The sequence below is a fragment of the Solanum pennellii genome, chromosome 12, assembly GCF_001406875.1.
Source record: "Solanum pennellii chromosome 12, SPENNV200".
In the NCBI taxonomy this organism is placed as follows: domain Eukaryota; kingdom Viridiplantae; phylum Streptophyta; class Magnoliopsida; order Solanales; family Solanaceae; genus Solanum; species Solanum pennellii.
In genome coordinates this window covers 5,150,842-5,262,967 of record NC_028648.1, presented here as the reverse complement: position 1 = coordinate 5,262,967, position 112,126 = coordinate 5,150,842, and the positions used below count along the sequence as shown (strand labels likewise).

General features: G+C 31.7%; 14 protein-coding genes across 18 annotated transcripts; 5 read left to right on the top strand and 9 right to left on the bottom strand.

Annotated features, from left to right (window-relative positions):
- The first annotated feature begins 11,248 nt into the window (after positions 1–11,248).
- LOC107005641 (pentatricopeptide repeat-containing protein At1g53600, mitochondrial) lies at positions 11,249–13,670 on the top strand. The gene has a single exon (XM_015204282.2). It carries the CDS (start codon positions 11,363–11,365, stop codon positions 13,526–13,528), a length of 2,166 nt encoding a protein of 721 aa, XP_015059768.1. The 5' UTR covers positions 11,249–11,362; the 3' UTR covers positions 13,529–13,670.
- Positions 13,671–14,258: 588 nt separating this feature from the next.
- Positions 14,259–14,792, bottom strand: LOC107005964 (glycine-rich protein 23-like). Its single transcript, XM_015204606.1, has 3 exons — positions 14,787–14,792; positions 14,592–14,703; positions 14,259–14,536 (listed from the first exon to the last, which is right to left on the bottom strand). Exons 1-3 carry the CDS (start codon positions 14,790–14,792, stop codon positions 14,259–14,261), a joined length of 396 nt encoding a protein of 131 aa, XP_015060092.1.
- Positions 14,793–22,127: 7,335 nt separating this feature from the next.
- LOC107005963 (loricrin-like) lies at positions 22,128–23,573 on the bottom strand. The gene is made up of 2 exons (XM_015204605.1): positions 23,351–23,573; positions 22,128–22,417 (listed from the first exon to the last, which is right to left on the bottom strand). The coding sequence occupies exons 1-2, from the start codon at positions 23,571–23,573 to the stop codon at positions 22,128–22,130; spliced, it is 513 nt and encodes a 170-aa protein (XP_015060091.1).
- Positions 23,574–26,341: 2,768 nt separating this feature from the next.
- Positions 26,342–27,111, bottom strand: LOC107006948 (keratin-associated protein 5-1-like). Its single transcript, XM_015205450.2, has one exon. It carries the CDS (start codon positions 27,081–27,083, stop codon positions 26,652–26,654), a length of 432 nt encoding a protein of 143 aa, XP_015060936.1. The 5' UTR covers positions 27,084–27,111; the 3' UTR covers positions 26,342–26,651.
- Positions 27,112–34,290: 7,179 nt separating this feature from the next.
- Positions 34,291–36,483, top strand: LOC107005389 (cationic amino acid transporter 8, vacuolar). The gene has a single exon (XM_015203974.2). It carries the CDS (start codon positions 34,409–34,411, stop codon positions 36,266–36,268), a length of 1,860 nt encoding a protein of 619 aa, XP_015059460.1. The 5' UTR covers positions 34,291–34,408; the 3' UTR covers positions 36,269–36,483.
- An 845-nt stretch (positions 36,484–37,328) lies between these two features.
- LOC107005895 (interactor of constitutive active ROPs 4-like) lies at positions 37,329–38,934 on the bottom strand. Its single transcript, XM_015204544.2, has 2 exons — positions 38,712–38,934; positions 37,329–38,624 (listed from the first exon to the last, which is right to left on the bottom strand). Exons 1-2 carry the CDS (start codon positions 38,723–38,725, stop codon positions 37,619–37,621), a joined length of 1,020 nt encoding a protein of 339 aa, XP_015060030.1. The 5' UTR covers positions 38,726–38,934; the 3' UTR covers positions 37,329–37,618.
- Positions 38,935–49,240: 10,306 nt separating this feature from the next.
- On the bottom strand, positions 49,241–56,974 carry LOC107007649 (polyadenylate-binding protein-interacting protein 8-like). The gene is made up of 10 exons (XM_015206342.2): positions 56,240–56,974; positions 54,394–54,504; positions 54,263–54,307; positions 52,174–52,246; positions 51,983–52,095; positions 51,742–51,801; positions 51,514–51,561; positions 51,375–51,443; positions 50,521–50,582; positions 49,241–49,630 (listed from the first exon to the last, which is right to left on the bottom strand). The coding sequence occupies exons 1-10, from the start codon at positions 56,576–56,578 to the stop codon at positions 49,573–49,575; spliced, it is 978 nt and encodes a 325-aa protein (XP_015061828.1). The 5' UTR covers positions 56,579–56,974; the 3' UTR covers positions 49,241–49,572.
- Positions 56,975–65,999: 9,025 nt separating this feature from the next.
- Positions 66,000–76,606, bottom strand: LOC107007595 (ethylene receptor 1). Of its 3 annotated transcripts, none has more exons than XM_015206278.2 (7): positions 76,406–76,606; positions 71,533–72,450; positions 69,762–70,130; positions 69,353–69,619; positions 69,095–69,222; positions 68,755–68,952; positions 66,000–66,666 (listed from the first exon to the last, which is right to left on the bottom strand). In XM_015206278.2, the coding sequence occupies exons 1-7, from the start codon at positions 76,433–76,435 to the stop codon at positions 66,321–66,323; spliced, it is 2,256 nt and encodes a 751-aa protein (XP_015061764.1). In that variant the 5' UTR covers positions 76,436–76,606; the 3' UTR covers positions 66,000–66,320. The 3 variants fall into 3 exon arrangements, with proteins under 3 accessions (XP_015061764.1, XP_015061763.1, XP_027769444.1); XM_015206277.2 differs by having other exon boundaries at positions 66,000–66,675; positions 76,406–76,605; XM_027913643.1 differs by lacking the exon at positions 76,406–76,606 and adding an exon at positions 73,378–73,396 and having other exon boundaries at positions 66,000–66,675.
- A 1,114-nt stretch (positions 76,607–77,720) lies between these two features.
- On the top strand, positions 77,721–79,504 carry LOC107006652 (glutathione S-transferase U25-like). Its single transcript, XM_015205169.2, has 2 exons — positions 77,721–78,189; positions 78,730–79,504. Exons 1-2 carry the CDS (start codon positions 77,869–77,871, stop codon positions 79,075–79,077), a joined length of 669 nt encoding a protein of 222 aa, XP_015060655.1. The 5' UTR covers positions 77,721–77,868; the 3' UTR covers positions 79,078–79,504.
- A 1,151-nt stretch (positions 79,505–80,655) lies between these two features.
- Positions 80,656–82,182, top strand: LOC107006720 (glutathione S-transferase U19-like). Its single transcript, XM_015205235.1, has 2 exons — positions 80,656–81,020; positions 81,569–82,182. The coding sequence occupies exons 1-2, from the start codon at positions 80,706–80,708 to the stop codon at positions 81,911–81,913; spliced, it is 660 nt and encodes a 219-aa protein (XP_015060721.1). The 5' UTR covers positions 80,656–80,705; the 3' UTR covers positions 81,914–82,182.
- Positions 82,183–83,048: 866 nt separating this feature from the next.
- On the bottom strand, positions 83,049–84,366 carry LOC107006732 (probable glutathione S-transferase). The gene is made up of 2 exons (XM_015205246.2): positions 84,021–84,366; positions 83,049–83,569 (listed from the first exon to the last, which is right to left on the bottom strand). The coding sequence occupies exons 1-2, from the start codon at positions 84,336–84,338 to the stop codon at positions 83,225–83,227; spliced, it is 663 nt and encodes a 220-aa protein (XP_015060732.1). The 5' UTR covers positions 84,339–84,366; the 3' UTR covers positions 83,049–83,224.
- Positions 84,367–86,245: 1,879 nt separating this feature from the next.
- On the bottom strand, positions 86,246–92,413 carry LOC107005291 (kinesin-like protein KIN-14Q). Of its 3 annotated transcripts, none has more exons than XM_027913265.1 (19): positions 92,110–92,413; positions 91,952–92,029; positions 91,796–91,846; positions 91,139–91,707; positions 90,876–91,044; positions 90,696–90,757; positions 90,410–90,611; positions 90,257–90,333; positions 90,073–90,175; positions 89,880–89,978; positions 89,616–89,792; positions 88,794–89,073; positions 88,400–88,561; positions 88,101–88,316; positions 87,979–88,016; positions 87,732–87,895; positions 87,508–87,633; positions 87,069–87,418; positions 86,246–87,006 (listed from the first exon to the last, which is right to left on the bottom strand). In XM_027913265.1, exons 1-19 carry the CDS (start codon positions 92,198–92,200, stop codon positions 86,532–86,534), a joined length of 3,489 nt encoding a protein of 1,162 aa, XP_027769066.1. In that variant the 5' UTR covers positions 92,201–92,413; the 3' UTR covers positions 86,246–86,531. The 3 variants fall into 3 exon arrangements, with proteins under 3 accessions (XP_027769066.1, XP_027769065.1, XP_027769067.1); XM_027913264.1 differs by having other exon boundaries at positions 91,796–91,849; positions 92,110–92,200; XM_027913266.1 differs by lacking the exon at positions 91,796–91,846.
- Positions 92,414–97,200: 4,787 nt separating this feature from the next.
- Positions 97,201–98,814, top strand: LOC107007169 (chlorophyll a-b binding protein 8, chloroplastic-like). The gene is made up of 3 exons (XM_015205667.2): positions 97,201–97,483; positions 97,888–97,949; positions 98,065–98,814. Exons 1-3 carry the CDS (start codon positions 97,340–97,342, stop codon positions 98,678–98,680), a joined length of 822 nt encoding a protein of 273 aa, XP_015061153.1. The 5' UTR covers positions 97,201–97,339; the 3' UTR covers positions 98,681–98,814.
- Positions 98,815–99,118: 304 nt separating this feature from the next.
- On the bottom strand, positions 99,119–107,656 carry LOC107007168 (elongation factor Ts, mitochondrial). The gene is made up of 9 exons (XM_015205665.2): positions 107,507–107,656; positions 105,541–105,860; positions 105,271–105,443; positions 104,396–104,476; positions 103,902–104,076; positions 103,323–103,507; positions 102,711–102,836; positions 100,551–100,639; positions 99,119–99,648 (listed from the first exon to the last, which is right to left on the bottom strand). Exons 2-9 carry the CDS (start codon positions 105,839–105,841, stop codon positions 99,603–99,605), a joined length of 1,176 nt encoding a protein of 391 aa, XP_015061151.1. The 5' UTR covers positions 105,842–105,860; positions 107,507–107,656; the 3' UTR covers positions 99,119–99,602.
- Positions 107,657–112,126: the final 4,470 nt, after the last annotated feature.

Sequence of the window (112,126 nt, the reverse complement as noted above, 5' to 3'; positions counted from 1 at the left end):
CCGATCTTATTTAAATTGATCTTTTTAAATCAAAATTTTTAATGCCTAATATTAAGATACTATTAAACTGCTCGGGGACAGAGCTAGCCGATTATTTATTTATTTATTAAAAATGTTATTTTATATATACATAAATTTATTTTTATGTATATAAAATAGGTTTCAAATCTCTTTAATTTTGGATATATTTATTTATTTTAAAAAAAATTAAAATAAAATTCTTGATTCCTAAAATTGACTGACTTTAACAAAATTAAGAGTGGTCTAGGTCAGCAGATGAAAGTGGAGAGAAATATTGTTTGCCACCTCTAAGTTTTTTAATGATCCAACTAATGATTATTATGTGATCTATTATTAATTAATGCCACAATATATGTGTTTAATTAATTTTTTATTTAGTGTTCGATATTTATATTAAAATTTAATTCAAATTCACGTTGTGTAGGGCCGAAAACTTTTTATAATTAAAATTTAAATTTGAAATCTCTAATTATGAAAAAAACAATCATGTACGTATCCACTGCAATATATCCATTGATGGTACCATATATATATGTGAATATCTAAGTACTATTTAACTCGCCCTATAATTCCATGCAAATATATTATCATTTGAATAAGTGCTCAGTCCCAATTCTATTAAGTGTAGTACTATTATTATTTGAGTGATGAAATATATTTTTAATCTAAGTATTAATTTGATCAATATAGTCTAAACCTCATGGGATATAAATGGAAGCAAGGGACTATTTCCTGATTTTATATTATTTGACCTCTATATCAAATCAACACGAGTCGTATAAAATTTTAATTAAATTACAATATCAGATCGACATGAGTCAAATAATATAAAAATGATGAAGTATAAAGAAAGTGGAAGAAGTGGTCATTGGTGCTCCTCTATTCATATTAATGGAAACCTAAGCAACCAATAATAGTCAACTTTTGGTGATTTTATTAAAGTAAATGCCACTCAACTTCATCAACTATGGTCACACGTGCATTTCAATATATTGAAGATTCTTTATTTTCGTAATATTTTTTGTGTTTGACTAATTAATTTTAAAAATATAGTTTTTTTTTTATCAATTTTAAAACAATAATTTGTGATCAAGTTTTCAAAAACACTTTTGAGGGTTTTTTTTCCTTTTTAAAATGATAATACTCCATCATATGTATTTTAGGATGACTCAATTGGTTTGGCTCAATGATGATTATTTATACGAATAATTCATAATCTATCACCTCCGATCTCAATGCTTATGAATCGTGTCGGTCATAAAGAATTTGTTTAGTGTTGTTTATATTTTTTCTGTAATTTATATGCTATTATAATCGAAGGATAAAGAATATCACATAAGTTATAGCTATTGAAGGTTATCTCGAGATTTTAAAAAGTAATATATTAGGATAGTATCTAGCTTCATTGAAATGAGAAATTGAGAGTTCACCCTTATATAGAAAAAAAGAATAAATATAAGAATTAGAATAAGAATAATGGCAATAAGATCTAACCATGGATGGTCCAAGAATGACTTAGAAAAGAAGAAAAAGAAAAAGATTCCTCCACTTCAACTTTCTTGTGTTTATTCGAAATCGTCAAATGACACAATATTATTAATCAATTTAACTGTATTTCAATAGTTCTATAGATCATTCAATCAATCAAAGCTAAAAAAAAAGGAGCTTCAATATATAAATTTGTACGGTTTTATCAAACGATATGATGCGGTTAATAAGATTATTTTTTTATCTATCAGATATAATGCAGTGAATGAAATTATTTCTTTATTAATAAAAAAATCTGAGGTGCGAGTCTTGAATATGAGAAATTTTTTAGTAGAAAGCACATTTTTCTTCGAATGAGACCCTACGTGATACAAATTCAGATATAATTGCAGGCTCCAATATAAAATCCAAATACTCGATGGAAAAACATAAGAAAATAAATATGTACGCCTAAGCCTATAATAATTGTACAAGACTTCAAAACTAAATCGGTATGTATTACCAACAATAAGCTAATCAAATGACAAGATCGATGTACAAAGCATCTCGTATTAGTAAGATTTGGAGAACTGCACCCCAAGAGATGTGATGCAGAGACAATCTACCCGGCCTTGATACAAAAGTAAATGATTGTTTTCACGACTCTAACAACAAGATGAAGAATAATAATAAGGTGGACATGAAAAATGATGGGTAAATAAGCTAATTGCAGTGGAATCCTAAAGCTAGCGTTTGATTATAGATTCTAAAAATTATTTAAAGTATCATTAAGTTTGATATAAATCATCATTTTATAAAAATGAATTAGATAGTATATTATTTAAAAATTATAAAATGATATTTTAATAAAAAATAACTAATAACATAATTATCAATTAATTCCTCAAAATACAATTAATTATGAATATCATGTTAGAGTATATACTACTCTCTCTGTCCCTATTTAGTTGTTCACTTTAGAACTGACACACATATTAAGACACCAATTATTATCATAGGTTAGTTACAATTTTACTCTAAACTTAAAAGATTATGTAACTCCCCACGTATAATGAATGTATTTTCTTATTCCAAAAATCATGCATTACAACTTAGTAGTACTAGAAATTTTCTAGAATTAAATAAGGGCATATTTAGGAAAAAAATTATTTTCCTTTCTTGATTTGTTAAAATGGTCAAGTAAATAGGAACAAATATAAAAGATAGTATGGACAAGTAAATACGGACAGAGGGAGTATTAATAATGTGTTTAGACATAATATTCTAACAACGAGGAAAGTTCAAAAATGTCATCAATATTATTAGAAATAGTTCAAAAATACCCTTCTTCCACTAATTAGTTCAAATTTGCCCCTCCTTCCACCTATCGTATAAAACAAAATATCCTTGCCTATTAGAAGTTGTTTAGATTTGCCCCTCCTCATTCTACCTATTCAATCGAATTTGAATAATTTCTAACATGTCAAGGATATTTTTTACTCAATAAGTGAAAGAAGGGGCCGATAAATTTGATTCAATAGATGGAAGAATGACATTTTAAAATTATTTCTAATTTAAAACGGTCAATGTTAAATGCTCAAGTGAGAGAATACCTTTAACTATGCATTAAGATATACTATTAATTATGTGTTCAGGTACAATATTTATTCTAGATAATGATTTATTTATTCATTTTAATAAAAAATTAATAGATGATTTATTTGTTTATGTGCCCATTTATTTTTATAATAATAGATAATTTAGTGTAAACAATTTTAAAATACACAAAAATTAAATCATCAATTCTATAAAGGTATTGATTTACTCCAAAAACACGTAGGGGAAGAAAGGTGTTTGACAAATTGCAAGTTCCGAAATCCAAAAAAATTAAAATAAGATTAAAAAAAGCATTGATTCTGTTTTTTAAAAATATGTCTATCAATAATAAAGATCAATTTATGATTCACAATTCAAAAAAATTTGATCTTTTATTAATGGAATATGGTTAAAAACATTTTTGAACTATGCAAAATAGATTAGATCTTCCATTATATTTTGAGATCAGAACTACCTCGTTGTTATCACAAGAGATCATAAATATCGTCAAGATTTAACTATCCAATTTTTAGTGACGTGGCAAGCCACATGAGACTAATCCCTCCACTTAAGCGTTACCAACTTAAATTCAATATAAAAGAACTAGACCTTTGGAGGTGATAAAAGTCGCCACAAAATCCCAAAATATTGTCACTAAAGGTTATACGTGATTTTTAGAGACTACTAAGGCTGCAACAACCATTTGCTAGTATAACATATTTTTTTTCAACAAAAAAGTATGATAATGAATTTTCGATTGCAACCTAATTTTCTAAAATAAATAACATGCATTATTATTATAAAAAAACATATGATATTATTACGGAAATCATCAAAATTACAATTGGATTCAAATCTCCTACTGTTAGAACAAATGAACAAGAATGATAAAATTACAAGGAATACAAAATAAAACTTGCTTGGCTTAGAGGCACGTTAATACGTTTCTTGAAGATAGTTGGAGTCTCTCCCACGAGCAATCGGAAGAATAAATAACAACTCTATCTTCGGGATTCAACTAAGCCACAAAACAAGTAGCATTCAAGAATGTTGCTCTTCTATTCTTGAATTGGTGATTTCACCTTTTGATCAATGTCTCACAAGTGTTTTCAAGGGAAAGTATTTTTGTTTGAATGCTTCTCTTTTTCAACCAAAAGAAACTCAATTTATAGGATAAAAAGTTTTGCAAGAAAAAGTTTTTTTTTTTGTTTTTTTTTTAATTAATAGAATTTATTAGGTTCATGAATTGGAAACAAAAAATTTGTCTTTCAAAAACCCATAACGTAGAATTAAAAAAAAACTTATTGCAAAAGTTTATAACAAAGAATTAAACTAAATGAATGTTACAACTCACATTCATGAATTTGTTATTTCAAAACGGATGAATTTGTTTCAAAATTAATTGAAACACTAACTCTTACAATCCCCCACTTGTTTCAAGAAATTTTATATTTAAAAAAATCCAAAAAATATTTTGAGACATTAATCTAGCAACATGCATCAATAATGGTGTCTTTTGGACTTGAACCATTAGCTAGTGAAGGTTTTTCTAAATCATTGACATCTTAGTGAACAAATCTTGAACTAAGTGCATCATTGAATGAAGTTAGAAAAATACTCCACGCATATCACTATGTTCCGGTGAAAATCGAAATCCTTTGACACCTTACGGCCATGTGTCCTGAATCCTTTTTTTAGCCAAGTGCTTTAAGATTTTCCTGTTAAAATCTTATTGAAGCGGCCTCCACTTCGCACTTAGTGCGGTGAATTCATCAAGAGTAACTTTGCATACTCCGACCAAATAGTCTATGAACTTCATTAAGAGAAATTAATCTCATCCTCCTTTACACAAAGTATCGGTAAATCTATCAAGAGTATTCCTACACACTCCAATCGAAATCGATTTATAGACTTATTAAGAGAATATAATCTCATCCTTCTCTTCAGCAGGAATATCGGGAAAAAAAAATTTATCAAGAGTTTTCTTACTAACTCCAACCGAGATCGGTCTTATAAATTTATGAAGAGAAAAGAATCTCAATCATGCACATCTACTTATTTCATTTTATTTTGAAAATGAGAATTTTATTGATGTGCTGCAGAATTGTAACTTTACTTTTTTCCCTTTGAACCCAAGATTACATCATTAGGTAGGGTTACCATAAAGTACAATTAATTTACAACGGGCTTTATTCCCATTCCATTACAAGTTTCCACCACTAACTCTTTGCCTAACCCTTTAGACAAAGGATCCGCTAAATTAAATCTGGACTTCACATATTGAAGCGATATCACGCCTTCCTCTAATAATCTCCTGACATGATTATGTTTGAGACGAACTTGTCTCGACTTGCCATTATAGCAGTCACTTGAAGCCCGAAATATAGCAGCTTGATTATCACAATAGATAGTTAAAGGTGGTATTGGCTTACTCCATAAAGGAATATCTATCAGCATTGATCGCAACCAATCAGCTTCTTCTCCAGCAGAAGACATAGCTATAAATTCTGACTCCATGGTTGAATGAGTAATACATGTTTGCTTCTTTGATTTCCAAGAGATCGCTGCTCCAGCCAAAGTGAAAATCCAAGCAGTAATAGATTTAGAGTCATTCGGATCAGAATTCCAAGTAGCATCACTATAGCCTTCAAGAACAATGGGAAATGTAGAATAATGCAGGCCAACATTAATTGTACCCTTCAGGTATCTTAAAACACGAATTAAGGCATTCCAATGTTCAACTCCGGGATTACTAGTAAACTTGCTCAAAGTTCCTACTGCGTAACCAATATCCGGCCTGGTACAATGCATGGCATACATAAGACTCCCAACAATCTGAGAATATGTCAGCTGGTCGAGAACATCACTAGAGTTCCGCATTAGTTTGATGCTAGGATCAAATGGTGTAGGAGCAGGTTTGTCATCAAAGTGACCAAACCTCTTTAGAACTTTCTCAATATAACTTGATTGAGTAAGAGTCAAGCCATTCGCTGATCTTATAATTTTAATACCCAGAATTACATCAGCTTCTCCAAGATCTTTCATTTCAAATTGAGAAGCTAGAAAAATTTTTGTTTCTTTGACTCTTTCAATATCAGTTCCAAAGATCAACATATCATCTACATAAAGACATATTATAACACCAGATTTTTCTTGAAATTTGCTAAATATACAAATATCACCACCATTGATTGAGTAGCCATTAGAAATTATTACTCTTCTAAATTTCTCATTCCATTGTTTTGGAGCTTGTTTTAATCCATAAAGAGATTTAAGAAGCTTACAAACTTTGTGTTCTTGACCAGGAACGACAAATCCTTCTGGTTGTTTCATGTAAACCTCTTCATCTAGATCTCCATTCAGAAATGCAGTCTTCACATCCATTTGATGTATTACCAGGCTATGAATTGCGGCTAAAGCAATCAAGAGTCGAATAGAAGTCATTCGAGCTACAGGTGCAAATGTATCAAAATAATCAATATCTTTCAATTGAGTAAAACCTTTTGCCACCAAACGAGCTTTGTACTTATCTAAGGTTCCATCAGATTTTAATTTCTTTCTAAAGATCCATCTACAACCAATAGACTTACATCCAGGAGGGAGGTCTGATAAAATCCATGTATTGTTTGACATAATGGAGTGCATTTCATCATCAATAGCTTCACGCCAGAAAGGAGCATCATGTGAAGCCATTGCTTCAGCATAACTTTCAGGATCCCTTTCAACTAAATAGACTTGAAAATTTGGTCCAAAGTCTCTTGGTTTGGCTGATCTTGCACTACGTCTTGGTTGACTTTCTTCCAAAGGTTCAACTATTTTTCTTTTAAGAGTAGATATAGAAGAACTTGTATTTTGTTCCAAAGACTCTTTTTTCTTAGGAAATATATGCTCAAAAAAGTTAGCATGCAACGATTCAATAATTGTGTGAGGGCTTGGAGTCTCAAGATTCAAAAATCTATAAGCCTTACTGGTTTGTGAATAACCAATAAATACACAATCTACTCCTCTATATCCAATCTTAGTCAATTGTTGATCTGGTAATCTAACATGAGCCAAACAACCCCATACTTTAAAATAATTTATATTTGGCTTTCGATTCTTCCAAAGTTCATATGGAGATGAATCATGTTTCTTGGAATGAATTCGATTCAAAATATGACATGCAGAAAATAAGGCTTCAGTCCACAAATTTTCAGTGATACCAGATCCATAAAGCATAGAGTTAACCATTTCAATGAGAGTTCTATTTTTTCTTTCTGCTACACCATTTTGTTGTGGTGTATAAGACATAGTCAATTGTTTCTCAATGCCTTCTTTTTCACAAAAATCAATAAAATTTGATTTTAAATATTCTCCACCTCTATCAGATCTAATTGATTTAATCTTCAAACTCAATTTATTTTCAACTTCTGCTTTATATGTTTTAAAAGTCTCAAATGCCTCATCTTTTGTTTTTAATGGAAAGACATATGTATACCTTGAGTAATCGTCAATGAAAGTGATAAAATATCTCTTTCCATGACGTGATAAACAATCCATCTCACAAATATCAGTGTGGATTAATTCCAAAAGTGTGGATATCCTTTCAACAGACTTAAAAGGTTTCTTTGTTATTTTACATTTACTACAAGTAATACACTTAGCAACATGATCCTTTCCACAGTCTTTAATTAATCCATTTTTCATCATAAGTTGAATGGATCTAAAATTCACATGACCAAGACGTTCATGCCATAAATCTAAAGACTCCACAATATAAGCAGAAATATTTTCATTTTCAATATTGAGTTTGAACATGCCATTTGTAGCATAACCTTTTCCAACAAACATGCCTTGTTTAGACAAAATAAATTTATCTGCCTCAAAAATCATTTTAAAACCATGCTTCGAAAGAAGCGTACCTGACACCAAGTTCTTTCGAATATCAGGAACATGCAATACGTCTATCAATGTGACCATCTTTCCAGAAGTGAATTTTAGTTCAACAGTTCCCTTTCCCACAACCTTAGCAGAGGATGAGTTTCCCATATGCAAAACTTTATCGCCCCCCACTAATTCATATGTCGTGAAAGAATTTCGATTACCTGATATATGACGAGTTGCACCAGTGTCTATCCACCATTCCACTTGATCTCCCGCTACAAATGTTTCTGTGACCATTGCCACCAGTTCATTTTTTGTATTGTTATTTGCCTTTTCTTTCTTCTTTTCAGCTTTAAGAATTTTACAATCACGTGCATAATGACCAATTTTATGACAATGATAACATTCAATCGACTTAGAATTAGAATTAGTACGCTTGAAATTTTTACTCTTCTTTGCCTTCAAAAATTTATTATTGGCAGGTTCCTTCTTGATCTTTTCTTCAACAACATGAGCTTTCATGATGGGCTCCCTCAAGATGTTATTGTCGCGGTATCGTGTCTCTTGTTCAATTTGCAAGTGTTGCAATAATTGTTCAATCTGTACTCTTTCCAAAATGGAGGAAGTTTTGAGACAATCGCACCAACATGAAAGTTTTCATCAAGAGCAATTCCAGTTATAACAATTTTATTAGCTATAAGTTGAAATTCTTGTACTTGTTCAGTGATTGACTTGTCATCAATTATTTTGAACTCCATATAATTTGAAATAAGAAATTTCTTTGAACTCGCCTCTTCTGCTAAATGAATAGTTTTAAGAGTATCCAAATCTCCTTAGCAAATTTACACTTAATATAATATTGATCATAATATTTATTGGACATTCCTCCAAGAATATAATTCTTGCATAAGTAATCATCATCTTGCCATTTGGCAATTTGTTCTTTAATTAAAGTAGCCTCGTCCGTTGCTACCTCAGAACTAGGAGCCTCGGGACAAGGTTTCTCAAGAACATACGCTAACTTTAATCGTTTTAAAAAGAATTCCATCTTTCCATGCCATCTAGAAAAGTTTTTACCATCAAATATTTCAAAATTAGGATTAGGCAAAGATGGAACACTGTTCGTTATTGATGTGGATGCCATAGAGACAACTATCTTCAAATTGTTAGAACAAATGAACAAGAATGATAAAATTACAAGGAATACAAAATAAAACTTGCTTGGCTTAGAGGCACGTTAATACGTTTCTTGAAGATAGTTGGAGTCTCTCCCACGAGCAATCGGAAGAATAAATAACAACTCTATCTTCGGGATTCAACTAAGCCACAAAACAAGTAGCATTCAAGAATGTTGCTCTTCTATTCTTGAATTGGTGATTTCACCTTTTGATCAATGTCTCACAAGTGTTTTCAAGGGAAAGTATTTTTGTTTGAATGCTTTTCTTTTTCAACCAAAAGAAACTCAATTTATAGGATAAAAAGTTTTGCAAGAAAAAGTTTTTTTTTTGTTTTTTTTTTAATTAATAGAATTTATTAGGTTCATGAATTGGAAACAAAAAATTTGTCTTTCAAAAACCCATAACGTAGAATTAAAAAAAAACTTATTGCAAAAGTTTATAACAAAGAATTAAACTAAATGAATGTTACAACTCACATTCATGAATTTGTTATTTCAAAACGGATGAATTTGTTTCAAAATTAATTGAAACACTAACTCTTACACCTACTACAATATCATTATACATTTATGCATTTACATAGTACATAAAAGTAAATTAAGTAGTCTCTTCAAACTCCTTCTTAATCAATATCATTTGTGATTTCTAAAATTAATGAAGAAAAAAGCATAAAAATTAAAATTTAATGTTAAAAATACGTTAAAACCGTTAGTAACTTCTGGTCTTTTGTGGCAACTTGTGTCGCTAAAGGTCTAATTCTTTTGTAGCGATTCCTAGTTGACAATACTTAGGTGGAGAAATTAATATCATATGGTTTGTCATATTACTAAAAATTGAGATATTAACTTTTGAGCATATTTGTGGTCTCTTAGAATAACAATAAAGACATTTTTTATCCTAAAATGTAAATTATAATAAAGAATATAAATAATCTATTTCGCATAATGCAGAGGCAATATTATATTTTGTCAACCTCAATATATATCTATGAATTTTGATATGATGGTAAAATTTTCACACAACTCGTTAGTCAAACTACACATTTAATAGTTGGTTAAACGTCTTTTTAATTAATTGAAGATTGTAGGCTCTTTAATTTCGCGAAGGCTGGTTACAAATCAATTTAAATGTATCTAAAAGAATATTACGTAGGTCAAATCAATTTAAATGTATCTAAAAAAATATTACGTAAAATATGTATATTTATTTATTTAATTTTTGATAAATTTAGGTACATAATTATACACATATAAATTTGAGAAGGCATAAAAATCAATTGATACTAAATTAAACAATAAGTCTTAGTCAAACTACTATTACTAGTAATAATTGAGTTAAAGGTAAAAAAAACACACCTAAATTATTTCACTTTATCGAGTTTCATATCTGGACTATTGAGAGTGTAGTTTCTTATATGAACTATCATTCAATGATTATCGAAACACATCTTAACATTGACTAAATCAAATATTTGTCTAAAAATATTTTTAGGCGCGTTTGTCCTTTAAATCTCCATCCACCTACATATATAACGACCTTATTAGCTGATACAATAACTTTTTAAAATATGAAGATAAAGCACAAATACCCCTATAATATGAATATATGATTGAGATCTTAGAGAGACACAAAACTAAGGTCCTATTACCCCTGAACTCATTCTTTCCTTTTTTTTTGTAAATTTTGTACACTTTTTTGACTTATGTGATATTCGTGATTCCCGCAGCTGAGGCATGTGAAAAATATTTGAATGTCTATAAAAAGAAATTTCAGAAGTGTAATATGCCCTTAGTTTAATTAAAATGTGTCTCTGATTTCGATCATAATCAATAAAAGTACTTGACCTTATCCCTAAAATATATTTTAAATTAACTTCTTTAAAACTCTAAACTCTCTCCTTCAAGTCAAATATATCGATACCACAATAAAAACAAGAGCACGAAGAATATGATGGATGTCAGAACAAATTAACTTATATAATGATAATTTTAGTTTATAACTTTTAATTTTATTTAAATTTACAACGAAGAGAGTCATGTGGTATAATTTCTTAAAATAAAAGAGAATGTACACATAGTCCGAAATTAGAGTCTATATATTTCCGCTAACTATTAAGTGATAGTTTAGATAGAAAAAATATTCAAATACTAAACTTATAAAGATTTGAAAAAACCGCGGTTTCCTTTCTCCTTCAAAGTTCAAAGTTCTCTAATGGAAGCTTTATTGGATTCTCAGTAATGATATCAAAGCTGAACCCTTTACATGGCTCCTTTCTTCTCTCTTTCTCAGAATTTTCACTTCCAAACCTTAAATACTCAACTTCTTCGAAGACCCTTTTCAACGCTGGCACTAAAACAAACAAATTCTTGATTTACTGCAACACCCAAATCGCAAGAAATGGCCGAAACGGAGACATTAAAGAAGCTGAATCCATTTTCTACAGTATGCCCAGCAAAAATATCGTTTCTTGGACGGCAATGCTCACTGCATACTCACAAAACAGACAACTCAAGAATGCACGTGAAGTGTTTGATAAAATGCCTGAGAGGAGTGTTGCTTCGTGGAATGCAATGCTGACTGCTTATATGAGGAATAGAGTTGATATTAATGAGATTTTTAGTTTCTTTCAGCTGATGCCAGAGAGAAATCCGGTGTCTTTTGCTGCGATGATTACTAGTTTTGTTAATGCAGGGAGGGTTGATATGGCAGAGGATTTGTATAATCGTACTCCTATGGTTTTCCGGGAACCTGTTTGTTCAAATGTATTGATAAATGGGTATTTGAAAGTTGGGAAGTTAAATGATGCAGTTCGTGTTTTTGATGGTATGGTGCAGAAAGATATTGTTTCTTGTAGTGCAATGATTGATGGTTACTCTAAGAATGGGAGAGTTATTGAGGCTCGGGAGTTGTTTGATACGATGAAGGAGAGAAATGAGGTAACTTGGGGTGCTATGATTGATGGGTATATGAAAGTTTGTTGTTTCGAGGATGGGTTTGATTTGTTTCTAAGAATGAGAAGAGAAGGTGATGTGAGACTGGAGCCTACTATACTAACAATCGTTTTAGAAGCTTGTGGAAGATTTAGTAAGCATCAACAAGGTTATCAAGTCCATGGATTGGTTTCTCGTTTGGGATTTGAATTTGATGTTTTCTTGGGTAATTCATTGATCACTATGTACTCTAGATTTGGTTGTGTAAATGCAGCTAAAAGTGTGTTTGATTCGATGTTAAGGAAAGACGTCATTTCATGGAATTCACTTATTAGTGGTTTTGTTCAAGCTGGAAAACTTGAAGAGGGATATGAGCTTTTCAAAAGAGCTCCGGAAAAGGATGTTGTTTCATGGACAGCCATGATTACAGGGTTTTCTGAAAAGGGGTTGACTGAAATTTGTGTCGAGCTATTTAAAATGATTCCCGAGAAAGATGATGTTGCATGGACAGCTCTTATCTCTGGTTTTGTGAATAAATGGGAATATGAGGAGGCTTTCCGTTGGTTTGTTAAAATGCTTCAAAGTGCAGTTAGACCAAATCCTCTAACTTTAAGTAGCATGCTTAGTGCTTCAGCTGGTATGGTCATGTTGAATCAAGGACTGCAAATTCATGCTCTTGTTTTGAAAATGGATATGGAGTTAGATTTGTCTATCCAAACTTCTCTTATCTCAATGTATTCGAAGTGTGGAAGTTTAGATGATGCCTATAGGATCTTTAAATTCATAAATTACCCGAATATTGTTTCTTTCAATGCAATGATTACTGGATTTGCCCAAAATGGCTATGGCGAAGAAGCTCTAAGGTTGTTTCACCAGTTGCAGAATGAAGGTGAGCAACCTAATGGCATCACTTTTCTAGGGGTTCTCTCGGCCTGTATGCATGCGGGGCTCGTAGAAGAAGGATGGAACTACTTCAAATCCATGAAATCATTATACAACATTGAACCAGAGCCTGATCATTATACTAGCATGGTTGATATCCTAGGACGAGCTGGTTTACTCGATGAAGCAGTTAGTCTAATCTATTCAATGCCATTCAAGACACATTCAGGGGTTTGGGGTGCTCTTCTTGGTGCCAGCAAGACTCATTTGCGCCTTGATCTTGCAAAGCTTGCAGCTGAAAAGATTTTGGACTTGGAACCAAGTAGTGCAGCTCCGTATGTGGTCTTGTCAGACCTTTATTGTATTGTTGGAAAGAAGAAAGACGAGGAACGGGTTAGGCTGGCAAAGAAATTGAAAAGAATAAAGAAAATTCCAGGTTGCAGTTGGGTTTTGTTGAAGAACAATATTGGTTTATTTCTCTCTGGAGATCAGTCCCATTTGAACTTTGATGAGATCGGCTGCACATTGTGGACGATTATGGATGACACGAAACAAGTAAGTTGCATAGATCATGACTTGTTATCACTGTAAAAAAATGTTACTCTCTCCGTTTCAATTTGATTGGCACGGAGTTTAAGAAAGTAAAGAAGACTTTTGCCAACCGGACATATTGAATCAGTTAGATGATGTGCCGAAAGCCTGCTTAATTGAAAAGTATTTCTAGTTATCATTTCTTGCAAGGTATTCCTGATACTTGCTACCTCCTACCAACATAGATACCAGGTAACTCTGTCTACTAAAATTTGTTAAATTGGAGCACCTTTGGTCCAACAAACAAAACGGACTTAAAAACTAACGGTGACTATCAATTTGCAATAATAAGGTCATGTATCGATTTGTTCTTGAGCTACCTTTAAAACTTGGCCTATCTTTCCAACTACACCGTTCCCTAGACTAGTTCGAATGGTATTAATAACACCTTTGTGTGCTCACGTAGATAGTGTTTGCACATACAAGAAGTGCGTGAGATGAAAAACAAGTTGAATCTGTGTGACCTATTGGTCATGGGTTGGATCTGTGGAACGAAGCACTAATGCTTGTGTTAGGATAGGTTGTCTACCTTTGCTAACGCGGGATGCTTGGTTTACCAGACACCCTTTTCTTTCAATAATGGTCCAAATGGAGAGTTAACATATTATCTCAATATTGACATGTCTATCCAAACCAACAAGCTTTAGAAAAAAAAAACATGAAGTAAATTACAAACTTGAAATCCAATGATTGAAGTACTAAAGAATAGTGTTTACACAATTTAACCAATTCAACATCCACCACCACCTCCTCCACCACCACCACCACCTCCTCCTCCTCCTCCACCACCATCACCACCTCCTCCTCCATCACCACCTCCTCCTCCTTCGCCACCTCCTCCTCTGCCATCACCACCTCCACCTCCACCACCACCACCACCATCACCACCCCCTCCTCCACCAAAACCACCACCACCTCCACAACCATCACCACCACCACCCCATCCTCCACCATAACCACCACCACCCCCTCTTCCACCAAAACCACCACCACCTTCTCCGCCATCGCCTCCTCCAAAACGAAACCACCACTACCACCCCTTCCTCCACTTAAATGACCTCACCACCTCCACTACATGTTATGCTAGTGAGAGTAGCCATGCCAATAGCACCATCATCTATACTATGAATGTTTCCTCCACCACTCACGAGACTCTTTTCTTTTTCTTCATCTTGCTGGAAATAATTACAGAGCACATAATGAAGACAACAAACATCACAAACAAAGTTAGGAACGTAAGGAGTATGATAGTACCTACCTTCATGTTAATAATTTCTATGACTATCCTATGGAGTTTATGCTCCTATATATATTGTATTTTGACAACAACATGATGAGGGATATTCAAACCAAAGAAATAAAGGAAAATATGTCAGCAATAACAAGGAAAATATGTATTTTGATAACAACATGATTAGCTAAGAATACTTGAGTGGGGATTTATCTGAGGATTCAAGTTATTTATCGAAGGTTTACTTGAGAATTTTCTCACCTAGAACTTGAGTGGATTTTTCTTGAAAAATTATCTACGAACTCTTATATTTGGAATATACCAAGGAATATTTTCTTAAAAATAGGTTAAGATAATTAAAATTATAATGACATGAAAAATGAATTTTATTATTAAATATTGACTTTTATTCTCAAGTCAAATATATTATTAGAGTAATATAGTAATCCCACTTTAACACGCTATTGGAACATTACCGGGAAAAAAGTATTTGAAAGAAAAGGTCTAAAAGAAACAATTGGAAATTATCATTTATCATAATTAGATAAATTTTTTATTGTATAAATGCCATGCACATTTTTCAATTCATTTAAACTTACATGTTAAATTTTAATCCATGTAAAAATTAATGTGTCAATTTGTAACTGAGATAACAAATAACTACCTCTCGAACTTAGCATTCTCCAATCTTTCCAACTACACCACTCAACATTGCAGGTTCCTATTACTTCCCAGACTAGTTCGATATTAATACCACCTTTTACATTTGTGTAGATAACAGTTGCAGGTATAAGAGTTCTGTAAGTTGAAAACACGTTATCTTTTGTATGATCTATAATCACGAATTTGAATTGTGAAAACAAGCATAAGTATTTGTGTTAGGGTAGAGTGTCTACACCAACTATAACTCGGAATGCTTAGTGCACCAAACTGCCCATTTCTTTCATTAATTTTCTTCCATGGTCCAAACAAACACTTCACATAGTATCTCAACATTGACATTTCTATCAAAACCAACAAGATTTAAAGATAATAATATATGAAGGAAATTACAACTTGATATAAAAACATTTAAGTACTATAGAATAGTAGTTACATTTCTGACCAATTCAACATCCACCACCCCTTCCTCCTCCTCCATCACCACCACCACCCCTTCCTCCACCAAAACCACCACCTCCACAACCACCACCACCACCGCCAAAACCACCACCCCCACCTCCACAACCACCACCACTATATGTTATACTTGTTAGAGTAGCTATACCAATAGCACCATCACCTATGCTATGAATGTTCCCTATTCCACCCGAATCTATACTTCTTTGGGTTGCATTATTACTATAAGAGTTGATATGATTATGAAAGCTTTGAGTAATATTGATACAATGTGTGATATTTATACATGTACAAATGTAGATGAGAAAGGAGTTTGCTGGACATAAGAAACCTAAAGAGAAGAGGAGATAACTATGTATAACTCAAATAAACTAACATAGTAGGACTCTACATCATTATCCTTATCATGCCCCCTCAATATTGGCTCAATTTGCTTGAGACTAATGTTGCTAACGAAGTTGACAAAGGACCTTTTGGGAAGTGCTTTAGTTAATGCATCTGCTAGTTGAACCCCAGTTGGAATGTGATGAACTGAAATTTGTCTACTTTCCACTTGGTCACGGACAAAATGAAAGTCGATTACGACATGTTTCATTCGACTGTGAAAAACTGGATTGCGACACAGGTAAGTGACACCAATGTTATCGCAAAGAACCTTAGGAGGATAAGGCAGCTTGACCTGGAGTTTTTGCAGCAGGTTGGTTAACCAGTTCAACTCAACCACAATACTTGCTATAACCTTGTGTTCTGCCTCTGTGGAAGATCTGGCAACAGTGCGTTGCTTGTTGGAGCACCAACTAATGGGATTCTTTCCAAGAAAAATAACGTAAGCAAAAGTGGAGTGTCTAGTGTCGGGAATACCACCCCAATCTGCATCTGAGTAGGCGAGTAACTAAGAAGAGTTGTCATGTTTGAAGTGAAGTCCATAGGTTAGCGTCCCTTTCAAATAACGAAGAAACCTCTTTGTTGCATGCCAATGTTTAGCTGATGGAGAGTGTTGGAATTGCACGAGCTTGTTTACTGCAAAACATATGTCAGGCCTTGTAAAGCTGAGGTATTGCAATGAGCCAATGATCTGCCTATAAATTGTAGCGTCTGCTAGAGGGAACCATCATCCAAGGATAAAACATCACTTGTGGATAGAGGAGTGCTCACACTGTTGCATCCAACATATTGAACTTGTTGAGTACGTCCGCAATGAAGCTACTCTGTGTGAGAGTCAATCCATTGGCATGTAATATAACTTCAACACCTAGAAAAAAATGTAAAGGACCAAGAACCTTAATCGAAAATCTGTCTTCCAACAGCTTAATTGTTTCCTGGACATGGGAGTTGTTAGAACCTGTAACAACAATGTCATCAACATAGATCATAATAATAATGAGAGAATCATGAGACCACTTGATAAATAAAGAATCATCAGATTTGGAACGAGCAAAGCCACAGGATAAAAGAAATTCCTTGATTTCAGTATACCATACTCGTGGTTCTTGGCGAAGTCCATAGATAGATTTGTGTAGTTTACAGACATGATTTGGAAATCGGGAATCCACAAAGCCAGGTGGTTGTTGCATTGAAAATAATATCATGAAGAGTACCTTGTAAAAAGGCATTGTTTACATCAAGTTGACGCAATGTCCATTTAAGAGACACGGCTAGGGACAAGATGAGGTGAATGGTTGTGGTTTTAATAACTGGACTGAAGGTGGAATGAAAGTCAATTCCAGGACGTTGATGAAATCCTTTTGCCACTAATCTGGCTTCATAACGGTCTATGGATCCGTCGGGTTTGTGTTTGACACGAATCACCCATTTACACCCAACTACATTTTGAGAGGGAGTAGATGGAACCAATGACCAAGTTTTATTTTTAAGTAAGGCCATGTGTTCTTCTGCCATTCAGGATATTTGGATGCTTGACTGAAGGTATTTGGGGTAAGCGAAAGGTGTTTTAATGTTGAGGTTGCAAGGTAATCAAAAACCACTTTGGGTTTGAAAATATTATTTTGAGACCTGGTTACCATTTGATTTGTGGTGTTGCTGGACTTGGTTGTGGAGATGTATATGGACTACCTGAGAAGGAGAAGACGACATAAAATAAGCAGGAGTACTTACAATTGAGTCAATTGGCACGTCATCCAGATAGCCTTATGTATGTGATCTGTGAGGAGTCGTAGAGTTGACCAAATTATTAATAAAAGGAGTTGGGATAGGGTCTGCAACAATTGGTGAAACAGGTTGTGAGGAAGAGGAAAGACTAGAGGCGTCAGCTGGACGCAACCATTTCTCCATGTGCGAGACTTGTGGACGAGACAGTTGAGGATAGTTGGTTGTGAATGGAAAGATATGTTTAACGAATAAAACATGCCTAGAGATATAGGCTTTTAAAGTGGCAAGGTCTAGGCAAGCACAACTATTTGTGGCAGCGGAATATCCCATAAATACAGAAGGATTGGACTTGGGATCAATTTTGGTTGATGTGTAGGGCTTTAACCATGGATAACAAAGATAACCAAAGACCCTTAGCTTAAGAGGGTTTGGGATGGTATTAAAGGGACACTGAAATGGCGATTTAAGACCAAGAAGTGGTGTTGGCAACCTGTTAAAGAGGAAGACTGCAGATTGAAATGCGAGAGACCAAAATTTGAGAGGGACAGAAGCATGGTGGAGAAGAGTTAAAGCAGTGTCCACAACGTGACGATGTTTTCTTTCGGCAATGCCAACTAGTTGGGGAGTGTATGGAGGGCTTATGAGATGTTAAATCCCAAAGCTCAAGAGAGTGGATTTAAGTCCAATGTATTCACCTCCCCCATCAGTATACAACGTTTTAATTTTCAGTTGAAATTAATTTTGAACCATTAGAACAAAATTATTAAAAATTTCCTTCACAAAATAGTAGACGATAACTCTTAGTGCATAAACACGAATTACAGAATGTAAATGACTCGACATGGTTCACTGGTAGGTTGAAAGAAGAAACACAAGTTTTGGTAATACGAGGTTGAGGATGGCGAAGACGAGCATGCCATAGATGCAATGATGGAGATGTTGATGCAACAAAATGTGCTTGAGGACGAGGTATGACTGATTTGGTCATGTCCGCGGGCCACTCATAGAGATCACCATTACTCTTGCCTTGAAGAAGACATGCCCCCGTGCTCAAATCCTTCACAACAAAAGAATAAGAAAAAAATTCAATTGAAGTCAAATTTTGTCTACAAAATTGAGCAACAAAAATCAACTTTTTTTTTATAAATTGAGAGCAAAGAACATATCTTAAAAGAAATTTGGCCGCAAAATTAGGAGAAGATAAAGTAGTGTGACCAATATGAGTAATAGGAATTCATTTACCATCACCAATAATTATTGAATCCATTCCAGAGAACTTTGTTGGAGTCTGGAGAGATTGAGAGTTGTTTGTAATGTGATGAGAGGATCCAGAATTAACAACCCAAGGGCTTGGGGAATTAGAAGCGTAAGAGTGACGGTTGACAAAATTAGCATATGCTTCAGTAGCATTGTGTGATTTGGACCTACAAACATTTGCAATATGACCAAACTCATCACAAAGTTGACATTGAACACGCTGGTTGTTGCTTCTGGTGGTATTCTTCTGGGTGAAGGATTTGTTATTCGGGACAGAAGATTGGTTACGAAAGTTGAAGGAACCAGATGGAGTAGTGTTCTTACAATTGGAAGAGTTAGGTTGTCTATTTTTGGGACCATTGTTGGTGGAATGTTGATGAAATTGAGCAGTGATCATTGGTGTTTCGACTTTAGGTTCTGAGTGTTTAATGAACATCTCTTGTGCAAGGAGTTTATCAAAGAGTTCTTCGAAAGTGATAGGATTATCATGAGCTCTTATAGCTGCAGATAACTCCTTATATCGGCACCTAAACCACTGAACATCTTAATAACAAGTTCCTCTCTATTAAAGGGTGAACCACTGCAAGCCAAATCATCTGCAATGGACTTGCTTTCTCTCATATAGTCACTGATTGAACGTGAATCTCGTTTAACATTTGCAGAGTATCGCGCAAACTGAAAATTCTTGAGTGCGATTTGCTGGCATAAGTTGTTTGGAGAATATCCCATGCTTCTTTGGTAGTGGAAACATGGGCAATGAGGGGAGCGATTGTAGCGTCAACTGATGCCATAATGGCATTGCGAACAAGACTGTCTTGTCGCTGCCACAATCTTAAGTTGGGGTTGGGAATTTGGTTATTGTCTTTGTCTAGAGACTGCGCATTTGGGATGGGAAGTGAGCCATCAACGAAGGTAAGAAGATCGTAACCAAACTAGGTCTCTTATGTTCAGCAAACTCCTTTCTCATCTATACTTGTACATGTATAAATATACTAACGTACTAGGACTCTACATCCTTATCCTTATCAATTATCACTTACCAGCAGGGCTCTCATTGTTCTTCTCTATCTTGCTAGAATACGCGATAATAAGAACGATAAGAACCATAACCATAGACACAGGTAAGGCCATAAGGAGTACGATAACAACTTCCTCCATGTCAAAAAAAAATAGAAGACTAAGACGCGTAATTATACTGTCCTTAAGGAATTTAAACTCCTACTATATTAACACGATGAGAATATTAATCAGAGCGAAGAAATAAAGGAAAATGTGATTGTAATGTAGGATGCTCACAAACAACAACTTAAAATTTCAAACATGATTTAAATATTTAGGTATATTAGGGTTTCTTAACTTAACGTAATTTCTGCATGAAGACATGTGTTTGCACATGAAAATTTGAGAATATTAATTCAACTTGTGTTGAGTCTTCATTTACTTTGAATATCACAACATGGGAAAGAACAACCTTTTAATATTATTTATTAACAGATCATGTCAAAATTAAAGTGACGTGAAAAGAAAGATTCAAATGGGCATTTTCATTCCCAGTAGATTCGAGAATATAATTAAATAATAAAAATATGTTATTTCAACTCGTGTAAATATTAGATTAGAATGATCACACATTTCAATATAGTATTGGAGCAACATCCCACACGATTTCTACGTCCTTTCTTTAACCCAAGTTTTGAAGACTTTAGATGCACTAATATTACCTTAGTAAGTCAAATATGAATTCGAAGATAAACATAAAAATAAAACCAATAAAATAGGATTGTAGTTAGATTCAAACCTAGGTTTCATGGATGATTTCTCTAGCTTGTACCAACAAGACAATAGCAAATCTACACTCTTCATGGATGCACAATTATCTATATCCTAATTTATGTCAATTTCTCAAGATAATTATATATTTATACTTACATGATTTTTTTTCTCAAAGTTATTATAGGGTGGGTCCGCCTTTGCAACTTATAGCTTTTAGTCAATCACATAAATTTGTTTCACCATCATTAATCGCTATTTACAAATTACAATCATCATCACCAACCATCATTCCAATAATAAATTACTAACGATAATCACTATAATCTTCTCGAAAGCTTGTATATATATAGGAATTAATATCCATAAACATGAGAGACGGAGTACATACATATAATTAACTTGTGAATGATTGTCATCCAGAATTACTGAGTGCAATTATGAAAATCTTTATGCTATTCTAAGGTGGAAAATTAAAAAATTATACAAACATATTCAACTTTGAAGAACCTCTTTTAAGTTTCTTGAAACCTATTTTTTCTCCTACATGGTCCAATCGGACACGTAACATAAAATAATAGAGTAACTAATAGTTATTATTTCATTAAGTTATTTTTTTATCGAAGAAAAGTAGAATCGAGAAACTAAAAGGATGACTTAGATAATAACTTATTAGTTGAATATCTATACGAGAAATGAACTCTAAACTATATAGGCATAATACATAAATATGCCCTTTAACTTAGCTTTAAATTACATTTATGCCCTTCAACTTTGGATGTGCACAAGTAGACACTTAAACTTGTATAAAATTGAACAAACAGACACACATGTCCTACTTGTCATTTTTTGTCCGACGTGGTGTCCTACGTGTATTGTGTCATGTAGGACTCATGTGTTTATTTATTTAAAAGTTGGATAGTTAAAGTGTCTGTTTGTGCATTATGAAAGCTGGAGGTCAAAGTTAAAATTTGAATCCAAGTTTAAAGTCTAATATATGTATTATGCCAACTATATAATATAACATGAGCGTTGAGAGACATATTATACGTGCATTATAGCAATTAGAAATATTTATCACTAAAGAATAGTAATAACATGACTTTGACCTATTCAAAATCCACCACCACCACCTCCTCCTCCTCCTCCTCCGCCACCCCAACCACCACCACCACCGTGACATTGAAAACCTCCGAACGTATTACTTGTATCACACGTTATGCTTGTTAAACTAGCCATAGCAAGAACACCATCAATATTATTATTGTTCCTTCTTCCACCAGAAACTCTACTTGTTTGGCTTGCATGCAATATTCCACCACCAGGAATAGTCTCAACACTCTTCAACATCTTGCTACAACAAATACAACAAATAAATGACATAACAAATGCCACAATTATACCTAGAACCAAATATAGTACCATAATAGATTCATTATCCATCTTAGTAAATTAACTATTTGCAAATATTGTACGCCCTTAAGAAATTTAGAGAAAATTTTTACTTACTTGGATAAGAACACGATGAGTATATATATTTCAGAGCGAAGAAATAAAGGAAAATATATATGATTGTATTTAGGAACTTCAAGACGACTTTCGTGTGTTATATGAAGCTAAGGTATGTGTTTTGCGCATTTATTTGATTTGGGAATATTAATCCAACTTGAGTTTGAGTCTTCGTTGACTTTCTTGAAGTCAACTGTGACAAGTTCAATTGAGAAAGTACGCGGGAAGTTTCAAACTTGTGACCTTCATTTGAAAAATTACCAGTTCAATAAACTCGATCAGCTTCGTAGATAAAGACAACCTTCAATACTATGATTTATTTTTTTTAATTCATTAACAGATCATATATCTAAACATTTTTTAGACATGTCAAAGTTAACGTAAGAAGAAAGATGTGCAAAGGGGTCTCTTGATCGATCAAGGCCTCATTTGTTGTATTTATTTAGAAAAAGATCTTACAATTAATTATTCATATATCAATCGTTAAATTTATTTGTTTTTTAAATGTGAATCTTAATTATTAATTATATTCATTGATCTTATAATTATACAGTCATTTATAATTAATAAATTATTGAAAGAGATGATATTCAAAAGTTACTCCAAGAATTATAACATGTATTTATCGCTGCTCCATCTATTTTCACCGATACACATGCTTTGAGTAAAAGAACATACACAACAAAAATGAATAAATCAAAAACAACAAAAGGAAAGCAAACTACAAGAAAAGGAAAAATCCAACGTGCATTACATCTTATAATTATCAACTATAATAAAAATTTAACATGGCTAGCGTCCAAATCGAAAACTAGTAACTAACTAACCTCCAAATTCACCACAATCACCACCACAATCATTATCGCCACAAAAATTCGTGCCCGAATTATCTGTACCACCATCACTACCTCCAACTACAACTCCACAACCACCACTAATATTACTATTACCACCCTTATTATCACAATCGCGTTTATCGTTACTTGTCATGACACCACTAGCTATAGTTGTGCCAACTATCGCACCACCTGCTCCAGCCAAAATAACCATATTCCCATCCCGTGTGGCACGATTATCGATGCTAGTGGTGGTATTTTTTTTTATCTTTTTCTATGTCTTACATGGCACACTCCGTGATATTGCGTGGGAGATATTTGGATGTCATGTAAATTTATTACAAAAACAATAAGTTCGGGAGGGGGGGAGGGTTATAAGAAGGTGTGTCTGTGAGATTTTGGTCTTAGTCTAGGGGATAATTTTACCTTTTCCTATATTCTATATATTATTGTTGAGCATAACAACTACTTAGTTAACCTAATGGTCTGAATTGATTAATACATGAGTATTACAAGTTAAACTTAGATTCGGCTCCACCTCATTTCTCCTCTCGTATTGCTTGAATTAGAGATACATTACATAGATGAAAATTAATCACTACATTTAGTTTATTAAAATATGATTCTAATTATAATTGAATAATTAATATTTCATACTAAATGACAATGCCACAAGCGATATATTATCTTGTCCATACATATATTGTAAAACAAAAATAATCTCTTTTTCAAAAAATTTTTCTCCTACTATAGTATTATCTTCTGTTCCTTTTTCCATAAATATAATAAAAGTTTCTCTTTTTTCTTAACTTTTTGTCCCTGCGAGAACTTTTGCTACTAATTAATTATATCCGATATACTAATAACTAATTTAAAGAGAAATTTGAGTTCCAAATTACAGTTTAAAATTATCTCATTTTTTTAGACAAGTGTCAACAACACACCTAAACTATTCATTTTTTTTAGTTTCATACCTAAACTATTGAAAGTGTGAGTTTCATACCTAAACTATCACTTTTTAGTTTGAGAAACACACCTCTCACTTTTATATCACTCTCATCCTGGTATGTGTAATACACTCTCTCTATTCTACAAAAAATAAAAAGGAGATAATTAAAGGAGATAATTAAAGATTTATAATATACTTATGAAACAAGATATTATATTGCTTCATTTCTAATTTTTATGTAGTATTAATTATCAAAATTATAATTAAAATCTTATTTTAGTCAATTAAATCTTAGTTATGTGTCTCTAATCCAAGCAAAAAATTTGGGGAAAATGGAGAGAAGAAAAATGAAAAGGAGCCAGATCCGCTTAACTCTATTATCTATTGTGGGTAGAATTGTCAAAATGGACTAACCCAACCCAACCCTAATGGGCTAGAGAGTTAAATGGGTTGGGACGGGCTCACCCTTTTAATAAAAGAGCCTATAAAATAGCAGTTCAACCCAGCCTAAGCGGGCCACAGGTTGGGACGGATTGACTATTTAACCAAAAAATAAACAATATTATTCTCTTCAAAAAAATATCTAAGAGTATCGAACATTGACGTCTATGATCACGACATCAATACATACAAATTTTCATTTATGAATCACACACTTCGATGAATACTTACAAAAATACATTGATGAATCACATAATTTGGTGAATATTTACAAAATACATGATAATTAACGTAAGATTTAGCAAAAAATGTAAATCATTCCACCATTCCTTCCCAAAAAACTAGCTAATTTAGAAGACTTGATTTTTTATTTTTAAAAATATTTATTGATAGAAATTTTACAAATAAATCACTATTAAAATATATAGAAACAATACTTTTAAATAGTCATAGCCCACGGGCTAGCCGCTAAGGCTTGCGGGTTAGTCCTACGAGACTAGCGGGCCAAATGAGGTTGAACTAAATGCTCGTTCCTAAATGAGCTAAAAAAAATTAAACTCAATTAATTCAAGGGTTGGGTTGAGTCAATCTAACATGTCAAACCCATTTTGACAGCTCTAATTGTGGAAATTGTAACTTTAATTTGAAAATCTTAAATCAATTCTTAATTTGGTTACATATCATGAAGTCAAAGTCAACCATGACAGATCCCTATGACATGGCTAATATTTTTAAAGTACAAGTAGGGAATATATCATTGTTGTTAAATGGAAAAAGATCATAAAAAAGTCAACACTAATTAAAGAGATTTGGGTAATAGAGTTTTCTGAGCAATTTCTTTCAATTTATAAATGTTGATTGACCTGCTAGACTAATTTTATTAAGAACATAGTATATACTATATAGTACAAAATCAAATCCAGCTCAATGATCTCTATATCAAAAATATTTTTTTAGTAATAATTAATTAACGATAATAATTTAATTATTATTAAATATATATTTTTAAAGATAATTAAGTTCTTTATAAATGTTCGTAAAACCTATAACAACGTTGGATTCAATAATAATTAGTTAATACTGGTAACGACTTTAGTAATCTTTATTAAGTACATATTTATAACCGCTTAAAACTATTTTATCTTAGTAATTGCTGATATGATTTTATATTTTTTAAGAATATTTACCAAGAGAGTTTGATGATAATTGAACTAAAAGTGATGTAATATTAAAATAATTACTATAAATCAAACTTTTAAAAGAATATTATTAACTAATAAATTATGCCGCAGAGGTCCTAATAAAACTTAGTTAAGAATATCATTAAAATTTTAGATGAGATGGTCCCACACTTTAATATAATATCAGAGCAGAGAGGTTTTAGGATTGAATCTCACCGTGCTACTCAAATTAAAAAAGAATTTTTCAATGTGTTTGACCCATGAAAAAGAATCCGATACGCACGTGGGCGTATAGAGTCTCACCGCCACCCAAATTTTTAAAAAAAATCACATACTTAATCCATGAAAAATAATCAAATACGCACATGAAAGGGCCTATTAAAAATACAATTAACTCATAAAAGTCTTCTTAAACTTTTAGTACACTTCAACAAAACTAAAATGTAAATACAAAGAACCGAATTACTATACATGAAAAAGAAATAATAGTACAAGAGATCAAATTATAATTTTTTATACATCGATTGTACAACAATCATTTATAATATCATATGCAAACAAATTTTTTCTTTTTGGTTTCTCCACGCTCCTAGCTCCGACGTCTTGAATCTGAAACCTCTAAGTAATGATGATTGAATACTTACCATTTCATCATCCTTGTTAGTATAGGTAAACATACTTTGGTGTGTATAACGTGGCTAGCGTCCAAATGGAAAATTAACTAACCTCCACATCCACCACAACCACCACCGCAACCACCACCACCACAACCATCACCGCCACAACAACACCCGTGATTCGTACTTGAATCTGTACCACCACCACCACCTCCTCCAACTACAACTCCACAACCACCACTAATATTACTATTACTACCTTTATTATCACAATCACGTTTATCTTTACTAGTCATGACATCAGTAGCTATAGCCGTGCCAACTACCGCACCACCCGCTCCAGCCAAAATAACCATATTTCCATCTTGTGTGGCACGGCTACCGATGCTAGTAGTGGTCTTTTTCCTACCTTTTTCGATATCAGGTGACTTCTTCAATCTACCTCCACCTCGGCCCGCGCACAGGCAGCATAATAAATTACAACTTATGAAAAGCACAGAAGCCAACACAATGAACACAATACCAATTACATCCATTTTCTCCTTTGTTTGAGTTGGAAGACATTAATTGCCTTTCTATTTGAAAAAAACTTTTATAACAACAAACGTTAAAGTCAATAATAATTGAGTTCTTTTTTATTTATTTCGTTTCAATTAGCTTGTTTGATTTTGATTTTTATAGCCTAAAATTAAAGATATATAGAAATTAAAAAAAGCTATTTGACAATATAAAACATGTCAAATAAAAAGTCACAATAAATTTTTAAATCGAAAATTTATACAAAGAATTGAATATCAAGATTCTTTTTTAAACCGATCAAAAAACAAAAAAGGCAAATAAATTTGAATGGAGGGAGTAAAGCTAATTTATTCATTCCATTTCTAGCCTTTTATGGTAAGTTTGATTGGTTACTAAATTAAAAATGTTAAGTTATTTTGTGGGCTTAATGTTATCACGTAAATTAGAACGAAAAGAGTATTTATAATTTGGATTTAACTTATATATATACACTAAATAAAAATGAGTTTTAGTGACAATTAATTAGCAATTGCTGCTAAATATATATTTTAACAGCAATTAACACTCTTTGTATATGTCCCTAAAAGCTTTAGCGATATTGAATTTAATGACACTTTAACTAATGCTGGTAAAAACTTTAGCATTCTTTATTAATATATCTATTTAATATCACTAAAAATTATTTTTGTCGTAATAATAAAAGGAAAACAATTTGTTCACCTGAAAGTAAGTAACTTGGGAATTACTCTTAATTAATTCTTAGATCAATTCATTTGCTACTATTCAAAAAATTATGCTCTTTTGCTTCTTTTTTCTTCTTCTTAATTTTCCATTTGGCTACATTCATGAAGTCAAAAGTCAATCATGACAGGTCCTTTTTCATATATTATATTGAAGTTTGACTGATTAATATATTGTAAGGTTTATTTTTGAAGGTAACATTTCTAATTTTTGAAATTTAAATTCTAAACGTTTAATTAAGAACAGAAAAATCTCAATTATCCGATTTGTATGATATGGTTGTTGGTTGATAAAGATCATTTTAGTTGAAAGGAAAAAAAAAGTCAACAATATTAATGGGTGTAGAGGTTTCCAAGCAATTACTTTCAATTTAAGATAAGATAAGCAATATTGATAGGGCTTCTTAGTCTTATTTCATTAGGCTCTTAAATTTTATTAGCTATATTATTGGGATCATATGGGGTCGTTTGATTGGTGGGATGGATAATGAAGATATTTTATCGGTTGAAATTTGAGATATTTGTCAGATATGTTTATTTTTTGTTAACTTATTTTTTCATTATATATAAATAGAGATAAAATAAGTAATTTCTTCTTTCTTAATTTATGTGATTTACTTTTCTTTTTAGTTAGTTCTATAAATTTTTGTGATTTATTTTGGACCACAAATTTTAAAAGTCTTTCTTTCTTTCTTAAATTTCGTGTCAAGTCAAACTAACTCATATAGAATGAGACAGAGGGGTATAAGATCAATAGTTTGTTTGTCCGAATTCACCAATTATGAGTTGGGCGCTTTAACCATTCAGCCATGGATGCTTAGCGGGGATCCTCGTACATGGTGGATAACCAAATTCCAATTGAAATGAAATCTTTAGGATAAATCAATGCAATTTAGGAGGAATCAATGAGAGGACATCAATTCAAATCCTCGATTTTCGAATTGAGAGAAATCAAGAATTTTCACCATTTCTTAGATTCATGGACCCAATTCAATTCAGTGGGATCCTTCATTCACATTTCTTTCCATCAAGAACGTTTTCTAAAATTCTTTGACCCCCGTTAGAAATTTTTCTTATTGTGGGTTAATGTAAATATTTTTTTATAAAACAAAGAATTTTTTTTTGAATTAGGTCATTGACAAAATATTTGGTGAATATTTTTTTACTCAAATACTAAGAAACTTTCTGATTTTTTTTTTTATGAAAACACTACATTTTTTCTTTGTGGCTTCAATCAAAATTAGTGTGTGGGAAAAGCCATTGAATATTTTTCAGTAGAAAATTTTTGGTACATTCTATATATTTTTAATCTAAAATTGTAATTTATTTATTTTTAAAAAAAATACTTTCTTAAGTTTCGTATCAAATAAAATTAGATGAATAAATTGAAACAAAAAAAATATTTATTATCAAATACAAGATAAAATAATCACATAAATTTCATATATTCCCAAAATTTATCTTTATCTCATTAATCAACGATGAAATCGATCTCATTGCAGTTATAGTATAGATATTTGATTAGTCTTTTGCAGTCATATTATTACTCTCTAGTTGATTTAAAAAAAAAAAGGTTTAAGAATCCAACAACCCTCGTTGTGGAATGATTCTCAAATGGTTCATCATATTTAAAAAGTGAATAATATTAAACAATGCATAATAGTATACTTTGATATATTGTTTTGTCATTCTAAAATGAGATTTTACTCTATTAATCCCTCTATATTTTCTATTTAATAGAAGAATCGTTATTTCTTACCACCTCTGTCTCTATTTAGTTGTCCACTTTAGAAATGACACACATATTAAGATAGTAGTAATGAACATACTGATGCTATAATTTTACCCTTATTAATTATGATTTCAAAAATAATGAATTAAAACTTGGAAATATTCAATAAGTTTAAATGAGGGTATAATAGGAAAAAAAATTGTCCTTTATTGATTTGTCAAAATGGACAAGTAAATAGAGACAACTTAAAAAGGAAATATGGACAAATAAATAGAAATTACAGGGGAAGTATATTCTATTTTACCTTAATTATTACTACCGTCATTATTCATAACTTTTACTATTATCGCGCTCAATCACATAAGTTTGTTCTCACCGTTCATTAATCATCATTTATAATCATCACCAATGAAAGCGAATTTAAATTAAAAAACAGATCATCGAAACTCGTGATTATCCAATAAAAATTTGATATATATATATATATATATATCATTCGCAAAATACAAATAGCAACCGAAGGATTTGCGTTTATTTGATTTGGGAATATTAATCCTAACTTGAATTTGAGTCTTCGTTGACTTTTCTTGAAATTTATTTTGGATGTCAACTAGGCAAATTTTGTAAGACAAGTTCGATCGAAAAAATATGTAAAAAGTTTTTAAATTTGTGATCTCCATTTTAGAAATCACATGTTTAATTAACTCGGTCATCCTCGTCGTTGAAGAAAACCTTTCAATACTATGATGCAAAAGGATCATTTGTTATACTTAATTAAGAAGATCTTAAAATTAATTATTCATATATCAATTATTAAATTTTTTTGTATGTGAATCTTAATTATTAAGTGTATTTATTTTAATAATTAATTCTACAATCATTTATAATTAAATATCGATAATTAAAATTTACAATAAAATCTGAATTTTTATTATTAAGAAAATATTCAAAAGTACATAATTGGTTCATCACTGCTCCATCTATTTTCACCGTTGACCATGTACACATACTTAAGTAAAAGAAGTTTTGACCAAAGTGAGCCATTATTAAAATTAATTTATTAAAATAATATATTTTTTTAAAATTTTTTTATAAAACTAGTATAAACGTAGTTCTCAGTAACGTTTTAGGTTATATTTTGTTCAAAAAAAATTAATAACTAAAAGACAAAAATCTAACAGAGTAAATAGACATAAAACGTTATTGTCAGTAATATTTTATATTTCGTTACTCTGAGGTACGTTTTACAGTTAAAACGTGACTCACAATAACGTTTCTCTAGAATGATTAAAAATTAAAATGCAATCTCGTACATGCCTCATTCAACTTTATATATAAATTTCTCTTATTTTCTCTTTTCATACATAGATAATACTTTTGCAAGAAAAAAGAGAGTGATGAGGGATTTTCTACGATATCAATTAATTCCTTTTTTTTTAATAGTTGTCTTGCTTACTTATTGCATTAATATTAATTCAATAACTTCTTTATTGATAGTCTAATATTTAATAATCATAAGAAACCGATTGGTCTAATATTTGGAAGAGATGGTTACCTAGGCTAGAAGAAGATCTCTCACATGATTTATTCGCAAATTTTAAAATTGAAATGATATAAGACAAGCTCCAATTTGTTCAAAGTCTTCCTCATTTTTTTTTCTTTTGTTTAAAAAGGTATTGTCTATGTATAAAAGAGAAAGAAAAGAGAGAATCATATATATTAGAAGGTATGTACAAAATATATCTATCCATTTTAATAGTGGAAATTTGAGTAACGAATGAGGCATGTACAAGATTAAATTTCAATTTTCAACCATTTCAAAGAAACGTTACTGTGAGTCACGTTTTAATTGTAAAACGTGCTTCAGAGTAACGAATTATAAAAGTTACTGACAATAACGTTTTATGTCTGTTTACTCTGTCAGATTTTTGTCTTTTTGTTATTGAATTTTTTTGAATAAAGATTACCTAAAATGTTACTGAGAACTACGTTTATACTAATTTTGTAAAATTTCAAAAAAACATAGTATCTTGGTAAATTGATTTTAATAATGGCCTAGTTTGATAAAAAAAATTCTAAGTAAAAGAACATACACAAAATAAATAAAATTAAGAAAACATACATTATCAACCATAATAAATTAAAAAAATATATAACATGGCTATCGATCAAATCGATAACTAACTAACCTCCACATCCACCACAATCATCACCATCACCACAACAATGCTCGTGATTTATACCAAAATTATTTGTGTTAACTATCGCACCACCCGCTTCAGCCAAAATAATCATATTCCTGTCCTATTTGATACGTCTATCGACGTTAATGATGATCTTTTAGTACCTTTTTCTATGTTGAATGACTTCTTCATCCTACCTCTTCCTCGGCCCGCAGCATAATAACTTACATGTTGTGAAAAACACAGAACCAACACAATGATGGGACAATAATACTGATTGCTACTTCCATTTTTTTAAAAAAATGAATTGGAAGAGAATAATTGCCTTTCTATTTCAGAAAACTTAATTTATTACACAAAAGTTAAAGTCAACAATAATCTATTTTCTCCAATTCGTTTTAATTAGTTTGTTTGACTTTAACTAAAGATATATAGAAATCAACAAGAGTTGTGATGGAGTGATAAGTACTTTTTCATTCTTAACGGCCAAGAAGTCTCGGGTTCGAGCCCCCCTTTGTTAGAGAGCGCTTTACCCCCAATTTGGGACTTCCTGGCGCAAATCCAAATTTAGTCGGGCTCCAATATAAATATCGAACATCAGATGGAAACAAAAGAAATTGAAGTGCACAAAAGTATTTTGTAATGTTGTTGTAATCTTAGTTATCAAATTTTTAGTATTTCTGATCATTAGCTATCTCATATGATATTGAAATTTGACTAATGAATTTATTTCGAGAGGCAACAATTTTCAATAGAATTTTACAATTAAAGATTAAGAATAAATTACATTGCATTCTAAACCAATATAAAAAAAAATTAACTGAAAAATGAAAGAAAGCATGTTAGTAGAACAAAAATCAAAATGGAAAAATAAGAAATTGAAAAATAAAAGAAAACATATTGGTAGAATGGGAAATAAAATTAAGAGAAAAAGCATTTTCAGGATAAAAAGAATTGAAATATAATGATAACAATTAGAAGAGAATTTTGATCAATTTTATTGCTACCTTCTTAGTAAATAAAAATATAGATATCGAAATTACTAAACAGATAATGAAATTTTCTTTCAAGTTTGTCATTTCTACCTTAAATAATAGATAAGAACTTACTTTTTTTATTCTGATTTAAATCTATTGATAGTTTTACTTGTAAATTGTAATCAAATAAAAATTTACGATAGGATATTATATTAACGTATCAAAATTTATAAGGGTTATGAACTTGAAAGACATGTGCAATGAAGATTATTAATTAGAATATGAGTTAATTGATGTTATTAGAATAAAAGTTATAAAATAAAATGATGTAAATTACGTAGATGACTTTTTCCATATAAAATATGTAAGAAGGAAAAAATTATATTATAATATTATTAAATCACGTTCAAAAACAATATAAGTATAAAAAGAAGAAAATAAAAATATATAAATAAAGAAGATAATATTTTGTTAATTATTTCGTTGGCAAGGAAGAACCTAAAGATAGTCGAGAGGTTCACCCCTCCATAGAAAAAATAAATTATATATATATATATATATATATATATATAAAATATTTAAGATCTTATTATATCTTTTCTATTCAACATGTTTAAGTCAAGATTCACAACAAATTATGTATATATAAAATATTTAAAAGATCTTATTATATCTTTTCTATTCAACATGTTTAAGTCAAGATTCACAATAAATTATGTATATATAAAATATTTAAAAGATCTTATTATATCTTTTCTATTCAACATGTTTAAGTCAAGATTCATGTGTGATGTGACTTACAATTTTCTATTCGAAAATGTGGTACAACCATAAAAGTAGCAATTTTAAATTAAATAAAGAACCGTCGTATAACTCGTTTGTTTTTTAATAATCTTTTTTTTTAATAAATAATGTAATTCTTTTTTTCGTTTAATTTTAATTAATAAACTCTTAAAAAATAATTAATTTTGATAATCATCTATTAATTATAAATCATCTAAATATAAAAAAAGGATCAATCTTCAATAGTAAAGGCAAAATAATAAAAAAATCCTAGTTCATCTTAATTAAATTATTGGGATATGACATGTTTCAAAAATATTCGAGGACATAATGTTCCACTATTATTCTTTTAATTATTATGTATTAATCCCCTAAAAAATATAAAATCATTAAAGAGTCTTATTAAGTGAAGAACAAATATAAAAAAATTCTCCAAAATCCAAACATATGGAAAATAGTCAATCATCTATTGATCTTTTATACTCATTTTGTCCACTTTTAATAGCTACTTTCTGTTTTTCAAAATTCAAATAGATTAATTTTTATAATTAAATTAAATTACTTTAATTTAAATAAAAAAATTAGACATTTAAAAATTATACGAAAAATATAATAAATTTGAATAATTTTTATATAAGACAAAAAAATAAATCATAAAAAGTATTAGTCAATTTTTTTTTAATTTAATAAAAAAATGATAATTAAAAATTGACCGAGAAAATATTGAATAAGATAGTTTGACCAATTGTTTTTACTATACTGAACAAATAAAAACGGACGGATTAAATTATTTTATTGTGTTATTATGTCAACATGTCTGTCCAAATACATTTTGATCATTAAATTTTACCTCAAATTAAGGAAAATTCATAGCTCCACAAATCTTGGAATTCCAACGGAAATTGGTCGGATTCGATTAATACTCAGATGACAATCTCAGAACTTTCTCAACAACTCAAAATTCCCTTAAATTCTTCCGAAAAATACAGTCTCACTTCTCCTCCTCCTCCTTCAACCTCAACAAAAATGGAGTCTTTACCAAAAATCCAACAACCCCATAAGCGTTATTGGCGTTTTAGCAAACAAGATTTCTTCCCCGAACCCTCTTTTCACAATTTTGGATCCTACAAAAATGCCCTTTCTCAAACCCCAAATCGTCTCAAGAATCGTCTTTTTTCACGTTCATCAGATAACAGTGAATTGATTGAGCTTAAGAAAGAATCGGAAAATGAAATGAAATTATGTTTGACTTGGTGGGATTTAATTTGGCTTGGATTTGGATCTGTTGTTGGTTCAGGGATTTTTAGCATTACGGGTCAAGAAACCCGAAATGATGCTGGACCTGCTATTGTTCTTTCGTATGCAATTTCTGGTTTATCTGCTTTGCTTTCTGTGTTTTGTTATACAGAATTTTCTGTTGATATTCCTGTTGCTGGTGGGTCTTTTTCGTTTTTGAGAATCGAATTGGGTGATTTTGTTGCATTTATAGCTGCTGCTAATATTCTATTAGAGGCTATGGTGGGTGCTGCTGGGTTAGGACGTTCATGGTCGTCTTATTTTGCTAGTATTATTAAGAATAACCCGGATTTTTTGAGGATCAAGATTGATTCTTTTATAGAAGGGTTTAATTTGTTGGATCCAATAGCTGTTGTGGTTCTTGCACTTGCAAATGTGGTTGCTATAACTGGGACAAAGATGACATCTACTTTGAATTGGATAAGTTCTATAGTTAGTGCTGGGGTGATTATTTTTATTATAATTGTTGGGTTTGTTAATGGAAAGACTTCAAATTTGGTGCCTTTTTTTCCTTTTGGGGCTGGAGGGGTGTTTAGAGCTGCAGCAGTTGTGTATTGGTCGTATACTGGTTTTGATATGGTTGCGAATATGGCTGAGGAGACAAAGAGGCCATCGAGGGATATACCGTTAGGGTTGCTTGGTTCGATGTCTATAATTACTGTTGTTTATTGTTTGATGGCCTTGGCGTTGGCAATGATGGTTAATTATACTCAAGTGGATGTTAATGCAGCTTATTCAGTTGCATTTGAAGGTATAGGTATGAATTGGGCAAAGTATTTGGTGGGGATTTGTGCACTTAAGGGAATGACTACGAGTATGCTTGTTGGGTCATTGGGACAATCTCGATACACAACTCAGATTGCAAGAGCACATATGATTCCCCCGTGGTTTGCTTTGGTTCACCCGAAAACTGGAACGCCGATTTATGCTACACTCTTGACAACTATAACTAGTTGCATTCTTGCTCTGTTCACGAGCTTGGATGTCTTGTCAAGTGTGTTCTCATTTAGTACACTTTCCATTTTCATGCTTATGGCTGTTGCATTGCTTGTTAGGCGATACTATGTTACCGATGTTACTTTGAAGCAGGATTTGGGTAAATTTCTTGTGTGTTTGTTCATTGTAATTGGTTCATCAGTTGGGGCAACAGTTCTTTGGAGTACTGATGTAAAAGGTTGGGTTGGGTATGCTGTGACTGGCGTTTTGTGGTTGTTGGGCACTTCAGGGATGGCGCTACTTCCAAAACAAAGAATTCCTAAAGTTTGGGGTGTACCTCTTGTGCCATGGGTACCATCATTGTCCATTGGGATGAATATATTTTTGATAGGTTCTTTGGGTAAGGAGGCATTTTATCGATTCTTCATATGCAGTGCTGTGATGCTAATTTACTATGTGCTTGTTGGTGTCCATGCAACATATGATATCGCTCATCCTGATAAGCAGAAGTCTCTTATTGATGAGGGAAAAGAAAGTTCTGATCAAGTGTCATAGTTGGTATGATCTTTACATTGATCCATGAACTTTTGCAGTTATTTGGTTTTAGATTCTCTAGGAATCAAATGTACAGCTAATGATGTTGGCAATGTAACTGAATGTTCCTTTTCTTTTCCCCCTGAATGTTTAAAGTTGTTATTCCAGCTATTGCTGAAATCCTATGACAGAAAATATGCTTTATAAGTTGGAATAGCAATGTTTGTCTTTACATCCGGTATCTTCCATATTTTACTTGATTTGATTCATCATTTGTGCAGCACCATATGCATTATAACATTCTTCATTTGCATTTTCGTTGTCATAGAATTCTATTTTCTGCTAACCTTTGATACAAAATTTGACCATGGCTCATGAAGCTTTTTGGCTGATTCGAAGTTACAGTAATGCAAATGATAATGTTATAGGAAAAAGAAGGTAATAGAATAGCTTGTCTCTTTGTCTATTAAAGTTTCATCTGTTTTAGTATATTCCATTACAACAGTTGCAGCACAGTTCCTCTCCTAGTTGGAAGACTGGTGATATACTCATTTACGAGTAATAAGAAACAAGATAACCACATGTAATGGTGTGGCAATAAAGATGTTGGAGACCATAGTTCAAATTCTAGGTTGATGGGGCAGGATTATTTGGAGAATGGTACTTATATTAGTGCAGGTAACAGATACTCAATTGAGTAGTTAAGGCGATCACTAGCTGGTCCAACATTATTCGAAAAGAAAAAAGGAAACAAGATAAGCAATACATGAAGCTCTAATGTGGCTCAAAACAGATACTTTTGCTCATCCATTTTGGTGGAGCAAATTCAGGATTGGAACTCCAAAATTCCTTTGTTGGAAACTTCCAGGAATATGGCTATCTTCCTTTGTAGTATGTGTTATGCTTCCTCTTCAGTTGAAAGGTTTGAAACTCCCATATGACGTTCCGTACTGTTACTTGGATTGTTTTGTGAGGATATTTTCTACTAGACAATAACTGTTCATCCATGATTTTGTCGTTGACTCGTAGGATATCATTTCATCTACTACATTTGTAACAATGATGAATGACTAAGCAAGATTTAACACAAATTTGCCAATATGCATGACTGCTGAACCTCAAGAATAGTTTCCAACAGAAGCTACTAAGCTTCAACGTATCAGATTTTGGATCCAATTACTCCTAAATGACATGCCTTTGCTCTCTTGCATCAAGCTAGACTAGGATACAAGAAAAACTAACCTAGAAATCTAAATGCAGCATATTATATTTGGTTAGATGTCATGAAGAAGATTCAAAAAGTTAGCCAAGAAAACTGAAATGGTGAGCCACCCATTACTGACATGAGTCTTTGTAAGTTTCAGAAATAGCTTATTTGTTTCCCTTCTTTCTCCACAGGTCTCCAAGCTTCTTAATACCAGAACCCTTTCTCTTCACACGTCCAAAACCATCATTAGAGTCATCGATAAGTCCTGGTGAACCCATGTAACAACCATATCCTCCAACTGTTGGTTCAAATACATTGCCATAGCGCTTATAATCCATTGATCTACTCCTCTCAGAGAGCCTTCTCTCATTCATCTCCACTTCCCCTGCCAGTACAGCTGCTGCAGCATCTGCAGCTTTCTTCCATTGTTCTGTTTGGACTCTGAGTTTCTTCATCTCACTTTCTAGTTCCTCCTTTGCCTTTTGGGTGGCTTCAAGCTTCTCATTTAGCGTAGAAGCATCGTTCTTAGTTGTTTCCAGTTCTTGAGTAACTTGGTTAAGCTTGAGATTCATTTCCTTTGTTTTGGCCTTAGCGGATAAAATTTCCTGAGTCGTTTTATTCAGTTCCTTTTTCAGGTTTTCATTTTCTTGAAAAAATGCTTGGAATTCTTGATCTTTCTCTGCCAACTTGGCTTTCAACAAGCTCATTTCTTCATTCTTCAAAGCCAGCTCCTCAGGTGATGGTTTATCTGGTTCAGCAACTGATAAAGTTGTGATTTTTTCATTAGTGGGGTGGCTAATTTCAACATTTGGCACTTCGAGAACGTCGATTTCTTGAACTTTTGATTTGCTCTTAGATTCTTGGATTTCCTCAGTCTCTGTGACAGTTGATTTCTTGGTTTTCTCTAGCTGTTCTTGAACTGCTTTCTTTGCTGCTTCAACTGAAGCTAAATGATCCTTAAGATCTTTCAGCTCTTCTTGTGCTTGCCCAAGTTGAGTATCCAAATCTGCAATTCTTGTACCAAGTTTCTTCTGTTTTACTGGATCAGATTGAACGCCTCGTGGGGATTTACGATCTCCTATCTTAGGACTTCTCTGATCAGAATCAGAACTTGATGTTCTGAGCTGCGAAGGGACTCGAGGTGATTGCCTTTGAAGCATATCTGATCCCCTATTAGACATGAAATGGAAAACTTTGCTGTCAAAAACAATGAGTTGAATCTCAGTGAGGGAACTTCAAATGATGCCAAGAACTCACCTTAATCTTGGCATGTCAACTTCTTAATACAAGTGTTTGAACAAAGGTTCCAAAAGCTTTAATCTTGATCTCTGTAAACAAAGTCGTATGGTAGCTGGTTAGAATTATGTAGGTAGTAATTATTCCATCCTCTATCCCCACGTATGCGAGTTTCTAAATTGCAAATCAAACATCATATTAATTTTATACATAAATACCACATTTCCTAACTAGCTACCAAACATTGTATTACTACTTATACAAATTAATACATCAATGAGTTGTTTCTTTACTAGCTACCTAAAAAGTTGGAAATGTTTTGTTTGTTAATGATAAAGGAAAGAGTTTTCTGCTTAAAGAAGACACATAAACAATCCATAGATAGTGGTGAAGCATGCTTATAGAGCAGAGCAAAAGTAGATTTTCTTGTCCACTTTTTCTTCATGCATATGTCAATATCATTAAAAAATATACATCCAACATTATAATACATGATTCTTTTTTTCATCTGCTCAAGTCTTGGTGAACAAATACCTAGTGAAATAGTCGATGTGCAAGATAGCTTGACACTATAATTAGCTGTTGATTTGTTAAGAAGAAAATGCAGACATTAGGAGATAATCTTGAATCAAGAAAATGAAAACATATATAGTGAACTTACTTGTTTGTTTACTTAGATGTTCCTCTTCAAAGCCCTTGAATACTATACTATATAATTAAAAGAAAAATCTACTTTAAAAGAAAAAAAGAACCAACAATAGAGGATTTTTGAGAATTGAATGTTATAGGACACATTTTTAAGATTTGAAAATGAATATTTGAAGTTTTGATGGTGGCCTTGCAATATTTTGAAGTTGCAAGTGTATGTGTGTAGGACAAGGACTTTTTGAACATAGAAGGCAGGGAACACTATAAAATATGTTCTTGGAAAAACAAAAGGTAAAAATGTCTTTCTTACTCCCTTCGTCTCAGATTATTTGTCGTGATTTCTATCGTTCAAAAGGTTTTAAACTAGTATTCGAACAATCATGTCAACATATTCATAATTGAGGTGTTTTGTAGTTTTTAAAATCAATACTGCGCTCCGTCTTATAATATGTGTTCACTATTCTCCTCTTTACGCGATTTTAAAAAAAAATTATAAATAAGAAGGATAATTTTACTCAGATTATTTTCTATTTCTCTGTTCTTGTGTCTCAGAGCTTATAGATAGTAGTGAAGGCATTTAACCTTTGAACTTCTTCCAAGTAAAATAAAGGAAGAAACACCTTGAACTTTGAATCAGTGACCAAATGTGTCATATTCTATGTGTTTTTATTTGATTAGACATTAAATTTTTATTTATTTTAAATTTTTTTATGATTATAAATTTAAAATATGTACCCTAATCTATCAAAATGTTTCTTAGAATTTTGTGATATTAAATTGTCAAGTGGAGTGTTGAATTTTTAAAGTTACTAAATCTAGAAAATGACTTTTTTTTTATAAGATTAAGAAGGACATTCAACATAAGTCGAAAATAGGAAACAAAAATTATCACACCTACATTTCTACCAAATTAAATAAATGCATGGAATGTATTTGCATAAACTTATTTCACTCTACAACAGTTATAAAGTTTCGGCCAAAAAAATTCATCAAAAATTTTGGCCAAAAAAATCTGGAATGCTGAATCACAAAAAATTAATGGATTATAGCACAATTTGGTTATATCTGCTTTGAAGATCATTTGAACTTGAAAATGTGCTGATTAGCCCTTGGGACCAACTGACTTCATTGCTAAGGTCTTAATGGACGTCCATGAAAAATTATAGCAAAAACAATCAAGAACCCCGAATCACCAAAAATTCATTGACTATAACACACAAAAATCGGTAAAATTTGATTATAACCGTTTTGGAGCTCGTTTGAATTTGAAAATGGGTCGGTTAGCCTCTGGGGACCAACTGGCTCCATTTCTAAAGTCTTAACGGACGTCCTTGAAAAATTTCGGCCAAAAAAATCCGGTATATCAAATAACCAAAAAAAAACATGGACTAGAGCATAGGAAAATCGATAAAACCTGGTTATTCCTGCTTTGGGGCTCGTTTGAACTTGAATTTGGGCCGGTTAGCCCCTCAAAATAAAGCGACCCCATTGCTATGGTCTTAACGGACGTCCATGAAAAACTTCAGCAAAAAAAAAATCTAAAAATCTCGAATCACCTAATATCCATAGACTACAACACAAACAAATCGGTAAAATCTAGTTATACCTGCTTTGGGGCTCGTTTGAATTTGAAAATGATCGGTTAGCCCCTGGGGACCAACTAACTCCATTTCTAAGGTCTTAACGGACGTCCATGAAAATTTCGTCAAAAAGATCCAGAATATGGAATCACAAAAAATTCATGGATAATAGCACATGAAAATCAGAAAAATCTGGTCATACCAACTTTGTTGCTCGTTTGAACTTGAAAATAGGTTGGTTAGCCCCTGGAATGTTCCATTGCTAAGGTCTTAAAGGACGTCCATGAAAAAATTTCAGCCAAAAAAATATGGAATCTAGTATCACCAAAAATCATGGACTATAGCACAAGAAATCGATAAAATATGGTTATACATGCTTTGGGACTTGTTTGAACTTGAAAATGGGCCGATTAGCCCCTAAAGACCAACTAGACCCATTTCTAAGGTCTTAACAAACGTCCATGAAAAATTTCAGACAAAAGAATATGGAATCCCGAACCACCAAAAATTCATGGACTATAGCACAGAAGAATCGGAAAAATGGGGTGATCTGAAATTCCGAGGTCATTTTTGCCAAAAAATTATATGGACGTCCATTAAGACCTTAGTTATGGATCCAATAGGTCACCACAGCCAAAACGATCCATTTTCAAGGTCAAACGAGCCTAGAGCGGGTAAAGTCTCTACTTTGCCTATTTTTATGTGTTATAGTCCATTAATTTTTGGTGATCCAAAATTCCAACGTCATGTTTTCCAAAACATTACATGGACGTCCATTATGACCTTAGATATGGAGTTACTTGGTCACCACAACCAAAACGATCATTTTCAAGGTCAAATGAGCTCGTGAGCAAGTAAACCCCTAGTTTACAAATTTTTGTAAGCTATACTTCACTATTTTTTTTGGTGATCTAGAATTCTAATGTTATTTTGACCGAAAATTTACATGGACACCGGTTAAGACCTTAGCTATGGAGCCAGTTGGTCACCACAGCCAAAACGATCCATTTTACAGGTCAAACGAGCCCTAGAGCAAGTAAACCCCCAATTTTATTGATTTTCGTGTGCTATAGTCCATGGTATTTTCGGTGATCCAGAATTTTTACGTGGGTTTTACCAAAAATTTACATGGATGTCCATTAAGACCTTATCTATAGATCCAGTTGGTCACCCACGAGCAAAACGGTCAATTTTATAGGTCAAACGAGTCCTAGAGCAGGTAAACCATTCATTTTATCGATTTTTGTGTGCTATAATCTATCATTTTTTTTGGTAATCCAAAATTGTGATGTCATTTTTGCTAAAAATATACCTAGACGTCCGTTAAGACCTTAACTTTGGAGTAGGTTGGTCACCACGGCCAAAATGAGTCATTTTCAAGGTCATACTAGCCCTAGAAAAGGTAAACCCCCATTTTGCGGATTTCGTATGCTATACTCTATGGGATTTTTGGTGATCCAAATTTCGACGTAATTTTTGCCAAAAATTTACGTGGATATCTGTTAAGACTTTATCTCTGGAGTCAGTTAATCACCACTCACCACAGTAAAAATGACCCATTTTCAAGGTCAAACGAGCCTAAGAGCAGGTAAACCCCCTATTTTATCGATTTTCGTGTGCTATAGTCCACCATCTTTTTTGTGATCCGGAATTCCAACATATTCTTTTTGATAATTTACATGGACGTTTGTTAAGACCTTAACAATGGAGCCGATTGGTCAAAACGGCCAAAACGATCCATTTTCAAGGTCAAACAAACCCAGAGCAGGTGAACCCCCAATTTGGTACATGGGAATTTTGGTGATCCAGAATTTAAACATCCTTTTTTCCAAAAATTTACATGGACATTAGTTATGGAGTCAATTGGTCACTACGGTCAAAATGGACCATTTTCAAGGTCACACGAGCCAAGAGTAGGTAAATGCTCCATTTTACATATTTTCTTGTGTTATAGTCCATGTATTTTTGGTGATCCAGAATTCGACATTATTTTTTTCCAAAAATTTACATGAACGTCCATTAAAACCCTAGTTATGGAGCTTGTTGATCACCACGGACAAAACAATCATTTTTTAAGCTCAAACGAGCCTAGAGCAGGTAAGCCTCCCATTTTGCCGATTTTTGTGTTCTATAGTCCATGAATTTTTTGTGATCTGGAATTCCAACATCATTTTTAACAAATATTTACATAGACGTACATTAAGACCTTAGTTATGGAGTCAGTTTGTCACCACGAACACAATAACCCATTTTCAAGGTAAACGAGCCTTAAAGCATGTAAACCTCTCATTTCCTGATTTTCTCTAGTTATAGTCCATGCATTTTTGATGATCTAGAATTTTGACGTCATTTTTCCCAAAAAATTACATAGAAGTACGTCAAGACCAGAGCTATGGATCCAGTTGGTCATCTCGACCAAAACGCCCATTTCAAGGTCAAACGAAACCAGAGCAGGTAAACTCTCATTTTGTCAATTGTTGTGTGTTGTAGTCCATGGATTTTTGGTGATCGAAATTCTGACGTTATTTTTGCCAAAATCTTACATAGACGTCCGTTGAGACTTTAGCTATGGAGTCATTTAGTCACCACGGCCAAAACAACCCATTTTCAAGGTCAAACAAGCCCAGGGACGGTAAACCCCTATTTTGCCAATCTTCATGTGCTACTGTCCATGCATTTTTGGTGATAAAAAATCTTGACATCGTTTTTGTCAAAAATTTACATGGACGTCCATTATGACCTTAGTTATGGATCCAGTTGGTCACCACGACCAAAATGAATCATTTTCAAGGTCAAATGAGCCCCAAAGCGGGTGAATCCCTTATTTTGCTGATTTTCGTGTGTTATAGTCCATTGATTTTTCCTAGTACAGAATTTCGATGTCATTTTTTCCAAAACTTTACATAAATATCCATTAAGACCATAGATATGGAGCTAGTTTGTCACCACAACCAAAACAACCATTTTTCAACGTCAAATAGCCCATGAACAGGTCAACCCCTATTTTACCCATTTTCGTGTTCTAATGTTCACTATTTTTTTGGGTGATCCGAATTTATGACGTCGTTTTCGCCAAAAATTTTCATGGACGTCTCTTACGACCTTAGCCATAGAGACAATTGGCCCTGACGGCTAAAACGACTCAATTTCAAGGTCAAATGAGCCCCAAAGCAGATAAACTCCCCATTTTGCTAATTTTTTTGTGCTATAGTTCACAATCTTTTTTTATTATTCGAAATTTCGACGTCTTTTTGCTAAAAATTTTCATGGACATTCCTTAAGACCTTATTCATGGAGCCGGTGTGCCTTGACGAACAAAACGTCTCATTTTCAAGGTCAAACGAGCCCAAGAGCAGGTAAACACCCTATTTAGCCGATTTTAGTGTGCTTAACGGACATCCATGAAAAAGTTTGACAAAAATCACGTTGATATTTCGAATCACTGAAAATTCAGGGACTATAGCATATGAAATGCGACAAAATGGTGGATTTACCTGCTATGGGGCTTGTTTAACGTTGAAAATGGGTCAGTTTTTTAGTCGAGACCAACTGGCTTCATAGCTAAGATATTAACTGATGTCCATAGAAAATTTTGGCAAAAGTTATGTCAGAATTCTGGATATATTATTTAAACATAGTAGTGGTGATTCGGGATTCTAAATTTTACTGGCCCAAATTTTGATGAACATCTGTTAAGACCTTAGCAATGAAACCAATTGGTCCCGAGGGGACTCAGACTCATTTTAAATTACAAACGAGCTCTAAAGCAAGTAGTTGGAGGAACAATGTTCTTGACAAAGACAAATATAGTATTTTAAACATATTAAGTGTTCCATGGTGAGACACATCATTACTTAATATAATTTTAAATTTTAAAATATCTTATACTTGATATTATCCTTATTTTATTTTTTATTTTTGCCGAAAAACCGTTTTAAAAATACCTAACCGATCGAACCAAACTAGTTCGGCTCGATATTCAATTTGTACTTTTTTAAAACCAAAAAACTAAATCAAGGGAGCCCTTAGTACTACACTAGGAGTCTATGACTAATAATATATTTGATAGTACCATTTGTTGTAGTACAATGAGTGTGTGTAACCAAACAAGAAATAAAAAATTGCCTTATCTTAGTAGTACGTCAACATCACCAAGATGAAATTACAATGCCTTAAATTATAAGTTTAATTTTTTTTTTTGGAAAATAACCTTTTGAATTTATTTTTTCTTCATGTGCTTAATTAGGTTAGTTATTTAATCTTAGGATTATTATACTTTATCGACCAATCAAACGCCTGTTAATAACATAAAAAAAAAAAATATTTTTTAAAATGGTTTATTAATTTTCTATAAACTTGTCTACTCCAAGGGGTAAATGTCCTTTTGGTTTGAGTTCATAGTACACATAGTAGTACAATTATAAGTTTTTTTTAATGTACGTTCTATCTTAAAAGTGTCTCTAACATTTTTGTGTTCAATAAAAGGTATCAAAATTGCATTTACACAAATTAAAATTGAAGCACAAGAAGAAGAAGAAGAAGATGGTAGTTTGTTGGTGATTGTGGTTTCAAAATTGATGTTGATTATCCCTTTATATTAGTCTGATATTCCCACTGTTTCAATTTGTTTATTCTATTTATTTTTATAATCTTTTTTAAATTTTTATATATTTAAATTCTGAACTCGCATATACGTGACGTACAAAATATATAGACACAACATTACAATCTTGGAACCACAGTTACCACCATACTATCAAATTTCTCAGCCAAGATTCATTAATCAATTGGGAGGTTTGAACACATTTCTCTCTCTATCATAATTTATAACAATTCTTCTCTTTTGTCTAGTCAAGGCTAGTATGGTCAGTTTGTATAATATTTATCTTTTATAATAATATTTTAATTTAATAGTCTAGATTTTTATATTAATGTTAAATTATATATTCTTTACAATTAACAACATCTCAAACTGTGCCATTATAGTGAAGTTTGATTATATTATATTATGGGAAATGCTAACAATTATTTTTTATTCGGTATTCGATATTTGTATTAGAATTATTCAAATAGTGTGTTTAACAAGTTTGGCAAAGGAGCGGGGGGAGGGGTCATTTTTTCCCTTTAAATAAAATAAAGCTATCCTATCATTCGTCTTTCTTAGGTGACACCCTTATTATTAAGGATGAATAAAATTCACATATCGCACGTTTTTGGACCTTCTTTACCACCGATTGGCACGGCCCATTCTGAAAGCACATGTCCAATATAATTTTTATTTAGATTACGTATTAAAGGGCTCATTCTGAAAACAACGCTTCCAACATAATTTTTTCTATTGGACATTTGGATGTCTTACCAAGTTCCTTCAAAGGTTGATCTAATCTAAACTTAAAACTTTTTTTTCTTTAATTTAAACGATTGAATCAGCAATTATAAGTTATTTCTTCGTGGATAAATTAAATCAAGTAACAAAACTAGGAGATAGATTTCACTAACAATACTCAACGATGTATAAATTTCTTACATTAACGATATATATAACTCAAACTCGCTTAAAAATGTACTTCATCTCCATAATTAGGACAAAATAGGTTGTCCAAAGAAGGTAACTCTAATTTCAATAAGTTATCAAGATTAGCACTAGGATTATTGGACTTAAACTTTGACATTTTCACATGATTAGGCTCCACTGATCCTGCATCCTTGCCTGTTAATTTCTGAACTATTGATTTAAAATTCCTTGCATCTGTTTCGATATACTCCGTGTTGATTATTACCACCTTCACCTTATCCTTGTCGTTTCTGTCTGTTGACATGTTTTCTATACTTCTCTGGCTTAGTCAAGACAGTAAATTTTGAATATCAATCTAGATACAAACTCAAGCTAAGATTCTGCTTATAAGCGTAATGATATAATTATATTTTATAAATACGAAAAATATAGAAATGTCGAAAACGAAGAATATGGTTATGAGGAAAGAAAAGGAGTGGTTTGGTGTTAGTTGTAATTGAGGATAAGTGATTTATATGTACATATATTTATAGTAGGAGCACTAATACTTTGAAATTAAAAAGATTTGAGAAATATGTTAAAAGGAAGAGTTGACCATCTAAATCAATTGAAGCAGTCAACTAGGACCAAAGATAGAGTCAAAGAATGTAATTGAGAAATAAAGTTTCGATTCTAACGAATTCAAAATTTAAAATTTATAAATTAGTATCAAATTAATATAATAATAAAAGTTAAATTCATAATCATACTTAGTGTTATTTAATACATTTTATAAAACATACATGAATAAATAGAAATGATCTTAACAAAAATTATTGGATTGACGTGAACTCGTAAAACTTATATGAAATTGCGTTTTGTTTGATTGGACAAGTTGACAACATGCATGAAATTAAGCAAATAGGAGTACTTTAATCTTTTCTTTTTGTTTTTTTTCGAACTTTTGAATTTAATATGATATAATTTAATTTAATTTAATTCAAAATTTAAAAGAATTGTTTTTTTGAAATTTTGTGATTAAAGCAAGTTATAGATTGTCTATGTAATTATAAATTATTCTATTAAAGATAACATAATTTTTTTAAAATAAAATTATTACTAAATAAAAAATACATCATGTTTTAAAATTTAGACAAGAAAATTAGGATAATTCTTTTTCTCAAACCTAAACTAAAACGGAAATATGAATCATATAAAGTCAAAACAAATTACATTTGAATAATCGTAATAGAAATAGTATAAAATTAATCATCCTTTTGTTATTATACTATATAGTAAACAAATGTTCAAACCTTTTCTTGGAGTTTGAAGGTAATTTTATTTAATTAACCTAACAATTTTGACTATTAGATCCTTGACCATAACCCAATATAAAAGAACTTTGGTTCACATTTGATATTTAATGTTCTGGATTGATTAATCTAAATTTATGTTGAAAAACTTAATTTTGATAAATAAAGTATTTCCTATCAAAAGTGAATTTATATTCAAATTTTAAACTTAAAATCTCTAACATAAAATGAAAAATTACGTATCACTCGTCAACAATCAATATTATTAAAATACAATATAAAACAAAAACATGACACGTAATAATCAATACATCTTTGTAGTTTGAGTTAAGACCAGAAAATATATGTGGTGTGAATAGGTACACATCACATAATAAAATGCTCCCTTATTTAAATGTCCTCATGAGTAGTTAAAAGAATATCTCATTTTATATATATCTATATAAAAATTATTATAATTTATAAAGTTTTTATGTATCTTATTTCAAAGATATTAAGTATCTTTGAATTTCACAATTAAGATTAATATTTTGACTCTTAAAATTCAAACGTGTCATATCAATTAAAACGGAAGAAATAATTGAAAGTTTAAAAGCGTAATAAAAAAGGAATTACTTCGATGATCAGCACTCTCCACGTTCAATTTCGATAATTTAATTTTTTTCTTATAGTAAAGTGTAATTAATTGACAAAAGGGGTCAACAACAAGGACAATATTCAATATTTCCACCTTTTAGATAATTCAATAATGTTGACTATGTTAGCTTCCTGGTGCCAAGTTAATCAACGTTTCCATATTTTAATTAAAAGAATATTAACCTTTATTAAAAAAAGGTAATACTTTTGAACAAATAACTATCAAGAAATATATATATATTTCTATATTCAATAAAGGAGGTGTTTGATACGAATAAAAAAATAATTCAAAAATTGAAATTAAAAAAAAATAATATTTATAAATAATCTAAATAATTATCTGAGAGCTAGCAAAGTTTAGTATAGCTAACTACATATGGTTCGAATATTTTTTTGGTTTTATACTAAAATGAAATTAATTATTAAGGGTACCTTATACATATTCACTAAAATACTGTCTTCTCTCCTATTTTTCCTTTTTGGAGTCCAAACATTTTATTTACATTCATCACCAAAAAAGTAAAATGACTTTGGGCCAAAAATTTTCGTCTCAAAATATTTATCGTCCTTACTAAAAATATTTATTGTGATGGCGAATCTTAAAACTTAGGTTTGTGGTAGGAGCTTGGACCCAAACTGCATGCCCATTTAATAACCCTGAAATGATCCAACACTTCTTTGTGGGGTTATTGAAGATTGCAATCACATTTCATCACTCGAGTTCTTTATATCAAATCAATAAATGCATAATACACGTCTTCTACATACACTTACCTCACGTCAATATCGCACTCAACCATGGTTGAGTTCTTATAGTTAAAGACCGGGTGCATAAATGATGTACTCTGAGAGCAACAAGAAACATGTAAAGCACATCCAGAGAGAAATGATGAAATTAATTGTGAACTGGCGTCCCAACCATCAAGAGATTTCATAGAGGAACATCAAGAGATTCATAGAGGAACGATCGATCAAGGTAAAAGTACTACAAGTGCGGAAATTCCAATTTAAAAATCGTTGGCTCGATGGCTACGTTGTTTTTTGGTAGCATAAGTTACTGTAGGCAGTAAAGAAAGGAACATGAAAAGAAAGAACATGGAGATTACTGAAACAGAATTTTTGTTTCGATTTCTCCCATGGTGACCTCAAGTCTTCCGAGGGGGGTTTTGTCTTTGAACTCTTTCTCCAGGTCCATGAGCACACACATTGGCTTACTGCATCATGGCACGCGGAAGTCGGGGCCTCACTGGTGTTTTTGAGGGACTCACCCTACAACATATATATAAAGTTGCAAAGTTAGAAAAAAGACTAATGAATAGAATGAACTTTCTGAGGATCCAAGGTCCTGTAGATCTCAAAATTGTGTCATCAACTGCATAAGGCTCAGTATTGAGATGGCTCTTATTAAAATGTGTGTCTGTTTATAGAAATGTAATAACTAGAAGTGCCATTGAATATTGATAACAATTATCTGCATATCGCGACTTCATCATAAACCACTCAGGTTGAACGTAAATGCTATTGAACACAGACAAACTAAAGAATGTTTTGAGAAAAAGAAAATGAAGTTTTTCCAATTTCAAGTATGTTTGACATTTTAATCATAAGAATTTTACAAAAGTTACCGATCTTCCATAACTGTAAAAGACAAATACTGCATTTTCAAATACTTAGGTGATGAAAGAGGAACTGGATTCATATACTAGTGGTACCAAGTTAAACATAAGTTATATTTATGTATTTAACGATAACTCAGGTTGATGTCTATTAGCAATTTCTTTTTTTTTCCTGGATAAGCAACAGAAACAATTAAGAGACTTAATAAGTACCAACTTCCAATCTCAACTATCGAGAATGCAACACTCTGATCTTTAAGGTCGTAATCATTATTTCACTATTTGACTATCACATATCAGAAAGGTATAAAGAATGGAATGGTGCAATAATATTTGGACACTGCAAAAAAAGGAGGAAAAGTTTTGGCAGGTCTGGAATGAGTTAAGAGTGCATGATCTGATGTGGTGCCTCCTAGAAAACAACCAAGAGAATATACCAATCTCAGAAAGATGCAATACTACATGAACAATGAAACACACTTTGCAGAAAAGAATTAGGGGGGATCAGCTGAGACCATAGCCATTTGTTGTGAATAAGCTTACCTGATGCGCTGGGATCCCAATACCTCACCGCAACAGTCTAAAGCCAAAATTGCACTCTCAGCCTGCGCAGTTTGCAAACATAAGATTTTTTTGCAAATGTCAATCCATATTAAGAGACTGTTCTAAAACGCCAGTAGGCATTCAAAACACAGTTTCTTAAGGGGCATCTAAATAAAAAATGGGACTAGTAAAGTGGTCCAGAGGGAATATGTGTTTTGCCAAACATACCCTTATTTATTATCCTTAATATTTAGAATGTTAATCGCTCTTCAAAAAATGTTCTCTCATTTAATCTCTCATCAATAAATAAAAAGATTGTTGGTGTAAATGATAAGTACCTGAACAGCCTCATTATTGTTAAAAAAATAAATGAAGAGATTGAAATCACAATATTGCAGTATGTGTACATGCTCTTTACTTACATTTTTTATGCTAATTTAGTCAATGTTTAGTACACTTCCAATAATAATTATTACTAAGGGCAAAATGAGAAGATTGTACTAGTGGACCCGAAGGAGTAATATATTAAACTTTCCTTTCTTCACTAGCACTCACATGGACAAAAGGGTGGCCAAAGAATAATGCAGGCAAGAAGAGAGGTATATTCAGAGGCAACTAAATGGAAGTTGAGTTACACATCATCCAATAATCACATTACACAACTAACCAGCAAAAAAAAAAAGGAAAAAGGAGAGAGTTGTTGTATCATGACATTTGAATCCGTAGGTACATGCAATATATCCTGACACAAATACAGCATGGGAACAAACACAAGATGCATGTGTGAAGGATTAAAAGGGCAATTAATGCAAAAGGTTAACACCTACATTTCCATCAAAGATAAGAAAACATACCATTACAAACTCAACAAAAGCAATGCGGGTCGAGTGCACGTGATCTCCCAAAAGCCTCAGGCGAGAAACCTGCAAAGTAAGAGCATCGTTCAATAACACTTCTTAAGCCAACATTCAAATTTTTAAACTTCATACTGACCTCGCCACATCTTGTTTCAAAAAAATTCTTGACATCAGCCTGAGTAACCTGCTCAGAATAGAGTAATTGGCTGTTAATAATTATAAAACTACAAGAAAAATATTTATTAACAAACAACTGCGTATGAGCCAGAGCATAATAACTACTACAATGTGCATCAGAACAAGGGCCCGACAGAATGATGCATACAAAGAAAAAAAATAATAGATCTCTGATGAAAATGTCTACCTTCTTATCAATATTTGTACAATAGACAGTCCTGGCACACATTTCACGCTCATCCTCTGACTGCACAAAACATCAACATTGAATAGAGAATAAGCATTTTGATCCATGAGCTCAATTCTACCAGGACGATATAGAACAACATAAAACTATTTCTCAAGATCATCCACATACTAGCAAAAACAAAATGTTAAAGTTCTTTTCTTTTTGGACAAAGAACATGGTGCAAAATATTTATCCGTACCCTTGGAAGGAATGTAGGATTCACGGGTAGAATAGCAGTTTTTGAAGGTAGGACCTTCAATTGAGAGAAACCTAAAATTGTCCCACAAAGGCAAAGTGCTGCTCTTGCAGAGTCTGCTAGGATCAATTCCATGTTAGCTTTTGAATATTCAGCTGTCTTAAGAACATTTCAAGCCAAAATATCCAACTTACACTCATCAGCGAACTCCACGAAAGCAAAACGAAGACGAGAATGTGGATCACCACAAATTCGGCAGTCAACAACCTAGAAAGGCAGCAGCAAAAATGAGAAGAGGAAACGTTCACATTGAGCATAACAAGTAAACGAAGTAAGCAAATAAATGCTGGCGGCGCTTGAGGTTTAGCCGGTTGATTGACTGATTAGATTAACAAATCTGTTGTAGCTATGAGGCGGACTTTGTAATTTTGAAAGTAAACGAATTATGACACAAAATTTAGATATTAGCTGACAAAATAGATATAAACATCATGAACTTTCATTACAACACATTCACAGTCCCAAGACAAGCAGCTCTATCAATGCCCTCCTACACATTCAAAACTTCATGGCCGATTTTGGTCCCACAATGAATAGTTGAACAGGTGTATGCAAACATAACCACTCACCAGAAGCACCTTTTGAAAGACACCGTGAAGCCAGTGGAAATGCATCTTATATGATAATAGTACTAAGTACATAATAAAACATTATATTGGTGCCTAAATCACAGACCAAACTGTACACTAGCTCTTAAAGTCGGTTGACACAAGTTAGCATACCACATGAACCAATGACATAAATGTTTTTGATAGGAGGCTATTGGGGATTTTTCTGATCAAATGTTACACGTCTTATATTAAATATTAATTCAAGCCTTAGCCTCTCACTAAACATCATGGCAAGATTCCTCCTTTAGAAAAAGCAACAAAGCTTCCTATTTGGCAAGATTTTACTTCCAATGATATTCTATCTTTAACAAAGCTATGTACAGTATTGTACACACTACGACCCATGTGATAACTCACCAGAAACCATAGTCATGCAGTAATCCACAACAAATCCCAGCCCCCTCCTTAATATGGTCAGCAACATTCACTATAGGTGTCTTGATGCAGATGTGTACACTGGACACAATGAGGAAAAATGAAAGCTTATGCACCATTATATAGTGTTTTACGAATGTTGTATTCTTATTAGGTAAGAATATTACAAATGTCATTTATTCTTATGTCACATTGTTATCATGAATGCCATCATCTTATTGGCTCACATTTAAATGTTTTTCCATTCAGTAAACTGCTAATTAGGTTTAGGTTATCTGATGTATTTCTAGGTCAAGGGTATATGGGGAAAGTCTGCTTGATAGGTCCTTAGTAAGTCAATTTCATGATTTTTCTTCAATTTTTTTAAAAATATTTTTTAAGTCTCAACTATCATAGAACTCAAGCTATAAAAGTTCCACTGTTGTTCAGAGTAAGCATGCAGGAATAAGAAAGTTGGCAGCTTTTAAGTACTTCCTATTTTTCAGCTTATTAGAGATATCTATCACACTGAGTTCAATGTGTTCATCTTGAAGCTTTTTTTTTGTTTCATTATGCTCTAAGCACTTTTACTTTGGAGTCTTTGTTTTCATTGTTTTAATCATCTGGCTCTCTTTATGTTCAAGGCAGGAATTTATGAGTTCATATCTACCATTTGTTATAATTTTCGTGGACTTTTCCGTATAAACTTATTCTCTGTGTCAAAAGTACTAGGTTCATATGAACACCGTATCGGTATGCCACATCCACCTCTGCTAGCTTTAATATGTTGTTGATATAACTTTAGAAAGATATAATATTTTGTCAAGGATATTACCTTAAAAGACCAGATAACTAATGCACATATGATGTCATCAATTTCATTAGCAGGTTATTAATTATCTGATGGTCAAGTATTATGAGACTCTATAATGCACAATTACGATAAATAAAAATCAAATTAAAGCCAAAAAAGGAAGTAACTTATATGGTAATCAGATTCCCAAGCAAAGTATTTTGTTCTGCTAAAGTATGATAGTAAGTAGCACACAAATGTATACTTATGTATCACGATACCACTCCACAAGCAGATGAGAAAAGTAATTCATTGTTTCTAGTTTAGTTACGCCAAATGACTGAAATTACATGCACTTAAGAGCATCAAATATATAATATAGTGAATCACATCAATGTTCAGAAGAAGAAAGTAACTTTTCCAATGAAATAGTAGTAGTAGAAGAAGAAGAAGAAAGTGACTTACTTGTCCATAAGCACTAAACAAAGCAGCAAGTTGCTCCTCGGTGACCTAGATATTGTGAAGGCAAAACCAAAGATGCCAAATGAGTATTAATACAAAAATATCACAAAACATAAGTGAGAATCTATCCTTACATTGCTATCTATCTCAGAAACATATACTGTTCGCCTGATGCTATCTTCTCTTTGAGCCTTATAAGCTCTATTGTTCATCCTCCTTTTCCCCTGGTTAAAGTTGCTGCCTCTCTGTGGAAACACAGAAAAGAAAGTTTAGGAGATACTAAAAGGAAAACAAGAAAATGGATATGGTTGTCCATGATTCAACTATTCTGGTTACCATATAAAATAAGACTAAATTGATCCAATCAAAGATAGAACTGAAATGTTAAAGGAGATGGTTGTCCGTGATTCAACTATTCTAGTTAGCATATAAAATATGATCAAATTGATCCAGGCAAAGACATAACTGAAATGTCAAGTATGTCATCAACTTGATGTTCTCAAGAAACGTGAACAACAACCAACTCTAACATGAATACATATAAGCATTCCCAATTAGGAAATTGCCATTAACCAAAGAGAAGTAAATATCAAACAGTAACAATATCACTAGTTTAACAAGTAAAGTATAGAGATGACAACTCTATGACTCAAACAAACAAAACTGACATTTAAACTAATCAACTAAAACCCGTTAACCCCATACTGATATGAGAAACATAAAATATGGCACTGAATGTGATGGAATGCTACAAGTACAGAAGTCAAGTTCCAACAGAATGATGTAAGCTTCATTTTCAGTGGGATGAGTTCACTGTTGTATATTATTTTCTGGTAACTGATTGTGCCAGTGTATTCTAGAACTTTATTCCCAGATTGACGGATGCAAATTCAATGTGCCATTAGCTTCCCGCAAGCAATCTCTTTACATGACAACTGATGCCAATCACAATGCAAAACTTTCTTCCACCCAAATTGGCAGAGAACAAACAAACTTAGTGAAGAACTATGTAACTTCTTCATAATTTAAACAATGAAAGAAATGTAGCAGCTACTACTAGTGCCTGACTTCAGAACATTGATTTTACTGTCTTCATAAATTATTATTTACTATGAATGAGAAGGGAAAAGCTGCATTACTATAACATAAGCTCAGTTAAACATTTCTCCATACTTGATTACTTCCATTACTACAACATAAGCTCAGTTGAACATTTCTCCAAACTTGATTACTTCCTTTTTTACAGCTTATTCAACGAACTAACAAAAACTTGGTTACAAGTATCAGAAAACAACAAAATATCCCCTATTTCATCGACATACAGCAAAAGTTCTACTTATTTATGTATCATCGAAAAACCAAAGCAATTGAAAGTTCCAAATCACACACTAGTACGGCAAATTTTCACGTCATACATTACACAAATTATACTCATCTGCACTTTACCATCTATGTATCAGTAAAGACCAAAATTCAATGATCCCATTCAACTAACTGAATACCAAATTTCCACTCTTAGTGAATGGAATGCCAGGAATCCCCAATTAATAAACCAGGTCTAAAAATCCATTTTTGACCATAAAACCTTCATTTCCTTGATAACTGCTTACTCCAGTTTATACATTCAGCAATTTTTATATTCCTTTATATGATCATTACCTAAACAAATAACTGAAAAGCTCCAGAGATCAGTTCTTAACAAGGAAATGTTAAAGTTTCCTTGCTATAATATCAAGAAATACAGCAAATTCAACCAAAAGACAAAATGCTTAAAAAGGAAAACTTGCACACAAAAAAGAAAAAAAAAACTCACAGATTAACACAGAAAAAAAACAAATATGAATTTCACCACAATTAGTCACGGTATAGCAAAATCATCAACCGACCCAAAATAACAAAACAGGCAAAAAGATCGAAATTTTCAACGATCAAACAAAAAAAAGAATAATATCAATGAGAATTGAAAAAATGAATCAATACCCTTCTGTTGTTTTGAAAACCATCACCCCCCGTAGTCTTGTTAGCTGGTACAAAGTTACTGAGAATCATCTGATCACCAGCACCAACAGTACCACGATTATAAGAAGAAGGAAAAAACTCCTTAGCCTGTGGATTCAGCTTAAGTTTCTTCAACATATCAGCAATATCATGCATATGAAACTCCGATTTCGCATTTGCGATTGAATCGGATGAATCCTTAACACCATTAGATTCAGAATTATTGCTGGTGTTATCAGTGTTTGGTGATGATAAGGACTGAACAGCAGGAGCTTCAACCACTGTTGTCTCACCAGACACTTCTTTAGCACCAGCAGCCATTGATGAAAATACTCAAAACCCACAAAAAATAGAACACACCCAGAACAGAAAAAGCTTCAGAAATACCAAGAAAACACTAAAATTCTACAATTTCAATAAATTAAAGCAACCCCTTTTCACCAATTTGGTTATTCTTTATGAAAAATTAATCAAATGAGGAATTTCACAGAGCATAATGGGTTTATTGATAAATACTCATTTAGGAAGATGGTGATGAGAGAGAAAGCAAAAAAGCAATAGGGTTTTTGTTATATATATAGCAACAAATTTCAATAACAGAAGGCAGAGGAATTTGGTGGTATTCTTGTTTTTGTTTGTAGAGAGAGAAGTGAAGTTTAGGTGAAAAAACAGAGGAAATGCAGTAGAGAGAGAAAATTGATGTGGAAGATGGAATTATGAATAAAATTAATAAAAAATATCCTTCGTTAATAGTTTGATTTCGAATTATCATTATTATTTATTTTGGCAATAGATACATTGACTCGGTAAATACTAGAAGAGGTATTTTGGTATATTATATTTACGGATGATGTAGTTCAGATTATTAAGATCCGTAGTGAAATTCTATTGAAATTGATGTTTAGAGAGAAATTTCAGAGTCTATAGCTCATGAGATTGGAATGAAAGTGAGGCTCGATACATAGGTCATTGAAAAGAAAAATAGTTTCATGTAGTTAGATTTATTATTCAAGTAAAACGAGTATTGACAACAATGTCACGAACCGTATTAGCGTTGTGAAATGAAGGCTTGCATTTGGAATTTTGTGTAATAAGAAGCTATCAAAACTTAAAGTCGAGTTCTACATGATAGTTATTAGACCAATTTTGTTGTAAGCGGAGTACTAGTCAATCAAGAACTATCACGTTCAGAAGATGAAAGTTGCAGAAATGAAGATTTTGAGATGGATATGTAAAAATATCAAAATAAGTACGATTAAAAATAAAGATATTTAATATTAAACAAAAATTGCTTCAATGGATAACAAGATAAAAAAAAAAAAAAAGGAGATTAAAATAATTCAAATGAAACTGAAATTGAATGTTATCTCTACAAGTTCGTAAAAATACAGCCTATTTTCATTATTTTAGGCAACTTTATAATTAATTATAGGTTAACTAACAAATATAATATACTATTAGATAGAAAGATTCATTTATTCTTTTAATTTATAACATACTATATATAGATTAGATTACATATAATTTCTGTCCATTAATTTAATTGATAAATATTATGTATTGTGTATTTAATATCGAACGTCTTCAAATAACTATTGATTTAATGTTTTTTTTTTATCTTACCATCTATAGATTAGATTACATGTAATTTTTATCCATTAAAATTAATTGATAAATATTATGTATTGTATATTTATTTATCGAACGTCTTCAAATGACTACTGATTTAATATTCTTTTATCATATAGATTTTATTGTTGAGGTTCTTTTTTACAATATATTACAACTATTTTATTTTAATAATATAATAGAGTCATAAAAAATACTAACAATAACTACATAAATTAAATTTTTACAAAGTTATATTCTAATTAAATTGTAAGCAAGCGAGTTAAAGACAATAAATATGAAAAATTTTAATTTAATTGATTAGCTATTTCAATTTTTAAATTATTGAAAAAGATTTGATGATATTATCTCGTAATTTTCTTTGATTCTTTTTCATTTTTAAAATATAACGTATTAATTCATGAGAACACAATAATTTTTTATAGATTATTATGCATTAAAATACTTCAATAATATTTAACTATACATTCAATTTATTTATTTTTATTATAATAATAATAATAATATATGAATTAAAAGTATTATATAAAAATTCTTAATTTTAAAATTTGAATTCACCTATTTTAATCTTGTTTTTGTCACCTTGCGTAAAAACTAAAAAGTGGATATTGCAATTCATATCATTATATGTCTATCACATGAAGTTTGTTGGCATTTTATAAGATGATTATGAAATTTTTATTATTTTTTTATTATTATAAAATTAATGTTTGAAATAAATTTTTAAATACAATTTTAAGTTATTTGAAACTTGAAAATATTAAAACCTTTTTCTTTTCTTTTTCATTTTTACAACTCCTATATTATTATTTTTTTCAAATTTTATCCTAAATATTTATTTTGATAAAATGACTATTATTTAAATTATTTTTCATGTTTCAATCATATTTTATGTTTTTAAGAAGAGTATATTCAAACAATCAAGTATCATTTACAAAAAATTAGAATCAAATATTATACCTTCATATTTCAAAATATAAAATAAAGTGAAAATTTTGCAATAGTACATAGTACCACATACATGGAATCTAATCTATAACATTTTATAATTATCTATTTTTAAAAAATTTGATTGTATAATTCAGTAAATTAAGATTTTATTAGATTTTAAAAATTTAACGTAAAATTCATATTTAAAAAGGTATATCTAAAATCTAAATATCCATTAAAAAAAATATGATCAAACAAAATTTCAACTCCTATCTCAAAAATTTAAACAACTTTGTTTATTTTCATAATCAAATGTCCCAATATATTTTCCCTATTTTTTTCTATTCTATTATATTATATTTAAATTAAAAAGTTTTTTTTGTTTTTTTCTCTCTGCTATTTCAGTTTATTATTAGTGGCACTGCGCATAATGGAGTGCGTGATGATTGGTGAATATTTTATTATTTTATATAGAGTCATTTAAAATCGAATTAAAATTGATATTTAATTATTTTATATAGAATTGCTTAAAATCAAATTGAAACTAGTAATAACTCAAAAAGAAACATTGATTTATTGATAATGGATTATTTATTTAGCTGTTTTTTTTTAATTATTTTAATTATTTTTTATTATCGAGTTATGAATTTTTAATAATTTGATTTTTTTAATAGATCAACGGATAATCAATAGTAAATTAAATAATAATATTTCTATCAATTGATACATAAAATCATCGATTTATAATTTAATTTCATATTTTTATTTTTATTTATCTTAAACTTTCAGTTATCCTACGATACGATAGTATTTAAGCAATATGTGTTGGTGGGGAATATGAAAGTGATTGTACATACTATTGTCATGGTTCTTCTTGTGACAACAATGGTGCATTCACTATACCTTTTTTCTAGATTCTTTCAATTTTTATAGATATTTTATTTAAAATTTAAATGTAATTATTTAATTTGTATTTATTTTTGAAATTTGTATAATAGTTTTCTTTCTATTTGTTTTCATAAAATCTTGTACTTCTTTTATTATTATTTTTAAATAAAATATTTAATATCAATGAAGACATTTAGTGTGATATTGACATTAAATAAATATATTAAAACTAGATGAGAATATTCCCATAGGAATTAGAATAAAAAGTTGGTTATAAATTGAAAGGAACATTATTGTTGTTATAGTATCTCTATATAAAATCAAAATACATAGTCAAATAAATCATAATTTAGGGTGAAATTATAATATTGCAAGTTTGAAATTAATCATAGGAGGACACTTTTGACCAATTGAGTAATTTCTACATACATTAAGATTTCTTTTATTTAAAAATCATCATCAATTATTTATCAAAATACACATCAACTATTAGTTATTTTCTTTTTCAATCAGAAATAGCACTATCGTTCGTATAAAAAATAAAAAATTGATATTTGAAATATATTTTAATAAATAGTTGATAATAGTTCAATCGCGCACACCGAATAATTCATATATATTAAGTACTCTTCAATATCCTAAAATTGTACCACTCCTCTCATGTACTTTAATTAAGATTAAGAGATCACATGATTTTACTAGATCTATACTATTATATTATTGTTTCTGTTCATTTTTAATTGTTATATTACGTTTTTTAAAAATTAATTTTTTTATTTTTTAAAAATTAAATTAAATCACGTTAATTAGATACTTTAAATAAATTTTTTTAAATATTTAAAAACGATAAAAAAAAAGTTACTATTATAAATTATACTCCTTTTATATATTAATATGATGAAAGAATATATTATAAAAATGTTAGCAAGATTAGTTTTAGTTAACAAATAATGTACAAATTTTGAGGAAAAGTAAGTTCTATTTTATTCATATGACATCATGGAAAAATAATTGGCACAAAATAATATAAAATCTTCTAATGAGGCCAAAATGTCTAAATTTAATGTCATCTATGCTAATAGGCACGTTTCCAAAGTCATAATATTTCTAGATCAAAAAATTCAAAAACGTTTTTTTTATGGAGAAAATGAAGATAACTTTTTTCTTAATGTAAAATTCAAAAAAAAAGTTTTTTATTTATAGTTGGACCAAAAAAAAAACTAATTTTGCTTTGTCATATTTTTATTTATATACATTCCTTAAAAATAATTTAATAAATTATTAATTCAGATCTTGATTTATACCCACTTGCTAAAAGATAGAGTTTGGAGCCTAAAGGGTATAAAATATTAACAAAAATTTCAAAACGGTATATAAAATTTATATTAATCAAAACGACAAAATCGCTAGAACAACAACGATTTACTCCACCGAAAAAAATAAAATCGTTGTTACTGCAGTGATTTTGTAAAATGTGATTTTTTTTAAAAAAAAAAATTCAAATCGCTACCTAGGCAGCGATTTTCAATTTTTGTTTTAAATTTTTTTTTGTTTTTTAGAAAATCGCTGCCTAGGCAGCGATTTTCAATTTTGTTTAAAAAAATTTTTTTTTTTAGAAACTTCATTTAAAAAAAAAAAACATTTTTTTTTAGAAAATCACTGCCTAGACAGCGATTTTCATTTTCTATAAGAAAAAATTTTTTTTAAACAAAATTGAAAATCGCTGTCTAGGTAGCGATATCAATTTTTTAAAAAAAATCACATAAGCGATTTTGCTTTTTCTGGTGGAGTAAATCGCTGTTGTTCCAGCGATTTTACCATTTTAGTTAATATAAAATTTTATATATACCGTTTTAAAATTTTTATTAATATTTTATACTCTTTAGGCTCCGGATTCCTAAAAGATAAAGAGAGAAAATTCTGTGTGCCTTTTTCACTTTTTTTCCAAGTCTCTTTACTCTTTTCTTGATTCTCCCAACTAAAATACCCATGTAAAATTAAATATTTTATATATATATATATATATATATATTAATTTTTTAATTTTTTTCCATATGTGATATATAGTTATTTTGTATATTTTGACTCTCTTCAATAAGAATGACGTTTCCACGACTAATAATATATACTTACGTGAATTGGGAGAAGTCAGGTTGCATTTTAGTGGTCTTTTAATATTAGCTACGTATATTGATATTAATTGTATTAATATATAAATTTCAAATATCAGATGAGTGACCAAAACAAAATAAAAGGTGGGTAATAAATAAAGATGGCATGGTGTGTGTTCTCTTTAGTGTGGTCTAAAGTAGATACCTTGTGACACAAAATGTAATTGCAAATAAATATGAGTTGTTTTTTCTATAATGACCATTTGATCACATGAATAATGCATTTGACGTTAATTCCTATAGAAATACATATATAAACAAAGACATAATATATTAAAAACGACAGTTTGATATATAAAATATTTGTATTCATATAAAATTTATGAAAGTATATTAATAATTTATTGCTTTTACGATTTAAACTCGTAATAAATCATCATATAAAAGATAATGTTGGTGTTGCACCAACACTCTCCTTTAGCTATATTATTATTATATATAAACTTATCATATAAATTTCATATTAGATTCTTATTTATTTATTTTCTCAAATGCCAAAAAGAAGAAGATGTGTTACGAATATTGAACGGACAAATATAGAAATAAAGTTTTTAGTATAGTGATAAAGATATCGTCAGATTGATACAATAACGATCTTATTAATTGTAAAGCATTTCATTTTTATAATAGAATTTTTTTTTTATATAAATTCAAATTTAATCCGACAGAATTCATATCAAAAGAAAGTGTTGGCAATGAAGAATCTAATTCTCTGCCTTTTTTCATGAGCATCCTTTGAGATTTAATTCTCTTTTACTTTTTTTTCTTACTTATAATTATTATATATTTTGACCTGTGCCCTAATATTAAAGTAGCAATATTATTATTTAAAAAGTGTGTGGGAGATTTCTTTTTTTTTTTTGTACTTTGATTTATTTTTCTCTCTGTTTTTCAATTTTCATGATTTGGGAAGGAAAATATATAAATAGGGATAATTTTAGAGACTCTTTAAACTTTTGATTCATAATAATCATTTTTTTAAGCTGGTAAGATAAGTTATGCATATGTTAAATTTTATACATTTGATATGATATTTGGTCTTAGTTAAAAGGTACATTTTTAATATATAAAATTGATATGGTGTTTAGTTCGCAATTTAGAAACCTACATAATTAATGTATGCAGCGGGAAATTTAGAGGCAAAAAAAGGACATTGAAACTCGTGGTCTTTCGTAAAACTAGATATTTTATGTATATATTTTCTAAAATTTGTATAATATTATATCCTTACGCCCATACTATAAGAAGTCTAATTGATCCACATGGTTAAAAGTTTTGAGTTTTTGACATCGAAGACTCCTAGATTCACCTCTTGTTATACATGTATAAGTTTCAAAAGAATCTATGCATTATTAAATGAAAGTGGAATAACCATTTGGTCGTTTGATAGCTGATTAGAATATTGTAGGTATTAATTATACAGATGTTACTATTTTATTTTCTACACTCTCCAAGATAATTGATCAATTCCTTAAAAATTTATGCATGTATCAATTATGTGAATTTCTAAATTACAAATCAAATGTTGTACTTCTCCTGTCTCATTTTATGTGACACTTTTCGTTTTCCGAAAATAAAACCGTTTAGTTTTGACCGGACATTTGTGTATGAAAGTTTCAAATTTTTTGAAATAAAATTTATATATTTGTAAACTACGTAAAGATTACTATAAGTCACAATAATTGATAATTCAAAATGTTAAAAGGGTCTATGAAAAAATTATGATAAAAAATACACTTATTTGAATCTCGAAATGCAAAAAATGCCACAAAAAAATGAGACGAAGAAAGTATTAGTTTTATATATTAAAAGCTTACTTCCTAACTACATACCAAACATTATAGTATATATAACTTATATAAAAATTTATATAAATAGAACTTATTTCTTTACCAACTACCAAACAATCTCAATTTTTAAACTTCATGTTTTCTCTTTTTTCCACTTTGATTTGAGAGATTTTTCTAATTCTTCACGTGCAATTTCAATTAGTCCAATGATAAAAAAACAACATAAAATCTTATGGAGATGAAATGAATCGTACAACATAATGTAATATTTTGCTTCGATTATATATAGCTCTGCCCCTGATCAAATTAATCAGAATCAGATAATATGAAAAAAATAATAAAATATAACTTAATTTTAAAAAAATTAATTAATATATAAAATTTATATGAGTCAAATAATATAAAACGAAAGAAATATATGCATTTTCAAGTCAAACATAAAACAATTGATGTAACAAACTCCTAAAGGTAGGCATGATCATTGTATGCATAGTTGAGTTACGTGATAATGATTGATACTCCATAGCTTCTAATTTAATATTATTTAACTATACACGTAATTTAATAGAATTCAAAAAAAAAAAAAAAATTTAAAACTTGTGATATGTCATTTATTAAGGATAATATCTGATCTTTTGTAAAAAAAAAAAAATTCATTTTTTTGGAATCTCGTAGCGACTATAACTTCTATCACAATCTTTTAATGAATACTATATATGCATCAAGTGAATTCTTCACTTTGAAATAGCCTATAAACCATACAAGAAAGGAAAAAAGGATAAATATAACCTCGAACTATCGTAAATGGTATGCAGATATTCTTTGTCATACTTTTGGGACATAGGTGCCCCTGCCGTAAGAAACTAGGACGTATATGTCCTTCACTCTAACTGAAGATTAAATAGGGACACGTGGCACAATCTTATCCATCGATACGATATCGGGTCAGTGGATAAGATTATGATACGTGTATGTCCGTTAGTATAAAGGGTATATATGCTCTAATTTTTGGACGGCATGGACACCTATGTCCTAATAGTATCACGAAGGGTATCTGCATACCATTACGATAGTTCGGGGGTATATTTATCCTTTTTCACATACAAGAAATGTAAATTGCATTAGCAAGTCATTCCGACATACTCAACTCAAAAGGCATGAAAGAGAATCGAATTATCTGTGTGATTAACCACTCTCCAACCAACTGAACCGTCTTGAAATATAAATTAATTAAATTAATTATTTAAACAAACTAAAAAAACATACTACCACATAAATTGAAAGGGGTTCTACTACTTTTCCTTGATCGCGATTTCAATTGTTTGTTTAAATTTTTTTATCTCGTTACAAATATAATATTTCTTTTGATGATTCTTAATTTCAACTTTCTACTTGATATGTTTATACTTACCGTATTAAAGAATATTTTTAATATATTATTCTACATATCTCTTATTTTTAAAATTATGTTTCAAATTAAAATATAATAAACAAATCGAAACGAATAGAATATATTTCTTTGGCGGTATTGTTCATGCATTTTTAATACTACACCATATACCTTCCAACCAATTTGATATTGAATGTCAAGCCTCAAAAATATTGTAACTATGTCTTACATCACTTGTATGCAATTTTTATGCCTTGTTACATCACAAAAAAAAAATGTCTTGACCTTATCTAGAAATATTTTAGGACCTATTTGGTTATAAAAAATATTCATTCATTACAAAAATAATTTTTAGCTTTATTTGAAAATTAATGTTTCATCATGAAATCAAATTTTAAATTAAAATTTATCATGAAACCAGATTAAAATCTAATTAAATTTTTAATTGGTACTTTATATTTATATAGGACCACAATTAAATTTAATTTGACGTTGAAAAATTCCACATTAAAGGTACATTTCCTATCAAAGACAATTTCATTCCTGCCCACTCCATTCTATCTATGACCCATCGGATCAACCGAGAGAAATCCTGAGTAACGAGAGAGATTCTCCACACGAACGAACGACCCGCCAACCAAAGAGACTCAAACTCCAGATATCTGATTAAGAATTAAGAAATACTTACTATTCCACCGCTAATCTTTATTGGTATTTCAATTATATTATTTTAAAAAACAAACTATTGTTTGCTCCATCCACTTTTCACTTTTGAAGTTGCATTTAACTACACAACATTATTTGAACCCCTCCTCCTTTTGAAAGACCAGTTAGTTTTGTTATTTGCTGTTTGCTTCTGTGATGCATAGAGTCAAAACACCCCTTCAGTTCAAACTCTTTGTTATATAGTAAGGTCAAAAAATACTATGAATATGAAAAGGCAATTAAAAAAAAACACATAATCTATTTGTTGTGTCAAGCCAAGGCAATAAAGTTTCTAATGTTTCAAGTAAATGAAGGGTTGTGTCAAATATCAGATCTTATACAAAGTTCCATGGAATATGAACACTTCTGGTAGTGGAAAAATCAACTCCTTTCTACAAATTTGTTGAATGCCTCGAGCAATGTCGCGTTACATACACCTTCTTCAAGTGATATATTGTGTTATCCACCAAGAAATCCAAAGACGAGAACTATATACAACGCCTCGTGCATTTGGGTGAATTTTTTTCATATGGTTGCTGCATATTTTCCTCCTACATTCACTAAGATTCAAGTACAACTCCATGTTCTAAGAGCTCAGATAAAACACTTCTCATTTTATCCACTGACACAGGTTTTAGGATAACTCCATCCATACCAACTCTCATGCAGTTTTCTTTCGTAACTCTGTCTGTGTATCCCGTCAATGCCACAATAAGTGGCCTACCGTGACGTTTCCCAAACCTTTCATGTATCACTACAGCAACTTCGTAACAGTCTATACCTTGCATGCTGACATCCATGATAACTACCTTGTGTTCATGTGTAACAACTCTCAAGCACTCATCGCGTGAGCCAACAGTAGTTACATCACATCCAAGGTGTGTAAGCAGACCTTTGGTTACCATCCTGCTAACACTGCATGAAGGAGTATAAGAAACAGAAACAATTCTGATAACTAATGTCAACTAATCATATAATCAGGTAGAATAAACAATTAAAAAAATAAAAAAAATAATGAGGTAAAATCAAAAAAGAAAAGCAACGATCACACAGAGTCGTAGGATTACCAATCATACAAATTCGTATCCGACTATAAAACAACTTCCTTCAATTTATAACTACATCAGGTTAAAGATATCAATAGCGGTCATCACAGAGAAAAGTGGAAGGCAGGGGACGATAAAAGGATAAGAGAAAAGGGAATCTATTACTGTTATATATATATATTTAGGCGAACCAGATTACTGTGACATCCTTTAATTCGATGCATATATACCAAAGACTTGTATTAAGACATCTCTCTCTCCTTTCTCTCTCTAAATATATATATATATATAAGACATCTCTCTCTCTCTTTCTCTCTCTCTCTCTCTCTCTCTCTCTAAATATATATATATATATATATATATATATTAAGGCGAACCAGATTGACTGTGACATCCTTTAATTCGATGCATATATACCAAAGACTTGTATTAAGACATCTATGAAGTCACTCTTTCCTCCATCCTCTTATGTCTGGAAGAGCAGTATACCCTTTTATTGGATTTGAAAGCACTACTTCCAGTTGGTCACTCCCTTCTTCCAACTAGAGATACCGATGTGAGCTCCTAGGGTCAGGCTGGTGATCTCTCCTTCCCTTCTCGCGATCCTGACGCTGTAAATCCTTAACTTTTCCTTCTTTTCATTAGAAAAAGCGGCTAACCCATCGCTGGCCCCCTAAAGTTGGCATCAACTTTCACTTAGACACCTGAACTAGACTTTGTTCATTTTAGACACTTGAGGCCCTGATGTGTCATTTAGCACTTTTTTTACATTCAACAAAAATATGATGGTGACTGTGTTCCACTCGCGGATGATGTGTAAAATGTCAAATTAAATGAGGACACTTGTCATTTTGTTCAAAATAATTCTTAAATAATAAACTATCTATTATTTTTTTAAAAATATGGCTAATGGATCGATGACATGTGGCATTTCTTCCCAAATAATAATAAAAAGGATTAAATCACCTTAAAAAATCTTTAGGAGAAGCATATCCCACCCCAACCCCACCCCATTCATGTTCTTCTCACAGCACACACCCCTTCAGTGAACTTGTGTAACTCAATTTTTTTCAAATAATTGCAGCTCCACAAATTTTATTGCTAAAAGAAAATTCTACAAATTTTATTGCTTAAAAAAGAAAAAATCTAAATCCAATGAACTTCTAAAAATACAAATGTGTACGTGTTCATATCACATTATTAAGTTTCTTTTAAGGAGATTATCTCATTTTTTTAATGACTTCTTATTCTTCCCCAAATTTTTATTTTTTTCTTCAAATTTCAGTCTTTTTTTCCTCAAATTAAATTGAGGAAGAAGGGCATCATCCTTGGGAAATCTTGGAGAAAACTCTGACATTTGAAATTAGATTCCTCGTTTGTGGCATCATCGAATATATCTCACCATGGAAGAAGTTCAAACTTGAGAAAATGGTGGTTGAAAAAATGGGGAAGAAGAAGGAAATATAAAATAAAAATTGGCTGAAAAAGAGTCTGACGCGCTGTTAATGAGTGAGTCACACTCACTATGCCATATCAGCAAAAAGCAAAAAGTGTTAAATGATACATCAGAGCCTCAAATGAGATGTCTAAAATGAACAAAGTCTAGTTCAGGTGTCTACGTGAAAGTTGATGCCAACTTTAGGGGGCCACCGATGGGTTAGCCCTAGAAAAAGGCATATACTCCTAAGTACATGTCACCAGCACATCCACATATAGTTGTAAAGATTCTGATTTCAGTACTCTTATGTAGACTTGGCAGAAGCAATGGTCTTCTTCAAAATGTGACATGCCATGATAGCCTCTTATTAAGTATTTACTTGTTCAGTCTCATGTAAAAGTGAGTAAGACAGCTCAATACATATAAGATGAGAAACTCACGAACTAGATGGATCATTAAACAGCATGGCAAGACAAGAGCTGAGAATAAAGGGGTCCAGATAGTACTCACCCATTCTCATCCATCACCAAAACCTTTAATCCTTGAAAACTCATCTGCGTGTGATTTGCTGGCAATTTGGTCACAAAGGGGAGCTTAGATTCATTTGCACGTCCAGGAATGCCAAGTTTAATGATAAATATAGCAGTAGACCCCTTGCCAAGACCTTCACTTTCAATCCAAATATGTCCTTCCATAAGATTCACAAACCTGTTTTGTGTCCCATTAGAAGATGTGTCAATACTAAATACAGTAAGAGGAAAGAAATTGAATATGAAGCAGTTACCAAGTTCACGTAGCAAAATGAAAATCAGAGTCGGAAAAGAACACCAAGGAACTGGGTACCCCGTACCTCTTACAAATTGCAAGACCAAGCCCAGTGCCACCAGAATTTGTAGTTGCTAGCGCTTGGCTTTGTGTAAACTTGCTAAACAGGTTGGGAATATCCTGTGGTGTAATTCCTATCCCCGTATCTTTTATCTACAGAAAGTATTACTTAGAATATTAAAAATATCAAGAACAAAACATCTGACAGTTATAAGTCTAAAATATCAAATTTGTAACTATCCTTAACCTACGAAGAAAGTATATCAAGCTTGTAAAAATATACCTGCACCCGTAAATAGAAGTGATTTTCACTAGGCACAGCAAAAAATTCAGGGGCTCTAGGATCTCTTAAAGAGTCTGATTTTGCAACAAAAGCGGAGATTGACACGTTGCCTTCCTTTGAGAACTTTACAGCATTGCCAACAACGTTTAAGAGAATTTGCATTAACCGTTTTTCATCCCCAATTACATATTCCGGCAAATCTGACGACAAACTAAGTGTGACGAACAGCTTTTTTACAGATGCAATAGGCTTGATTAAGCTAAGGACCTACAACAATAAGCAGACACATAAATCAGTCAGCAGGTCCAGCAAACATAGTGAAGTGCAAAATATCAGTAATGACACTTTTTTTCCTGACAGGTAATCTAGAATTTGCAATTAAAAATGAAAAGAGGGTGATGAAGGGCACCTCTCTAAATAGAGCATGGAGATTGAAAGTGCCAATATCAAGTTGAAGACTTCCATCCTCTAGCCTTGAAAGATCCAAGACATCATTGATGAGCGTTGCTAAAAGGTTGCTGCTTTTGAGGATTGTTTCAACCATCAGACGTTGCTCTGGAGTTAGATCAGTTTCTTGTAGTAAGGAAGAAAGTGCAATTATCGCATGCATGGGAGTTCTCATTTCATGATTCATAACAGCCAAGAAATCATTACGTGCACGAACAGCCATTTCTGCTTCTCTTCTTGCCAGATCAAGAGCCACATTCTGCTCCATAAGAAGATCCCTAGCCCTCATTGATTCTTCTAATATAGCAGCATGTGAAAGAGCAACAGCAACCTGAAATGCCGAAGCGTAGATTAAATCACACTGGGCACTCAAGGATAGCTCTTATTAAATCAAATAAGACATATAAATACCTAAAACTAGTTGCAACCAGACACCGACCACTTGAATAGAGTATTCCCCTAATATGTCTAGAAATAGAGCATCCTAAATTAGGAGAAAGGAGGTGGATTCCAATATTCAGAGTTTTCTCCAAGAAACTTTTTGTCTTATTCAGGGCAAGGTTTGGGGAGAGGAAGCTGACATGGATGTCTTTTCTTCAGTTGTTCCTTCCTTTAATTAATTGTCAATTTTTCCCATAATGAAAGCATAATAGCTGGTGGCCTGTCTGGACAAATGAGGATTACTCTTGGTTAACAGCAAGCCTATAGTTGAGTTATGATGAATTTCTTTGAAATCTGATTTCTGGATCTGAGTTGGAGTGGTTAGATACAGAGGTTTCATTTATTGATTGAGGCATAGTTGATTTAGTTGAATTTTCCATTGATAAACAGGAGAAATCCAGGAAAAACTGAATTTTTTTTAAGACTCTGCAATGCAAATAGCAAAAAGCAGTAAAACTTGGACACTTCACCGTAACTGATGATACATCATGATTTTTAAACAAGTCAAACAAAGACTAGGTGTGATACTTGCTAGTGAGCTAATTACATTCATCAGAGAACAGTACACTACCAGAGACAGAATGAAAAAGTTAAAGTTCTCTAAAGTCTCTGATGGAGAAGTAAGATGCCAGATATGTAAAAAATTTAAATGGCTTCCGTTGAAGAATTATTTTTGTAAAACTAAGTAGTATTTACTTTTACACACTCAAATACATTATCGCAAAACGTTATTTTCACTTCATATGATAAAAGTACTAAGAAAACTACATACACTGCAAGTAGTTCTATGTTCCATAAAAGGAATATTCAAATGATTCAGAAACGCTGTTCCTAATATTTCTATATACCATCGATCCTATTTCCCGTGCTTCTAATACAAGGGATCTTCTATAAAAACAAAAGCCAAGGAGTTAAGATCCTATCAGAAAATCTACTATGATACACTCATCCACAACCCAGCCTAACTATTCAATCACCAAAAAGCAATCAGCAGACGAAGTATGCAAAAAAGATCATTATAGTTCAGCTTTTGATTTATCTTTGAAAATTTTTAAAGAAATAACAGTAATAACAATTCTGCTGTGCATTTCCAATGGATAAAACCATAATACTAAGAACAACTAAGCCTTGTGATTCTGCTAACAGATTCTCAGATTTTTGTAATTGGTCTTCTCCATGTCTAATTTTACACCAAGAACTCAGTATGTCAACGTGGTTGTCTTCAATCCAAAAATATATAAAAGAGAAATTCTAACATTATATTAAGGAATTTTCAATAACAAAAATCAAACCTGATCAGCTACCACTTCAACAAGCTCCAGCTCATGAACATGCCATTGTCTTGCACTGTCTGAAGGAAGCATCAGAACCATTAAAGCATAGCGCTTTGTTGAAAGTTCAGGCCAATCATTAATCTGAAAGTTCGACAGATGCAGAAGTGGAACCCTGACAGCAACCACCTCACCAGGCATGTATTTCCCAGCAGGTCGAAGTCTTGCGACAGGAGAATTTGGTGATATTTTCACGACATGATTTGTACCGAAAACTTGATTGATTACAGGAAGTTGAATGGGTACAGTTAATCCAACTGGATTTTGGTGACGTAAAGTGTAAGAAAGCTGAAGCTCTAGTCCAGTACGTGTTGGCATCCATAATGCACACTCTTCCAATGCCAATGTTCTTCCTAGCTCAACAAGTGTAGTTTTTAAAATAGTATGTCTATCAAGAGTGCTTCGGATTTCATGAGTTAGCATTCTAACATGTCTACCTGTCTCCTCCTGAGTCCGAATAATACCCATTTCACGGTCAAGCTGTGCAGCTTTCTTTTTCAAGAACAGTTCCCTAGTTTTGACACTTAATAAATCAGGAATGATGTGGACAAGCATGAGAGCAGTTACACATGACACCAGTGCAGTCAAGGCCTTTGCAGTAGTCATTACTATTGCCACATTCCTTGTATGCATATTAAATGTCCATAAGTTGATAAGATGGGTTGCTCCACAAAGAACTATGAAAGCACCGAACTGCACAAGAACCCATCTATATGGAAAGACAGCAGACTTCTTAACGAAGTATATCAACTCCACTGGAATGGAGAAATACGCAAGTGCTATGAAAAAATCAGAAATGTACTGATACTTCATTAGCAAGTCGTCAGCAGGCAACTGTGGGTCGATGATGCAGTTACATGACTCCACGATGGAAGATAACTGCAGCATAAGTTAGCAAATAAGGAGAAGGAAATATGCCTCAGAAGAATAACAAGCTGTACAAGAGTTAAACAACCTGAATATAGTTAATTGCAGCATAAGTTCTGACATATGTTTGTGAAAATGGAATTATACTCAAAAACAACAAGGTGAAGAAGAAGCCAATATTGAAATTAACAGCTAACTTATAGTGTAAAAAATAGTTCCCTTGCACCAAAAGATCAGCAAATTGTGAATTTCATCTTTATGTTATGCACTTTATGTATGTCACAACTTTGCTGATTTAATATGTTAAAACCTCTAAAGAACTAAAAGCATAGCATGTCGTATAAAATCGTAGGTCTAAATGTTTCTGATGTCTTTGCCCCAACTCCTTTTATACACTTGTACGTTTCTTTGTTCCTTTCTATTTTCTTTTTATTAAACTCCTCTAGTCAAGAATACATTAAAAGATAAGACACTCCTTCAACAATCTTGTCGAAAATTATAAGAATGTTTTCAAACATGATATAGTTCTTATAGCAAATTCCAAATGCTACCCACAAATATAAGAAACTAGGGATCTTCACTATATCTAGGAAAAAAGTAGCGCCAAATATTCTGTATAATTCGTTTCACATTTAAGGGAATAAAGATAGATATAATAGTTCGACAATTAGTTGTGGAGGTTGAAAGAACGATTATTTCTTACAGGTATTGTAAGTGGAGACCGAGCATGGATTAATTGGATACCTTTTGGTAGTTCCAGATCTATGGTGCCACTTGCATCTAAGTAGATACATCTTAATTTTGGACAGATAATGCATCCCTTTGTCACAATTAATGTGACACTCTTTCCTTTAAAATAAGTCCCAAAAAGAGACATATTTCTATATTTAGTAACAATTTAACTTTAAACTTCACATTTTACCCTTAACAATGGCTTACTTTGAACAACAAGTCTCAAAAGTCTTCCTTTCATTCTTAAACGTCGAGCACAGTCAAACACCTTCACATAGATTAGAACAGAGGAGTGGTAAAGTTCCTCTTTTCTTCCTCTCCCAGTTTCTCTCCTTTCACCTTCCTGCAGGAGTGGAGCGATTGTTGACATTGTAGACATCCTTGTTTCCTCGATTCATTCTGGCATGAAATCAATCATTGGGTAAACAACACTCAATTGATGGAGTTACCTTTAATCCCTTTCTCTTGTATCATCTCCCTTTTGAATTATAGTACTGAGAGCTTACACAATTTTACCAATTAAATGAACTTTTCCTTTTTCTCTCTATAGATTGCAAGTTTAGTTTATTGCAATTAATATTAGAGCTGCTCTCTGAGCCCATTATTGATCATAGCAGAGAGAATATGATCACAGTAGCCTGTCTAGCATATAAGGATAGTGCTGCTAGTCCAAAATGATCAAAGTTGAAGCGTGAAAGATGGTTTTCAATGTAGGTATCCAGTTACAGATGCAATTTTACAGGCTTTCACTTAGGTGTTTCACTAAAGTAGCAGTCATGGTGAATCTTATTGTATTTAACCATCAGGGACTCCCAAGAACATATATTTTCTATGAATAAAAATAGAAAACAAACAGCTTGTTATACAAAATAATTTATCATTATCATTTTTATCATCTATTTCTCTTCTTATCGGTATCTATGGCTTGATCACAAGTCAAAATATGGTTAGAGACCGATCTATATTATACTGAAAACATGAACTCAAAAACTTAAAAGTTATTACCAAAATATCCCTAACCTAAATAACCTACTTCAAAAGACACCTAATGCAGCCAACGGAAGAAAAGAAACCGCTTTGACAATAATTTCTCCCAATGAATAGTTGCCACCTTACATTATCCTAAACATGGTATTATTAACAATGCCAATTTCACCTTCATTTTCAGGAGATTTCTCACAAAAAACAATGGAAGCCCCACACTAAGTCCTTTAAGAAGAAGAAAAAATTTGAACTGTTAAGTCTAGCTAATGTTTTCCTACTTCTAATGATTTATTTTAAAAACTTGAACTGAGTACTTGATTTTTATGGCATGCACAGAGGATAAGTAAAAGAAACATATTTACATCTATTTTGTAGTTCTTCATCTGTTCAATAGTTTCACATCTATAATCTGATTTTCATTATCTATAATTTGATTTTCACATGTGGTGAACGACAAACAACAAGAATTTTTGTCTTATGCATCAACTAATGGCTAAATACACTAGAACGTACGAATCGTGTTCACAAAATAAATTATGAGGTCTCTTCATCAAAAATATATTATGAGGTCTTGACCATCTATGCTAACATTTATTATTATTGGATGTCATAAAATATATACAAATATAAACAATAAAGAAAGAAAATATTTAGGGACGGATTTGGTCACTTTTTTCTTCTTGATATCTTGGTTTGATGTGTTCCTTCTTCTAAACATCTACTGTTACTAGAGCTGCCTATGGTAAATGAGGAGCATATTTACTAGAGCATATCATTCACGTGTCTTTGTCCATTTTGTACTAATAATGACGAAGCCCATGACCTCTTTAAAAAGAAAAAAAGGCAAAATGTACACGTTACCGAACGTATGACATGCACATGCTTGGTCTTAATGTTCATTATTTTGTGGGACAAAATAAATACAAATTCTGAAAATAGGTTATGTGGTTTGAACTGTGAAATAAATTTGAGCAATATAATGATGCTATAGGAACCAACATTGCAATAGAAAAGAACATATGATGTAAGAAAGCATGAATCTACTTAGATCCTCCAAATTTCAATGACGTCATATTCATTTTCAGTGATAAAGCATTTCAGAATAATTTGTTTCCTCAGAGTTATAGTCAGACAATCATTATTCAGCACTTAAAAGATATTATTCATCATCCAAATATTATGCTCATTTTATTAGTATGTAACATCCTCGATATTATTCGTTTAAATGTTCACTTCCCCATTTTTTGATGGTTTGAGTTTGTTTGAGTTATATTTTACTAGTATTAGATTCTCTTAACTTGGGAAAACTGTGGCACATGCGGTTAGTGCAAAGTTTTCACCGTATGTGACATATTTTCCTTGTGCATACTTAACACATGAAATTATTTCTCAATTTGCACTCTTCTCCATTAACAGCTTTTGGTTTGTTTTTATCACTCTCGCATGCCTTTAATCTTCATTTATTTCTTCTTTCATACCACCCTGAGATATGTTTAGCGAATGTGTTTACTATAGTCTTCTTCCATGAATTATTCCTCAAATAGTGAATCACTAGAGATGAGGGATACACATCTTATCCCAAATCTCATTTGTGGTAAGGTAGGGATAACTGATAAGGTCTGCTTACACTCTTACCTTCCCCAGATCCCATTTTGTCGGATTACACTTGGCATGTAGTTGTAGACTAACTAATCTGAGCTAGTTAAACACCGAAATCAGTCTTACGGGGATAAATAAAAAGAACATGCGCAAATGAGCTGAACTTTACATTCATCCCACAAACTCAACCCATAAGAACACATTCCAAAAAAAAAATGATCACAATCATGAAGACATTATCACAAAAAAAGCAAATAAGCTTTCAAAATCATTAATTGGTTGCAATTTCAGTTCATTTATATATTAATCATTCCAAACCCCACTATCCAAAAACTAATAACCTTGCTCCATGAAAAATCAAACCTCAGTAACTGCCTGGAAACTTCAATTTATTCAATTTAGTTTATTCTAAATTAATCAATTTGAGCTAGTTAATCACCAAAAATCAATCGTTATTATAAACAAAACAATCTACAAAAATGAGCTGAAATTCAACATTCAAAACGATTCATCACGAACTTTAAATACATTACCACAAGTGAAGCTAATTAACAACAAGTAAACCTAAAAAAACACTTCAATAAGACTATTTTTCAGCAATTAAAAGTCAAAATTAACCAAAAAAAAAATAGTTAGGGTTTATGAGACTTACAAGGCGATTCATCCGGAGAAGAGATCCCATCGTGGCCAAAAAAAAAAAAAATTGGGGCGAAAAAAAGTGAAGAAGATTGATGATGATCAAAAGGGAAAGTGAAACAATGGAGTTGGCTAGAAAAGGAAACGACCCAATTTGTAATTTCACGGGTCAAACAGTTGGGTTTTTTTTGTCAAGTTGACTGAATTGGACTCCAATGGCAGACATAATTGAATTATTTTCATGTCAAATTTAATATATCATTAAAAATTTAATAACTTTTTTTCACATGGAAATGTTTTATTTTTAAAAAGGAAAAAGAGGTTACCTTGTAGATGGGGTATCGATGATACTAGTTATATTAAATTATTTATAAGTTTAACATAATATAATATGTAAACTTACTCTTTGATTAACTTCGGTTAATATTTTATGAATCTATTTAATTGCACGCGACAATAGAGATAGATGATGTTAAAGACTGACTTTAGTGATGATGATGGTGACAATGGTACATAATTATAATGATAAAGATGGTAGGTATAATAACGATTGACAATAGTGATTATCAGTTCGTGATATTCATAAAAAAATAGTACGAAATAATGCATTATTTATATAACTTTTCAACATTTATATATAACAATAAAGTATAAGTTATACATGACTTAGGAGATCTAATCATATTAGGATTGTTAAATAATATAGGATTCGAACTTTTTAAAAGAGTCGTAGGAGTAGTTTCAATATTATGGTATATAATAATCGTAATGATAAAATAGTTGTTGATGATGACAATCAATAGTTACAGATGATAATAATAGTTGTAATTATATGATCTAATAAATATGAATAGAACGATAGCTTAAAAATATCTCCATATTATATTAATACTTTCTTCAACATCTTTAATAAGTAAGATTACATTCAAATCAAACAAGTTTTTAGCTATCAATACAAATAAATATATCATTATATATTCAGATTCAAATCTTCGTTAAGCCACAAACAAATAACCCTCTAATTGATTAGTCTTTAACACAAAAGAAAAAAAGATTCAATTAATAAAAAATTCAAATGTTTACATAATTGTCTCTTTCTTGTCTCAATCAAATAATAAATATCTCCTTAATAACTCTAGCACACCATAAAAAGAATCACACACAAAAAAGACTCAATTAGTAAAAAATTCAAATATTTACATAATTATCTCTTTGTTGTCTCAATCAAATGATAATTATCTCCTTAATGACTCTAACACACCATAAAAAGAATCATACAAAAAAAAACTCAATTAGTATAAAGTTCAAATATTTATATAATTATTCCTTGTCTCAATCAAATGATAATTATCTCCTTAATGACTCTACCACACCATAAAAAGAATCACACAAACCCTCAACAATCTTAATTACCTCTTCTTCTTACAAGTCTACTACTTCCTTTGATAATATCCCAAACTTTTTTTTTAAAAAAAAAACATGACACAAGAAGAAGAAGTTGTACTTTTAGATTATTGGCCTAGTCCTTTTGGAACAATGGCAAGAATTGCCCTAGTTGAAAAGGGAGTCAATTACATCCACAAGTTTGAGGATTTGTCTAATAAAAGTCATTTGCTTTTGGAAATGAACCCGGTTCATCACAAAATACCGGTTCTTGTTCACAAGGGTAAATCTATTTGTGAATCAAATATCATAATTCAATATATTGATGAGATTTGGAAAAATAATTCTCCCTTATTGCCCTATGAACCTTATCAAAGAGCTAAAGCTAGGTTCTTGGTTGACTTTATCAATAAAAAGGTAAAGGACTTTTTAACTCTTCCTTAATTCATTTCATATGTAAACTTGTATGTTTGTGTGATTTGATTAACTTGTATAGACTGAGGGATTGTTTTATCGGTGGTTAGAGTTATATATGTATTAGTATCATATGAACCAGTTATACATAGTTATGCAGAATCTAGTCATTCAGTGTATATATATATTTCTTTCGTTTAAAAAAGAATGAATTTATTTTCTTTTTAGTTTGTTTAAAAAAGAATGACCCCATTATTTTTTAGATAACACTTTAACTTTTCACGTGGCATATTTAAGACCATAAGATTAAAGAACATTTTGGGATTTGACATAAATTTAAATTTAAGTTAGAACCACAAGATTAAAAATTGTCTTTCTTTCTTTTCTTAAATTCTGTTTCAAATAAATTTAGGTTATTCTTTTTTAAACGGAGAAGGTATAACATAAATTAATACTTTTTCTGTTTTAATTTGTTCGTTTTTTTGACTTGATATAAAGTTTAAAAAAATAAAAAGGAATAACCCTACAAAGCATTAATTTTAGGTACATGGGTCAAGTGTAAAGGTATGGATGGGGCAAAATGAAGAGCAAGAAAATGGCAAGAAAGAACTTGTAGAATGGTCAAAGTTTTTGGAAGAAGAACTTGGAGATAAACTTTATTTTGGAGGAGATGTATTTGGATTTGTAGACATTGCACTTGTTCCTTTCTACAATTGGTTCATTGTCTTCAAGACCTTTGCAAATTTCAACACAATTGAAGTAGAATGTCCCAAGTTAGTGGTGTGGGGAGAAAGGTGTTTGAATAGAGACTCAGTATCCAAGTCACTTCCTACTTCAGATCAAGTCTACCAAGCTTATTTGGATTTCAAGAAAGGTTGGTCACATGGTTAGTCAACACCAAGACGGATTCAGAATTTTATGTTTAAAGATCAAACGTATCACATATTTTGAGGTGGAACCATATAATGAATTGTGAAAGGGTCTAATGATTTAACATTTTCCTTATCAGTCGATACATATACACGTTGAAGTCACGTAAATGATAAATATGAATATTAATTGATAAAGAGTGTATTTATATGAAAGAACACGAGTTCACTACCTATGTATTCATCCTCCTTGTAATAATACTAGTTAATACGGTTAAATATTGGATAGAGCGCCCAAATCAGCTATATATTTGACATGGGTTTGCCGTAATGCTAAAACTATGGCAAATGCATCTATCGTCATTGATGCATAAATAAAGATACCAATTAGTAGTGATTGAATTCCTTCTATGGTTTCACATGAGAAACCAGTACAAATGTAACCTACATGTCCAATTGAACTATGAGCTAGAAGTCTTTTTACTTTCGTTTGGGCCATGACGACTAGTGCTCCTAAGATCATAGAAGATGTGAAATCACGTAAATGAAAAGTATTAAGAGTAGTGTATCTATATGAAGGAACATGAGTTCACCTATGTGTTCATATTCCTAGCAATAATTTTACGTATCGATCGTGCTCTATATATAAAAAATATTTTTAAAACTACTTAATATATATGTGACCATACTCAAGAAGTTTTATAATGTATGATTATAGTGTAAATTGTACGGTTACGAAATTTAAACTCTACGTTTATAGATATGTATACATATATATATATATATATTATTTTTCGTTTGATATTTATATTAAAATTTGATCAAATATAGATTTATATTAAAAAATCTTACATAATTGAGGAGTAAACTGTTTTTAAATGAAAATGATTCTCCATCTGAGAGACTAATTTAGACTTATTTAATACTAATTCAAATTGTCTTATTATTCAGGATTTTGATGACACAACACATATATATTAATATAATATAACTATAAGGATAATGATTATCCAATTTTTATTTTTATTTTCCAGATTTTAAAAGACAAGGTCCAGAAAGATGTAGGGCATTCTTGATAATACAAAATAAATTACTCCATTCGTCTGGTATTGTTTGTCATGATTTCTATTTTTAAAGTCAACTATAAAAATTTTGACTAAATTTTAAGATGTACTTTTTCATTATATTAATATGTAAAAAGTTGTAATTTATAGTACTTTCATATAATTTTAGAATATCTAATTTTTTTTTATTTAAAATATCGAATTAATTAATTTAATTTTCTTTTAAAAATTAGTTAAATTAACTTTTAATAAACGCAACACGACAAATAAGGGAGTAAATTAAAGCCTCACCAACCTATGACTAATCATATTTCCTATTTATAGTAAAGTCATTCATTTCTTTAAGATAATAATGATCAATTAAATTTATTTTTAAAATTTACATGTGTTATGAAGTGTTTTATCTCGAATATAAACATAAAATTAAATTTTAAAAAATTCTAGATTATAAGAGAAGTTCCTAGAAATATGTAGTCATTCTTGATAGAACAATCAACAAACTCTATTTATAGACATAATTTTCTATTTAAGTGTTCATCACATATATTTTAATTTCATTTAGTATATCTTTTAATTATATCAAAAAATGAGTAATGAAGTTGTTCTTTTGAGTGCTTATGTGAGTATGTTTGGTATGAGGGTAAGAATTGCATTACATGAAAAAGGGATTCAATATGAATACAAAGAGGAAGATTTGAGTAATAAAAGTTCACTTTTATTACAAATGAATCCAATTCATAAGAAAATTCCAGTGTTAATTCATAATGGAAAACCAATTTGTGAGTCACTTATAATTGTTGAGTATATAGATGAAGTTTGGAAGGACAAATCTCCTTTGATGCCTTTTGATCCTTATAAGAGGGCTCAAGCTAGGTTTTGGGCTGATTTTATTGACAAAAAGGTATACAATTACATCTATACATTATATTTTCTTTTATTATTAAAAAATAGTTGGCGTAAATATAAAGATATTAAAATTTTACTTTAACAGGTTTGTAGGTAGTTGAGGGTGATTTTACTAATTTTAGTTAGTTAAATAAGAAGTGTACGTTTGATTTTGGGATCAACGTTTAAGTCATATGAATAGATGATTGACATCTATCAGTATTTCTGAACTTTCACATAATTAAATTTCAAGTATATATATTTGAAATTGAGATATCTTTTTTTTTTTACATGAAATTAATTCAATTATATAATTGAAGTTCATGTACATATGAATAAAATTTAGTTGTTTTTGTTTGAATTTCAATCATAAAGACTAAAAGTTCAGATATTTTACTTGTATTTTAGTTTTTTTACTTGGTGTTCATCCACATAGGCGAAGGCGTTTTTATTCATATTATAATTATTATTATTATTTTTTGTATATTTTAAAATTGAGGTCAGATAGAAATATAGTTTACTTGAACTAAAAAAGAAATTTCTTAATAGATAATGTTTTTTCAGGTCTATCATAGTGGAAAGAGAATATGGGCTACAAAAGGAGAAGATCAAGAGGCAGCCAAGAAAGAATTCATAGAATACCTAAAACTATTGGAAGAAGAATTAGGAGATAAGACATATTTCAATGGAGAAAATTTTGGATTTGTGGATTTGGCTTTAATTCCTTTCTATAGTTGGTTCCCAACTTTTGAGAAATTTGGGAATTTTAACATAGAGAAAGAGTGTCCAAAGTTTGTGGCATGGGCCAACAAATGTATACATAAAGATAGCGTCTCCAAATCTCTAGCGGAACCAAATAAAGTTTACGAGTATGTGTTAAAAATGAAACAACACTTTGGTCTTTCATAGAGAAATATATAGAGAAGTGCGCTCTATATTATGATCTTTTCATTCTATTCGTATAAACAGACTCGATGAAGTTCAACTACGAAGATATTATTACGTATGATAGTTGGTATGTTTTATTTTTGAAAACTTATAGAGTTAGTCATAGAATAAATGTTGTTAATATATCTATACATGTTTTTATTAAGGGATGGATGTCTAGTAAGTCTTGGTGTAATAAAACTACTTTAGGTAGAAAGGAGATTTTATAATATTATAAAACTTTTATTATTCGTGTTTTTTATTTGCTAGAAAATAAATTCTATATTCTTGCCCGCATTTTTTTTATATTATAAAATTTTCATTATTCTTGTGTTCTTTATTTTATTAGAATATGATTCGAGCGGTATTTTATTGACTTTGAAACATCAAAATGGTTTGTTTAGTTGATATTTAGAATTGTTTCTTGTGGAGCAAAAATGTGAAGGTTTGTTTTGTAACAAATTAAACTAAACTAATCATAAAACTTTATAATTAAGACATAAAACTAACTCAAAGAATATTGAAGGTAAGATTCAATCAATAATAGAGAATATGTAGTAATTAAGTAATATCTTTTAGCAAATTATCTATTAATTGGATACTCTCTTGCAAGAGTTATTGGTTTGTTTTTGTTTTTACAATTTTCTTCTAGATTAAAATATAAAATTTTAAAAATTAAGTGTGAAAAAAAAATTGAACTAAATAGTACCTATTTTTATATTTACAATAAAAAAATTAACCAATTCGACCCATCCTTTTTATTGGTTGTATATAGGCTATAGCTGTAGTATTTTAAATCTAAGTGGTATATACTCATTGTCATTATTTCTTAAGAGATATGAAAAATTTAAAATGAATTAGTAAAAGTGAACGATAAATAGAATTTATAATTTAGCATTCCAAGTTGTCATTTAAAATCTCTATTCAATATAATGAATCTTTGTGTAAATTTGGGGTTTAGGAACCTTTCTAAATGCTATTGTATGTCAACTTGATGGTAATTTTTACTAACAATTCAAAATCGTCCCTCTATCTGTGTATACTTTATCCTCGCTAAAATAAGAAATTACTAAAAGAAGAGTGTCACTCACTTACTTGTGGGCAATGAAATCAAGAAAAGCCAAAAGATCCATTCTTTCATCATAAAAAGAGAAAATTTATTACATAAGTAAAATCCACAAATACATTAAAAAAGAATCCAACAAGAGACATGTTCATGTCTTCATTTTTATTTTTTTAATCATTCGATATATGATACGATTAAATACTCCTTAACGAAAACGATTCTCGTGATCATTCCAATCCAATCTTGTTCCTAAGGTGAAGGACAAACTCACAAACTTTCTTAGAATCAGGAAGTGCCTTAGTAACACTATCTCTTTCCAAACACCTTTTCACCCATGAAATCAATTTGGGACATTCTAATTCAACATTAAATTTTCCAAATGTTTCATAGGCAAGAAACCAACTATAATAACCAATCAAAGATACATCAAGAAACCCAAAATTTTCACCTCCAAAATATGGTTTGTCACCAAGTACTCCTTCTAGCAATTTAAGTCCACCTAAAAAGTCTTTGATTGCTTGCTCTTGTTCTTCTCCTTTTGTTGCCCATGTCTTTCTTGCATATTCATGCACCTTCATATTTTTCAAAATTGAAATTATTTAGCATTGTTTTTAAAAAAAAAACATATTTCTTAAGAAAACATTAATCGATAAGTGAGGCTCACTCAAATGATTGAGCATCTCTACCATCAATCAGTTCAACTCAAACAAAAGGGTGATGGAAATACTATATATTGATCTTCTTTTTAAAAAAAAAGTAAAAAAAAACATTAATCATTAGTATTGTCTAACGTAAATTCAGATATAGAATCTTTAAACCTTTTTAATTGTATATATATGAATATTATAAATTAGTCATTTCAAAACACTAAAATTCTGAACTTACAACCTTCAAATCGTGATCTTCACCTCTAAAAACAATCATATTATAACTAGTATGTATTGTTAATAAGGACTACGAAATCAAATCTCTATATTCGAACGCGAATAAAAAGAAATAAATTTAATTTTTTTTTTAACTTACAGTATTGTTCATATAATCAGACCAAAACCAAGCTTGAGCTTTGTCATAAGGATCTTTAGGAATTAACAAAGGACCAATATCCTTCCAAACATCATCAATATATTGAATTATAACAAGTGATTCACAAATTGATTTTCCATTGTGAATTAACACTGGAATTTTCTTGTGAATTGGATTCATTTGTAAAAGCAAAGGGCTTTTGTTCTTCAAATCTTCTTCTTTGTATTCATATTTTACACCTTTTTCTTCAAGTGCAATTCTTGCCCTCATACCATACATACTACACCAAAAATCTAATAAAATTACTTCTTCTTCCATTCTATTTTAGAGATTAAAAAAAAAAATTGAATACTAATGTTATTATTGATGAGTATTGACTATTGATATGAGGCACTATATAAAGAGTTTTTTTTTTAGAGTAATGTGCATCATCATCAGTGTAAATAATTTTTATATTATATTATCGTCGTCTTTTTAAATGATACTAAATTAACATATTTTATTTTCAAATGCCAAATAAGGTTCATTTATAGATATTATTTTAATGAACCGATAGTATAATATTATTCATGTTGATTGTGTATGAAATTAAAATAAAGTCATATATATTGATGGGATATATGTGGATTTTGCAATCCTTCCTATGGTTTTCGATAAATTTTACTTGATAAACTAGCATTTGAGATTGTGTCAAGACTTCATGTACAATTTTGATCCTGTATCAAAAACCAAGCACATTCCGATGTGATTTTGGAGATCATTCAACGACGGATCATCTTATATTATTTACGCTTCAAATATATTAATTTAAATATGTAAAGTATTAAATCTAATCCTAGATTAACGAACTTTTGTGTCCCTTTAATGTGTTTCTGGACAATCTTTTATTACTATCTATTTTCTTCGTCTCATATTAGTTAATTTTTTTTTCTAAACATACTTTAATAAATCAAAAATTGTAAAAGAATATATTCACTCATAAGAATTCCCTATGATATATTATTGTAATCCTTGGTCACTAATTGATCTTGACATTCTTTATTCGTTTTTTTTTTGTGTGTGCTTTTACATTTATTTAATGCAATCAGTGACTTATTATAATATGATTTATATGTTTTGCCTTTACTACCAATACAATATTCTTTAATATTTGTTTCATAAAAGAATCCCAAATATTTTCTTAATAGGTCAAAAAACATTATTAGCTTTGCAAAGATTTGATGAGATCCAAAAGCTACAATTTTAATCGATGTTTAATATCTGCATTACTTTTTCAATTAAAAAATATATTTTTTAATATATTTTTCTATAACGAAAATTCGAATCAGAGATCTCCGACTATCAATGTAATCCTCGAAACTTGAACCTTCAATATGATAAGTTTAACTTCATCCAAAGAAACAAAGTGGCAGGTAAAATGATTTGATCTTAAATTATTATATATATTTTTTTAATTTTACGTGATATTATTTGTTTTGAATATAAAAATTAAGAAAGAATATTTTTCTAATATTTATAATCTAAAATAAGTCTTAAATATTTATATAATTTTAATTGTTTTATTAAAAGTAAAATAATAATTAAATATTTATAAATATAAAAAAAATATTTTTTTAAGAAATTACTTGAAATACGAAAAGTTAAAAAAATAATAGACATTTGATACTGTTTGTATAATATTGAATATTGAAGCTTTTTCTTGACGTTAGTGGTGTCAGCAAGTTGGACTATAATTGAGTGACATAAAATAAATTGAATTAATAAATAGTAAATATAAAATCATAACTCACTCAATATTTAATCCAATTTAGGAATATTAAATTAGTGAGTTGAACTGGATTTAAGTGGATTATTCACATAAATATTTATATATTTGAGAGGTTTTTAATTTTTCGCCTCAAAATTATAATCACTCGCCTCTCTTCATCTTTTGATTTTTTTTCGTTCTTATACAAGTGAAATTATATCGAATGAACACACTCCCTTGCAATTTTTATTTTTATATCTTTGTATACTGAATGATATAGCCTAAGTGCATGCATGAATATAAGAGGGAATGAATAATGTCAGATATTTATAATTTGAATGATAAACTTATAAGAAAAGTAGGATACGAGGTAAAGCAACTATGAAAATTGAAAACGTAGTGTAAAAGATTAAAAATAATTATTAAATAATAAACAAAGACAATATGAGAAGAAAATATTAAGGTAGCAAATTAGTTGTCACATAAAATGAGTCTTTTCATTGTTACGTAATCATTGATTTAAACGATACGATACATTTATATAAGTAACAATCAAAACAAATATTGTATTTAAACTGACAATACAATACAACGGGTAACAACCATCCACAAACAAGGTGTAAAGTGGCTTTAGGTTGAGCAATCAACAAACCATTTTTTCCTTCTTTTTTTTTCAGTTTCTGTGTTGCTGCAAAATGCATGCAAGAAGCATCTTCAATTAGTTAGAGTTCAGAATAAACAAGTACTAAAATAAAGAATCAGAATCATAGAACAGCTTTGTTGGCTGTTCCAATATTCCATCTTTGCTTCTGCTGATTTTCTTTTGGAACTCTTCTAGCATTACCAAGCATCACTCTTTGAGCCATTCTTCCCCTACTACCTATAGAGATCCTAACTTTCTCCATTCCCACGTTGACGCCAACTCTTCTGATGTTCTGTTGCATAGGTGACTTGAACTGCATTTTCTTCTGAAGACTTCGTCGCAAGACACTGTTGAGCTTCTTACTGGCTGTCTTAAGCTCTTTAGGACTATCCTGTGGAGTTGGTTCAGGTAAGCATTTTGAATCAACTCCGTCAGCATCTTCCATCTCCTCTGATTGAATTGATCTCAATGGAAAAAGTGGAGGAGGCAACTTAGGTACAGCTGATAGAGTGCGTATGGGAATTAGAGAGTTACGGCGTGGAGCAGGTGTAGGAAGAATCCTGTGTGCAATGGGACACATAGAAGCTCTCCCCGACCTCTTTAGAACGACTGGTTGTTCATCAATATTTNAATGGGACACATAGAAGCTCTCCCCGACCTCTTTAGAACGACTGGTTGTTCATCAATATCTGGATTGTTTTCCTTGTTTTCTTTTTCTGTCAGGTCATTGTGCTTCAAAGCACAATCTACATTAGCAGAAGGCACCGAGAGTTTGTAGGAATTGTTCTCAGTTAGTGGTCGAGTTATATTAAGTGGGAACTTATTTTCATCATAAGTCTTCAGAGCAGAAATTTTGCTGGCAAGTGGTAGCCTCGTAGGTGCTGCATCTTCCTCCTCATTCTGTTGTCTGATATGATGCTGTTGCTGAAACTGTTCAGCAATTTTAGAGTCAACGTGCTGTCGAGCAAGTTTTCTCTCTACAAGAAGTTGTGCTTCTAGTTCTTTAATCTGCACATTATATTAACAGCCTAATCAGCTAAAATGTGGTATGTAACAATTTCAAACTTCACATATCTGAATAAAGTTTGAATTCAGACCTTGTCCTGAAGGCTTTTGTTTTTCATATCCTTTTCCTTTAACTTAATATCCAAACCATGAACTGTATCCTCCATCTTTTTCATCTGAAAATCTTTGTTCTTCATATCTTGTTTGCCCTTTTCGACCTGACAAGGTAAATATAATTTCCGTAAGGCAGGAGACTAGAGTTTAGAGGAAACTTTTAACTTTTTTTTGTAAATTTCGAAACAGAAATTTATGCTACCATCTGTTTGTATTTCAGAAGCTCCACACTGTCCACTTGCTTTTTTGCTGGACCTAGCTCTATACCTCGAACTCGACTTGCAAAATTTAATGAGCAAAGAGTCTCACTCAAGTCATTCTCATTAGGACTGATCTGTACAAACATCAATGTTTTTGAATCTCCTCCTGTAAAATAAAGAGCTTATCAGGTCCTAGTTGTTTATAGTTTCTTCTGAAGTTCATGAATCAAGCAAATCAAAGAGAAATACCTAGTGAGTCTTGGAGCAAATGAGTAAGTTTCGAATTCCTATAAGACGATGAGAAAAAAAACATCACAAAAGGAAGATATTACAAAATATATTGAGAATGTGCACAAGAATATTGCAAGTACCGGAATGGAATATGGGCGCTTTTTGTTGCAAGTGAAGATATCACATCTCCAAGGGCAGAAAGAGATCTGTTTATATTTTGGGTTTCTTTTAGCCTTTCACCCTGTACTTCTGTCTTAGCTATCCTCTCACTTCCTGCTAGATCAATTAGCCATAGTTTGCTTCTTGTGGATTCCCCGTTTAGCAAATTCTCTCCCTTAACCATTACACAATGTATGCTACACACACAATGTACCTGATTAGTAATAGTGACATAATGTGTAAACAAAAGAAAATCTACTATAAATTATGATGCACAAACCAATGTGATCGGCTGCTGTGCTCATTTGCATTGGTTGATCCAACTGCCCTCGCATTGCTACCAGTTCGTAAAGCTTCCCAAACTTCATTCATATTATTCACGTGGGCCTCAACTAGTCCAGGAACATGATGCATTCCTTCTCCATCTTGCTTGATTTCAAGCCTAAATAAAATCACGGAACCAACATGAAACTGTCATATGGTAGTTTAGGATTAGAGTCGAATTTTCTGTAGCCCACCACAGGAATCATTCTCGGCCATACAACTATTGTTAACTGATAAACAATCATATTTTACAAGATACATTGTTCTCTTCGTTCTTAATAGCTTGGCAACTCTCTGAAGTATAACTCCACTAGCTTGTAAACAAAGTGAGAAGATTATTTTATAGCTACCTTTTCACGCCTTGTTGAGATCCTGAAACAAGCAAATCCCGAATCTGCTCATTGTATACTTCCAAGACGCTCACTGATATTTCATAACGAACTGCATTCTTTCGCTCCTCAATAATGCGGAATAGCTCCTCAAGAGTTCGGTAATTGACCCCACGAGATTCTTCTGTGCCTTCCATTGTAAATGTCTTGCCAGTACCTGTCTGGCCATAGGCAAATATGCAAGCATTGTACCCATCTAGAACTGAGGTTGCCAGGGGAGCAGTGTCTTCAAATACTTCAGCTATTGTAATAACAAGTTAGAGGAAATCATGTAAATAGGGAGAAAATGACACTTCATCAAAATAATTGGTTGCTACAGTATTATAGATATGTTGGCAACAACTTATTTATATTTGTTGTGTGCTTACACTTATCCAGATCGTAATAATGAATCTTTTTCTGTACATGTTATTTAGAGACAATAACTTCAGATATGTTTTAGATCAAGGACTTGTTTCCTGTTAATGCCTCCAAATTGGATGGTTTTCTAACCCCATGAACTCTTTTTTCTTGAGAACGGATTACATTCCTTGGATTCAAAACCATTAGTCAGATCACTTGTTGACAACTATCATAAATTTAGTTAAAGTGAAAGTCTAGCATTATTCTTAAATTAGTCCCATAGAGGGTCTTTTAGTACACCATTGAAGATGCTCCCTCAGATAATGAAGTACTCTTTCTAGCACTTCTCTTTCAGCAGTATTCTTAACTTAGCACTATGCTCCTTAGGTAATTGCTTGCAATAGTCTCAACTTACATCAAGACTGCATGTGATGTAGTTACCTTGGTTGGCTTGGGGGCTAAAAATAGCATCAAATTTGAAGGTCTTTTTAGACGTGCCGTTGGACTTCACAGTGAGTTCCCCATCCTTTGCAGCTTCAAAGTCAACTGTCATTGAAGCTCCTGCAGCTGTCTCTTCGGTGTTCAAAGGCCTACACCGGCAAAAGACCCTAATGTTCCCTGAAGCAACCCAATAGAGTTAAACAAGTATATGATATCGAACTAATTGCTCGCTCTTACAAGTGTTGTAACATACTGATCCCCTACCTTTTAAATCCAAAACTTTGTTATAAAGTTCCTTCTGTTCCTTAACACCCTTGATGAACTTGATCTTGAGATCTTCGTGCAATTCAACTTGTTCCTTTACTGTGATCATAAGAAGAGGAATGACAAACTCATAAACTTCATTTCCAACGAAGCTATTAACATAAGTGAACTCCAGTGGCTAAAACATATTTACATTTGGACTGAATGGTAGAGCTCATATCTGCAAAATCTGCTAGGAATTGCTGCTTATATGTTGAAGCTTCCTCGGATGCTTTAATCTGATCCATTTTCAAAATCTGCAGAAAAAAACAAATAAACTCAATAAATTTCCTTATAAGGTACGAGAAATATATGAAACAAGCATAAAAATTAGTTACCTTCAAATTCCTTGTCAGATCTCTCAAGGATGAAAACCACTTGCTCTTTTCTTTCACTTGGCCCTCAATTGCAAAAGCTATAGACAAGCAATATTAACATATTAGTTTTGGAAAAGTTTAAGCAGTTCTATTGAAGAGTAGATATTTCTGTACCGAGTGATCCAACGTGCATTGATTTGCGCATGAGCTCATTCTGAAGCTCCTTTAAGGACCTACAAGCTTCAGCACATTCTTTGCATTTCAGTTCATTCTCCCTTTTAAGTTCCTCCACCTGCCTCTTTACTTCTTCCAGTTCCTTTTCCCGAGATACATTTGCTAATTGAAGCTTTCCAGCTGCCTTAATATCACCATTTACCTAGATAATAGCAAAACACGCATATTAATTCGAGCATCTAATGATTCTTAACCACACAATAAGTAGGCCATTAAAGACTCAAACCTCTACTGAGTTTCTTTGTGGAGAATTTTCAGAAAATTCAAATAATTCACACTCTCCAGTACCTGATATACAAGCATACAAGTTACTCTAGTTTATCAGTATGTCAAGAAAATGATGGCATGGAAACGAATCACAAGATATTAAAAAATAGCTAGACATTCTAATAATTTCTCAACTTACATCTCGAAGAATGTTTCCTTATAGAAATGCCACAAACAATTGGCATTCCTATTACCCCTTCAAATCTTATGGAAATCCCTTCTTCACCATCAACATGAGCTTCAAGGTCAGATATCAGCAGGGGTTTATTTGCTCCCACACGAGCAAGGATATCTAATGACGAAATAGCCTACACAAAATTTCAGCTCAAATCCAACATTAAAACTGCAGCATTTGCATAACACGCAAGGACGATAATTAGACTAAAGGTGACTGATTCTCACCTTGTGCTGTTGAATGTAAACATCAAAGACTCTATCTCCAGTAGAACCATCAGTCAAGACTATCTCCACAAAATGCAGATCAACTAGATAAAATCCAGCACTTATATTGTTAAAGTGGTATGAAAAATTCCCAACACGTGCAGTCTGATATACACTAGCACATATACTCTCCTCAATTCTAGTGTCAGTACTCAGAACATTGCCTCCACAGAAATATTTATCCTCCGAAAACTGAATGCCACTCTCAGAACTGATGCAATCTGTTGATCCAACATTAATGCTAACTATAGGCACTGAAAGTTCAGATGAATTCTCTTCAACCCCTGGTGGAGAAGGAAGCTCAAAATCAGCTGGCGCACACGAATCTTCATCCTTTGATCCCTGCCAATCTGTGAACAACTTTGTAGCAGCTTGAACCTCTTCAGAACCCTTAATTCCATTTTCTAGAGAAATGGAGCAACCCTTCAAAAACTCAGGTGAATCTCCATAGCTTCGAGCAGGAATATCCGGTGATCCAGTACAAATCACCAAATCAGGAGATGTTAATGAAAACCCCAACACATCTCTACCTAGTAAAAATTTCAAGAAACAATCAATAATTCAAAATCTTGAAAAAACCCCAAGAAAAAAAATCAAATCTTTTCAAAAACATCCCACCATTAATCACACTTTCTGCAACTGGGTCCTTGAAATTTCCAGCAATACACCCTTCTAACAACCAAATCAATACACATAAACCACAATCAAACAATAAAAAAAAAATCCCCTTTTTCAAGAATTGAGTAATACTCCAAAAAGGGTTTGCATAATTACCTTCAATCTTGATTGGGGTACAACAATCAGAATCTTCCATCACTGTATTTCCTAAATCACACGACAACGAAAAGGGGTCTGCCAAAATAAACAGAGTAAGACAATAAGCTACAAAAACTAACACCAATTTATGTTTATATACAAATCAAATAGCTTACAGTATTTGTTAAAGCTAAGCGATAGTTGTTGTTGTTGTTGGGAAGAAGCGTCAGTAATAAGAAGTGGATCATGCCAGTCACCAACATCCATTGATAAAAAGGGGGCAAATCTGAGAGTTTTGAAATGAAAAAAAAAGGGTAATGGGTAATCAAGAAAAAGGGAAAAAAGGGGTTTTGATGCTTTTTACAATCTTCACAGATAGAGAGAGAGAGAGATGAAGGGAAAAAAAGTTGCCTTCGAAAGGCCGGTGATTTCTCCAGTTTTCAGTGTTATGATGAAAAACGAACGTTGCTCTGTTTTTTGAAATTTGAAAAAAAAAGTAGACCGGGACAATAATATAATTCTAAATGGGCTTATACTACCTGGGATTCTAATTAAACTTTGGAAAAATTACATAAATTAATACATTTTAAAAAATAATTACTGATTTTAGCGATACTTTTTGTTTATTACCATTTATAGCAATGCTTTGTTAAATCTATAATATGTATTAAAAGTGAATTGTGTATGCAATATATATATGAATTATAATTGTTTTTTAAAATATATCATGTTTGTTTGGTAAAAAATTGTCACATTGTATTATAAGTGTATTAAAATGTTTGATAAATATATTATTCATAATTAAAATTTGTATTATATGTGAATAATAAATTGTTCATTGTAATATGTATTAAACTTGTATTATAAATGAACTAAAAGTGACCAAGTGAAAAAAAATATTATTGCTATAAATGGTAAATATTTTTTTATTATAATATATTTATGTAAGTTTCCCTTAAACTTTTATGGGCAACTTTCACATATAGAAAATAAAAAATTTATATTTGTATATTATAACAAAGTTTGCATAATTATGCTCCATAGTAAACATAGAAATTGTATAATTCGCTATATATATAAAGTTGAAGCAAATTGTATAAAACGAAGTATATAAAACAAGAAAGAGAAAGACACTTGGGCAGAAAACTGTATAAAAACGAAGTGTATAAAACGAATTGTATTATTATAAGTGTATATAACGATTATATACAATTTGAATTTGTATAAAATGAGAAAGAGAGAATGACAAAAGAGACTTGACAAGGAATATACAACGAATTGTATAAAACGAGAAAGAGAGAAATTAGATACAATTTGAAAATTGTATAAAACGAGAAAGAGAGAAAGAGAAAAGAAATTGGGCAGCGGAGTATTTTTATTGTATAATTATAAGTGTATAGGACGAAAATATATGTACTTGCATGTGTATGTACAATTTTCTCACGCTTTATACAAACATAAACGCAATTTATAGATTTCGCTTCTGTTTGTATAAGTGAGAAAGGCGAGGGTGGCGAGCGAGATTCGGGAGAGTGGCGAGCGAGATCTGGGAGAGTGGAGAGAGGGGAATAAAAATATATATATTTATACAATTTTCTCTGCTTTATACAATTAGAAACAATTTTTATACACTTGTGTAGGGGTGTGCAAAAACCGAACCGACCAATAAACCGAACCGATAAAATGTTATTGGGTTATTGCTATTGGGTTATTGGGTTATTGGGTTTTTAATGGGTTTAGAAAAAATAATTATTGGGTTATTGGGTCGGTTTCGGTTTTCCCTATTGGGTTATTGGGTAAACCGATAACCCAATAAGACGATAGTTATTTACTACTTTACCCTTCCTCAATATTAAATATACATAATTTAATACATAAATAGATTCAATATTAGCTTTTCAGGCTATGTGATTTTTTGGTTAGGAAATTGGTGAGAACTTTGTTGATTATGTGGTGGATGAAGCAACTGTTCAAGATTGTCTCATTGAAATATTTTATTTTAGTTTTAATTCTAGTTCGTAATTGTAGGCGATAGCTTTTGCAAGTTTGTGAATGTTAGTAATTTGATCAACATTTAAAGTTTTCTATTATGTTTTGGCGGTAAGTTGGTAACATGTAATTATAACATACGTACTATTATATATTATTTGATCGACATTTTTTTATTGGGTTAACCGAAATCGAACCGATAACATCAAAAACCGATAAACCGATAAAAAATTTCTTATTGGTTTGTTATTGGGTTAGCATATTTTAAAACCGAAAACCGATAAGCCGAACCGAACCGACCGATGCACACCCCTACACTTGTGTTTGTATAAAAAGTGAGGAAGCGAGCGAGAGATTGGAGGAGAGTGGCGAGCGAGATATTTGGAAGAGGGGCGCCTGGCAATTTTTCGCAAACGTTTGCTATGGATCACAATTAAATCAAACCCTAGCTACTCCATTTATTTTAGGTTATTAGTTTGCTATTATATACAATTTTCCCAACTTTTATCGGGATATCGGAGATTTGATTTTATAATCGTAAAAAGTTTTTATTTTTTAGATAAAATATAAAAAATCTGAATAAAATATCTGTTTAATTTTTAATAAAAGATTATTTCCGTCAAACTATATAGTAAAAATGTTTATTAATTAACTATGATTTATAGTCAGTTTGGTCAAGATTTTGGAAAGTTAAAAGGGTTCTTTTTGGAGTTTTTATTTAGAAAACTTAAGGTGTTTGACTATATAAAATAAGTATTTTTTAATGGTTGGAGATTACTATTCATAAATTTCCATAAATTGTTGGTTTAATATTAATAAAAGTAATTTTCAAATGGATTAGTTTAATGTAGTTGTTTTCTTCAAAAGTTTGTTTTTCTTCCAAGGAAAAAAAAACTTATAGTTAGAATTATTTTTCAAGATATGTCGATTCTGAAAGTTTTGTAAAATTAATTATATTTGTGATAAACTTTTACCTTGATAAAATTTATATATACATGTACTAGTACTATATAAACCAATGAAGATAAAAGAGTTCAAAATTAAAGTAAAATCACTTTGGTTACTCCAGCGTACATGCCAATAAGCAAGATTTTAAATATTCTTACACCGTAATTTCTTTTTTTTTTTTTAAAAAATGTGATCCATAACAAAAGTCAAACTTAACGTTTGAGGCTTGCGCTTTTACGTCCAGAACTTACTCCTTAAGTTCTCAAATGTATGACTTCTATTACTTCAGAGTGTTTTTTATATAAGGGAACTCTCGAATTATTCAAAAAGATTTAAAATACTCCTCATTCATCTATTGGGTTAAAAATATCCTTCCATCCACCTTTTTGATCCACGATTACCCTTAAACTAACAATCTTTTATTTTTTTTAATTATTATTATTATTAATTATTATGTGGCATTTTTTTATTGGATAAATTTAAATCCCAACCCGCCAAATTTTTTCTACCCATTTAACCCATATCCACATTCTTTGGCCCAAACCCAATTAAAAAATTTATCAAAAATAATAAATTTCTCTTCTCTTTCCCTTGAACCTAATAACTTATTTTCTTTTTTCCTCTTTTCTTATTCAACAATGTCAAAATAAAATTAATGATTGAATCAATTAGTATTTGAATTTGAAATTGACATAATGATATTTGAATTTGGTCATATCAAATATAACAAAAGATCTTCTTGATCGTGTTTGAATTTGATCTTTCTCGTTTCTTCCTTTTGGTTCACATCGTGTGAAAAATTCAATTTTTTAAGGGGAAGTTGCACTAGATAGCTCTTCTTAATCGTGCTTTAATAGTGGAATTGATATAATTTGACTTGGGTCTTGTTTCTTTCTTCCCCTTTTGGTTTACACCCTTTTCAAAAGATTCAATTTTCATGGTTGAGTTACACTAAAAGAGTTGTTATTGATTGTGTTTTCATGGTCGCATTGAGAAAACCTGAATTGGGTCTTCTTATGTCTTCCTTTTGGTTCACACTCTTTCTAAAGATTCAATTTTACATAGTGGAATTACACTAAAAAGCTTTATTTGATTGTATTTTAATGGTAGCATTGACGAAATTCTAACATAATCAAGAAGAGCTTTTTAGTTCTAATTGGCATTAAATTCACTAGTTATCATTGATTGAGGTTGTATATGGTGATTAGTAAGAGAATAAGTTATTAGGTTGGAATGGTAGAGAAGAAATGTTCAAATCTTTTAATTTTGATGAATTTTTAATTTGATTTGGGTAAAAAAATGTGGATATAGGTCAAATGGGTAGAAAAATTTTGATTGATTGAAATTTAAATTTATCCAATAGGAAGATGTCACATAATAATTAATAATAATAATAATTAAAAAATAAAAAGTTATTAGTTTTAAGGGTAATTATGGACCAAAAAGGTGAATGAAGGGGTATTTTTAACCCAATAGGTGAATGAGGAGTATTTATAAACCTTTTCTAATAGTCCAGGGGTATTTTTGACCCTTTTCCCTTTATATAATCCGCCTAAAAACTCACCTCAAACACGTTTGAAAACACTGGAATGGATAAGAATGAACGTGGAATGTCACTTGTGAAACTTATTTCCCTTTCTTTCATTAGATTAATCATTAACTTATATTTATTTTCAAACGAACTTCTTTTTGTAAGAAAAACAAAAAGGAGACAATGAACGTGAAATGTCACTAGAGAAACTTAATTTCCTTTCTTTCATTAGTTAAGTCCTTATCTTTATTTTCTAACAAACTAATTTTTGTAAGAAAAAAATCTTCCAAATACATTTTAGCCATATATGAAAAAATTGCCATACCAAACTGACATCCATAATGTCAAACTTCTCAAAAGTATTATTTAGTAGAAACTTTTGAAGACCACCCTCTTGCCTTAAATTGTCTTTTTTTTTTCAAAAAGAATTCAAACTGATTGTCTTAATCTAATAAAATTGTAGGTGGCATATCAATACTTCGACAATGGAGACCTTAGTAGATTGACTATCTGACGTTTTATCTTATTGGTGAGAGTTCAACTCTCCACCTTTAAAACAACACTCAAAACATATATTAAATCCTCTTTTGTGTGGAATACTTAATAGTATTGATATTTACATTTACTTGAATTCCAAAAATGAAATTAAAATCTAGAGCAAGTATTTGCAGCCAACTAGGAGTGTATAAAATCTTCTATCCAAGTAATAATGCCACATGTGCTGTTTTCATTTGACAATATAATCCTTAACTTTATCTGAGAATTAAAGATTTCTTATGTCCACCACAACTTCTCTGTTTTCCATTAGCCCCACACAACACTTGCTGGCCTATACCTTTGTCCCTTATTTTGCTTGCCACCTTGTGTCTACTACTCTTGGAAGCTGAGTGTGTATTCATCTTCAACACAAGTCAATTGCTCTAATCAGAAAACAAAAGATGGCAACACAGGCATTGATCTCTTCATCATCTATTGCATCCTCAACAGAGGCTGCCAGACAAATTCTAGGAGGAAGACCTTTCCAATCTCAAATCAAGAAGGCTTCCTTTGTTGTAAGGGCTACTGCCACTCCACCTGTTAAGGTAACACCCCTTTCTTCTTCCTTTCCTATATAAATAATCAGTATATTGACATACATGTATATATAATGGTCGTGTAGTTCGAGTCAGCATATAGCATTGTTTGCATGTGTTGAGGTTTTCATCCCACTTCATTTACTACTAGGACACCCATGGGTTACATTTGGTTTGTGTGTGTATGGTGTACAAAAGTGGAATTTGAGTCAGCTTTGCCTTTTGAGTTTTGACTAGTCCACCAGATACTTGCTACCTCAAAGCTTAGGTAGATGAGGGAAGAAAGCATATGGCATCACTCCTCTCATTTGAAGCCTAGAATCTGGGGTTTTCAACTCACTTCATTCACCGTCAAGCTACACCATTGGGTTACATTTGATTTTTATGTATTGATATGCTTTTGTGTTGAACAGCAAGGAGCAAATAGGCCTCTCTGGTTTGCCTCCAAGCAGAGCCTTTCATACTTAGATGGCAGGTAAGACTGATGGGACTCTCACTTAACCCTTATATACATTATTTCATAACTTGTGCATGTTGTCTATGCAACTTGTCTGATTACTCAATGAACTTCATTTGTATGTAATCCACAGCCTTCCTGGTGATTATGGATTTGATCCCCTGGGACTGTCAGACCCTGAAGGTACTGGAGGTTTCATTGAACCAAAATGGCTAGCATATGGAGAAGTCATCAATGGAAGATTTGCTATGTTGGGGGTAGTAGGAGCCATTGCGCCCGAGATTCTTGGAAAGGCTGGTCTCATCCCACCAGAGACAGCCCTTCCATGGTTCCAAACAGGAGTGATTCCTCCAGCTGGAACATACAACTATTGGGCAGACGGCTACACACTATTTGTACTGGAGATGGCACTCATGGGATTTGCTGAACACAGAAGATTCCAGGACTGGGCCAAGCCAGGTTCTATGGGTAAACAATATTTTTTGGGACTAGAGAAAGGCTTGGGAGGTTCTGGAGACCCAGCATACCCAGGTGGACCTTTCTTTAACCCTCTCGGGTTCGGAAAAGATGAGAAGTCTATGAAGGACTTAAAGCTAAAGGAGATTAAGAATGGAAGACTAGCTATGTTGGGTATCTTAGGTTACTTCATTCAAGGTTTGGTAACTGGAGTTGGACCTTACCAAAACCTCCTTGACCATTTGGCTGACCCTGCAAACAACAATGTCTTGACCAGCCTCAAGTTCCACTAAACAAGGAGCAAATCACCCTGTTTTAGCTACCCTGATCTGATATGTAAACATTATGTGCAGATATTATTTTGCATATCATTGTAATCAGCTAAAAAGGACATGTCAACTCAAAAACCTGTTTTTCCTGAGTTTTAGCTGTTAGCTTCCTGCTGCAGTTTCTGCAGCATTCTTTAGGATCATGTGTAAACTCAATTCTCTAAGACAAAAAAAAGAGCAAATACTGAATTAAACGTAACATTAAAAGATGTTAAACTAAATTTGCAGCAGAGAAACATGGATGAAAGCACAAAGGGATGTAACTTCCATGACGAATAGTCAGACTAGTAATAAGTAAACAGCATACTTGCACAGGCCTCTTAATTATCAGTCTACTATCCTCAGTTGTGTCCAAATCTGACAGGTATTCCATCATAGGGGAAAAAAGCAGTCGCTAAACAATACAGACAAAAAAGGACATCATTTGACATTATAAATAAACAATCATGGAAGAATAATCTGTCTGACCAACCAAACAAATTAACTCGGTGAAGACCTTATTCTATTTCCTTTCTTTTTGATGACCAAGAAATCCAAAATGGCTAGTGGCGTGCAGTTTGGAACTCGGTGGATACTGCCCCTCTCCACTCTTCTAAACTTAATATCATGCTTTGTCGAACCCATGACATGCAACTAATCCACCATCAAGTGTTGCTCTCTTACCACTAGACCAAAACACTAGAGCAATGAAGACCTTATTCTCTTACATTACTGGCTATGAAAATTCAAAATGTAATACAAAACCTCTTCAGTTTAGCTAGCGTATGGAATCACGTTCAGAAGTGCCACCATGAAGACTACAATCAGAAGATCAAAAACTAGAAAGTAGAGGCCTAAAGTACAGTGTCTTAGGTAGTTCTCTCACGATCCTGACATAAGTTGTTCATCAAGCAGCATTAGCCAAAGGTTCAGTTTCATTTGATGCTTCAAGCCTGCAAGGTTATAACCAATAATACAGGAGTCAAACAATGCAAAAATGAATTATAAGACAAGGCAAGTAGTGATGGCCTAATGGCATCCCATTTGCAGCTCTGGATTAGCTACTTCAAAGAACATGCAGCTCTGAATTAGCTACTTCAAAGAACATGATGAACTCTTCCATCTATCATCTTTTCCTGACATCTTACGACAGAATGTGAAGTAGTAGTAGTACAATAAAAGTTTTGTTACTTCATTTTGGAGTTATTTTTATTAGTATAATGCTTGTGCAATGCCTCGCCAAAAATGACAAGCATTCAAGAAAAACAGATAATTGGCTTTTATAGATGCTTAGCATTTGCTTTTACCACTTTGGCTAGCTTTCTAATGACAAATTAGTGTTTGGCACGAGTGCAAACTATTTTAAACCATTCGGTAGATATTATGAAGAAAAAAAATCCAAAAAATATTGTTAAAGCCCCCATGGCCATCTGCTAGACAGTTGTAAGCTCATATATTGGTTAGTTTCAAGAAATAAGCATTGTTTTGCACCAAGATCTTATTGTCGGGATCTCTTTCTAGGTTGGATCTCTTTCTAGGTGAACTGGTTCAACTCATGGACTGCATAAACGTGCAATCGGAAACAAAATCATTATTTTACTAGAAAGTAAAAGAAGCATGTATTCTAACTAAGCTGAAGTGAATTATGCAGTTAGTGGCAGGAAAGGAGGAAAGCACTCATTAACAGAAGAAAAAACCCACTTTCTGAAGCTTAAATAATATTCCTGCTTGAACTGGCAGATTTCACAATCATGACATTAAATTCAAGATGGAAATTCAAGGATAACTTTTTCTGACATAATTTAACCAGGAAAAGTAGAAAATTACAGGTCATAAATATGAGTATAATTATTACCCCTGAAGTCCTTCGCCAACTTCCATTCTTAGAAAGCTTCCTATCTTAACTGGCGAACCAACATCCTTGGACAGATTGCTTAACAATGTCTGCAAGTTTTTCATAGATGAGTCAACTAGTTAGTCATCTATATAAACAACATATGAGAAGGCAATACATGTAAGAAACTATGCAAATTAGAAGCTGCAATGTCGTAGAATCTAAAGCATGATTTAAGAACCAACTAAAAAAAATAACATCCTCAGAAATCCACAGCAAAAAAGAAATTTGATGTTTATAACAAGCATTTACTTTCTTTTGGGATGGAATAGTCAGACAATTGGCAGGTGGTACCAAGTTATCTTTCTTCCTTCAAGGTGATACGTTGATTTAAGACTTGAACCTTGTATAAATCTCCACACATATGTTAATACAGAAATATATCTAGATAGGACCCAACACAACATAAAAGATACAAATTAAACAAGAGATGAGAATATGCACAAAAGTATGTTTGTAACTTCCAGCCTAGCCATTAACTCCATATGTGCAACTGTAGTTGGGCCAATAACAGTGAAAGTGCTTACAACTCTTTAATTTTCAAAAGATGGGCTCCCAAAAAAACAAATTACACAAACTGGTTTAAGTTGTTAGTTCCACAGATGTAAGACCTTGTCGAAGAAGTGCTAAAGCCCTAAATCTCGATCAGGTTGAGTGCCTCATGCGCTTAAAAAAAAACAATCAAATGCCTGTTCTTTATATTAAAAAAAAGGTTCATCTATGAGGCTACTGTGTTCGCTGCATATTCATCAAAACTATTTATATGAAATATAAATTCAACTGATAAAGAATCTGGAATAAAAACAAATATGCAGGGATAAGTCAAAGTGAATAGTAACCAACTAAGCATTGCAAAAGGGTGACAAAGAGGACCAACAAGAACTATCCAAAACCAAGCTTCAAGACCCCATTCTGGGCATAGTCATATAGAAGAAGAGAATGTTGATTTAAGAGTAAGAGAAATAAGGGGTCGGTTGGTAGGGTGTATATGAATAATGCTAATTAGAGTGTATTAGTAATGTTTGCATTAATTATACATAGATTATTTCACATGCATTGTTTGGTTTGATTTATTAAAAATAGCATGCATTGCATAAAAATATTTATTTACAAAGATACCCTTCACAATTATGGTGAAAAAGATGTAAAAAAAGTTGAGGGGCAATGGGTTCTTAACCATGCTAATGCATGCATTAAAATCCCTTGCATTACTAATACCTAAAAATTCATGGTATTAGTAATAAACCTTCGTACACAATAGAGTGTCTAACAAATACTTGCATTAGTTATGCATAGCATGAAAAAGTGTACCAAACAAGGTATTACTAATACACATTTAATAAATGCATTATTTTTGCTAATACATGCTACCAACGACCCCTAAGAGATTGAGGCCTATAACTCTACTGATACCTATTAAAGCTGTGGAGCAGTAGGAGAAAATTATGGATGAACATCCTAGTATATAAACAGACAATTTCTAAACTTTAGTATAAGAAAACCAGATAAATCTGAGTTCGAAATTAAAACCGTATATTAGCATCTGAATCAAAATTTTAAGATGGTTCTTCGGCTTAATCTAATATGGTTCCTTGACATAACTGACATGCTATTGTATTTTAATTGACTGCAACACAAGTAACAAGTCTGTCAGTGCTTCCTCTGATGCCTTCAATTGATTCTTCCTCATTTTGTCGTTTTGTTGTGGTGTTCTTTTTCTGTAGTTGGTATCAGAAAGTTCGCCTAAACTTGGATAAACTCCATAAAAAGGTGGATCACCCAACAAATGGACCAGCTCAAGGAGAGGAGGAAGGCAGGAACTATGCTTTCAGAGTTGTCAGCCAAAAATTATGACTACGGGGATATTTTTAGTTCCTCTGCTCAGTTATTATTCAATATAGTAATTTTTATTCTCCTATTTTGTATGCATACATAGAGACACATACTATTATCTGTCTTCATTCTGCATTTTTAGTCACTAAAACGCATGTACTTAGTTGCATTTTGCACTTAAAGCATCAGCAGACCTTGGACTATGGCAAGAGAGTGACCTTCTAGTGAAAGGGAGTAGAAACAGAAATCTAGCAAAATGGCATCCCAACTAAAAGATTACTTTCTTACCTTCACATTCATTGTGTCATTCACAATAAATTTCTGCTCCATCAAAACCACTTCCTCAAAATACTTGCGCAAACGACCTTCAACCATTTTTTCTACAGCAATCTGAGGCTTCCCAGAACTCTCTGCCTGTAAAGGAAAACATAATTACTTAGAATTTGAATTTAGTCAATTTACAAAACCTTAAAAGATGATGAAACATGATGAATGCACGCTTCATAATTGATCAAACATATTGGGGTTGCTGCTGACGTTGCTGAAACATACTGAAGCGCTGGAATAATCTTCTGGGCCAAACAGTTGATTTAGGACAACTAAAGTAAAACAAAAATGACGAATAGGACATATCATATCCTTGATTAAGTAGAAAGAAACAAAAACTATTAGATTACAAGATAATAATGCTCCAACCACATTCCACCCCAACCTTCAACCCAAAAAAGGAAAAAGAAAAAGAAAAGAAAGAAAGGAACAATGATGTATAACAAACAGTTTATTTCTGAGCACAAGCATCGTAAATCAGATTTTACTGGTCTGTTAGTCTTTGATTTCATAAATCCTATATCTTTACATGAACCCATCAGAAACAAGTCATAACTTTGCATTGACAAGTACCTGAGATTTGAGAATCTCGCGTTCATTGCTTAGCGCATCAGAGGAAACATCTTCTTTTGTTAAGAACAATGGCTTTGCAGCAACTACATGCATAGCTAATTCTGATCCAACACGCTGAAGTGCATCTTCTGAGACATTCTTATCTTCTACTTCAAGTGATAAAATTCCGGCAATACGTCCAACACCTGCATATTTTCACAAGCATCAAATCTACTATTACTGCAAAAAAACAAAATTCCAGTTCTTTTATGACGTGATATAATAATAGCAAAAGCATCCAGAAGATGCATAGAGTACAAAATAAAAGAAGATATTAGCTCCTAAGAAGAACTCAAAAAGTGTATCATAAGACTAGGAAGTTGATAAGATCCAAAAAATGATCAGGGTTATATGCACATCACCAAGTCAGAGAGAAAAGGGGTCATTTTTCATCAGGGAAGAGGAAATTTTTCTACTCAAAAGCACTGGTATGCTTCATTTGTAATTGTTTTTGATAATATTATTTACAAATCCGAATATACAAAAAAAGCAGGTGCAAAATATGCCTTGGATACATCAAGCATCTCATATGAATTCTACCTGGTTGAGGGCTTGTATGTAGATACGTTGATATCACACCAAGAGATGGAGCAGACATTGCAAATCCCCTTCTTAGTTTGACATTCTCCCCCATCATTGCAGCTACTTCAGTTATTGCATTTTGAACACTTTTTTCTCCACTCAATTTAGGGTGATCAAGGTTCAGCTTCAACTCCTGTAGAAACAAAGAATTTAAAGGGTTCTGATCTTTGATAAAGAGGCAGAGCTGCACAAACACAAGAGGATTGAATTGCAATAGAAAACTAGACAGCTGTAGTTGATCAGGATGCTTCTAAATGAAAGCATAAATCAACAGTAAGCAAAACTCCTAACAATGTAACATTAAAAGTAATAGCATACTTGTACAAATATCCAGCAAAATGTTAAAGTGGATACTCTGAGGTCCTAAAACTAGTGCAAATTTATACCATACACGAGAATAGAAAAAGACATAGATTAGCCTCAAGTGGAGAAAAACTATGAAGATAACTTACCTCCAGATGTCCAATAGGAAAAGCAGCAAAAGACTGTTGTGAGCCCTCAAGCAGCAATGCCAATTTCGCCAATGATAAGGCCTATTCATGATGCATATATAAAATAACACTCCATGAGACAGTATCACATGGGAGGGTAGAGGAATGTCACTACTAAATTTTGCCAAAGAGAAACTTATTCAGAGGACAACAACAACTACAATATATCCACCGTGATCCAATAAACGGAGTCCCGAGAGGGTGGGGTGTACGTGGACCTTATCCCTACCTTGGGTAGGGTAGAGAGGTTGTTTCAGAGAAGACCCTCGGCTCGAATAAAGCGTTTATACAACAAGTTTGAAAAATAAAAGAGTAAAAAACTACGAAAACTTATTTAGAGGACCATTAATGTAAATACAATCTCGAAAACCATAAAAATGAGAATTGTCTTGCAAAACCCAAGCTTATTCTCTAGCAAAATATATACCCTCTTTTTGTTTAAATTACATATTATGCATTTCATCCAAGTTGTGCCACAACTAAAATCCACTTCCCTTAAATGGAATATCCTTACTGCATATCACAAGTTTAAAAGAGTCCCAATTTCATGCTTCCCTACATCTAAATAAGGATGACAGAAATCTAGCACTGCACCACACCCATTTATCATAATAATCCATATTCCAAACTCCAAATTAATAAACTATTCCAAGTTAAAGTTTCCTATAAAAACTGGGTATATTCAAACTTAACATTCAATTTGACTCTGGAAAGTATTTATTATACAATAAGTATCTAGTGCAGCTTTGGTATTTCATCTTCATCCAGATGCAGTAACACCGTTCTATAGAACTTTGTCTCAAAATTTACTCTAACCAGAAAAGAAGTACACTAACCAAGTATTGAAAAATTTCATTCCTTGCAACAAAGTCTGTTTCACAGTTTAGTTCAATCACAGCTGCCTTCCTTTCATTCTGTGCCAAGGCAAGCAACCCTTCAGCAGCAGTTCGAGAAGACTTCTTTGATGCAAGAACTATCCCTCTTTTTCTTAGGTCTTTCTGAGCAGCCTCTGCATTGAAGAGATATTATCACTTCATTCTATGCCAAGAATGGCAATGAATAATAGAAAGTTGAGTAAGGAAAAAGTAAATGAGTTGCACACTTGCCGATATCCCAATTGCTAGTGACAAGAGCAGCTTTAACTTCTTTTATGGGAGCACTTGTTCTTTCTCTCAGCTGTTTTATTAAGTTCATCTGCTCAGAAGAGGAAATCTCGGCTGAATATCTCCTAATAGAGACTGCACATGATCTAGGTCCATTCCCATGTTGGTGAAAATATCCTCCAGACTTAGCAATGGAATTTCCATAACGTGTCAAAGTAGAGTAGTCATGTCCACTACATATAGAACTATTTAAACTCTTGTATATGATCGCAATAGGGCGTTTTACACCACGATAAAACACCATCTTCCAGTTCGAATGTGATCTGAAAATTAAGGAACATGGATATCCTCAGTGTATGCATGATGATCTTAAAGTGTCTGAAGACCTATTTATTTGTATCCAATAACATAAATACGCACACACAAAGAACACTGAAGTTCAGTTGTTAGAAGATTTACAACTGAGGATTCAGGATTCCATCGAAAAGGCAAATTATATGCAGAAACAACGGAGAAAGAGGGGAAGAGACCTAAAAGAAAACACAGGTGGGAAGAGAGAAGACTAAGATCCATGGTAAAGTTTGAGGCATAATGTGAATAACTGCAACAATAAGGTAGATCTTTATTGCTGCTGCAGAAGTACATTCTACTTGCATAACCTGAAATTAGCTTAATTCTGTTTCCTGTGCATAGTTATTTAATACAGGATATCCTTCCAATAAGATGAAACAGTTAATTAATCTATGATACTTATATTATAAAAACTGAAGCAATTTAATAAATTCTGATATTTCCAGCCGAAGTGCTAGGGCACTTTAGTCCATCTTATAGTCACTGAAAAGTGCATTCTCCCTTTGTACTTCTACTTCCAGACCGTGTTATTAAATTGCAATGAATATCTCCAGTGGTGGTATCACATTTCCTTGAGCATGAGTAACAACAATGTTTGTTGACCATGAGGGAATTAAACATACAACTTTTTGATGAGTTAAGAATCTAACATAATTAACAAGATGATGCATGACCTTGAAGCAAAAGATAATTATAACGACATTCGTGCAGTTTAGAGGACATTAGATAGAAGTGCTTCCTTTATGATCCAATCATTCTACATCACATAATTACAAGACATGGCAGTAAATTGGAATTTTTCCATTGAACTCATAACACCAAGTGGGAGAGTGCTAGCAATTGGAAATGCCCAAAATTTCAGGAAACCATCAAAGGCAAAGAAAGAAACTAGGATATCTTAAGAGAGCAGATCACCTCTGTCAAACTGAACCTAATATAACTAAATTCTATCTAGAAAAAAAATAGCTTTTTTTATGACCGTAGTGTCCAAGCCAGATTTTTGTCACCTCCCACCAGCAACAAGTAACTCCGTCCATCAAAGCTAAGGCAGATGGGAAGTAATCACCTAGTTTTTTTTGTCACTGCTAGGATTTAAACAAGAGCACACACCATTCTCAGCCCAATTCATTGACCACTATACCACACCTTGGTCTAGAAAAAACATCGTCTAAAAGAGGTAAAAACAAATGCAGGAAAACTGAAAGACACATAGGACTTAGGAGCTCCCCGGGCATGGAAGTTCCTCGAACACTTAATGTGCTAAAGTTATCTATTCATAACTTGATCAAGTCCATATTATAGCTGATTAACTCCATAAATTCAAAAATAAAAGGAAATAGGTATACACAAACATGTTTAAACAAGTGGAGTAAACTAATTTTGGCTAAGCACACTTTTTTACTTACATTTTGGAAAAAAATTCTAAACAAATTAAATCCACCAATTCTTTCAACTCATTTTCTAGTTAACAAATATGAATTTAAACCACTAGAGTATTAATTTAATGAACTAAACGAACGAATTCTCATTGTTTGCGGAAGATTTGGTATTGCAGTACGAACAGTGAATTGAAGGCTGTTTGTGTAAATTGGTAAAAGCTTGGTGCTAAGAAGGTTACCTGTGATGCTAATCAGGAGGAATTTCGGCCGGAGATCAGTCGCCGCCGGTAACTGAGTTCGTCCTGGTGGCTAGCTGGCTGCTACTATTGCTCTGCTGTGGGGTTTTAAGGGTTTACCTTCTTTTTCTTTAGACTGGTGATTAAAAGGGGCAAATATGTCTCGTAAATTTTGCGATTTAAAATTAATATATGTATATATCGTTTTCTAGAAAAAATATATTATAAATGTTATAAAAAAAGTTCAGAATATTATATAAGAAGAAGAAAAGAAGTATAACATAGAGGAGATTACTTTTCTTATTTAAGTCTATGTAAGTTTCATACGTATATCATACAATAGTGAATGAACAACTCTATTTATAGAGTGAGAAATCACTCCAAAAGTAACCATATAAATTATCATAATAAATAGATACATTCTTATCCAAAAAGGTTCATGAAACCTAGTGAATATGAATGGTTGTTTATGTACCAACTTTATGGACTATACACTTATTTAATGGATTTATAATCCTCCTCCTTGGATGTCCATAGATATTGTGCCTCGTTAAAACCTTACTAGAGAAAACCCTGTGGGAAAAAAATCTAGTGAAGGAAAAAGAGTACACATATCTTTTAATACGCATTATTTACTGTCTCATTAAAAACCTTTCTAGGAAAACCAGTGGGACAAAACCTAGACTAAGGAAAAAAGAGTACAGTGCGTATTTTACTCCCTCTGATAAAAACCACGATTCAGATGATTAAGTTTCCGCATTTCAATTTTGTGAACCATCTTCTCAAGAGTTGAGGCCGGTAAAGATTTGGTAAATAAATCTGCTGGATTATCACTCGAACGAATTTGTCGCACATCAATATCACCATTCTTCTGGAGATCATGTGTGAAGAATAATTTTGGTGAAATGTGTTTCGTTCTATCTTCTTTTATAAAGCCTCCTTTTAATTGATTTATGCATGCAACATTGTCTTCAAAGAGCATTGTGGGTATCTTGATGTCACACTTCAAACCACATCTTTCATTGATAAAATGTATTACTGATCTTAACCATACACATTCTCTACTTGCTTCATGAATGACTATTATCTCAGCATGATTTGAAGAAGTAGCGACAATAGACTGCTTCGTAGATCGCCATGATAAAGCAGTACCTCCGTATGTGAAGAGATAGCCTGTTTGTGATCAAGCTTTATATGGGTCAGATAAATAACCTGCATCTGCATGACCAACAAGATCTGCACTATCTTTATTAAATAAAACAAACCCATATCACTAGTTCCCCTTAGATATTGCAATATATGTTTAACTTCATTCCAATGTCTTCGTGTAGGGGAAGAACTATATCTTGCTAACAAATTAACAGAAAATGCTATGTCAGGTCTCGTAGCATTAGCAAGATACATAAACGCCCCAATTGCACTAAGATAAGGTACTTCTGGACCAAGAGGTTCCTTATTCTTTTCTTGAGGTAGGAATGGATCCTTATTCACTTGAAGTGATCGAACAACTATTGAAGTACTTAATGAATGTGCTTTGCCCATGTAAAATCGTTTTAAGATTTTCTCAGTATAGGCAGATTGGTGGATGAAGACCCCGTCTACTATATATTCTATTTGTAGTCCAAGGCAAATTTTTGTCTTTCCAAGGTCTTTCATCTCAAATTCTTTCTTTTAGATATTCAATTGCCTTTTGAACCTCTTCTGGAGTTCCAATGAGATTAATGTCATCAACATAAACAGCAAGAATAACAAACTCTAATGTTGTTATCTTAATAAATATACAAGGACAAATGGCATCGTTTATATAACCTTGTTTTATCAAGTACTCACTGAGGCAATTATACCACATGCGCCCTGATGGTTTTAAGCCATATAATGACTTTTGTAATCTGACTGAATAAATTTTTCGAGATTTTGAACTACATGCTTCAGGCATTTTAAGTCCTTCCGAAACTTTCATATAAATTTCATTATCAAGTGAACCGTAAAGGTAAGCTGTAACCACATCCATTAGATGAATTTCAAGATTTTCATGTACAGCTAAACCGATGAGATATCGAAAAGTTATTGCATCCATAACATGTGAATGTTTCTTCATAGTCGACACCGGGTCGTTGAGAGAATCCTTCTGCAACAAGGCGTGCCTTGTATCTTACAATCTCATTTCTCTCATTTCTTTTTCGTACAAAGATCCATTTATAGCCAATTGATTTAACATCACTAGGCGTTTGGACTACTGGTCCAAAAACCTCACGCTTAGCAAGTGAATTTAATTCTGATTGAATTGCTTCTTGCCATTTTGGCGAATCACATCTTTGTCGACATTCTTCGACAGATAGAGGTTCAAGATCCTCATTTCCTTGCATAATGTTAAGTGCAACATCATATGCGAAAACATTATTCACTATGATTTTTGATCGATCTAAACTTATTCCATCACCTGTAGAACTTATTGAGAGTTCTTCATTTACTTGAGTCTCGGGTTCACTGATCTCTTCAAGAATATCAGGATTAATCAGATCTTGAATTTCTTCGTGAGATTCTTTTGTAGTGTCATTTTCTGTACTTCTTTTTCTAGAATTTTTATCTTTTGAACCCAATGGTCTACCACGCTTCAGGCGTATTTGTGATTCAAAAGCTATGACACTTGTAGATGGTCCTTTTGGGATGTTGATTCGGATAGGCACATTTACTACAGGAATATGTGACTTTGTTATCCTTTTTGAATCAGTAAATGTCTCTGCATTTGATTTGCTATGTTTCGCAAATGGATGATCTTTTGGACCTCTTGTTCACACAGAAGGGAGCGTGGATCAATAGTGAATGAACAACCCTATTTATAGAGTGAGAAATCACTCCAAAAGTCACCATATTAAGTATCATAATAAATAGATACATTCTTATCAAAAAAGGTTCATGAAACCTAGTGAATATAAAAAGTTGTTCATGTACTAACTTTATGGACTATCCACTTATTCAATAAATTTATAATAATAAATACATATTTATCGTGTAATAAGTAGAGCATGATTATCTTTTCGTTAACATACACATATTTGTTGAACTTTAACATTAGGTTTTTTTTAGTTATAAAGATAATATGTAACTTTAAAATATTACTGTGTTCATAAATTAACTTCTTCAAATTCGATGTAACTAAAAAAAAAAGGAAAGCGAATTGATTTTTAAAGCTATATGATTTTTTGAAATTAAAGAAAGAAAATTAATTTAATTTAATTTGTATGAGTCTATTAATAAAAAGAATAAAAATATTTTATTTATTAGATGATGAAGATAAATATACGTTTATTTGTATGTGTCATCCTTTTGACAAGGGTATATTTACCTCTTTCCCTTTATTTTAGTTCTTTTTGGATAGTTATTCTTTATTTTATTATTTGTGTATCGATTCAAATATAAATTTATTTTGACCGTTATTTATGTTTAATTATATCATATGTTGAATTGATCATTACAATGAATTTTTCTTTTGTGTAATGATTAATTGGATGTGATTGTATTATTATATATTTTTCCTCATTTTTTTTAATTTATGTGCTTTTATACTATTTTTATTTTCTTAAAAAAATATTGATGTATAACATTATATAATAATGAAAAATATGATAGATAACTTATGTATGTATGTGACTTGTCACGATCCAAAAATGGATGTAATGACACTCGCCTTATCCCACCAAGACAAGCCAGCCTAAAACTCAATCATTACAATAAAGTGCGGAAATAAAATATAAGTAACTTAATAAAACACCCAAAACCTGGTAGTCACGTGTACAAACCTCTAAAGTATTACAATAGATTCAAAAGAAAAACTCAAGTCTCAAATGAACTTGTATTTAGGGATTTACTTGCTGAGTACCGTGTCGTTTGGTACTCACCCCTTGCTTCTACAAACTTTTGTAGGTTATGAGCCTGCATTTTTATGGTACTTGTCATTCTCTTCTTTTCCGAGGCTTCTTGGAGATTTGTGAGGTAGTTGTTTGTCGTCTCAGCAGGCTTTCTTTCTCCTTAATTATGATCTTGTTCCATTCTAGAAACAAGTTCATTTGAGAATTGATTTTTTTTGTGAATCAATTCACTTGAGAGGCTTGTACACGTGACAACCAGATTTTGGGGGTATTTTTGAGCTGATTATAAAATTTCTGCACTTTATTGTAACAATTGAATTTTAGGCTGACTTGTCTTGGTGGGTAAGACGAGTGCCATCACGTCTAATTTTGAGTCGTGACAAATGGTATCCGAGCCTCAGGTTCATAGGTCTCACGTGTGTACAAGCCGAGTCTAAGTAGAGTCTTGAGGATCGGTACAGAGACGTTTGTACTTATCTTCGAGAGGCTATAGTGACTTTTAGGAAAAATCTCCATTTCTTGAATCTCTATTATGCGTACTTGGTCCCATTTTGATTCTTATCGCTTCACTCCATTCACTCTCATTTATGTGATGACTCGTGCGTAGCTCCTTATATGAATTGTTGGCGTGTCATGTATTGATTTTTGATGTTAGATCTGGTATTAAGGTGGAAATGATATACTTATGAAACGAATGTTGATCATATTTGAAGGGGTTGAGTAAGGTTAGTTACCATAGTAAAATATATATATA

What these genes read in the sequence shown, in the direction of transcription:
- LOC107007169 (XM_015205667.2), top strand. Translation starts at nt 97,340, where the DNA reads ATGGCAACACAGGCATTGATCTCTTCATCATCTATTGCATCCTCAACA. An exon ending in CTGCCACTCCACCTGTTAAG is followed by an intron (nt 97,484 to 97,887) that starts GTAACACCCCTT and finishes TGTGTTGAACAG; the next exon opens with CAAGGAGCAAATAGGCCTCT. An exon ending in CTTTCATACTTAGATGGCAG is followed by an intron (nt 97,950 to 98,064) that starts GTAAGACTGATG and finishes TGTAATCCACAG; the next exon opens with CCTTCCTGGTGATTATGGAT.
- LOC107006948 (XM_015205450.2), bottom strand. Translation starts at nt 27,083, where the DNA reads ATGGATGTAATTGGTATTGTGTTCATTGTGTTGGCTTCTGTGCTTTTC.
- LOC107007168 (XM_015205665.2), bottom strand. Translation starts at nt 105,841, where the DNA reads ATGGTGTTTTATCGTGGTGTAAAACGCCCTATTGCGATCATATACAAG. An exon ending in GCGAGATTCTCAAATCTCAG is followed by an intron (nt 102,837 to 103,322) that starts GTACTTGTCAAT and finishes TTTCCTTTACAG; the next exon opens with GCAGAGAGTTCTGGGAAGCC. An exon ending in ATGACACAATGAATGTGAAG is followed by an intron (nt 100,640 to 102,710) that starts GTAAGAAAGTAA and finishes AAAAACTTGCAG; the next exon opens with ACATTGTTAAGCAATCTGTC.
- LOC107005291 (XM_027913264.1), bottom strand. Translation starts at nt 92,200, where the DNA reads ATGGATGTTGGTGACTGGCATGATCCACTTCTTATTACTGACGCTTCT. An exon ending in AAGGAAACATTCTTCGAGAT is followed by an intron (nt 90,758 to 90,875) that starts GTAAGTTGAGAA and finishes CTTGTATATCAG; the next exon opens with GTACTGGAGAGTGTGAATTA. An exon ending in AGCGCCCATATTCCATTCCG is followed by an intron (nt 88,017 to 88,100) that starts GTACTTGCAATA and finishes ATCGTCTTATAG; the next exon opens with GAATTCGAAACTTACTCATT.
- LOC107007595 (XM_015206277.2), bottom strand. Translation starts at nt 76,435, where the DNA reads ATGGGATCTCTTCTCCGGATGAATCGCCTT. An exon ending in TTGAAGTGGTAGCTGATCAG is followed by an intron (nt 70,131 to 71,532) that starts GTTTGATTTTTG and finishes TCGGCATTTCAG; the next exon opens with GTTGCTGTTGCTCTTTCACA. An exon ending in ACTTCTATTTACGGGTGCAG is followed by an intron (nt 69,223 to 69,352) that starts GTATATTTTTAC and finishes TACTTTCTGTAG; the next exon opens with ATAAAAGATACGGGGATAGG.
- LOC107006732 (XM_015205246.2), bottom strand. Translation starts at nt 84,338, where the DNA reads ATGGAAGAAGAAGTAATTTTATTAGATTTTTGGTGTAGTATGTATGGT. An exon ending in CTGATTATATGAACAATACT is followed by an intron (nt 83,570 to 84,020) that starts GTAAGTTAAAAA and finishes AAAAATATGAAG; the next exon opens with GTGCATGAATATGCAAGAAA.
- LOC107005641 (XM_015204282.2), top strand. Translation starts at nt 11,363, where the DNA reads ATGATATCAAAGCTGAACCCTTTACATGGCTCCTTTCTTCTCTCTTTC.
- LOC107007649 (XM_015206342.2), bottom strand. Translation starts at nt 56,578, where the DNA reads ATGGCTGCTGGTGCTAAAGAAGTGTCTGGTGAGACAACAGTGGTTGAA. An exon ending in TGTTTAGTGCTTATGGACAA is followed by an intron (nt 52,247 to 54,262) that starts GTAAGTCACTTT and finishes CTGCCTTTCTAG; the next exon opens with GTTGTTGACTGCCGAATTTG. An exon ending in TTGGGATCCCAGCGCATCAG is followed by an intron (nt 49,631 to 50,520) that starts GTAAGCTTATTC and finishes TATATGTTGTAG; the next exon opens with GGTGAGTCCCTCAAAAACAC.
- LOC107005389 (XM_015203974.2), top strand. Translation starts at nt 34,409, where the DNA reads ATGACAATCTCAGAACTTTCTCAACAACTCAAAATTCCCTTAAATTCT.
- LOC107005964 (XM_015204606.1), bottom strand. An exon ending in CATAACATGTAGTGGAGGTG is followed by an intron (nt 14,537 to 14,591) that starts GTGAGGTCATTT and finishes GTTTTGGAGGAG; the next exon opens with GCGATGGCGGAGAAGGTGGT.
- LOC107005963 (XM_015204605.1), bottom strand. Translation starts at nt 23,573, where the DNA reads ATGGTTATTTTGGCTGGAGCAGGTGGTGCGATAGTTGGCACAACTATA. An exon ending in TGATTGTGGTGAATTTGGAG is followed by an intron (nt 22,418 to 23,350) that starts GTTAGTTAGTTA and finishes ATTTGGTTCTAG; the next exon opens with GTATAATTGTGGCATTTGTT.
- LOC107006720 (XM_015205235.1), top strand. Translation starts at nt 80,706, where the DNA reads ATGAGTAATGAAGTTGTTCTTTTGAGTGCTTATGTGAGTATGTTTGGT. An exon ending in CTGATTTTATTGACAAAAAG is followed by an intron (nt 81,021 to 81,568) that starts GTATACAATTAC and finishes ATGTTTTTTCAG; the next exon opens with GTCTATCATAGTGGAAAGAG.
- LOC107006652 (XM_015205169.2), top strand. Translation starts at nt 77,869, where the DNA reads ATGACACAAGAAGAAGAAGTTGTACTTTTAGATTATTGGCCTAGTCCT. An exon ending in TTGACTTTATCAATAAAAAG is followed by an intron (nt 78,190 to 78,729) that starts GTAAAGGACTTT and finishes CATTAATTTTAG; the next exon opens with GTACATGGGTCAAGTGTAAA.